This window comes from Melospiza georgiana, chromosome 1, assembly GCF_028018845.1.
Source record: "Melospiza georgiana isolate bMelGeo1 chromosome 1, bMelGeo1.pri, whole genome shotgun sequence".
In the NCBI taxonomy this organism is placed as follows: domain Eukaryota; kingdom Metazoa; phylum Chordata; class Aves; order Passeriformes; family Passerellidae; genus Melospiza; species Melospiza georgiana.
The window spans coordinates 54,293,660-54,437,838 of NC_080430.1; the positions used below are offsets into that span (position 1 = coordinate 54,293,660).

At 39.1% G+C, this 144,179-nt stretch overlaps 4 protein-coding genes across 7 annotated transcripts in view; 1 reads left to right on the forward strand and 3 right to left on the reverse strand.

Moving 5' to 3' along the window:
• Positions 1-7,965: 7,965 nt before the first annotated feature.
• Positions 7,966-37,986, reverse strand: RALA (RAS like proto-oncogene A). Of its 3 annotated transcripts, none has more exons than XM_058023820.1 (5): positions 37,906-37,986; positions 18,659-18,813; positions 17,650-17,858; positions 14,111-14,285; positions 7,966-9,914 (listed from the first exon to the last, which is right to left on the reverse strand). In XM_058023820.1, exons 2-5 carry the CDS (start codon positions 18,770-18,772, stop codon positions 9,792-9,794), a joined length of 621 nt encoding a protein of 206 aa, XP_057879803.1. In that variant the 5' UTR covers positions 18,773-18,813; positions 37,906-37,986; the 3' UTR covers positions 7,966-9,791. The 3 variants fall into 3 exon arrangements, with proteins under 3 accessions (XP_057879803.1, XP_057879813.1, XP_057879822.1); XM_058023830.1 differs by lacking the exon at positions 37,906-37,986 and adding an exon at positions 37,020-37,076; XM_058023839.1 differs by lacking the exon at positions 37,906-37,986 and adding an exon at positions 21,009-21,769.
• A 12,772-nt stretch (positions 37,987-50,758) lies between these two features.
• On the forward strand, positions 50,759-65,686 carry LOC131091951 (mediator of RNA polymerase II transcription subunit 1-like). The gene is made up of 15 exons (XM_058038354.1): positions 50,759-50,830; positions 51,973-52,057; positions 52,431-52,485; positions 52,915-53,047; positions 54,064-54,092; positions 56,502-56,573; positions 56,667-56,741; positions 57,929-57,999; positions 58,385-58,450; positions 58,849-58,957; positions 59,654-59,778; positions 60,121-60,233; positions 61,929-62,124; positions 62,437-62,532; positions 63,004-65,686. Exons 1-15 carry the CDS (start codon positions 50,759-50,761, stop codon positions 63,027-63,029), a joined length of 1,323 nt encoding a protein of 440 aa, XP_057894337.1. The 3' UTR covers positions 63,030-65,686.
• Positions 65,687-65,803: 117 nt separating this feature from the next.
• Positions 65,804-70,562, reverse strand: YAE1 (YAE1 maturation factor of ABCE1). The gene is made up of 4 exons (XM_058038367.1): positions 70,511-70,562; positions 69,373-69,675; positions 67,664-67,785; positions 65,804-67,227 (listed from the first exon to the last, which is right to left on the reverse strand). Exons 2-4 carry the CDS (start codon positions 69,487-69,489, stop codon positions 66,801-66,803), a joined length of 666 nt encoding a protein of 221 aa, XP_057894350.1. The 5' UTR covers positions 69,490-69,675; positions 70,511-70,562; the 3' UTR covers positions 65,804-66,800.
• Positions 70,563-133,071: 62,509 nt separating this feature from the next.
• POU6F2 (POU class 6 homeobox 2) overlaps positions 133,072-144,179 on the reverse strand; it is a 307,632-nt gene continuing 296,524 nt past the window's right edge. For both annotated transcript variants that reach the window (XM_058034322.1, XM_058034331.1), the window contains exons 9-10: positions 136,979-137,147; positions 133,072-133,781 (exon numbers count right to left, since the gene is read on the reverse strand). In XM_058034322.1, the coding sequence (XP_057890305.1) occupies positions 133,277-133,781; positions 136,979-137,147 (674 nt within the window). In that variant the 3' untranslated portion in view covers positions 133,072-133,276. The remainder of the gene's footprint in view (positions 133,782-136,978; positions 137,148-144,179) is intronic.

Here is a 144,179-nt window from a genome sequence, read left to right on the forward strand (position 1 = left end):
AAGAGGGTCTCACAGCCCTCCCTGGCCCCTCTGCATCCCGCCAGGGGACTCCCACCCCCACCCTGGCCTCCTCCTGCAGCCCTGTAGTCTCTAACGTGGAAGCGGACGTTGCAACGATGGAAGCCACCCTCCTCGGAGGGCCCAGGCGCTCTCCGTCCGCGCCCGGCCCTGCAGAGCGGGAGCAGCCCCAGGAGGAGCCCGGCAGCGGGGCGGCAGCAGCAGCAGCAGCAGCAGCAGCAGGCCCCTCTGCCCAGGGCCGCAGCCGCAGCCCTTCCGCTCCCGGCCGGGACAGTGTCGGCCAGCCCGAGGCGTCCCGGCGCCCGGCAAAGAGGAGGAGGGCCTCTGGCCCTCAGGACTCTCCCCAGCCCCCGAAGAGGCCGTCCCGGCGGCGGCAGCACGAGCCAAGGAACCCTTGATAGTAGAAATAGGAAATAAATTGTTGTTTGTTTGACGCAGTCTCTGAGGGTTGCTTTCTTCCACTTCTCCTGTTGTCTCTTCCCTCTCCCCTGACATCCCACTGTGCGTGGCAACTGCCTGCTTTTGGACCTTCGGGCACGGCCATGGGCCTCTGGGGCCGCAAGGCCGTATCCGCGGCATCTTTCCCTGCAACAAATCCCGCTGCAGCTGCGGGCGGAGCGGGCAGCAGGGACAGCTGCTTTACCAGAAGAACCGCGGCCTCAGCCTGCAGCCTGCTCTCCTCCCTGTCCACCTGTCCACTGTCACTTTTCTGCTCTGCTTTCTCGTCAGCCTGAGCACCATCGCTCCTCGGAAGGCTGTCAGGGAGGCGCAGAAAATGAGCGGGGACACCCGAGCTAGAGACGAGACTTGGAGTAACGGGAGGGGAAGGTTTGGGAAGGTTCGGGAAGGTTTGGGAAGGTTTGGGAAGGGAAGGTTTGGGAAGGGAAGGTTCGGGAAGGGAAGGTTCGGGACGGTTTGGGAAGGGAAGGGAAGGGAAGGGAAGGTTTGGGAAGGTTTGGGAAGGGAAGGGAAGGGAAGGTTTGGGAAGGTTTGGGAAGGGAAGGTTTGGGAAGGTTTGGGAAGGTTTGGGAAGGTTTGGGAAGGTTTGGGAAGGGAAGGTTTGGGAAGGTTTGGGAAGGTTTGGGAAGGTTTGGGAAGGGAAGGTTTGGGAAGGGAAGGTTTGGGAAGGTTTGGGAAGGGAAGGTTTGGGAAGGTTTGGGAAGGTTTGGGAAGGTTTGGGAAGGTTTGGGAAGGTTTGGGAAGGGAAGGGAAGGGAAGGGAAGGGAAGGGAAGGGAAGGGAAGGGAAGGGAAGGGAAGGGAAGGGAAGGGAAGGGAAGGGAAGGGAAGGGAAGGGAAAGGAAGGGAAGTTTTGGGAAGGGAAGGTTTGGGAAGGTTCGGGAAGGTTCGGGAAGGGAAGGTTCGGGAAGGGAAGGTTCGGGAAGGGAAGGGAAGGTTTGGGAAGAAGGGGCTGAGTGGGGCTGCTGGCAGTGCAAAGATCTAGAACATGAGGAGGTGCCCAAGGCTCTCAAGCCCTTATCTCCTGGAGAGCACTGGCAAGACCAAGAGGATCCCTTCAGGAACATCACTGCAGAGCTTTCTGTTCTCATGCAGAGATGGAGCAGCAGCTGTAAGGTATAGGGTGCAGAGGTGTCACAAGGGATTCCAGTGCTTTGGAGCACCCACTGGTGTCCTGCCAGACACGGAAAGGAATGTTGCTCCAAGATCCATTAGGCTGGGTGCATGTGGGGCTACTCTCACAAACCTCTGAGATGTTGAGTCAGAATATGTCTTGGACATCTCCTTAGTGGTTTAGCACCCTATGTGACAAGGAGATGAAAGGTCTCACTCAAGTGCTCAGGGAATAGCTGGTTGCCAGCACTGAGGTCAGGAAGGAATTTTCTTCTGGGACAGATTGATAATGGTACCTGAGGTTATTTTATCTTCCTCTGCTGCACTGAGCATGACCACTGCTGAGGGTTTCTGCAGTCTCTTTTGGCTGGGTTGCTGCCTGCTGCTCATGCTGCATGAAGATGGCCTCTCATGCCCTGCAGCTTGGGAGAGAATGGCTTTTTTTTTTTTTTTTTTTTTTTTTTCCCCATGGTGGATTATCAAGTGTCCTCAGGTGTTTTTTTACCTTCTTCTGCAGCACTGAGCAATGGCTGTTGTCAAGGCTTCTTTGGGCCATTTTGGCCAGGTACTGCTGCTCACGCTCCACAAAGCAGCCTTTGTGGCCCACATCTTGGGGGAAGAAACTTTCCAGACTTCCTACATGGGCCCCAAAAGTGGCCATACCAGTCAATCCTGCCCATCTTTTCCAACACTCAACACTGTTCTAAATCAGTCCAGTTCAATAGCAAGGGATGGCCAGGGATGGTGCTGTGCAGGGTTTAGAAAGAACTCTGTGGCAGCTCCCCAGGGCTCCCCAGCAAGTTCTGCCACTTGGCACCAGGCAATATTCTATGCTTGGGTCTCTAAGGGCATTATTTTCCATGGGGATGAGGCACCAGAGGAAGCCCATCACCAATGCCAAAGAGAGAGCACTAGCTCTCTCTTCTGGGCCGTAAACAATTCATTGTAGACTGCATTTCCCAGAGAAAGGGGAACCAAGTCATGCCTATTCCTGCCTTTGTGGGTTAATCTGTGCTTTTTGGCTTTACCATTGTAGGTCCCTGGCTGAACCTCTATGACTCCTGGGCTCCCACATCTGATGTCTACTGAAACAAAAAGGTCTTTTCTCCATGTTGTATTTTCTCAATACTGGTCCTCTTTGTGAAACTTTTGGAAGGCCACCATGTCAAGAAATTGGAGAGCAGTACACACAGGGAAATTTCTCCTGATGAAATATCTTCCCAGCTCTGGACTGGCACAAGGCACTAAATACCCATAACCATCTCCCAGTCTAGGCATTGGCTCTGTCACTTTGTGGGAAGAAGGCATGTACCTTCTGAGGGGGGCAAGAACTGTGGATCATCTCAAGATAATGCAACTGTCTGCACAAATTTGCAAAAAGTGTTCTTTAAAATTTTGCTGCGTTTGTCCAGTTTTGCTGGGTTTCCACAGGACAACAAACCCCCACACCTCTGACATTATCAAGGCTAAAAGATCAAGCCCTCAGTCTGATGCAGGACGTGCTCCTAAACTACACACTATCTAGCACCCACCTCCTCAAGCCAGCTCTGACACTCACAGGATTTACAACCACCCATAGCAAAGTGCTATCTGTGGACACAGTACATTATTTTTAACCCCTCTTTTGACACTTCCCCCATCTATTTCAGTAGGCATTTTGGCAGTTATCAAATAAAACAGAAGGATTACTGTTTTAGACACATGCTTTAGAGATGACTAATATTTAACACATTAGTCTGGCAGCATTTTAGCTAACAGGTCTGTTTGGTTGTGCTGAAGAAACCCCAACCCTGTCTAATAAGTTTTCCTTCACAGAAGAAGCAAAAAGGAAAAAGAAATCTAACAGAAGCATACCAAGCATGCTGAGTTCAGTTGAAGGAAAACCTCAACTTATTACTTCCAGGACAGTGTCTAAAATTTAGCATTTAAACTGCTGATTATCATCATGCCTCCACTCTTAGCCAGGACATCCATGAAGCACAGGGTCAATCTTACCAGATCCTCTCCTTTGTGCCTAGGATACTGACAAACAGTAAGCTTTCCCAGCATCAATAAAGAACAAAAGGGTGGAAAATGCACAACCCATAGGAAGCACAGAGAGAAGAATAACACCATGCTACCTCAAGGTCCCAGATCCTCCTTCAGACTTTCCATGGAAAAAGAGTGCAAGGGTGCTGTCACAGCTGTGGCCATGGCTGCAGTAGGTCTGTGGACAAAGGTTCTTCCTACCTGCCTTCAACCTCTTTTTACTTTATGCTCACAGCACAAGCACAGGAGGCAACATTAACCAGATCAGTGGCTCACACACTGTAACCATTTACTGCCTTCTCCCTTTCCGAGAGGAATGAGAGTGAGGTATGTGAAGAGGACAGCAGAGGGGTAGAGCAAATGTAGGTCCAACACTGCTGCAGGTGCTATCTCACCTGTTATTCAGGTAACAAGAAAATACCTGAAAATCAGTACTGATGCTGCCAGGAAGAGGAAGCAAAAAGAAGGCACGGATACAGTTTGCAGTTTGGCACTGTCAGCCTCATGGGCCTCACTGGCTGTTTTTGCACCTTGCTTTTGGCACCAGGAGAATGCCAGTGCTATGTGCCTATCCCTTATGCACACAGTTTTAGTTCCTGATCCTCGTCTTACCTCTCAAAGCATTGCAAAGACCCACTGAACTTTAATCTGAGTTCTGTACACTTCCTGATTTCCCTCTTTGCCCACCCTGTGCTTCTACAGCTGTTCACGGATGATGGCCACTTGCTATCAGATCATGCAGAAATCAGATTCCCCCTCCTCCCCTTGCTCTTCTGCAAAAAATATCGCCAAATCAAATAGAAATGAACTAGAAAAAAATGTAATTGCTACCAAGTTAATTAAGTGAATCGATGCGTATTTTTAAATCAGCATTCTGCACAGCATGTTTTAGTTTAAGATAAACTATGGGGTGGAACCTGAGAAATGAGCTACCTCCCCTTTAGTTTTATCTGCTCAACTTTCACCAATAAGGAGAGACAAATGGGAGAAGGTGTAAGTAAAAAAATAACAGTTTACTAAAAAGCAAAATAGCCACAACTTAGATAACAGTAATAATCACAAGGTACAAAGGTACTGAATCTTGTGGACTCCCCAGGAACAAAGAAAACGAGATGGTGGAGAAGCCCCATCCCAATATGGCAGCCTCTAAAGAAGACTGCATGGCCCAGGGGACAAAGACAAGATGGCAGAGAAGCCCCACTTGGCTCAGCCTTCCCCCAGCAGGGTCAGTTCCCTGGGACCGGCACTGCCTGGGGCAGCTGACACCTGCAGTGTCAGCTCCTCTGCTTCTTTTTGGCTGGCCACCCCCAGTTGGTTTGGTCACTGCAGTTTCGAGAGCTGCTTTGTTGAAGAAAACCAACTCACTGGGCACCGAACCCACAGCCCTGGCCCCAACAGCTCCAGTTCAGCACTGCAGCTGCGTATTGTGAAATTCCCTCTGAAATAGTTTTGGATTGAAAAAAATGCAGTTTCTTGGAGACCTATGCCAGGCCACTTCCCTGGCATCTGAGCAAGAAACAAGAGAGGACTCTGTGTGCCTGTTCCCAGTCTCTTAAAAGGATCCCTTGAACCTCCCACCCCTGACAGAACCTACCCCTCCATGTTAAAACATTCCAGGTCCATTTCTGGCCCTCAGGTCTTAAAGGGTCATTAACATAAACTGCATGGATTGATGGCAAGGAAAAATGGAATACAATATACATTTTTTGGGTTGCCCAGGACAAGCTGAAAAAAACAAAATACCTTAGAGCACACACAAACCATGTTATATCCAAAATGGATTGTACCAGTTAAACAGATGGTTGGATCTACTCAGGGTCTCTTGAAAATGGGAAGAGCCTTGGCATATGCCCAACCCTAGGCAGATCTCAAGTGGTATGGATTTCAGCATTTTTTTGACAATGAAGCTTCAACCAAGATATCCGAGTCTGCTCCATGTATTTTAGATCAAAAATTAACGCCTGCTTCCGTAATAGCAACACTGGCACATTTCCTACCACTCAATTTTAGTAACAAGCTGAAGTTACTACAAAAATATGCAAGTTTTTCTCATAATTTAGTTATTTAAAACATACCCATTTATTGAAAATAATTACAGCTAAAAATTGGCAGGAGCGAATTTGGAAAGAATTACTTTATGCACACGACTAACTGTACATCCACATGGATGTAAGAGCCAACATGTCTAACAATGAGAAAGTTTAGAAATGAAGGTGTGCTATTAGTTTTTCCTCTTCAATTCTCAGTTGTCATAGGCTCATCCAGTTCTGACACAACTAAATGTATTGTATGTACTCATGATACCAGCCACTGCTCTGCTGCTCCACATTTTGCATTGAAACATAATCAAGTAGAGGACACCTCCCCTCTGAAGGAAGACCCCATTACACCCTTCACCATCCTCACAAGGGAAAGCAGAGGGGAGGTAGCGTTTCTTCTCTCATGATCAGTGATTGGACCCAAGGAAATGGCATGAAGTTGTGTTGGGGAGGTGTAGCTTGGATATTAGAAAAAGCCTCTTCATGGAGAGAGTGTTTGGGCACTGGAACAGGCTCCCCAGGGAAGTGGCCACAGCACCAAGCCCAGCAGAGTTCGAGATATGTTTGGACAATGCTCCCACGCACATGATGTGACTTGGGATGTCCTGTGCAGGGCCAGGAGTTGGAGTCAATGATCCTTGTGAGTCCTTTTCCAACTCAGAATAATCTGATTCTGTAGTTTCATAGGGGCACTGAAAAACTTGGGTGTCCCAAAACGGAGCCCAGGATTTTCAGCAAGCCCATTTCACATATAAATAGATAAAAAGATTTTATCTATTACACAACTACAGTGAGCACAAGTCTCAGATATGAATTGTATTTTATTGCATTATGGTTACCTCTGGAATTGCCAGTAGGGTCATATTGTGGTGTTTGTGAGGGTCCCCAGGGGAGGGGAGAGATGAGAATTTGACTCAATGTTTTTAGAAGGCTGATTTATTATATGATATGATATTAAAAGAATGCTCTACTAAAACTATACTAAATAAAGAGAGAGGATACATCAGAAGGCATAACAAGAATGATAAAGAAAGCTCGTGACTGACTCCTCAGAGTCTGACACAGCTGATGGTGATTGGTCATCAATTAAAACAATTCACATGTTTGGATAAACAATCTCCAGGCCACATTCCAGAGCAGCAAAACATGAAGAAGCTGAAGCTTCCCAGAAGAAGAAATCCTGGCAAAGGGATTTTTCAGAAAATATCATGGTAACATCATTCTGCAGGCTACTGAGATGTTAACAAGGTCTCTATGAATGGAAGAGACTGCCTGCACACCCTCATGCTGCTGCGAAACAGTCAAAGAAAACTGCTAGACGCCGCTATTGTTAAGCTACTGTATAGTCAGTGGGAGGCTACAGAAATTACCAAACACACCACAGATTTCTTGGCCAACATTTTTGAAAGTCAATTGCGTTTCTATAGCTATGAAAAGCTACAGAATAAAATAAAGTTAGCATAAAAATTCAGCATTCATTTCATACATAACAGAAGACTGAACTTTATAGCTTTTTACAAATTAAGGCATCTCTCTCTTTCTGCAGATTTACCAAACATTGCATTTCACAAAAGTGAGCAGCAGTACTGCCAGCATTAGGCTAACTTGGAGGGAACTACCATGGAAAGCTTTGATCTTGCCAGTGAAGAGAGTGTCTTCAGCTTCTTGAAGAAATAGGGGATAAAAAGTGCCCTTAGGCACAGAAGCACTCAGAGCAGCTAGACCTAGGAGTTTCAGTCACTCAAGTAGGCTAAACAAAACACTCCTCCTATGATGCAAATTTAACATTCACTTTGGATGACCCTCTCAAGATATACCCAAATCCTGTAATACATGATGCAAGCTGTATTCCCTGCAGGTTGAGGAAGCTCACTTCGCTTCTCCTTGAGCATGCCAAAAGAAAATGACTTAGAAGCATTTTTATTTTATTAAAAGTTATGTAGGTTGTCCCTTTTTTTCATTTAGGGTTTTGTTTGTTTGGGGTTTTTAGTTGTTGCTGTTGTTGTTTGTTATTTTTTAAAATCTCACTTTCCATTCTATTAGAAAAGTAATTTTGGAACAAGCTTACCTCAGTTTGTTGCCCATTTTCAGGTAGTCTTGTAGCATCTAAGCAAATTACCTATGGATAGAAGGCAGCACATACATAGTTTTTAAAAAGTGGCTTTTTACCAGGCTAATTTGGTTTAATGTACAATCTTCTTCATGCACATAAACCAGTCTTCTAGAGTACTTAGGTTTAACTGCTCGACAATTGGTATTAGATGCAGCAATGCTTATGAGCAATACAGTTATCAATGAACACTGCACAAGTATTTTAGAAAAATGGAAGTTTATTCATCTTTCAATGGCTCAAATAGCAAATAAAAGGACAGGATAAGGCATCAGCCAAGACAAGTTTTGTGTGTCCAGTGGCTTCATAACACCTCGGTTCCCAGTATACAGGTTCCAAAGCAAAGTCACAATGTTAGTGGTTAGACTCCCTGGCTAGATAGACCCAAATGAGTACACAGTAAGATGAAGACTGGCTTATATTTGCCAGTTACATGAGTAACTTTTATTCTGCACTTGGCAGTCTACTAAATGCACATACAAAATTCCTACTGATAAATATTGAACATGACAAATGTAACTCCTAAGACTTGAGTCCCTAAAACATCTGTTAGCATTAAAGTTAAATATTTGTTACCTAGTTTTCTTGAGCACATTTTAAACTGTCAGTTATAGGCTTATACATGTATAAAAAGTATAACAGTTTGTGGAATTGATCTAGGCTGTCTCACCCCAGAGGAGTCCAAAACCCTCAAAAATTCTGGTATATTTTTAGTTAAGATGTAGCACACTGACCATGTGCTAGTATTCTTCTTGTTCTGAAGCAACTGAGGCAGTATGTTTTGTTTGGGGATTTTGGATGTGCATGTTAAAGGTTTCTGTATTGCAAAGCACATTTGATTGTTTGATATCAACATTAAGTAGAAAAAGTAGCTACACTGTTCCCCATTTGAAAATCAACATAGACTAAACAGTACAAAACCTGCAAAGAGCTTCAGCATAACACACCATGTTCCAATAGCTAAGTATTAGGAACATAAAAGAAATTAACCAGAATTTCCCAGACAACATCTTAACTCAAAACATATAAGCGCTACTAGATCAGCCCCACTCCACCCAATTCCAGGGAGTTAAAACCCAAGGAACATCTAGACAAAAATCTATGTGCAAAAGGGAAGTTTCAAGGTACCAGCATGTTAAATTTTAAACAACAATTCCAGGCTTTTATGTGCCATAGGCCTATGACTTCAGTCTTATGTGTATTCTGACCTTTTAGTTTTAAGATACCATATTGTCTACCAAGTTACAGATGATAGAATATGCTCTGTATTATTCACATTACCAGAGTATGGCACACATTTAAAGAACAAACACTGCTAGCAGACAGCTAGTGAGTGAAATCATCCAAGTAACTGCGCTCCACAGAGAGGGCAGTCTCGCACTGATGCATAGGGACAGTCTCCATGCAACAGAGTTGAAAATACATCCTTGATTAAGCAACCTGCTATGTTTGCGTTTTAAAATTAAGGCATATTCAAACGTTTCATGTAAAAGATTACATCGCTCTTCTAAGTTAATCAGGTAATGCAGAACCACATATAGTTTTCCTCAACATAGCTGTTCACATATACATTATTCTTTTTTAATTTGCATAACTCCATGGCAAAACAGCTGCATACTGCTTTGTTAGGTATCATGTTCACAATTGTAATTTTCAAGGCAACAAAAGACAAGATGAACTGACAAATACCAGTGATAAAAAAGTATGCTTTATAAGAACCCACAAAGTAATACTTTGCCCCTCTTGTTCACTATTAAAGAAAAGACTACCTATGAAACACTACATTCAGAAGAAATGTGAGTAGGTAGGCAAATATGAAATGGACTGAACTTTGCTTCTCTTGAAGCCACATAATTTTTTTTCAGTGAATTTGACTTTCAGTGCCACTCCAAATCATGCTTTTAGTGGTACATTACATTTTCCAACATGTTAGGGTAATTTCAGTCACTTCAGCCTTCAATGGCATGCTTATAAATTATGGTTTTTATTAGTATGGTCAGGGTAGGAAAGGAATCCAAGCTTTTGATTATAAAATGCAACATCTTTCTCTGATTCTCTTGGCTAGGCTTTTTCTTTTCTTCTTCCCGTTCTTTTCTTTGCTGTCTTCCATTTTTCTGGCTCTAATTTCTCTCATTAAATCAAAAAACACCTGAAAAAGATATAAAATGATAAATGCAAAAACAAATGACAGACATGCGTTAATTTAAGCTATCATTGACATCCACTTCAGTTGTTGTGAATAGAATCAATTACATGCAATCAGGTTGACCAAACAAATATTAATTCAAAAAATCTGTCACAGGTTTTGAAGGTCAAGTTGATATGATGCAATCCTGCTTGTTTCACAGCACCATAATGTTCCCTTGTCTTCTGATATTCGCTTATGAATTCTTCAGGCAATTTTAAACACAAATTGAAAGAAGGGTCTCATCACCAGCCAAGATTTGCAGACATTGTATGTACATATTACTGAAGAAACTTAAGGAAATCAGTTTACCTTTTGAATATTTTAAGTCATGAGCTGCAAAGGCTGAAAAGTGCAACATCCAATTTTAGAAACTTATTAATGGAGAAGTAGCATAGACTGAAATGCACGTATGTTGTATGGTATGTTCCATAATGCAAGTTTAAGCACAAAGTGACCAGAGAAAAAAAACAAACCCAGCATTTCCTTTAAAGCAGTCTTCAAACATACAGCTACATAAACAATTTTGTTGCAGTGTGATTTCATGGTTTAGCCCAGAATCCCAGTTTCTCCCCTGAAGATTCCCTCCCAGGTGTGTCCATCACCTCTCCTTTCCCCCACCCTGACCCCTGTCGAGCACTGTCTGTCAATCCTGGAGTTCCAGAAGGTCTAGAGTGATTGGGCAGATTCAAAAGATGCCCTCTACCCGTGGGGGAGCATTGGACCATCCAGATGTCCTTTGTCCCTTGAGACCTCCTCTCCTGTACGTGGTTGGTGGGCTTCCTATCCCTTCCCTCCTCCCCTCCCCTGGTTAAAAGGGTGAGCAACCACACTGGGAGTTCGGCTGGAGGAGTTGCTGGGTTCAGAGGCTTGTGGGCCAGAATAAAAGCTCTGGATCAAAACCCTCCTTTCCTTCACTACTGCCCTTAAAGCTTCTCCAGCAGAGGGAAACCTGAGAGGAAGCTCCATCCCGCCGCCACCGGAGCCCCGGCATGACTGGACTTGTCTCCATGCACCCAGCTGCAACCTACAGCTAGCCAAAAGTGTGTCTGGGGTGAAACACCACAGTTACCACTATTTGGTTCACCCAATGGGGCCAGGCAAGGCACGTCCTGTCGGAAATATTGGTAATACCAATACAATTTCTTACATCAGAATCTCAGCTGCAGCTACCACATTGCACTTTCATCAAATGGTTTAGGACAAAATTGGAGATACACCACTGACTCAGGTAAGAGAGATTCTACTGACAGACAGTTAAATCTTTATGATTGGACTACTTAAAGCTACTTTACTAATTTCAACAGCAGATCTTGACTTGATTTACAGAAGGTTACAGCAAATAGTATGTATACATCTTCATAATTTTACTGTAGGAAATCAGCTGAGCAATTCAGAAACTTTTCTCTCAGGAGAGAGCCTTTAGATACCCTATCAGCCTGAGAATGCTGAATCTCATCTGCCTTGGAAGCTGTGCAGGATCAGGCCTGGCTAGTACTTGAATGGGAGACTACCTGGGAATACCAAGTGCTCTAGGCTTCCCTTTTCAGCCCTGAGATGAACTCAATTGGTCAGAGCATGATGTCAATAAGACCAAGGTCACGGGCTTGATCCCTATATGGGTCATTCGTCCAAGAGTTGGACTCAGTGATCCTTGTGGGTCCCTTCCAACTCAGATTATTCTGTGATACTTTGAAATTTGAACTAAGCAATACACCTATGTCAAGGGATTTGATCCATTTCTGTGAAACATGGACTGAAAAGCTCCTCTACAGAGCTCAGTAGGTTTTTATTACACTGCAGGAAAAGAATCAACCTTCATCACATCAAATCTAAAGAAAATCAATGGAACTAAACATTTCCATCAAGAAATGAGATTGCCTTTAGATTTTTAAATGGGCACTAAGTTGCTTGTATTTAAGTCTGTGCTAATGGCAAGATGCAACTGTCAGCTTGCTTAAGTACTGATAACTGTACAACAGTATTTAGCTGTCTGGGATACATAACCTTCTGAGAAAATGTTTAGTGGGTCACCTTTGCCAAAATGAGTGGAGGCTGGCTGTGTTTTTTCAAGTGAGTAAAATCACTATTCTGGAATTCAGAGAGACCAGATTACAAAAGTAACCCCAAGCTTGTGTAGCAAACTCCAAAACTTCATATGCTTCAAGCAACTAAGAATACACAGTATTCACTGGTGCCAACAAGGTCTCATTATGGCCTGCCAAACCACAAATCTATATGACACATGCTAATCTGGATCCATTATGCCATCAGCTCCATGTATATGTAAAGGCTATTGATCCAAGAGCTACTGAAAAAATATGTTATATGCACTTTTTTCCCCAGCTGCTAAACAATAATGAAGTGGATTTCAAGAACTGGATTTTTACAACTGTAATAGATGGCTGTTAACTGCAATTATATACCAAAACTAAAAGATGTGTTAGTTTTTAAAACAACAAAAAAGTTAGGGCTTTATTCAACAATGAGGATGAGTTCTGCTGTACTTGATTAAGAACTCTTTGCTGTACTGTAGGGTAAATCACTATAGTACTGAAAAATCAGTTTCTTCAGTAAGATAACTGACAGGACATAACCAACAGTTACTGCAAAAGAGAATTTGCATTACAGCTCTCCTGCTGCAATTGACAGCTCATATATATGGATTTACATTAGAGAATTTTTCACCAAATGCAAGATGCACATCTGGATCAGGGCAAACTCAGACATCAGTACAGACTGGGAGATGAACTTGTTGAGAGCAGCCCTATAGACAAGGACTTGTGGGCTTTTCATGGATAAAAAGCTGGTCATGACCTGGCAATGTGCACTCACAGCCCAGCAGGCCAGTGATATCCTGGGCTGCAGTAAAAGAGGACTTGCAACAGGTGAAGATAGGTGATTGTCCCCTTCTACTCTCTTATGAGAGCCCACCTGCAGTGCTGTGCCCAGGTCTGGGGTCCTCAGCATAAGAAAAAACATGAATCTCTTGGAGTGGGTCCAGAGGAGGCCACAAAGATGCTCAGTGGGCTGGAGCAGCTCTGCTATGAAAACAAGCTAAGAAAGCTGGTGTTGTTCATACTGAAGAAGAGAATGCTCCAGGGAGACCTTACTGCAGCCTTTCAATTCTTTAAGAAGGTGTATAAAAAAAGACAGAAAGCATCTTTTTTTGTGGGCAACTTGTGCTAAGACCCTTGTGGGAACAATTTTGAACTAAAAGGGGAGAGATTTAAATGATTAATTGTAAAAAACTACTGTGAGGGCAGTGAGGCATTGGAAAGGGTTGCCCAGAGAAGTTGTGGATGCCCTAACTCTAGAATTGTTCAAGGCCTGGTTGGATGGGGCCTTGAGTAACTCGAACAAATGGTTGGTGTCCCTGCCCATGGCAGGGCAGTTGGAACTGGATGATCTTTAAGGTTCCTTCCAGCACAAACCTGTGATTCAAGGGGGGATCAGCTTTGTCAACAGCTCTGAAAGGCTGGCACATTGCATTAAACCTACTTATTTCTTTTGCCACACAACTGTGACTCTTACAGTCTGCAAGGCTGACAGTTATTCTGAATTGCAAGACCTTGCATTCTTGCTGAAGCACTTGGAACTAAGCAGGATTTTTTTCCCTCGGAGAAAAATATTCTTATGAGGTTCTGAACCAGGTTTTATCTCTGAAAACTCATGAGGCATTTTTAGGCTTTTCATAGCTTTTTGAGTTCATCCAGTCTTCATCAAAACAACATACAAAGAGGCAGATGGTTAAATGAGGGTAGGGGAAGGCTCAAATTCCTCCCCCTTATTTACTTTTATAATGAGGATCAGGAAGTATTCTTCACTGTTCAGAAGCAGACTCTCCTCTAGTTACAGAAAATGCAGTATGAAGTCTAGGCCAAAAGAGCTGACCCAAGAAAATTTTATAAGGACTTTTGTGTCTTAGATAATAATGATTACTTGCAGTTTAGAATGGGATAAATGTGTTATGCCTAACATTTTCACTATTCTACAAGGAGTCACCTAGTCATGCACTCCTGGCAAGCTAAGGAAGAAAAGTATTTGATTAAAATTCCACAAAATTATTGCTAAAATTAAGAACATAAAGAGTATGATCCATGAAAAAGAGGGATAAAATAAAAACTGATGAACAGATTGTTTAAGAGGCCAGTTATTACCTTGTCAACATTAGCTCGTGTTTTTGCAGAAGTCTCCACATAATTAACATTCCACTGATCAGCTCTGTTTTTTGCTTCCTCTACAGAAACTTGCCTTTTATCTTCCAAATCTGATTTATTACCAACTAGCAAAAAAGGAACATTCTCATCTTCTTTTACTCTTAAGATTTGCTCCCTGGAGAAGAAGGACAAAAAAAAAGAAAAGAAAATTAAGCTTTGTATAGAGTACCATTCTTAGAACACATAAAGAAGAACTCAGACTAAACACTTTCATATCTTACAGTGACAAGACACTTATTCCTATTATGTAGTTTATATAACAGGAAAGTCTTAAACCTCATTATGACATTTTACAGAATGAAGACAGAGACAGACAGCTAGTTCTCGAGGAAGGAAGGAGTTGAGTCAGTAAAAAATGAAAAAAATAGAACAGGACTGGTTTAGGTGATAATTTATATTAATAATTATTTTCCATGAACAGTGTTATTTGTGAGCATCTACCATTACATTACTGTTTTTGATGGTCATTTTTAAGCTATCCAAGCTTCAGATTTCCTAACAAAATGTGCCATTTTAAAGCTGATGAAATGGTCCATAGCACATCAAGAAAAAATCTCTTCCTTTCAGGAATCTTTCTCAAGTCAATTATATTCAATTTCTCCAGAGATCTTCATTTAAATATATACAGGTATGTCTGTACACATATGTGTGTACAGACACAAGCTGTATATACATCAGATTTTTAAGGACAGACCCTGCTACTGTTTTAACTGCTAAGATGACAGGTTTAAAACTATAAATAAAACTCAATACCACAAATAGTTTGCTACTCAAGTCTTCAACACTTAAAAAAATAATGAAAGTTTTCTTCTAATTGAAAATGCATTAATACTACCAGGAAGAAGAGTTGTCTCAAAAGAAGAGCATTCTGTATTTTGTCTATGAAAAAAGGAGTATAAAGTTAGTTGTGAAATGTAGCCCTTTATCATAGAGCAATTCCTGAAAGACTGTAAAAAGCACAGAGAAATAAATATCTTTTGGTGGCTGAGGTGAGACCAAATTTAAAGTTGAAGGGAGAGAAGTTGAAGACAGTTAAGTAATCAATATTGATTTGGTACACAGCACGATGCCCACATTACAAAAAGCTCTGAATAGCACGCAGTCTTGTGCAGGAAGCCTACTGACAGAGCTCAGAAACTGCATAGTCCATAATTTTTTTCTAGAACTGGGCACTTGAGGCAGACTATGACACCCCATTTAGTATGGGGTATAATTAGAAAGCAACATTTCTCCTCTTCCACACAAATACCAGTGCAAATGTTTTAACAGTCTGCAGCTATCCAAAAGTAGTTTGAATAGCCAGGGGATCAGGAAGGTGACCAGATGAAAACTCAGTGCATCATGGCACTGAGTAAATAAGATTTCTGGTAAAAACTAGTCCTTGCAACACTAGTTACCCAGGCAATGCTATACTGGGTTAGTGTGACAAGGTTTTGTTAGTGGTGGGTCTATAGACATGGCCTCCATGAGAAGCTGCCAGAAGCTGCCCCAATGTCCATTACTGGCAGAGCCAATGCCAGCTGGCTCTGGGAGAGACCCACTGCCGGCCAAGGCCAAGCCAACGTTAACACCTCTGTAATAACTTATTTAGAAGTAATACTGCACAGGTACAATTGCTCTCAGAGAGGAAAGGAGTGAGAATATATGAGAGGAACAACTACATAGATACTAAGCTCAGTGAGAAGGGGGAGGAAGTGCTCCAGGCATCAGACGTGGGATTCCTCTGCAGTCCATGGAGGACACTCATGCTGGGGTATGCTCCTGGCAAGGATCTCTGGGCCCCTGGAGAGAGGGATCCATGCTAAAGTAGGTTTACTGGTAGGAATTGTGGGGAACCTATACTGGAGCAGTCTGTTCCTGAAGTACTGCAGCTCATAGAAAACGACCCATGCTAGAGTAGTTAGTGAGCTGCAGCTTGTGGGAAGGACTCACAGTGGAAATGTTGATGGAGAATTGTCTCCCATGGGAGAGACTCCCCACTGGAGCAAGAGGACTCCTCTCCCTGAGGAAGATGCAACAGCAGGAACAATGTGTGATGAACTGATTGTAACCTCCATTTCCTGTCTCTCTGCACCACTGGGAAGGAGAAGATAGAGCCCAGCAAAGAGGGAGGGGTGGAGTGGAAGGCATTTTTAAGGCTAGTTTTGCTTCTCATTCTTCTGCCCTGATTTTGATTTGCAATAAATTCAATTCCTTTCCCCAAGTGGTGTCTGTTTCACCTGTGATGGCAATCAGTAACTGAACTCTTCCTGTGCTAAACTCATCAGCCTTTCATTGTATTTTCTCTTCCCTGTCCAGCTGAGCATGGAAGATACAGAGGGGCTTTGGTGGGTACCTGGGATAGACCACCACAGATGCCAAACAAACTTTGACATTTTTACAAAAATCTAAAAAGTTAACCTAACAGCAATTTAGATGATGATATTCATATTGTTCTTTGAGCCCCTTCTGAAGACTAGACAAAAATACCTAATTAATGATGTGCCAGTTTGAAATTGAGAACTTTAAAAAAAATGCGTATTACGAGAGCCAGAACAATTCTACTGAAAGCAAGCCCAAATTTTAACAAAGAAGTTTTCAAGTATTTAAAACTATTGTCATTGCAGTATTGTCATTTTCTAAGGCCAAAGATTATATACTTTGAAGCATTGGCATGATTTTAAACACAGTTGAATATGTTATTTTGCACTCTAGGGGAACTGAACTGTACTAAACTGTCCTCCATGACTGACAGTACTCAGCATAAGCCTGCAAACAAAAAAGACCTCCTCTTGGCTCTCTCAAAATATAGAAATACAGATATATAGAAACACAAATAAATTAAAAACACCAGAAGATGAAAAATTTACTTTCTCCCCTCTCCATACCTCTTCCTCCTCCCTTAAATATTAAACATATGCTGCTAATTAATGCTAATTAAGTTGAACTGTGAGAGCATCTCCAAGAAGACTAATTTCAATGGGATGCAGATAACTCACTTTTATATTTGTTTCCTTAATTTTATTTCAAGTATTTCCCATTTCACTACACTTGGAACTGGTAAAACTGTTTTCTATTATCTTTTGTCTTTTATAAAAATACAGTAATGAGTTATTTAAACGTTTTCTCTCTCAACTGAAATTAAACACCTGCAATATAGTCCTACCTGTATAATATTCTATAACTATCATAAGAGTTTTAATATGATGCAGTCTGTGGTTGAGACCATGGTGAGGCAGCTATCTTCTGAATGTTGCTGTGTGTCTGTTCTGTGGCAATAGCCTTTCTGGTATTCCAAAACACAGCAGCTAAGACATCTAAAGTTCTACAGAGAGCAAAGGCTTTTGAACAGACTAGGCATCTGTTCAAAACATTATGTGACAACAGTAAGAGCTGCAATCCAGTCTGGACCACCAAAAGGAAATTACAAAACACACAAAAAAACCCCACTTTCAATCATCTCAGTGTAATTAGAATGATTATCTTGCCTTGTAACTTACCTGAAGTCTGCAGTTGCTGCAAAGGATTCCAGCTCTGTAATAGAGAAGACGCAAAGAAAACCTTCTCCACTTCGGAAGTAGTTGTCTCTAATTGCAGCATAGTCCTCCTGCCCTGCTGTATCCAATATATCAATTTGGACTTCTTCCCCATCCAGAACAACCTTTTTCCTGTAGCTATCTGCTTTGGTGGGCTCATAGTCTTCAACAAACTAGAAAAAAAACCCTTCGTGATGTAAAATAATCATGCCTGTATAAGAAACTTGCTTCTGTTTGTGCATCTGGATATAGCAAACATGAAATGAGAACTGTAACTAATAACTAAGCATTGTGCATTTAGGCCCTGTGAAGTACTCAAGCAACTCATAGTTAAAGCAGACTCTTCATCAGCCCAAACATTTTTTTAGGTTTTTGCTTTCCTCAGCCATTACAAGGAAATGTAGAGGTAATTTCAAAACATCAGTGTGTGCACATCCCAAACTACTTCTGTCTGCGTTCCATTATGAAATCAGGTAATCTTGACTTTAGATAAATTTAGTATCTACTTTTAAAGTATACTGAATGCTTAGCTTCTGACTTTTAACAAAAAGGGATGACATTCACTGGAAAAAAAAAAGGAAAAGAGAAACTGATTTTCTTTCCTGTGCTCAACACCAGCACAAAAAACATGGAAGAAACTGGCTGTTTCAGGTGTCATGCAACTCAACTAAGTGAAGAAGCTTTGAGCTATAATAACCAAGTTCTAAGTCTAGTGATCAATGCAAAAATATTCCAGTAATATAACAGAGTATCTAACAGCTGAGAAGTCTGAAAAATGCCAAATTTTACCTTCACAGGCACCTTTAGAGGGCAAATCAGTAATGTCAAAACATGTTTTTGTCACACTTAACTGCTGAATTTCATACCACATCACTTACATTTAGACCCTTTCAGAAAATAATTCTACAAATGTAACTTAAACAACACTATGTAGCAGGTATCTCCTGAGATAATTTCTATTACAGACTCTTACCTCATCATACATAAACTGTAGTGTTAAAGCAGATTTTCCTACACCACCACTTCCCACCATGATGACTTTGTGCAAAGCCAATGAATTCTGTCCTTTAGGTTTATTTGCTGCCATCTTTGGATTGCAGAAAATTCACAGGTATCAAACAGAAAAATCTAGAAGAAAAATATTTCTTTGTTAGTTTTCTTTTCCTTCTCCTACATGAACGGATAAAATTGATTTTTTCAAATTCCTACATATTTAATGACTTAATTTCAGTTCTGCTTTAATGAAAGCTACCTGCTCTTTCACTGGAAACCATTCCACAAGTTATATTGAGCTCATCTCTTTTTTTTTTTTTAATTAAGCAAAGAAATCCTTCACCATTTGGAAGCAGCATTTTGGTATGCAGCATTTTATTTTAGTGGTACAGTAGGTGTCAAGAATTCTTGATAGTTTACTATAAGAATTGAAAAAGGAAGCCACAGTGAATCAACACCATATAAGAAAACATGATATGACAGCTGGAGAGGAAGGAAACAGACTTTTGAAGGATTTCCAGTTTAAATGGCAAGCACTAAGACACAGCAGCAAGGATTAGCTAGAGTACTTTTACAGGAAAAGCAAGCAAACTTAAGATCTAAAAATACCCAGTTTCAGTAAGTCAGAAACCAAAATAATCTAGTTTAGACAGAGTGGAAAGATTCAACTTGCCTCCATATGTAATTATTTGGTATATTTGGAGTAGTTGTCTCAGTCTTGTGACTGCCTGTTTGAACACAAATCTCTGCATCTCACCAACACCAAGGGGCTCTATGACAGCTAATTCACATAGTTTAATGAATGTGAATAACACAAGCACAAAAAGTAGTAATTCCATAAACTTTAAAAAAAAAATCATGTGTGCTAGAGTTTTAGTGGATCTCTATTTTCCCCACACTTTTGTTTCATTCTCAACCTATCTCAATAGTAATAAAACTGTATTTGTGAATGCTTGCACAGTTCTTAAAACACAGTGGTCCCTCTACAGTGACTCTCATCCAGAGACTTCAGGTCAAAACAAGGTCTGAACTCCAAAAGAGACAATGACATCTACATTACATATATAAATACAAGAAAGATTTATGGTAGCAATTGAAAACCAAATGTAATTTTCATATTTTAATTAAAAAATCAAAACCAGCACATTCACATGGCTCACTTATATAACTACCAGATAATAATGCAGCATAGTAACTTATCATGATTACCTTGTTACCTTTAGCCATCATGATTATTTGATAATGTCACACTAAAATTACTTCCTACTGCATAATGAATTACCCTTGTGTGCAGCTTAAACAATCAGAATGTGAAGCATGACAACTTCCTCCAAACTTGTATCAAAAACCCTAGTTGAGGCCATGCACTAAGGCTTTGTTAGCAGTGATGCAGGTATACAAAAGCACCACAACTAAAGCTTCATCGAGATGAAGCCAATCCTTCATGGAAGTAAAATAAATACACGCCATCAAGGTTCTCACACTGCCATGCCAACAAGCAGGCTGGGGATGAGCAAGCAGCTAGGAGAGCTACTGAGGACCACCAAAGGGATATCAGCATGCCACAGCCCAGCAATAAAAGTTGTCAGAGAGGTTTGAAGTTTGTCAGCACTGCCATTGCTCAGGAACTGCTGGGCGTTGGTCAGCTAGCAGTGAGCAAATTTTTTTTTAATAACTTTTCTTGGGTTTGTTTTCCTTTTTAAAAAATATTTACTAAGTTATCATTATTTCAACCCACAAGTTTTCTTACTTTTACCCTTTCAATTCTCCCCCCGCTCCCACGAGTGGCAGGGGGACCTAGCTAGCAGTGGGACTTATCTGCCTACCAAGCTAAATCCAAACCATGTAAAAAACTTTTGAGATCACATTGGCACAGCTACCCATTCTGCTGTCAAAGAATTCTGAAAATGCAACTGAAAAGTCAGTCAAATTATTTTCCCTGGAAAAATTATCTAAGCAAAATAAGCATAAGTAAGGTGCTATACTCAGTACAGAGATATAGTGGAGAAATACAACAAATATCATGGCAAAAGTTCTTTTGAAAAAGGAGATGGAAAACAGCAAACATTTCTGTTTTGGCTTAAAAAGAACCATTTCTTTCTTTTTACTCAAGAGAGAGTACAAGAACATATATAAATAAATAGTTCCAAGTCACGCTTTCAACCTACTACATTGTTTTTCTTTGTGCACTTTTCTCTTAAAAGGAAAAACACATCCTGAAAATGATGCTTCTTAGTATGTATGTCAGACAAGTAAGAAAGAAAATTCATCTGAATTCCACTATCAACTGACAACAGCTCAGTTTGCAAACGTTAAATTACAAAATCCACCTGGATGTGACCAACTCTAAGCTTACTAAGCACTTCTGTAAGTATTCCAATACTGGAACCAGTCCAAATGAACTCAGCAGGACCTCACTCAGGTGAGTTTGGGCTAACAATATTACAGTCTGAAAAAAAATTTAAATGCACAGTAGCAATTTTTCACTGTCATATTTGCTGTAAATTAATCTCCAGTCTTTAAGTAGATTGAGCAATGTGAAAATTCATATTTTACTTCAGCTTACAATTTAACAAGTAGTGTCCCAGTGTGACAAACAAGTTGCCACTTTTTGTACTCTCTGCAGCAGCTGACCCATAAAAACCCCAAAACATTTCCATTTCCAATTTGATCCTGACAAATAATTGTCAGTAAACAACATTCCATTAAGATACTGAAAACAGGAAAACTTCACACTACCACAGACTTGAAATCTTCAAGATAAGCTCGTCATAAACACTATGCCACCTTTGAGAGTAGGAGAGTGGCTCAGGGATGTCAGTTTACTCCCAAGTTCTTCACAAGCCAATAAAGATATAATGCTGGCAAAAACTTAGGTCTCTTGAGTAGCAGACAATGTGGAAAGAGAGAATTAAGTCACAAACAATGCAAGTACAATACAATATGATACTGTGCAAACAACACTTAATCCGAAGAGACTGCTTCAGAGCAAATATTGTGCCAGAGAGAAGAAAGACCTTGAAAGGGATAAGTTCTAAGCTATTGGCACAATTCTACCTGTTTCAGTGTGCTTTGAAAAACAAACAAGAACCTAGATTCCGATTTTAACAGTAAAGCACCTGAGATGAAGTTTCATGCAAAGTCTTTCTGCCTGTAATTTATGTAGCCTGACTTATTTTCATAAGTAGTATTAATTTGGGTCATATCTAGTTACTGAACTGTCCTACTTTATAATTATGATAAAACAGACAGAGACTATGGCAAGAACCCTGCTGTGTGAAGCTCAAAAAAGCATACTTCCTTCATAAGCATACCATGGCATTGCTTAATTTTGCTTAATAAGTGCAAAATTACTTGCAGGTCAGAAGATAAACACAGGATTATCCTACAGTCAAATCCTACGTCACCTGCAGAAAAAAGATGTTCACAAAGAGCCAAGCGTGGTGTTGTCAACAGCTACATCATCCATTTAAACAAGTCAGCTTTTTACCACACCCATTGGAAATGCCAGCACATCAATTCAGATGGTAACATATACAAAAGTTTACTCTTAAACAGTTCTTCATGTGGTTCAATAAATTGGAACAGAAGCAAAAGCTGAACTGGCTCAGCAACGTACTGCAGCGCCTTCATTCAGAAGGGCAAGAACATTGTCTAATCACCATGCTGTGGATCAGTCCTCACCTCTACTGCAGATAAACTCAGAGGAAGCTGCCCTTTTCCAACATATTTGAGCAGATAAAGACACAAACAAACAAATCTCTGACTGCTCAGACAAAGTAAGCAGTTCTCAAAGCTCCTACAGCTGTTTTATTGCCTGCTTGCAGATAAACACACCCATGATTCTGTGCTCCATTTAATGGCAGTTTTCCAACTGGAGCTAGGATTTTTTTTTTTTTTGAGCCAGGCTAGCAAGCAATTAGATTAACTAAGAACTGCAGGAGCAGGAATTATAATTCATGTTAGCATCAGTGATATTGGACAAGACAGTGTCTTGTCCAACAGTCTAGAAATCTGATCAAAGGAAAGAAGAGTAGGTAGTAAAATAACTTTTAAAGTTATTTTTACATTATTAAGATCATCAAAGAATTTCCATCTGGAGTTGTAAAGCTGTTGCTTGTTTTAAGTGATTGCCTTCTACCTGTATCAATACTTCTCGGAAACTTTTAAACATTACAGTCAGCACAGGTCCTCTGCACAAAAATTACAATGTTGCCTTGAGTCCCCCATGGATTTAAACACAACACGCAGCTCCACCCTCCAGAGGAGCACGCTGGATAGTGTAACACAACTTAGACACAGTATGGTGTTAACTTCTGCACAAAGTCTTCAAACACAGAATGGTTACCTCCAGCTCCAGAAGAGTAAGAGAGAATCAGGTAGCCACTCAAAAAGCAGTTTTGATCTCCAGGGACAATATTTTCAGGGAGAAATTTTTGCAAATACAAGTTAGGAAAGAAAAAACCCAAAAAGTAGGAATCCTTAGTCTCTCTTTCTTAGTCTTTATTTTGTCCTCCTATTTACTATTTCAGCCAAATAAATGGAGATAAAAATATACTTATGGGCAAAAAAACTTTATGGGTTTTATCTCTCACTCAACTGAAATGACTCTTCTTAAGCTGTCCTATTCTTCAGTTGGCTTTTTCTTACAGAATAACTTGCTCCAAACCAATCAAAGCATGTTTCCTTACATATCCATTCCATTTGTCCTCTACATCCCTCCCCAGTACAATAATCCCAAGGTTCATACACTAAAGGAGAGCAAAAAAGTGGCCAACAGAACAGCTGCATACCATCCAAAAAGGGCAATAGACACCCAATTTAGATTGCTTTCCTTCCTTGACTGTGGATCACAGGGTACAGAATTCCCCATATTTAGCCAGCACCAAATACTGAAGAAATTTATAGAAACAATCATATCCAAGATACCTACACCTCTGTCAAAATGTACCCAAAACTGGCCAAGAGGCCAAAAGCTAACAAAGAACAGAGCGTATGATCAGTCTCATTGTCTTAGACAAGGTGACCAAAAGAAGTCCAGAAGCTATTCCATTCATTTTAACTCCTTGGAGTCTTGTAAATGCAATGTAAACGAGAACAGACCAGGAAAAGGAAAGCATTACACCAAAGTCACATCACTACAGGCACAAGTTCAGCTGGCATCTTCTAAACTACTATGCATAAAGCTGAATGCAGGCCTTGTGAATATGCAGTTGTCCTCAACAGGAGGACTTTGATTTGCTGCAGACATTTGTTTGAAGGGGTCTGGTTAAACATAGCTTGTATTTACAGACAGCTGGCACACTTAGCATAGTTGGTTCTAGTTAATAAGTAGAGATAGTGGTGCCTTTCATCAATTGCAAAACAACTTTTTATTGTCAACTTTATAGCCTACATAAAACTAATACATCAAAACTAAATCCTAGTTCATTTCCTTTCCTTTAAGAGAAGATTACATAAAGATTTGAAAGTCTGTCATATTAACCTCATTACCCACTCACTTTTGAGATCAGTAATTTTCTTCCCTGAAGACTGCTTTATATAATAAGCATCAATTACAACTGCTAGCTGATACATTATTGCACCCACCTTTACTCTGTTTAACAGAGCTCCAACTTGATACATTTGAAGGAACAGGAATAATTTAACTGCAGTATGTGAGCTGCCTGCACAATATCAAGAACTACTTAATATGCTCTGGCCAAATACTTCCAGAGAGGCAAAAATTATCAATTACTTACTGAATAATTAAAGAAAATTTTACAGTAGAAACTCATATTGCTCTAAACAAATAACTTTTTTTTACTTGAAGAAATTAATGCCTGCACAACTCTGCACTTTACACTTAGTATCTATCACCTCTAGAAACACAATCCACACCTTATTTGACACTGAAGTGAAAATCTATGGTAATTCTTTTCTAAAGAGAGTTAAAAAAATCTCCAAAGTTTTGTAATTTCCTGAAGTGTATCAAAACTCTGTTGTCTTATGTGACCAAATTCAATTTTCTAAGAAAAAGCACAGTAACAAGAATTTTGAAAAGTGGCAACATATTTCACATCCAAGGACCATGAAGCAATACAATCTTACCTGCTGTGAAAATATCACAAATTCAACCAGTTACTTGTTTATTGAGTCCCATAGTTTCAGTTTGGTTAACAAGAGCAAAAGTGTACTTGAGAATGCATTGTTTGAAAATAGCACTAGCATACTAAGTGCTAAATATCTGGAAGACTCCTCACAAATGATTCAGATATTTCTGCAGCAAAAGCATTCCTGGAAAAGGAGGGAAGCAACTCCAGGCAAGCAGAATCTAACCCTCCCAGCATCTGGTTCCAATTACAACATTCAAACCAGATCAGCAGAAACACCCCATGACCCAGAGATTGATAGCATATGTGAGGACACAGATGGAACACGATACCAGCTGCTTTAAGAACTAGAGAATAAGGAAGTTTTAAAAGTTAGATCAGCATTATTGTTGTGTCATCAAGTCTGATGGTGTTTTATTAGAGTTTCAGTGCACAATATCCAAATGCTGCACAAAGTAATACCAGTATTTTATTCAGGTAAAACAAGTATTTCAAATGTTAAATAATCACTACAAACTTTAAGTAGTAGACTAGAGAAAGAAGAAGGAATCCAAATGTTCAAACCTATCTTAGTAATGAGTAATCTCATTAGATAACAAAACAGGCCTCCTGAAACTCAGCCTCATAACAAGTTAGAAACTTTCACAGCAAGTATTTCCCTATGTCCTGAAAATAATCCTTTGACATAAACATTTTGAACTAGGAATTAAGATATGAAGCTTCCCATGAGTTTAACAAGCAACTAAATTGCATTCAAGGTTTCGTAAGAATCCTTCTTTCCAAAGCTTTCTAGGGCACACCTTAGCAGGTGCTTATGCCTCCCACACCCACAGAGCATATTTACTATGGTGACTGACTACACATAAACTAACAAAAGTCAAGGGCAGAATACTGACTTCAGTTCTATCTCTCAGCAGAAGCAAATTTCCTCAGGCAAAAGGCCCAAATTTCCCAGCTGCTTGACACAAGTACTTCAAATCATAACCATACCCAGGCACTTCAACTGGAAAAGTCAACCAGTGAGCTCTTCACTCAGTATCAGAGGTCCATCCATCCCATAAATTCCTTTGTGTTATAAAGAATACTAGTTCCCACATGCCCACAGCTTTAGACTCCTAAGACATCATCAGAAGAATTGCAATTTCTCCAACAAGAAGTCACTAAAACACAAGAAACAAGTTCACAGACTTCCAAGAGTCTCCCAGAGGCTTTACAGGGCCTTAGTGCCAACTTCTGGGCATGGCCATGAACTAAACTACAGTTTCTGAAGTGAGAACAGATATGTATTTCTTACGCTTTAAGGAATCATTTCAGCATTTTCTTACTAAAAGGCCTCTTCAGCTTCCTGCAAGATGACTTGGGGAAGTACTTCCATAAGGAAATTTCTTAAAACCCCCATGGAGCAGCACATGAAAACCCTGACAAACTGAACAACAGAAACAGTCTAGAACAAAATTAAAGTCTTAAGATTGCAAACCCTGTAGTGTACAGAAAAGCAAACGAAGCAGCTACATCACTGTCCACATAAACAGCTGACAAAACATGCAGCCCTTGAGCCCAAGTGTGTGTATCTGCAACGCTGATTCAAACTGAACCTCCAACACTCTGTCTGATATTCCCATGTCCTTTCTCCCAACAGCACGGGTGCAACTATTAGGTGGCAAAGCACTAAAGAAATTGCTCTAGACAAAAACTAATCTATATTGTTTTTTGAAGAGATACATTACCTAATCAAGTCTGCTGGTACCAAAGACAGCCCAGAACACACAGCTGAGCACAGGGAGAACAAAACTACAACACTTCCAGCCTATAAACACTGTGGCAAAACAATGCAAGTGTTCTAGGGCTCCTCAACCATAACCCAGTACCTGTTAAAGATATCTCACTTTTTTCAAGTTATGTGATGGCTATGACAAAACACTGGGAAGAATTCTAGATACTTGCAATGGCTTATCTGTGTCATCATTGAATCAGGAATAGATGACAGAGACTCAGATCAGAAAGCTCAGAGGATAGAAGCCCTGCATTTATTCAGACCTTTTCTTTCATACGCTGGTTTGCTACAGGTGGACCTGATTGGTCATTTAATCAACATATTTCACATGATTGGCTAATTAAGAAGACACCCTCTTTATGAGAAAAACAACTTGCTAAAAACACCACCTGCAGATTGTTTATCATTTGATTGTCATTCTTTCTCTCCAGGTCCCTAAAGCTTCCCAGACCAATTCATGGGAAAGCTTATCTAGCTTTTTCTCTCTCTGACCAGACTGTCACATCTACATATCTGGAGTGATCCAAAGCTGAGTGGGAAGAGCAGCAAACTCAAGCCCACCACCAAGGTTAACACAAGGTTAAAGGTTGCTTTCATAGTCCAACAGACTAAAGTTACACTGTGAAATAATTTTGATAATATACACATTTACATAAGAGTCTAGAATACTGTTCCTGCTTCTACAATTTCAGTACGTGGCTGCTGCACTCTCTCAGTCTATTGTAATCATTGAGGGCACTCAGCTTTCTGAGGCTGACAGTGCTGAAGTGCTTTAACCCAAAGGGTAAGGGTCATGTCTTCTTCCATATTCAATTTGTAAACATGAAGATCTGTAATCTAGCATATTAACAGAAGGCATTTGTTTTGTATTCATTTAAGATTATACACCATGAGGAAAGAATTAACAGCCACAGCAGACACAACAGAATAATGAACAATTACAACTACAGGCCACTAGCCTATCCACAGACTTGTATGGATTCAGAAGGAAGGCAGACAAACAGGTACTAAGGTACTAGAGGGGATTTTTTACCATGAAAGGCTGAAACAGATGAGGGGGACATCTGTGGAAGAGCCTCCCACATCAGTTATCCATAATCAAAAGTCAAGTTACATTCATGGGAGATGCATTTGATATAGAACAAAGACACTCTTCCCAACCCCCATCCCCTCCAAAATGTAAGAGTCAACATACAGCCTACAAGGATGAATTTTAGCAATGCAGAATCAACAGCTCAGGTTCTTAACTAGTGCTGTTCCAATAAGAACTCAGTGAAACATTTCAAGGACACATTTAAGTTAGTGTCACCTAAGATATACAAGACACAGCCATTTTAATTCTATGTTTCAAGTACAAGAAAGCACATCTGGAAGCTAACTTTTGATGAACGATAAGCTAGGCTTCACTGACACTTGCACAGGGCTGCTGCTTCCAGCTGTTCAAGAAAGCAACAAGAATGGAGTTCCCTTGAAGGCACTATGCCAGAGCTTGCAGCATGAGCTTCAGCAGTGCACTTCTAAAAGCAGTTCAAGAGCACTGCATTCAAAACTTGTCCACGGCATATTCAGTATCAAAAATTCAGGGGTTTTTGGTCAATTGTATTTCAAAAGCAATCTCAATCACATTAGTGTGTCCTTTTTTGTCCCTGTACATTTACACTTTGATATACACTATAGAAATTTTAGGAAGATTTAAATGTTGACTTGGCTTGATGAAGTAAATTCTTTGAGAAATGTCTGAAGGTAGCTTCCCAAGACATTCTTGAAAAAAATAGGTTTTTCTCTAACCTAAGTATCTTTTTAACTGTTAAAAACCCTAGTCTTCCTTTAGAAGTTCAGAATGTCAGATGTGCATTTTCTAGAAAGAGCACGTATTTGCATGGTCATTTTTACAGCCAGAAAGAATGACAATCAAGATCCATATTGACTAAACATAAAACTGCACCCAGACAGTTTCACTGCTCTACAGGCAGGAAAGCTAACTCTTGACAGAGAAACCTAGAAACAAATGGTATCTGCAAAGCAAAATAGTCCTTAGGTTCATGGCAGACTGCACCCAACAATCTTATGGAATCTATAGAAGGGATGCAGACAGCATCCCTTCTATAGGTTAGGACTTCATCTTGTTGTTTTGCAGGCTTCTCTTGTCACACCAAAACAAGTTCTGATGCTGATAGCTCAGGGAATTTATCCTGCTCAAACAACTACCTTTCCTTGTTAGCCAGTCATAACAGTACTATGGTGAAAACTCACATGAACACCCTTAAATTCTTTCAAGTATTAGTACAGACAGAACAAACACAGGAGCCTTGTTTGAGTAACACTCCTATGAAATTCTTGACAAAGAAAAAGTCTAAGCTTTCAAATAATGCATTTTCAAGGCAGGCACTGCCTTCTTCCATAATTCAGTGCCTAGGTGAATGAAGTTTCAGCAAAAACTGAGTAGGAATACTGCAATACATTCTCTTTCACATCTCAGGCTAATAAAGCAGCTAACAATGAAGGATGCAGGAAATGAGTGCTCCAGCAAAGGCCACAGCACAAATGGCACGAGCACACAGGACTGAATGCAGGGCACTAACGAGACACACCAAGAAGCAGAGAACTATCAAGTTCTCTGTCTCCTCTTCACAAACACAGGCAAGCATTCTCTCTCGCACAGGCAGACTGCACCAATACACCAGCCAAATGGAACCTAGTGAAATATGAGCATGTTGGATTTTGCACTTCAAAATTTTTCTTTTATTCCTCTAAGGAACCATGCAGCTGCAGCAAATTTCTTTAGTGAAATCTGACTTAGCAAAATAAGTTACTTCATTCATTTTATGACTTTGCCATCTGTTTTACCACCTAATTAGAAATGCACAAGTTGGTTTTTTCTGTAGTATTATTGCAAGAGCATTACTTTTGCAGCCATATTTTGTTCCAGTAATGTCTCCTGTTTATATGCGATGCAGCACAAATTTCTCCTCCTAAAATCATAATTTTTCTGTTTTATTCAGAGAAAAATGATTTCATAGGCACGACTCACTGAATGAGACTGGTTTGCAAATACACAAAAACCTTTTGAATAGGTGATTCAAGAACACAAGTGGGTATAGATCTGATATTGCCCAGTAATACAACACACATAAAGCTGAAACACTGTTAGGTGGATCTCTCCCCATTTTTAGATGCCATTTATCCTAAAATTGTTAGATATACAATTTCACAAATTGATAGAGTTAATCTAATAGACCCAAAGGACGCAGTTGGGCAATGAATTGTCTTTTAGTTCAATATATGCTTGCCAATCATGATACACGATAGACTTTCATGGCTATTTCACATATTATGGGCATTAAATTTGCAATGGCTAGAAACAGAGGGCATTCAGTTCATTAAATTAATATGAAATTATTAACATTCATGTCAATTTAACAATTTTCACATTATGTGCCAGTGCAAGGTGGTTTTCATCATTTCCTGCTTAAAATACTGATCACACTTTTCTTGCAGTACCACAGAAGGGATTTTCAAACTGAATGTTCACAAACTTAAAAATTGCTTTTTGCTCCTGTTTCGAATTGAATTATAGCTCTTACAATGCACAAATTAACTTGGAACTGTTAAATGACTTTACAAGAATATGTGTAAGTTCCAAGTTTTAACAGAACAGGCCATCTAAAAAAAGTTCTTTCCAAAGCAACGTATGTTAAAATCATAGATCAATTTCAGAACACAGGAGGAAGCATAACATTCATTTCTGACTATCTGGGGAACCAAGCAAAGCAGCTATCAAAAACTTCTGATAAACAACACAAAAATTAGTTTTTTAATCGTACTCCAAAGGCAAAGACTCTCGGAAAAGGCACCATTAAGGTGGATGGGTCTCAAGTGAGTGTCTCCTCCTATGACCTAACATGGAATGCAAAAGCTAAATGCATTCCAGCTAAAGGCATTCCAGCAGTGGCCAAACTCAGGTTATTTTAAAGGCCAGTCTCTCCACAGAAAAACTGCTATAGAAGTCTGTCTACAGTGAAATCCAGTATCTTTATCAACATTTAACTAATTTAATTCTAATTTAACACATGTTGCAATGTTAAACAGTACCAAGTGTGAACTGCTCTCCTTTCTGTACACACAACCTTTCAAATTCATGTGAGAAGTACTTGATCTAATACCTTTTCAATGTTCCATGGTTTTCTCTGGCCTAAGAAACCTTCACTACCTCTGACTTATGAAAACATCTTCTTTTCAGCTGGTCACTTGCAAGCTTTCAATTCAGTGGCAGTACTTGTACTAGCATCAGTTCACCACAGAGTCCGAAGCTAATTTTACTGTTTTTCTCCTTGAGGGATTTATTTCTTTTACCTTAATGCACATGCAGTTAGAGTCCTGCATAAAGTCTGGAAAACTAAGCATTATTAAAACTCATTCCTGTTGTTCATAGATGATAGTATGACTTGTCTTAGTTTGTAGTAAAACTGGAATTACATTGCAGTTTTAATATCTCCTTCAAACCCCTGACCATCCATGACATTCTGACAGGGCTAGGTTTCAGTATTATTATATTGTATTTCACTGTTCATACTATCTGAAAAGAAATCCTAGTACTTGGCTACAAGATTGTTTCTGTTTCAGTTTTCCCTCAGAAAAATGTATTTTCCCCCAAACTCGTAAAAATACTCTTCTCTCCTAAAACTGTAGTAAAATTTATTAGAAAGATTACACTAACTTCACTCCTCAAATAACAGACTGTTTTCCTCAAATTTTCCAAACTACTCTTAAGATCATTAGATCTTAAGTCTGTTTTTACAATGCTCTTCAAAATACTCCAATCTGAAGAAAATCACAAACTCTGCTTGTTATAAACGTGGTCTCAGTTCTAACTCACACATCTTGCAGAGAATATTTTTGTTAGTTTACTTCATTCCTCTATCTGCTTTGACTGCAAGAGCTATAAAATTCAAACAACTTCTCAAGACAGCAAATACAACAGATACAGCTTAACTTTCACGTAACTTTTAGAAAAAGATGCTCTTCTACTGAAATTCAACATGTACTAAACAAAGTTACCTAAAAAGAAACAACTTTCTCATTAAGATCCAAAGAACAACATTAAAGAGGCAGAACAGTGAAGAAGTTTCTCAAAAATCAGGACCTCCTAAGGCTTCAGAATTATTCCAAACCAAAACATTTCATATCTCACTCTGGCTCTGGGGCAAAGAAGAGCCAACAAATTCCAGCATTTTTGTGAGTGGCTACACTATACAATCTTTAAATGTAATTGTCACTTGAAGCCCATCAGTAAACTAGTAACTACATGGCCAAAATTAGTGACCCACAGGGAGACAGTTGCATGGGTATACACACACACACAGGCCTTCCTAAAATATTTTGTGAATCAGCTACTGACCTCTCCAACATCATCAACCCATAAATTATGACTTCCCATGCTCTCAACTCAAGAAAAACCAGTTGGCAATGCCTGCGATGGGATTTCTTACCAAAGCAGAGAGGCATTTAAGATATGGAATATATATAGGTCCAAACTGAGTATTTTCCCCTAAAAGCAGAAGAACAAGGATGAAAAGTTTAAATCATGACTTAAGATCCAAGTTATTATCATCATTTTTTTCTACAAGTCCTTCATGTTACACTATACATTAAAAAAAATTGAGTACTCATGCAAACCAAATTAATAATTCAGATGAGCAGCCTTCTTGTTCTTCATCAGTACCTTAACTTTTCATTATTTTTCTTATCACAGTCTTCATTAAATAGGGAAAAACAATCAAGTACTCCCATTCATTTCACACACCTCAAATTAGTGAGTCTCTTCCTACAGGGTACTCTGAGATGTTCCAGAACACCTGAAATTAATGATATTACCTGTAGCTATATTTTCTTCCTTACAATACTAACCATTTAGTAACATTTTAGATGGTAAACTTGCTGAACTGAACGCAGTTTCTGATATTTAGTCTAATGCATCTGCTCCTTAAATTCTGAGTGACAATACTGGACTACATAGAGAAGGACTCCAGAACACAGTGCTTTCTTTCTAGGTTAAGTTTCCCTGATTTATTATATACTTTACTTCTACTGAACATGAAGCCTGGAACCTCAAAGCCATCAGGTCTAATCAGCAGCAGACAAAAAATATGCAATCTGGACCAGTAAAGAAAGATGCTTTAATAAATCACACTCATAAAGACCCAGGCTGTATCATTGACTTTAATATGTAAACTACATCAATGTAAAATAAATTTCACATTCATTTTCAAATCAGTAACAACTTAAAAATGTTAATTTATTAAAAAATCAGAGAATTCAAGTTGTGATAAAGTGCACTAAGCTACCAGTCATGACTCTACAGACCAGTCACTGAAGCATGGCAATGAACTCTTAATTTGGACATTAGAAATTTTGACCTTACAAAAATCAGTTCTCATGAGTGTGCAGTGTTATTTCTTAAAATACAAGTGTTCTGAGGATTGGAATGAAGCTTATGTGCATGTTACACTACATAGGTAAAATTAATTCAGGTGTTTAAGTGTGCAAGAACTTTATGATTTAGAGGTGTCATCCCAAAATAGCTCTTTCACACAACAGTCACTTGGATTCAGTGATTGGATTCACTGATTATGCTTACTTTTATCTCCAAAGGTAACAGGGACAGATGGTCAATGATGAGTTGCTTTGAGTAAGGCCTTGGGGTCCATCTACTCAAACATCTCACATTGCATGCCCTCACCCATCAAGTGTGGGTTTTGTGACTGACACAGCGTGCCCACAGATGTTAATGTCTGGCACATTAGCATTGTTTTCCTGTCTGTATCATTTCTTCTATTTTGAGATCTGAAATAAATCCCAGAGGGCAAAGTGTTGCAGGTATTAACTACTTCTGTGTTAAAAGCCTTGTCAGGACACTCAGCTATACCAACAGGACTACTCTGCTACATCTTGAAATGACAGACCTCCTTTACTCTACACCGCCTGACAGGCTTGAATGGGAGCACGGGTAAAGAGATGGACTGTTCCACACATAGCTGGCTTTTTACTTTCTTCACAGATGTTTCAGTTTTGCAAGACTTCCATGTTTACTGCAATCTATTTCATGTTGACAAAAACATTTCTGGCTGCCTGCGCGTAGGTGCTATGCATACAGCATTCTCAGACTCTTAGAAACAAGGATCAGAGTTAAAGATCAAGTCTTACAGTAGTACAGAAGGCTACTAAATTAGTGTTTCAGACCATAAAATGAAACAGGTACCAAGGCCTGAATGCATGGCTGATCCCTACTGCCTACCTACTAAGCACAGGTGAAAAGCACCTTCATAAATAGCATTTCCCATCATTTGCAGAAATACTTGTTTGCTGGTACAGTGTATTTACATGCCAATTTTTAATGAAACCTTGTGGGCCACTGCACCAGACATTTCCACACTCTTGCATCAAATGATGTAAACACACTATTATAGAGAAAAACACAATGCATTATGCATACATACAATGCATGAACTTTACTGGTAGGAATTCAATGTACATTATAATTACTTCAACTAAGGAGCCAACATCACAAAATAAGCACCATCAATTCCACTAAAGTAACAACTGCAGAGTTACCATGCAACCAACTCTGCATCTCTTGTTTGTTCTACCTTCTTTACATTCTTGGCTCCTCTCCGTTACAAACTGATTACAGCACAGCTTACTTTGAATTCTCTGTAGTAACTGCCCATGTCATTTAACATCTCCAACACACCTTTCTCAATATTACCCCTCTGTGCAAAGCATGGACACTTCAGTGTTGCCAATCTATTGTCCCAAAGGTGCTGGAAATTTTGAGAGACAAACCGAATCCCAAACAAAATATGACTAGTAAACACTAAGCCCCTTTGGGCAAAGGCAATGAACTCTCTCACTGGTTCATTCTAAGGCAGCATTACCTAATCTATACTACATTTCTTTCCAACTTATTCCTACCTTTCAATGTCATACTGTTTTTTTCTATGGGAACTACAGATTTTTTTTTTATTTCTGCTGTAAAGAGTCCCTACAGTTCTAACCTACAAGCCTAACCTGGTGATTATGGTTTGCACAACTACCAAAGGGATTCAACAAGCAGCTGTAGCCACTGATAAATCCTTGGGCTTTAGGTGCTCTGACTCACAAGAGTTAAGAAAACAGGACGAGTAGCAAAACAGGATTCAACGATCCCCTGGTCTGCAAGGTACATTTGCTATAAAGCAACTCTAAGTTATTTATATCTACAATGACTATGACCATTTTCAGATTCTGCAGACAGTAAGCTTTAAAAATAACTTTTTATAACTATCCTGAGAGCTAATTTTAAGTACTGCAACAGACTAATAAAATGTAACAGTTTTTTGCCTACTTAGCAAGTTATAAAATGCAAAATATTTTGCAGAACATTTAGTGGACATACATAATACAAACTGTTCTAATTACTTGGTTCCTCGCATAAATTCTTCCTAAAGTAGAAAGGAAGCTTAACACAGTTGTCCTGTAATTGTGTGTTTGAGGCAGGCAGCCCACAATATGTTCACAAGAACGCTGTCACTAGCCTACCAAACTACCTTGTTCACATAAAACAGATTTCAATTTAGATGCAAAGTAATTTCCATAGCTTGGAGCCATTAGAAGTTTACTGGAAGCTGGCTATAAGCACTTTCAAGCAGGTGGGGTGTTCCCTGTCTAGAAGACACTAGACACTGATTCCCAGGACCACTACATCCTACACTACTTGCTAGGACAGCAAAGCAACCAAACCTAACCACAAAGTTAAAAGATATTGCTCATTTCCTTATTTCTTCTTCAGTTGTAAAACTGCAGCCAAAAAAAAAAAATGCTGTTGTTGGCTGAAATGAAGTGCCTAAACAACTTTTCAAATAAGAAGACACTGTAACTACAGTATCCTTTGATATCCGAGACTGCCATATATCAGTTTCTAAGATAGCAGCATCTTTTGCCTCAGCAATTATCTTCTTCCAAATCAGATACACTTGAAATTAAAAGGAGCAAAACCACTTCTTAGATGGAATATCTTTGTTTCAGGATATTTTCTCAGAAGAAGTAGATGCAGGGATATTGGTGCATGACTTAGTAACTGAGGTTAAGAACACAACTGTTCTTATGGGAACTAGAAGTCAGTGGGAATACAGAACACATATGGACCACTGCAAGTTCTCCAACCACACTTATTTAACAGTCTTGTGCTCCTCCTTGGTCACCTTTACCCAGCACTGCCTTATCCTCACAGCCACATCTCTCCCTGCCCCACTTTCCCCAGTCCATCCCTTCCCCTCACTAGCCTACTGTTTCTGTGGGTTATTTATCCAAGAGTACATGACCACAGGTGACAGAGTTTACAAAGCTAGGACACATTCCAGTTTTCACTTTCGTTGCTAAAGATTCCTTAAGGTCCAAAAAAAAAAAAAAAAGACAACATTATTACAACAATGTCAAAGAACACTCAACTCAAAATACTTCACCTTAGGATGTCTGTAATCTTTCCCTCACTCAAATTCGAAAGAGCACTAAAAAGGAAAGACTGAGATCAAGGAATTTGCAATAGTGGAGTAGTATACTCACTATCCAGCAACACAGCTTATTTAATCTCACAGCTGACCTCTCATGCAGTGGACTGAAGGCTTTTTTTGATATTTTTGTACAACACTATGCCATATTCACCTATTTCTGTAGAAAAGAATAAAGGGTAAACACGACTAGCACTATCAATTTCTCAAATTTCCACCATTTAGACGCTTCCACAAAAAACATTTGACAAATTGTCATGCAAGCACAGAACGAAGGATTTAAATCTACATCAGAGACTGACATATCAAGCAGTTATTCTTCACTCTAATAAGAATGCTCACAGTTTCTCAGGACTTAAATGTTGAGGTACATACTATTAGATTAATAAGTCAGCCAAAAAGAAGTGGATTTTTAATTAAAAATCCAGGTATAATCACTACTAATTACCCTGAAAACTAACAGAAGAACAGGATCTTCTCCCAGTGCAGCCCCTCTCTCAGGAGCTCCTCTCTTTTCAGTTTAACTTTCAGTGGAAAAGACAAAGAACAACTGATAGGTTATGGAGAGATCTGAACATAAAACTGTATGTGAACTGAAACGCCAGCAGAGGCACATATTGCTTGGGCTTATGGAAGTGTAATGTTTTGCAGTGCAGAACGCAAGTCTCTTCCCAGTAATAAGTGGAAATGCAAGAATGAAACAAAATATCAGGGTCATTTTGAGTCTGGAATAAAAACATTTTGGCAGTCTTCCTGGCAGGACGGTTTGGGGATGCTACAAAACAAACACACAGATCGCTCTTCAGGTGGCTCTTGGGATACCTATGGCCCACTTCACATTTTCATTTTAAAGACTCAATTAAGGAGAAGGAGCTGAAGCTATTAACTTCCATTTAAACGAAACCCAACAGCAAACACCAAATCGCATACCCAACCAAATAGGTGAGCATCGAAAGGCTCTTTCATTCGGGGAACTTAATAGCATACTTCGTACTTCTCCCGTGTCACAAGCAAACACAAGATCTAGTTATCAGTGACTACAGAAAAGCCCAGCACATGAAAGCGGGCAGCTATTAAATATTACAGAAGCCCTGTTCTTACTCACCCTAGAAACCGCAGCGCCCACATTCACGCGCAGGGTCTCCGGCACCCGGCCGGGGCAGGAATCGCGCCGCCGCAGCCGCCGGCCGGTCCCGCCGGGCAAGCGCCCCGAACCTTTCCCCGCCAGCCCCGGGGCGCGGCCCCTTTGTTCGGGGTGCGGCCGCGCCCCGCCCTCCGCAGGTACGGGCGGCGCCCGCGGGCGCCCCGCAGCCCCGGGAAGCCGCACCCGCCCCCCGCCGCAACAGGCGGCCGGACCCCGCCGCGGCCCCAGCGCCCCCTCCCCGCTGTTCCGCGCCCGGGCGGGCTGCTGCCGGAGGTCGCCAAGGTCGACGCCCGTAACCTTCAGGGAGCGGCCACCAGGCCCCTGCAGGAGGTTCGGGGCGCCGCCCGCCCATCCCCACACCCCGGGGTGGGGCCGCCGGGCGGACACCGCCAGCCGGGCACGGCGAGGCGGCAGCCGCACCCCGACGCGAATTCCCGGGCGGCGCAGAGCGGCGGGTACGGAGCCGCCGGAAGCCCCCGCCCGCACGGCAGCTTCCCCCACACCGGGGAGCTCTCCCGACGCGGGCGGAGCCGGGTCCTTGCGTTCCCCCCGGCCCCGGCGGCCGCAGTGGCGGCGGCTTCACCCTAGTCTGGTCTGATCTAGTCTGGTCTGATCTGGTCTGGTCCGCTCCAGTCTGGTCCGGCCCGGCCCGGCCGTGCGCCCCCATCTCACCTGCGGCCGTGGTGCCGGCGGCGCGCGCACCGCTGCCCGCTCGAGGAGCGCGCGGGGATGGGCGGAGCGCGCGAGGTGAGGCCCTGGCGCCGCCTCCTCGCGCACGGCCGGCGGCGCGCGCGCGGCCCGGGGCGGAGGGCGGGCCCGGCCGGGGCGGGGCGGGGCGGGGCGGGGAGCGCCGCAGGGGCCGCAGCGTCGTCACCGGGCGCGGCCCCGCCGTGCCCGCCCCGCGGGCGGAGCGCGCTGTCAGGAGCCGAGGTGCGCAGGCGCAGTGCCGGCCAAGGCGGAGCGGGGCGAGGCGGGGTGGGGGCACGGCCGGACACGGTTCCCGGAAGGGGGCGGCTGCTTCCGTGTGGGGCGCGGGCGGGGCGGGCCAGGCGGGGCGCGGCGGGGGCGGTAACGGGCGGGCCGGCGCCGGCGCCTTCCCCGGGCGGGTCAGTCCCGTGTGGAGCCGCGTCCCGCTTGTCCCGCTCACCGTAACCCCGAGCCTCAAACGGCGGAGCTGCTTTCCTTTCTTGCATCTCCTCCTTTGTTTCAGCCGAAACCGTTAAGGGAGATAGTGAGGAAACATTGTAGCTCGATGTCTGTCCCTCCTTCTGCCCAGCTAATCCCCCATCTGGAGAATAGAGGGGGCGTGTCCTGCCATGGTAAGGAGATACATTCCCGACATCTGTCGCTAGGTTTATAAACACAATTATTTTTAGTGGAGCTTTCCGCAGCGCACAAGTGTAAGTTGAGAAAGCATTTAAGATACTGAGTTTAAGGTAAACGATCACTGGCAGAAGGGAACATGAAGCAGTGAACCACTTAAGTGTTTTTCTTTTATATAATAATGGACCACTCCATGCATAGAGGATTTTATAGATGCCAAACAGAACAGGGAGATAGGAGCATTTCCATGTTAATTACAATCATTCAAATAATAATAACAAGAGTGCCTTAATAACTGTATCTTTTACTGCAAAATTGTGGACATCAAGAGGAGCTTTGTGCAAACACAACATGATTTAAACTCATGGTATAAATGATGTAATGAAACCAAAGCATAATATGCTTATATCAAAACTGACTGCTCAGTGTGTGTCTTTGTTTTTCACACTATAACCATTCACAGACAATACAAATTGTTTTGAAACAATTTGGCTGAAGGTAGTTTCCAAGTCTGGAAATTCCAGATTTTATCACCTCAGATGAAAATTTTGACCTCGGTGTTCACCTCATGGAGCCATTGCACTTTGCTTGCAAAGCAGGTGCACTTTAAAATCTGCATTGTTCTCTGTGCTCTGTTTTCTGAAATTTTTGACATCTTGACATTTTGACATAATTTAGCCAGTGTTTAGTACATATTCCTCTAGAATTTCGTTTTGTTGGTCTCACATTTCAGCATAAGCTAATTTTTGCAAATTTCTGAGAGTTTGAGAAACTGATAGCAATCCAGATGCAATTAATTCTGATTAAAATATCAAAGTACATCCATTTACACAAAGAAATATTGGATTCTGTTAAATGGAGAGGGCAGGGGAAAAAGGAGGAGAGGAAAGGAAAGCTAGTAACACTGAGTCAACCAAATGTCCAAAATAGAATATTTTTGATATTTCATGACAGAGAAAAGTTTTCGTGGTATCTATGATTAGACTTTTCATGAGACCACAAAAAGGTTGGAAGAGTCTTTGTGCGATCCTGTACAAATAATGATTTAGGAGTCCTCAAGAAATCCTGGCTCAACTTCTGCAGCCCTTTGGGTATCTCTGTGCTGTATTACTTTTTAATACGTATTTCAGAATGCCTCTGTTGCAAAAGAGTGGGTGAGTCTTAGTTAAGGTCTCATTAATACGGATGTCTGCAGCCATTCAGTACTTCCTTTTTCCTTCAGTACTAGAGCTAGTCCAAAATAACCTTTGCCCTGTAAGACATATAGTGTACTTACCCAGATATTGGTAGCAGCTGTTTCACTCTCTGGAAATGCCCCTTTGCATAGAATGGTTTGGGTTGGAAGTGACCCTAAAGACCATCTAATTCCAAACTCCCTGTCAAGGGCAAGATGACACCCACTAGATCACGTTGCTCAGAGCCCCATCTAGGCTGGCCTTTAACACTTCCAGGGATGGGGGGTGTACACAGTATCTGTGGGCAACCTGTTCCAGTGCCTCACCACCCTCAAAATAAAGAATTTCTTCCTAAGATCTAATCTAAATCTAATTTTTTAGTTTACAGCCATTTACTCTGTGTCCTATCACTAATATGCTCATTGCTCTTTTTACCCTTTAGGTATTGGAAGGCTTCAATGAGCTCTTGCCAGAACCTTCTCTTCTCCAGGCTGAACAACCTGAGTTCTCTCAGCCTTTGTAGGAGAGATGCTTCAGTCCTCTCACCATTTTCGTGGACTCTCTCTGGCAGGTCCACATCTTTCTTATGCTAAGGACTCCGTATCTGAACACAGCGCTCCACTTGGGGTCCCATGAGGGCAGAGTGGAGGGGGATAATCACCTGCCTTGATTTGCTGGCCACCCCGCTCTTAATACAGCCCAGGATACCATTTGCCTTCTGGGCTGCAAGTGAACTCTCTAAGTCCTTCTCAGCTCAGTTGTTCTCAAAAAGTTCTTCTCCCAGTCTGGACTCACGTCTGGCATTGCCTTGACCCAGGTGCAGCACTTTGCACCTGGATTTGTTGAACTTGAGTTTCCTATGGGCTCACTTCTCAAGTTTGCCCACCTGCATATGATCTCTTCTTTCTGTTGTGCCAGCTGCACCATTCAGCTTCACGGGTCTGCAGACTTGCTGGGGTGCACTCAGTCCCACTGACAGTGTCATTGATAAAGGTATTAAAGAGCCCTGGTACCAAGACAGGCTCCTGAGGGACACAACTCATCACCAATGTCCACCTGGACATGAGAGCACTTACCACAACTCTGGCTGCATCCATCCAGCCAATTCCTTATCCACTGAATATTCTGTACATCAAATCCATGTCTTCAGTTTGGAGATAAGGATGTCATGCGGGACCAGCTGACAGAAGTCTAGGTAATTGACATCTGTCAGTCTTTGTTTGTCAACTGTTGCTGTTACTCCATCATGGAAGGCCACCAGATTGGTCAGACATGATTTGCCCTCAATGAAGCCATATTGGCTGTCTTGGATCATCTCCTTGTATTGTATGTGCTTAACGTTTTTCTATAAGTATCTGCTCCACAGTCTTCCCAGGAAGGGGAAGGGGAAGGTATGTCCTTCCCTGGGTTGTCCTTTCTCCCCTTTTTTAAAATAGGAATGATGTTTCTCTTTTTCCAATCACTGAGCACTTCACCTGACTGCCAGGGTTTTCCAAATATGTCTTAACAACATCAGTCGCTCCCCTCAGGACCCTGGGATGCATCTCATCAGGCCCCACAGACTTGTGGCTATTCAGTTTCATCAGGTGGTCTTGAACCTGCTCTTCACTTTACAGTGAAAAAAAACCAGTTTATAGTATACCTTCCATTTTTTGCTTTGATCTGTCCTCTGGCACCTTACCTAAACAACTGGAAAAAACGAACTCTTTAACCCATAACTAAAAGAAGTATTTCTATGAAAATGCACTACAATAATAATTCCTATTCAGTTGCTGACAAGTGACCATAGTGAGAGCATCTCTGGTGCACCTGGAATATTTTATGGCATGGCTGTGGCTCCTCCATGTAAGGAAGCAACTGGTCAGAGGAGAGTAGGTATTGCAGCTACTTCACTCCATTGTCTGTACAAGACACAGCCCAAGGCAACAAGAGGTTTGAATTGCTCTCTGGTGTTGAAATGCTACAACAGGTACCTAAAACCATACAGGTTGTGTAGTAGACATTTGCAATGTGGTTATAAAGGGTGTAGATAATGAATGTCCTTTGTTATGTGTTAGCATATGTACTATTACAACTCTGCACATAAAATTGTTGAAGGGAAAAATGATGAAGAAAAATTAGGTAGAGATGTAATTAATTGTGTGCTAGTAGTATTTGCATTATGTACCTTAATACAATGAAGAAATCAACTGACAAATATTCCATTTATCTTAAAAAGCTTAAGATACAGTGGACATGTCAGACAAAACATGTCTGAAACTTTGGGAAAAACATTGATGTGCAATTTCCATTCCCACAGAGCAAGAAGTTCTTGTTCCCTTTAGAACACATTTAGTAGCACACAATTTATATATAAACTATGCATAATTTAACACTGTAATTTTATCTTAGATTTCTGTTGACATGAATAAATGAACCACATTCTTTGGAAAACCATCTTACCATGCATAAAACATCCATTCTTCCTTCAAGTGCTCAATAAATCTTCCAGGGTGAAAGAGACTTAATTTTTTGAAGGGACAAAAGAGTAAATGAACAAAACCACTTACTGGTTCTTGAGGGCACCCTCCTATTTCAGCCCAGAATTGATTACCCTGGCATCTGCTGGGTCTGTGGGTGTATAAGCCTTTGTGTTGTGAAGTATTGCTGAACTGAAATCAATACATGGAGGTAGGATTTCCTGGTATTATGGTGAATTTCTTCTCTTTTAGAGAGAAGAAATTAAAATTTATTAGACAACGTTTTATTACAAGTGTGTAAAGATGCATAAAATGTATTTGTGAATTAATGGAGTTTCTAAGTGGCAGGCCAGTTGAAAAGAAATCACCGAGCCCAAATCCACATGTATTCTGAGCAGAATCACCCCTCCCAATAAAAGGAAAGTGCTAGAAGCTTTTATCCACCTTCAGTTTGCATTAGCTGTGGGAAAACATAAGTAACAATGAGTGAAGAATATGCTAAATAATTACTTGACTAGTTCTTAACATACTCATACTTCTCAAGTTTGTAACTGTGCGCTTCGCTGTGCTCTTGTGTAAGGAACAGTCAGGTTTTAAGGACATACTACTCTTGAGGTATATAACTGGCATGCATAAGGACAGATTTGGGATGTGGCTCCCCCTTTACACAACTGAGTGATGGCTGCCTTGAGCAGTGGTGCATCTGCTGCTTGGGGGCTGTCAGATCTCCCTCTGACTGGGCCTCTTTCTCTCTGAAAACTAGCAGGAAAATCTGATATGACAAAGTTTATTTTGGTGCCTGCTGTTAGGCAGTACAACTCCAGGTCTTAAGTGACAGACTGCTGGATTGGAATTCACATAATCCTAGTTCTACTCTGTGCTGGTTTTGGCTGGGGTAGAGTTGATTTGCTTTGCAGTAGATAGTGTGGGGCTATGCTTGGGATTTATGCTGGAAACACTGTTGATAACACTGGGATGTTTGAGTTACTGCTGAGCAGTGCTTATACAGCCTCAAGGCCTTTTCACACTGTCTCACCAGGGAGGAGACTGGGGGCACACAAGAAGCTGGGAGGGGACACAGCTGGGACAGCTGGCCACAACTGCCCAAAGACATGTGCAAAATGACCCATGCCTTATAGTTTCATGCTCAGCCATAAAAAGTGGGAGAAGAAGAAGGAAGAGTGGGGATATTTGGAGTGATGGCATTTCTCTTCCCAAGTAACACATGGTGGAGCTCTGCTGTTCTGGAGGTGGCTGAACCCCTGCCTGCCCATGGGAAGTGGTGAATTAATTCCTTGCTTTCCTTCGCTCGCAGCGCGCGGCTCTTGCTTTCCCTGTTAAACTGTCTTTATCTCAGCCCTGGAGCCTTCTCACCTTCTGATTCTCCCTGACCTCCCCCGACCCTACTGCAGGGGACTGACCGAGGGGCTGCAAGGTACTTACTTGCCAGCTGGGGTTAAACGACAGCGTACCCTCACAGTGCCGCTAATTAGCTCTGATCTTGGCCAGTCCCTCCATTTCCAATCCCGCCTTTCATCTGCCTTTTACAATTAGAGGTCAAGCTCTGTAGACACAGTCTTTCTGAAAATTATACAAGATTTTCAGAAAGGCACAACCTTTCTTTATGCTTTTTTCAGCACATACAGCCTGGGGAATGTTTTTGTGGAGTGCGCAGATAAATAAATATGTAATGCAGTACAGATTCTGAATGCTATAAATCAACACACACAGAGGCTGTGTGGACATTTTGTGGACATTTGTTTCTTGACCAGTGCAAGGACATAATCTATCAGCTTTCCAGAAGCTTCACATCATCTGTGGCTGACTCCAAACTTGTCACATGTGTATCCCTACACTTGCAAACAAATATATACACCCTAAAAAAACCATAGTGGTATGACTGTAATAAGATTTTGGGCAATAAGATTCTTGTATTTCCTTAGCTCTATTATCTGTCCAAATGACAATATTCTCAATACTCCATCTGAGCTAGTCATTAGCTAGTCATTAGTCGTTCTTAACACTTACAGCTTTCTTAACAATTTCAGAAGGTTCATCCCCTAATACATCATCCCTATAGAGAAAGTGAGGTTAAGTGACTTGAATAACAAGGAATTAATGAGTAATGATGAGTTTGCAGTCATTCATCTTGTCATTCAACAGAGCTAAGACAAATTATATCATTCTAGTAGGTGACTAGGAATCTGGAAATCTGAGAGTTGAGGGTTACAGCAAAGTTGGTTCATAATACATAAGAATGGACTAAACATTTTTAAGAAGGTAATTAAGGAATTAGCAAGTGTCTAAAAATATAAAAGCATTAAAATGTATCATTGAATGTGTATTGCATGTATTTATAACAAGCCTTCATAGTTTAATTCGTTTCAGTTTTAAAACGTAAGATATGAAAAACAGTGTCAAATTGTTTAACCAACATAGAATGATGTAAATGTGTACTTTATATGGAGTTCCTGTCTGCATGGCACCACTGTAATATCTTCAATTGGCATTTGTTGGGATTGAGCTCCTTTATGGTATTGCCTTTCCTGAAAAATGAGTCCTTCTCACATGCTATTTTATTGAAATCAGTATTTGCCACTGAGCGCTGTTTCTTTTTTAGTCTGCATGTTATATAATCCATATCCTTGTATACATTCAATCAGAACTCTTAAGCTGAACAATCATCTCCAAACTAATACTGGTTTAAAATAGCTTAAAGTAGACCTAAACTCATCTCACTTTTCCGTTATTAAAATAACACAAAATTTTGTATATTTTTCAGATTCTGCTGTTGTCTATATAATTATTTAATATTCTCCTTCTTATGTATTTTCTGCTTTTCATATCCTTTTTCTATTATTTCTGGTTTTCATACTTTATATGGCTTCATACTTATATCATATTTCTTTTCATGCCTTTTTCTGGTGATTTTCTAATCCCTTTCTTTCATTGCTAGTTTCCTTCTTTCTTCTGTGTGCTACAGGTTGTGCTAGAATAGAGTCAGGTAAATTGCAGTCTGGTTTCTAGTTCTGTGGCCAGCGTTTCACGAGTCACTTCCTCTCCCCATCTCTCTGCATCCCAGTATGGAAAAACAAGATAATAAGCTGGCTCCTGTGTGGTTAGCTTTGAGGCATACTGGTGGAAAGCTCCTTTAAGTAGAATTATTGTCTTTCTGTACTACACCTCTTCTCTACCTCAGTGATCTCCCCAGTGCTCATCACTATTTTCAGCTCCTCAACTAATTCTTAGCTCCCACTTCTCCTTCCCTCCTCCTCCATCCTCAGCTTCTACCAGTAACATTTTCAATGTAGACCTTCAGCATAGTATGAGTATTACTAATTTTGCCATTTTGTGCAGATTATGTGCCAGCCACATTCACTTTATCTCTCTCTTCAAGGAGAGCTGTGGCAGCTCTCAAGTGATTAGTTCCATTGATTTCATGCTGACTGAAGTCAGTAAAGAACATGAATGATGGTGCAACACCTGATTTTAGTTATAAAAATGATCACAAGACTCTTGAGAATATAAGAGATGTAGAAAAAGCAAAAATGTTCATTTATGAGCAATCATGGTGTCCTATGAAACCCTGAAAAGGGCAAATGCACACACGTGAATGCAGCCCTCACGTGTTCCTTCATGAGGTTATTTAAATTGTGGTTACATGGATCTAGAGCCATTGGGAAAAGATTTATACAATAACTACTTGGAGATCAAAATGCTAATGTCAAGTACAAATCAAATGTTAGCCATATCTTGACTATGAGGAAAAGATATGCCCTGTCTGTGTCAGTATGTTTCTATATCCACAGTAATTTGCTATGAACCTATTTTTCTGATGTTTGTCTATACAGCCTTTGGCTTTGAAAAATTTTAATCACTTTCAGTGAAGAAGCAGGAAACAGTCAAATCCTGCCAATGTTAAGTGTCTCAGACTAAGTGCCAGAAGTGCTATTCAGTGTTGTCAAGTAAAACTGGCTCAGTCTATATGGCTGTAGTGAAATAAAATGCAGCCACTAACATTCTGATGTTACTCTAAGGAGCTAAATATTCACACTGTGTAACTGAGGAGAGGATGTAGAGACTGAATCAAAGATGGCAAAGCATACTGTAGTTTTTATGGGTTGTAAAGCCATAAACTATAGACCATATCAGACTAAACTATAGGTCATAAAAGCTAAGCAACACTTCCATCCTACCTTAGATGGAAGAGCACCTAGGATAGATAAAGGAATTGTTTGAATGCTCATCATTTTTTGTAAACACTGATTCGCGTTCCCGTTACATGCCCATTTTATAGCTGTCACTGCTGATCACTCTAAAATCCCATGGCACTTTGTGAAAGAACACAGTTTTAGCTCTGACCTCATAATTACAGCAACATCTCTTACACATCATGCAGTTCTAACTGGAACCACTGGTTTTCACTGAGTGCCCAAGGCCCCAGTTCTGTATTTAGACTTACTGTGGGCTGTTGTGTAGCTGCTGTTTTCTCTGGTCAGCAGTTCAGCTGAGGGCTTCTGGAAAGATGCAATTCCAATAAAGTGCTGGATGCAGGCCCATGAAGATATATTGCTGGTGATTTATTTTGATTTTATGCTTTAAATGAAAAAGAATCAAGACTGGATATAGGAATAATAGAAACAAAGCAACTCGCAGTGTGCCAAAAGAAACCAGAAACAAAAAACCCCACCAATAATGCACTGATTATGGAATACTGGAATATTTTCTGAAATGATGTCACTAAAATGCATCCATTATATAAGAAGTAAGCCAAAGTTTCTATGTTCTATGATAAATATAGAGTATCTGCACTCAAAAAAATAATTGAATTAATGCAAGGATATGAATGAGCAATATGTTGATTCTTTCTCAGAAAAATTAACATTCAATGAAATGGAAAAATTATCAGAAATGTTAGAACTATGAAATTACAAAATGCCATTTTCATATGAATCACAATGTGCCCAGGCCATGCATTGTAAAGCATATTACAGAGTCAGGAATTTAGCAAGATGCAGACAACCATGACAAAAATCAACCAAGTAGTAATAATAATTAATTTCTCAAAAGGTGCCTGAAGAAGCATACCTGTTTTACCCTTTAAAAGGGAATAAGATAACCTGCAATTATTTGACAGCAAAAGAAGATTTAATCTGGGCAAAACTTATTAAGTAACTGTGCACATGAAAGATTCTTCCAGCAGCAGTTTTTGATGAACAGTCAGAGAGAGTAATCCAGAGTTGGTGGGCATGTAGGATTCATGCAGTAATTCCGATTATTTTCTATACTCATGATAATGTGTGTCCAGTTGTTTTTTTTTTTTTTTTTTTTTTTTTTTTATTTCACAAACTGACCCAGTTAAACGTTTGTGTATTTAATATGCCTTAGAAGCTATAATTAGACCATTTTTAATTATTCATCACTCTTAACTCTTCTCTCGAGTGCAGTAATTCAATACAACAGTTCTGAATACTGGAACAGCACCTTGTTGTGAGGAACTTTCTGACAATACTTAAGCTTCTGTTTCTCATATGTGATTTTTTCCAGTCCTGCAATTTTATGTGAGGACTAATAATTGTCTTGGAATATTTGTCTTGTTATGAAAATCTGGCACTATTTCTATTCTGGAAAAATGGTACAAATTCATTTACCTAAATACATACATTTGAGCACAATGGAAATGGCTTTTTTTGTTTAAAAGTTAAAGTGTATTTTAAGCTTATCACCCATACTGTACTGTGACTAACTAAACTTGAAGTCCTCTGTTTATTTGCAGAGCAGCTATTATGCAGATCACGTAAGCTGTGGCATGTTTCCTTCTGTTATTTTGGAAGTGTTCTCTTCAAGATAATCAGCAAATAATTTACTTTTCTGCTTATTCAGGACATGATCAAACCACTGGATTTAGTATCAAGATCACAGAGACTCCAAAGAGCTCTGGACAAACATTTATGAAAAATGCCACGAAAGTATTAAGCCAGTACCAAGCTGTGTTATGTCATATTTGCACATACTCATTCCTGTGATCTGGACTGAGGCAACCTACATGTTCTTGCTCAGCAGAAAACATTTCAATAGGTTGTTCAAACAAACCTAAGCTAAAATGACTCCCTAGAAATGCTGAAAACATGTTTTTAAATTCATGCACCAATTAAAAGGTAAAGCTCATTATTATAGCTATGATTATACCTGTGTTGACTGCTAATGTCAGGTTAAAAAGTAAATTAGTATTTAAGACCATACACCAAATGAATAATTTTACAGAAGTGTGATTTACCACAAGTGTGGAATTACATTATCAATTTACTTCATCACATTTCACCTCCTTTGTAAAAGCTGAAGTGCAAATATATTTAACTCACTCAGCTGCATTGACTTTCTCTAATTAGTATGCTTGACACCTGTCTGGAGACAAATACCACTTTTTGACATATACTTCTCCTGGAATTCCTAGGCCCATGCTTAGCTTTTTTTTTCTGTAATCTTATTGAGGCCAATGAACTATGTAGTTTCTACTCAGGTTCCTACATTCAAGTCAAAAATACTCTATTTTATGTGGTATGAGACGATTTCCAGTACTGCAGCATGACGGATTATAGCTGGAAGCAGGTTTGCTGTAAGTTATCCTGAAACAGTGCCACCCAGGGGTTATGTAGGAGATAATGCTCTCCTTGCTGTAGACCTGGACATTCCCAAGTAGCCACATTTCGAGCTAGTGCCTGTTCAAAGGTCCAGGGTTAACCCTTGAACCTCACACTGCCATTGTGCGCTGATTCCCATGTACGAGCAGACTGCAACCTGAGATGGCCACAAAATATACACATTTTTGTATTTTGTAGAAATACAATGAAACAACATTATTGGTATGTATAAATACAATGAAACAACATCAACATTATTGATACTGTTTTTTTAACTCCCTCCACTAAAAAGCAAGACAAACTCCCCCTTTTGGAGTGCTTTCCTGTTTTGCTGAGTGATTTTTACTATCATACCTCCCCCTGCTTTTGTCCCCCTATTAAATTCAGTCTCTGAGAATACTACACCTTCTGAAAAGATGGAGATAGACATTATGCTTTAGATGTGGAAAAACATGGCTAACAGGGTACCTCTTGTAGAAAGTAGCAGAGGTGATGTTGCTGTGCTTAACAAGCCCCAAAGTCAAACACAAATCCCTGGGGACCAGTTTTTTGAAGGAGCAAGACTTTTGCCTTGCACAGCAGCTATGGGTGCTGTGTTGCAGCTGCTACAAAGAGGAGCCTTGGTTTCTTGCAGTGTGAGTGGAGATACAGGGTGGTTGCAGCCCTTCTTTCAGCACGAAGGCATGGGTGAGTGGGGGCATGTTCCCAGCAAGTGTGCTTGCAAGAGCTGGTTGGGGTCCACTGCTCCCTCTTGCTCCAGCTGGCTGAAGTGGCCTGATTTATAGGGAGCTGTGGTTGCTGCTCTGTCATCCTCCCTGAAGGAGGAAGCTGCCAGTCCCTTCCCACTGTCCCTCCTTGGTGTATGCAAAAGGCCATCCCTCTCCTAGTCCATCTGTCTTTCCCCATGTGCCTCTCACTCAAAGGGGCCAGATCTCTGCAGCTGTTGTGCCCACTAAGTCAAAGAAGCCCTTTGTAATATTTCTTCTGGGTGGCATCTTGCAGGACTCAATTTCTTCTTATTAATAACTTTGGAGTCTTCCTACCTGTCTCAGACTGATGTATTAGGAAATTCACTCCTGTTTCTCTCCTGATGGAGGTAATGGTTATGGAAGTATCACATCTCAGCAAAAAACTTTCTTTGTACATCTGGATTCTGTGTTAGGCCAGAAAGAATATTTATAGGGAGATAGATGATGGACTGAATGTATTCCTTCTCCCAGCCCCATTCTTATTCCTTGCCGTCCCCAAAAACAAATATACAAAAAAGTTTCACCACTTCATTGAGATTATCCTCTGCAAAAGTGCAGGATAATTTGTGTTAGGAGGGACCCTTAATGACCATCTACTCCAACCCTCCTGCAATAAACAGGGACATCTTCAACTAGATCAGGTTGTTCAAAGCCCTGCCCAACCTGACCCTGAATGTTTGCAGGGAGGGGGCATGCACCACTTCTTTGAGCAACTTGTTCCAATGTCTTAACACCCTCATCATAAAAAATTATCTCTAATTTTTTATTTCTAATTAAAGTGAGCTTTAATGAGCTCTAGGTGGGTGTATCTGGAAATCTCAAGTCTGTGGCAAAGCCTTGGTATTTATAAAGAATATACATAAGAAATTGTGGATAGGTAAAGAAAGCCTAATGGTTTAACAAATTGAAGATTTGTCTGCATATCTGTATTTAATATTGAGAATACTTGCCTATACAAATCTCCCCCTGCTCTTTTTCTGTCAAAGTCCTACACAAATTAGATGTTTGTATGTGCAAAATTCAAGTAAAATATTTTTTTATTCCTTCTTTGAAGGAATAAAAATGACCTTAGCAAGGTTTTACATTTGTCCTCCTCCAGCATTTCTGGTTGCCATTATATTTAGAACATTTTGACATGTTTTTCAGGTGTTGTGAGAGCTATTTCTACAAATGCTTTAATGGAACAGTTGCGTTTAAAATACCAACAAAGGCCATGGACTGAAACTCTGAAACTTGTTTATTTTTGCATGGTAAGAATCACAGGTTATGTGAGAGAAGGGTATGTGGTATAAGAGTATGTTTCCAAGGTAGTTAAAAAATTGCTTGACTTTCAAAAACAAGCAAATCAACCAACCAACCAAAAAACCCCATGCAATCCAAAACCAACCAAAAGATAATCCCCAGAAAAACCTGGTGCCTAGTATAGCCCAGGCTCCCCATTTTTCTTAGGACAATAGGTTATAAAGTTTCCTGTCTGATTTTAACACTTTAGGGGTTGTTTCTTGCATTGTTTTAACATTGTTTTAACATTGTTTTAGCTATTCAGGAGTTAGTACTGACTGTCTACCAGTTGAGGTTACATTCACTATCAATACCATATTCATAGTATGGAAAGAGAATTTATTGCCTATAGGACTGGGAGGAAATATTGTATTTTAGAAACTGGTCTGATATCTGCTATCTAGACTTTCTGCTGCTGTAATATTCCATTCCATGCTTTCTGCCCTTCCAGTAGCTGATTTAAGAATGATTGTCATAAAGAGCAGAGTAGCACAACTGCTGTGAGCTCAGTATAAAAATTCCCATTTGTTTCCACGCTTCTTTTTATTAATGCTTAACTCAAGCTTTACTCTGAAAACAATGTCCTGAATTTGAACAAAGTGAAAACTCTTCAGCAGTGAGTGTTCTTTGTTAATTGAAATGTAGAATTTGAGAAGTTTTCAGGCAAGAGCTTGAAGAGAACCTGGGAGAGTTTGCTTGCTACTGAAGTGAATGGCTTCACAAGCTGAAACTTGTATTCTCATCCAACCAAGTACTCCTGTGGCACTTACTGGTCTCTTCTATTCACTCAGGCAGATTTTTTCATATTTTCTTAGTTTAGCTTCACAATGGAATTAGCTGACACATCTAGTGATCAGCTCAAAAGACAGGGGAATGGAAAGCCATTCCTGGCTCCAAGGCATCTGGTATGTAATTACTGCACAATAATATCTTGACAAATCCATTCAGTGCAGCCATTTCAGAGATAGCTCCAATCGTAGGTAACCTCTGTGTTTGACAAAAACAAATAACCAGAGGTTTGTTGTATGGGGCATCTGTGTGCTCTAGTACTAGCTCTTAGCTAGTAATTTAAGGAATCTTTCTTTGTCTCTTGTTTTCACAAATGTGCTAGGATAACGCACTGCGAAAGCCTGTCAGTAAAGCTCCAGATGGTCTGTTGCTTTCATGCATGGAGAAGATAGAGAGGACACTAAATGGTAATGAGCTGTTGGATAACTCAAAGTACATTTTAAAAAATATTGTATGGAATCTACCAATCCTTCTCTACTGATGTTCTTCACAAAGAGGTCAAATGTACAAATACAGAGGTGGATAAGAGGCAAGAGACTTGCAACTCAAATTGGGCTAAGCCTTCAGGCTATAGTAGTCTTAAAGCCTGAGAATATTTTCTACACAGCACAGCACTTATTAGTCATAATATTTGTCATTAATAACAAGTCATTCAAGAGGTACTGTTTTCCTGTTACCTGTTCTTTAAAACAAGAAAATCATGTTCTTTAAAACAAGAAAATACTGGTTCTACTTCTTGATCATTGCAGTTTGATTAAATTGCCTTTCTGGTTTTTGCAGCTCAATCCATGTTTTCTGTGATGAACGTGTTGGAACGTTTATCCAGACAAAAGGGGTAAGTTTGTTTATGAATAAATGCAAATGAGCAGGCATGGCCTCAAGTCCAGAGAGGAATACTATCTGGATGGCTTGTCAACAAGGCTATTTTTTAGCTCAGTGTTCTAAAGGAGTGTATTTGCTTATTTGGATTAGCCCTTTGTGGAGAAGGTTTTTGGGTAAAGAGAGGGTATAAATGCCTACATCCCAAAGCTACAGACCAAGGTTAATAGTTTTGAGCTGACCAACATGATAATGCAAAGAGCAGAGCACAAATACATGCCTGGTTGGACAGTTTTCAGAAGCTGAGCCAAGGAAGAGTTATTTTTGAAGCATCCCTGGTGTCTCTTCCCATGACCAAGTGAACTATACTTATTTCATTTTTTAAGTGACAGAATTTTTATATATACAAGCTTTTTTTTTTTTTTCTTTTTCTCATCCTTCTCAGACTTACTGTTCATGTTAGCCCCAGTGGGACCACCTGCTACATAACATCAATGATGTTTTATGTAGAAATTCAGCTGGAGGAGGATGGAGATGTGATGGATGTAAAGCTGGCTCACTTTGAAGAAGCTCCTGTGGTAAAATTAATTTTCTCTGTCTCTCATGACCCTGTAGTCTCCCACCTGGCTTCCAGCTGTCATGTCAGAAAGGTTTTGACTTCCTTTTGGTCTTGTCACACATGCAAGCCTGTTCATGACACTAGCTACCTCTTTAGGCATCTGAATCTCTCACCTAAACTTACAACTCAGTTACAGATACTAAATACTCTAGTGCTAAGTATTACAGTAAAAGTCAGCTGACAGACTCACCTTCCAAGAATTTTGTGGTATCATGCATAAATATTTTTATTTTCATGCTTTAATGTAACCAGTATACAGTAAATAACAGGGGCTTAAAATATTTTCCTATTCTGCCTTCTTTAGGAGTATATGTATTTCCACTAGTAGGGATGTTTTTCTGGCAAAATTTCTATTAAATTATTCACAGAATATCACCTTGAAGTTCACATATCATGTTCTGCAGTTGTTACAGAATTACAGACAACCCTTCAGGTCCAAGATATAACAACAAGCTGTTGCGGGGAAGTTGGGGAACATAAACTCTGGTTTTTGTCACTAAGTATCCAAATGATTAAATTATTACAATTACTACTTTGGAGTTAATTTTGTCCATTATTTTTAGTTTAGGTCAGCTCTGAAATTTCAATTTGTTCATTTAACCTGCACAGGTCTGTTGATCAGTGAGCGCTGGACAATATCATTAGAATGAAAATGCACATTCAGAGAATTCTAGCACAACCAATAAAAGAAAAACTGGCCAAGATGCATTTTTTTTTCTGAAAGAGTCATCAACAAAATATTTCTGTTAATTTTATCCTGTTTCACAGAGGCTTTGTTCTTCCAATTATTATAGTAATATTTTTTTAATTATTGCATTGTTAGTCTTGGTTTTGAGTGTTGGGGATATTTTTTATGCTAACCATACAGCTACTTAAAAGTAATGGGGATCAAGCTTATAATTACTAATGAAGTGCTTATAGAAGATGTGACACAAATTGCAAGAAAGATGAAACTCCTGTCTCTTATTCCTATAGGTTTGTGATGATTTGGTCCAGCTTCTAAGGTAAAGAATCACATATAGGGTTTCATGTTGAATGGAAAGGAATTCCTCATGCTAGAACCATTCCAGGGTAAAAACTGAAGAGGGAAAAAAAAAAAAAAAAGGAAAAGGAAAGAGGATCACGGTACAATAACATGAATCCAGAAGGCAATAGAATTGACACTGTTTTGGATTCCATTTTTTGTGGGAAGTTGGTTCCAATCCTCCATATTGGAAGTTGGTTGTCTTTGTAACTATTATTATCTGCTTTGAATTTGTAAATTCAAGGCTAAAACTGCAGCAAATGTGATTTTGTAAAGATACTCCAGGCATTATTTATTTCTCAAGTCATTCCATCGACTGCATCTGCTTCAATGCAGCAAGGGTAAAGAGTAATCCCCAAGGTGTTGGCTCTAGTTGCCAAACACAGCATTGGAATACTGGCCTCTCTCTTGATTGTAAGAATTATAGAGCTACTTGGAGCCATAGTTTTGGTAATGGACTGATGATGACAATTCAGAACTGGCAGATTTACACATACAAACTAGGCATTCCTTTTCCTCTCCTCCTTCCATCAAATACTAAATAGCCCTCGTATTGCCCTTAAGCAAATACCTTAACTGCATGTCCTTCAGGCTTCTCTCAAAGCAATGAAAGGAAGGTGGTACCACATGGCCTGAGTTTCTTTGCAAATACACAGGGGGACATGAGACCCTAATTTTCTCATGTAGCAGTAGGGCTATATATATATATATTTATTATTACCATGTTTTGTTCTGTTTGAATAGTTGCTGTTCCAGGTCAGGCCACCACTTTAAAAGTCTATTTTACAGGTTCTTCAGTGAATATGATCAAGGTTCCAGATTTTAATAATAATAAGTATATTTAGGAAATTGGATTCTTAAATCCTGTGGCCGAATAGTAGATAGGGAAGGTAAAAAGAGAAAAAGTAATCATTGACCTTTAGTATTTGTCACGGTTTGACGCTGGTGCAATGCCAGTGCTTCTATGAGAGAGAAAGTTTTCCTGGGAGTTCTCTGCTTTTAACCCCCTGTGTTCTCAGAGGTGTATCCATGCCCTCAGTGGCCACATCAGGTGCCAGTATTCAAATCTGAGCATGTATTGGTTTGACCACAGCATCCCACTCACTTCCTCTCAAACCAGGAGAGTGTTTAATCTTTTGTATTATTCATCATCAGTTTTTTCAGCCCCCTTTTTTCCTCAGAAATGAAGTTATATTAGCATTATGAGTGTAAACAGCTATGACTTAAAATTTGAACTTACATTTTCCTAGGTTTTTGACTTCCAGTGATGTTAATGCCAGCAGTTTGGTCTTGATCACTGGTATATAGTTACCATTGGTACTGTGGGTGCTACTTTTCTGCCTTCCTGGCTTTGTTAAGATTTGTCACAAAGCACAGGTATCCCTTCTACACCTCTTGGTGTAGTATTTTATTTGGTTGTAAGGCAGTTTGTTATATGTGTAATGTTTCCCATGAGTCTCAATGTAACTACAAAATTAAGATTTTAAGAGCTAATGCATAGGCTGGTACTGTGTCTGTTTCTGTACCACACATGCCTGCTTCCCTCTTTTTTCCCTGCTTCCGCCCTAGTCTAGCTGGAAAGAGACAGAGAAGAGCTGAGTGACTTGTTTAGGTTCCAGGTTTGAAAGAGTTTGTCCCAGTGTAAAAGTTCTAAAGGCTTATTTTCTCTCTGCTGATCCACACTACTGCCACATCTGCATAGGAAAGATGGGTCATATCTTCCACACTGCAGTCACACAGCTGTCTGTGTGACTGCACACCAGAGTCTAGTAAGGCTTATAAAACTCACATAAAATCTACTTAAGCACAGGTGGGTTAGTCTGAACACTGCTCCACGCTGCCTCACCAAGTCAAAATCCACAGCAGTTCTGGGGTTTGAGCAGTCTGAACCATTCATTTACCAACCAAGGCCCTTGTCCCTTTTTTTTTCTTTTCTTTTTTTTGATTGATGTATCTATCAGTTATATTTAAGGCCTGTCTCTCTCACATGGTGCTGTGAATCGCAGCATTAATACAATTTTGATATTTTAAGATCAATGTATGCATGCAAGGTCTTAGGGAGGTAGTACTACATGATTAGCTTTATTGGAACATCAGGAAAAATGTTTTGCAGCTGATGAGCTGTCATATTTGTGTTTCATGTACAATTATTGCTCTCAGTAGTGCCTACATCACTGCCAGTTTCAGCTATAATTACAGTGCTTGCAACAAAACCAAAGGTTCACATTTTCTGGTATCTTCTAAGAAAATTTAAATCAGTACTGCTACTTGATCTGATAAGGAGGGGACCACTGTCACTCTGAAATGGTGCCTTTTCTATTAAGTTGTGTATAAAAGAGTTATGTTCTATCTCATTTCCTAGTGATAGTCATTATTTCATTTTTTTTAGGATGAAGAACTATGATGCCTTTGGCAAGATTCTAGAAGACCTGTCAAATATGTATCAAATTCCAGGAAACAGGTTGCAGATATTTTTTACTCAAAAACTTTTGAAATTCATAGCCTAACTTTCATTTACTTACAAAAATAATAAATTGTCTTTTCTCTCTCCCAGCGAAATGAAAGCTAAGGGATATCTTGCTTTGCAGGCCCTTGAAAAAGACCTTTATTCAATGTCACTTCTTGGCAGGTAACTTACAGTCTATGTCTTTGTCCCTTTGCCTCTACCCACACCCCTTCATTTCACTAAAAAACAAGTTAACTGATCTAATTATAGAGCAGGATGTGGAAGGCTAATGAGTTTTCTCTCATTGGGAAGCCTGAAGCCTTTGTCAACCCCAGACAAGCAAACTAGTTAATCTGTTGAACTCCTGTGCTTTATCTGAGGGACTTCCTGGGAAACTGATTGGTTACAAAGCTTGAGGGTGTGTGCACATGACCACCCACTGGGAGCAAACAGTGTGCCTGAAAGTCAGCAGTCGTGTTTAGATCTCCCTGTGGCAGAAGTAAAATAGCCTTCTTGAGGTTCTGCTGTTTGGGTATCTCATTTTGTCCTCAGGTTTTAGATCAGGAGGAGTGGATGCCAGCTTTTCTCCTTCCTTTTCTCATTTGTTCTTTCATAGAGTAGGATTACAGATAGATAGGGAACAGTTTCCTAAACCTTCTGGTAATTGTACAAGGATTTTCATTGTTTTCAATAAATAAGAGTTGAGGGCAGTGCTTTCCTTCTGGATTTTTGATATATCTTCTCTGATACCTTGCCTATTAAGTTACATACACACATTCCTTGGCAAGTATGGCCTCCTGTAACTCGAAACACCCTCTTGGATTATTTTTGCAGTTTTCCCTTATGAAGCATAATAACACTATGTACTAATGTACTATGAACTAATGTACTATGAACTAAACACTATGAACTAATATCCCCACTGGTCACAGATATCTCAGTAAATATTATTTATAAGTTAAACAGATTATTTGTCCCATCTATGCAGAGTTAGTACACAGCTATGTAAATGTATGGCTGTATATATTTACTATATAAACACACTTGAAGTCAGAGAGCGGTTCTGTCCAAGTTATTTAACCAGACTGTTTCTTCATTCTTTGCTCAACCAAAGAATTGGTTTGACCCCCTTTATTTCTGGTAAATAGCACACCAAAGTGCAACATGAAAGAGCTCAGACACAGGGAAAGTGGAAGCCCAAGGCCCAGAAGTAATGCATGTGTGGAGTTGTGGTCTTTTGAAAGCTGGACATACAATCTACTTCCAAGAAAACATTGTCTTCTTTTGATTAAGGATACAAATTAGAAATTACATTAGCCTAGCTACCACTGCAATGCAGGAAACACTAATTAAGATGTCTTTTGAAATAGAACACAGGATCTAAACAGAGTTACTGAAGTACTTAATGGAAAAGTAGGACACCTGGTGCCAAGAACTGGAGGTGATGTTTTTTTCCTTTTTTTCCCCTTTTTCTCCATTTTTCCCCCTCCATTTTCTTTTTCTCTCCCCCCCCCCTTTTTTTTTTCTTTTCCCATTTCTGAATTTAAAGAATTGTAATCAAAGCACACTACTGAGTTGATCTTTGTGTACAGGAAAGATCCTCTACTATAAATAAAATCTGCTGTAGGGATTTACTGTGCCTGAATTCTCAGATAACATACAGATATACAGAACATATATTGAACAGATATTGTAAGTAGAGATGTACTCTTACAAGGAATCCCCTCTGCCCATCTACAGTGTTGGTTTTTTCACCTTTATGTCAAGGCACCCAACATATTTCCTCTACTGACCTATGTAGTAACCACTATTTTTTTATTCCTCAGGAACCCCAATGAACATTGAATTTTACATTTCTCCCTCTCAAGTTTTGGAAGCAGAACTAAATAATGGTAAAGCTATTTCAGCTATTCTGCTGTTTCAGCAGAAATAGCTAACAAGAGTTTTTCAATACTACCTGTTTCATTAAGCAAAGTTAATTAATGAAAGCTCAGAATTAAAATTTAAAATTCTAGTTTAGTAGAACAATTTATGTGATGCATTTAAGCACAGTTTTAATGTCCATCAGGAAATTACTTTCCATTGGCTGTTGATTCAGCTATTGCTGCTATCATCTTTGGGCAACTTTGGCCTTTTGGGTGTGGTTAATGTAGGCTTCTCTTCACTGCCCACACCACTGTAGCTGTCAGATTGACCTGACCTTCCAAGTCCTTACCATTGTATATTTTCTATGCATAGGATTAATATACACTAAATTAAGGAAAATAATGCCATTCTCCCTCTTACTAAGGTTCCCAGGTATGTGGAACAAAAACAGTTGTAACTGTTGAAGGCACAGATACACTCCACAAACTGCCTCTTTCTCCATTAATTATAGATCCTCAAGCAGGAGACGACAGGTGAGGCTCTGGACACTTGTCAATACAGAAATGGATTTACAAGTCCTTGATTTCCACATAACTTATATTTAGCCTCTGCTGAAACAGAAGTTCTGTTTTATTTATGGCTTGGTGCTCCACAGCTACACCATCTATAATCTGTGGCTTTTATGGTTTTCCCAAATGGACTTCGAAGGTATTGTGTTCATATTTAACTGTGTCAGTTGCATTGAACTATGAATTTATTCATAGATTTGAGGCCAGAAAGAGACACTGGAACAGTAATACTAAACTTCCTAGTATTCAACAAGCAAGTCCTTCATAGATTCACAGTAAAGAAAGCATATGCTGAAAGATATTGCACCTAAAATACACAAAATAGTTTGTCATCCCACTATGGGTACTGACACCTCATCTCTCTGTACCTCAGGGTTGTCTGCAGGGGAAGTCTGAAGTAACTTTCTGAACTAAAATACTTTAAAATTATTTGTAAAAAAAACTACTCAGTTTCTGTGTCTCACTTTTCCTTTCTGTGGGTTTTCACATTAACCATGTTTTAAACTAATAAAGTTGCATTTATAAAGCAAAACACTTCTCAAGTTAGAAAATGTATGGAACATAATAAACTGCTAGGGACCTAAGAGTGGCCTTGCATTTAGAAGCCTTGTTATGGCAATTTCTGTAAAAAACCTTTCATTCTGACAATTTTTTTCCTAGCAACCCTGCTTTTTTGCAACTGACTGATGAACTCAGCATGGATTTGCCAGCTCATTTTGTTCTGAAGTTTCATCAGCCTGTTCCAATGTCTTCATCCAGAATTGAAGAGATACAGAAGCTCACAGGCATGTTATAATTGTTTTTTAAGACGAAGTACTTCCGTGACTATGCATTGCTTATTTGCCTTTTGCTTCCCCCTGTTAAAGCTGCAAGAAGAAGTTGCTTCTTGGGCAGAACATATTCTGTTCTACCAGTCCAAGTGTAACAACCAGTGCAAAGCACAAAAATTTTAAGAAAGATGTGACAAAGGCAAAGTTAAACACTCTACCTCAAATTCCCAGTAGCAAAAAAGGGGAATAAGAAAGCAAATCAGTATTTTTCTCTTTTCAAAATATTGGGTTTGTTTTTAATAGTAGCTTTCATAACCTACTGTCTCAACCTAATTGCTAATAATGACCTGGTTTCAGGAATTCAGATTTCTGGCTTGAAGCTAGCTCCACTGTATGAGCTAATTGTTCAGTCTACTCTTAAAGAAAAATGCAGTGAAGACTTGTCTACAAATAAATCTTGTTTCTTTGTGGTAAGTATAGTGTGCATCTGATACACACTGTGCTGTTGTGCAAGATATATACTGAATTACCATTTCCCCATAAGCAAGCAGTGTAGGTTTCCCAGAATCCCAACAAAAGTGCTCTTTAGGAAATAGCTCAATTTATGAAGCAGTATTAGAGCCTTTCATGTAAGTGAGCTTCTCATCCTCATTAATAAAACAGTGTGCTTGGCTGCTGAAGTCACACTAATTTGTCTGTGTGTAACCCAAATATTTACTCTTCTAAAAATTGCTCAGAACTTTATCATTAATGCCTTAAAAAGAAGGAAACTTGTTGACTGGTGTGAGGAGCAAGTCCCAAGAAGGTACTTATCTAGATTTTTGAAGACCTTTATCATGCTGCATGTCACACTGTTTTAACAAAAGGGGGTTCTTAATTAGATAACAGTGGGACTATTGATTCCTCTTAAAGGGACTAGCAGGAAGAAAAATATAAAGTGTTACAACAGTGAAGCCAGCTGCTATCTAGAGACAAGGTTGTTTGAAGAAGGCTTTCCTTTTAATAACTGCATTATTGAAATACAGTTGCTTAGGCTGCATTGGATGTAAAGTTTTAGAACAGAAAGCTGTGGCTAAGATGCTTTCTGCCAGATTTATGTACAGGGCAACTACACAAAGCTTCAAAGATCTACATTTTTATTTGCTAGGAAACATTAATTTTGCAATTCATTGCAGCAAAAGAAGAGGGCACTTTTTTTCTGTTCTACTAGCAGTGTTTGTAGAGCTCATTGCCTGCTTAGTTCTTGGACCTTGAGGTGGTGGTACAGAAGGTAGTAGTAAATTTGCACCATGTTAAAATAATGTTTGGTATAGCTCTTCTCTTCTGTACAATGGAATTAATCTTTCAGTTCTCTTAGATGCACATGAAAGGCACTGTAACTTTTCAACAATTCCCTAAAATATTTGTACTTGGTGGGAGGTTTTACTTCTGAGTTTTAAGATTTTATATTTAGAATTACTAAATTGCATTCTAACTGTGAAATGGGTGTAGGGAAAATATGTTTGATACATGAACACATAAGGAAAAGCTCTTCAGCCTTTGTTAATGTAGGTCCTCCTCATTAACTGCCCTGCCCTGTTCTTAAGGGGACAATCCATTTGGCATCCTGAAGTAGGTAATACCATACTCAATTTCTAATTTTGTCATAGAGTCACTGTTAACATGGACAGGTGGTAAATTTTTCTTACTATTTCCTCCTCGTCTTCAAGTGAATCATCAGGAGATATTCCAGCCAAACATATCTCTCCAAAGAAAAAGTAGTAGTGATGGAGGTTGGAACAACATCTGATGTCCAGAAGAGATTTCCAGCAAAACTGCTATCCTGTTTGTGCAACTGTCAAGCAGCATTACTGATATTATTTTGGTCACTAACATTTTTATAGCCTATAGGGCTGTGAAAAGTATTTGGAAGAACTGATGACACTTGAACCCCTGACCACTTGGCTCTGGGTATATTTGCCTAATTTGGATGTATTTGGGAGGGAGAGTGGATCTCATTTAGCTTCCACTAAGGACTCTACTAGAAATGCATAGGTACCGTGGACATGCTAGAAATGTATCTTTCAAAAATATTTTTGTTGTAGATTGTACAATTGCCTGATAACATCAAGCCTTACTTTTTTGTTTTCAGTCCTTGAAACATCACAACATTATTTGTTGCTTAGTCTCTTCCAGATCATCCAAAGCACTGTTACTTCATAAACAAGGGCTCAGAAAAATCAGTTTTAGCAGGAGCCTTGGTCAGTAAAATCCCATTTAGCCATCCAAAGTGTGTGCCTGGTGTGATAGAGATTCTTCGACATCAAGTGGCATATAACACTCTTATTAGCAGCTGTGTCTCTGAGAAGCATATAAATGAAGGTAAATTGTGTGGCTGGAAGTGATGGCACAGTATTAGAGACAAACTAGTTTCTAAATTGGGCGTTGACAGATTTTACTACTCCATTCCCAAAACTGTCATTACTTGTGAAGAACAGCAAATGATAAAAAATTCTTAACACTGTATTGATTTTTAAAAAAATTCTATGCTCATTTTATGTACATAAATGAAGTTGTCAAAGTCATGAAAAATTAGACTATTGTATCAGTATTTTTAAAATTCTGGTATGTAATTCAGCCAAAAAGAACCCAGCTTCAATGGTGGATATCACTAAACAGTATTTTTATTTTTAGATGATTCAGAACTGCTTTACTTTGAAGTGGTACCACACAAGAACACCAGCTTTTCTGTCTTTTTCCTTCATCCTGTGAAAGAGAATTTAGCCTGTGGTATGTGTGGAATAATTGCTACTGTCCTCTTTACTGAGCTGACAGGGGACTTGGTTCTACCTAGGCTCTTGCACTACATTTCTCAGTTACAAACAGTGTAAGGGCCACTCAACAGCGTTCAGCCCAGGAAAAACACCAAGTGCATGCACTTGTGTAGAAACTGCTTACTCGAAGGTGTTTTGTACTCAGAATAATACAGAAAGTAAATGCAAATAGTAAGGTCCCGTTTTATCTTGGCCAGCATTTAATTAATAAATTGTAATTTCCACTATTTCTGATTTAAGTATATTAAGGAAAAGCAAGTCATGCAAATGACATGCAAATGCTGCAAACCTCTTTCCACTATCTTCAGTCTTACACCTCTTCAAGCATCAAAATGAAAGGATGTTTTTTGATGTTTGTAAGCATTTCAAACCAAAGTTTTTTCTTGTTCTGTTACTCCTTAGTGGTAATTGATGTTATAAGCTCTAGAGAAGTCCAATGTCACCTGCATTTAAATCCTCAAGATCCAACTCTAAATTCTACTGATGACTTTGTAGCAAGAGCTGTGAAACGGTAAGTACTTTTATTTCCTAACAGATGTCCATCAAATGGAAATATCATGTGCATTCATAATGCCATGAACTCAGCAACTGGAACACTTCACTTTAGTAAAATGCTGTATACAATTATGGGAATAAGTTATTTCAGTGTCTTAATTATCTCTTTCAAAAATGTTAAACATTAACAGTGATGAAGTATTTCTAGTAGAAAGCATGTGGAAGCAAGGAAAGACTATTGAGTAAAGTTTAACTTTTTATGAAGATGCTTTTCTGAAGACTCTAGCTGATGACAGTCTCATGACTACTGTAACTTCGAATAGTATGGGAAGGTCTTTTTACACATCTTCCTAACAGCAATCAGTGCTTCTCTTCAGAAAGTGAGTTGTATATGGCATGTCTACAACACTGACTCTGGCTTGTTTTCTGAACAAATTCCAAAAGAGTGAGTTGTTGTGATACGTGAACATAGGCTAGACAAACTGATTCAGAACAGTCTAAGAGCACTAAGTGATTTGGCATAAGCTAGTTCACATCTATTATCTGTTTGATGACAACAAAACCAATGCAGGTTAGATTTTGAACCTGAATTTAAACAAGGTACTATTTTTGGAACCAGGTTAAGAGTGGGAGAAAAACTCCTCCAGTATAGACAGTGTTTTAGAAAAAGACACCTTCTGTACCTGTGTTACACAAAACATGAAGGTTACAATTACAAAACTCAAGAAGAATTACTATATTTCAATATTCTTAGTTTTGGTTTTCACTAGAAGTACCCTTATGACTTTTTTTGTTGACCAGATTGACCAGACTGAAAGACCTCCCACTATTTCAGTCAAAGCTTCTGTGCACACCTAACTTCAAAGACTCAGCACTAAATTTCAGTGTGTCAACATATATTTCTGGTACAGCACATGCAGTTTGTATTATGGTTACAAAGTAACACCAGGTTGTAGAAGACAAAACCAGAAAGGAGTTAATGCTGGTTTTCATTCAGGTGCCAGCCACAGTTTAAAAAACAGAAGTACTTTAATGAACATCGTAGGATGTCTGTAGTAGTGACTAATGTGTCATTTCCTTTTTCAGTTGCATGTCAGTACCAGTTGTCATGAGAGCTGTTTTCAGGAATGCTGCCAAGGTGAAAGCTGACAGTGAAACACAAGATATGGACACAGAACAACCTGGACCACAACTGGAGCAAACTACAGATTCTGACAGTCTCAAAGAAAGCCTTTCTGGTGCTGGTCAGCAAGACTGGGCAGTGAAAGATAAGCCAAATGATACAGAGAGTACAGAAGAAAATCTCTCTACAGCCAAACTGGAAACTCTGGGTGATAACATAGAAAAAAAGTAACCCCTCACTATACACTGAAACCTTGTGGAGGAAAGTAATTCCATAGCTAGTATAGAAGCTGATGTAACAGACAAAAAACCTGATGGTTTTATAAGCAAAAGTGAAGCCTACTTAGTAATTAGGACATGGTATCTCCTCTTTGCAGACTTTTAAATATGGGAAAGTAACTCCCTTGAATCTGCATTTTAAAACATCCAAGTCTCTAAAGTCTAACACTGTTCTATTAACCTTTATTTTGTCTCGTTACTGAAAACCTAAAAAATCGTAGTGGTAAACAAGATTTCCTCTAACACTGTCTTTTTTATTGCTAGAGGTTAAGGTATTACTTTATTCTTGGTCAAGAGATAGGTGTTCCTGACAAAGTTCCAGCCTCAATGCTGATCCCAATACAAAATTTTTTGCTTATTTATGCATTTTTTGTGAACAAAGACATTAATGTTCATTGGTTTAATTTACGTAATTCTCTTCATTAATTAGTATTCTACCCCCTATTAGTTATTTATTTCTTTCTCTTCATGCTAATCTGGTCCACATCCTTTATTCCTTCTTTTATCTTTTTCTCCAACTTTCCAGGCCTTAATCTCCTCCATATCTTCTGGTTACTGTAATGTCCTTGAAGGGCCATAAATTTAAGATCCCAGATGCCCAATCTTCAAATTCCTTTGCTTTGTTCATTGAAGACAGTCAGGCTTAGTTTTAACAAACTCAAGGTTTCAGTGATTTAATGATCAAAGTAGGTCTGTGAAGAAACTTAATTGGTGTTGGCTAAAAGTGGACACTGCTTACAATTAGTTAAAGCAACTAATTAAAAATTAGTTAGGAAAATTATATATACATTCCAACACTGTCTGCACCATTTTCTACCAGAATATGGAAAAAATCTGTGTTTTACATGATACAGTCTATAACACAATGCAGGCATTTGAAGAAATGTAATGTTTATCACTGTCAATATTATGCTAAATAAACTGAAAAAAGTTACTTGAATGATTTTTGTATATACACACTTAATGCACACACCCTTCTTTGTCCACTATTTCATAAATGCATTCAATCTAAGACTCTGAACTGCAGTTCTGCTTACCCCTGAAGGAGAAGTGGTACAGAAAGGAAACCAAAATTACAGTCTGTCAACTCTGACAGGGTAATGGAGTCTTTAGTAAGAATGTTGTATAAACTCAGGCTCTGAAAAACAATGAATTTTTGCCTTAGATTTTTTCTGCCTTTAAGTATGAAATGGTTTTGTAAGGTTTTTTTTTTTTTTTTTCAATTTTTTTTTTCAATTTACTGTTCAAAATCTTACTTTGCCTAGGTCTGGACTTCCTTTGTCTGCAAAATGAATGAGTCACAGGAAACTTCCAACAAGTAAGCTGGGAACTTACTATAAATCAGTTTAATTAATGTAAAACAGAGGCATTTACAAAGAAAAAACTTCCTGAACAGAGCAATTTACAGTGAAGGGAAGCAATGGGAAAGCAAGTCAAATATAGAATAGTTACAGAAATACAAAATGATCAGAAATAGGCATGTGTGGCTGATGTGTTTCTAAGAGGTAGTGAATAAGCTTGGCTTCCTTGAAGAGTTTGAGAAAAACATTATTGGAATGCAGGAAAGAGTTCAGGCTAGATGGACTGACAAAATAAATACAAAAATAACAAAAGGATGTTCATTAGACTGGAAGCATGTTTAGTGTGGTCTGACATGGTAAGAGTAGATGTCTACAAGTAAAACAGTGAATTGGCAGCAATTCTGTATTTGAGGAAAATGGTATGTTTTCAGCAAAAGTGACAAATATAACTATACAAGGAAGGAAAAATAGTTTTTAACCACGAAAGTGCATTGCATCATGGGTAGAAAAGATAACACATGGAATTTGACAAAAAGTGACTACAGAGTCACAGCACTCTAGGAATCAGCAGCATTACATGTTCTGTTTTGCACACAGCATATCCTCAACAGCAGCTTATTCCCCAAAAACACTGAGCACTTCCACAGCACTGAGCAGTTATTCTTTTGATATTGCAGGGGACCAATTTAGAGGGGCTATTTAATGGACCCACTTCATTTCCAAGCTACTGCCAAGAAAAAAATGAGGGTGAAATGGGACCTCCTGACACAAAACAGAAACATGTTTAGTAACTCTTTGTAAAGCTTTAAAGTCACTGCCCCTTTCTGTGAATGTTACCTTTAAGGTTGAAAGTGAAGGGTTTTGCCCAGAGCCCAAATCATGGTAAGGATTTACAAAAATGACTTCTACTATAAAGCATCCAAATTAGATTTTCCTAAAGCAAAAGTGATGCATCAGCCTGTACATGGCCCACAAACAAAGAATCAAAATCCACAATCTTAGTTTGAAGTACCATGAGACAGAAAAACTAATGTTCCAGTTGCTGGACATGATGGAGTACATCCAGTGATAAGCCCAGTTGCTCTACTAACCAAACAGTCTGCATTTTAACCCAAGCAAGGGTTGACTTTTCAGGATCTGTGCAGAGGTTTGCCTTGCTGCACTCAGACTGCAAGGAACCAACCTCACCATTATTCCTACAAATGTTTTCACCGGAGCTGCCGCCACAGTCGTTGTGTTTTCCATCTTTACCTTCCCTGTACTCTGTCCCAGCTGTGTGATTAAGGTCCATGTCCTGAACTGAGTCTAAAATGTGTCCAAGATGTGGCTGTTCTTCAGTAGAATTCAGATACTTAAGCACGTCATCTTCATGCTTTCCAACCACATCAAGAAGATTATTTATCATACTTAGAGCAGAATCATGTCCATTAAAATGACACCAGGATAACAGAGCACTGAAAAGTGAACAACAACAAAAGTGATTATATTTATCTACGTAGATCTCCACTTGGTGGAGATAGATAGACAGCAATGTGACAAGATATCTATGCATCATAAATACATTTATGTATAATACATGATTTATGGAAAATTCAGGCAGTAGAACTAAATATTAAGCTTAAATACATAGATTCAGACAATTTTGGAAGAATAATTGAAAGAGAATTTTTAGAAATTGTACTTCTACACCCAGGTAGGCATTCCCTGTTCTCAAGATGTGGGAATTCTCAAGTTGCTCACTTCGGACAGTTTTTTTTGGTTTGGGTTTTTTGTTTGTTTGTTTTGGTTGGTTGGTTTTGTTCTTTAATTAAAACAAACAAAAGCCTGTACGTGTGTTACCCTGTTACACACCCTCCACATACACGTGACCTTAAGGAGTTTGTAACCTACTTCAGGGTTCCTTTGAACTGGCCACATGTAATCATCAGCTCGGCACCGTGTCTGTAACCTTGATTAAAGCCTGTCTGGAGTGCAAGTTCTTTCCCAGCCTCAACTCCATCCCTATAGCCTTCCTGTAACAAAAGCAGTGAAAAAGGTTGCTCAATGTCACAACATGACAAAGTGGATCTCCAACAAATACATAATAATAATAAAAAAGTTTAAACAGGTGTCACATCTCCTAAGTTACAGCTTCTATATCTGAACATCCTTCACCGCTACACCCCCACTGCCAAACCAAAACATGCTTGTTGCAGTATACTATGATTTACTGACCTGTAAGATGCAGTTTACTTTTCCCAAAAGGATTCCCAGAAAGAGAGAAAAGAGGGAAACTTCTTTTAGAAAGTTCAAACCCCCCCATGTTTGCTCTTAATGATTACCAACTGCTTTGTGAGAAATGGACTTAGAAAAAAGAAGTGTATGTGGTACTTCTATCTAAAAAGACATGCAGGCTGCCAATCTTCCCCTTTAGCAGAGGTACTCTTCTATGTGCAATCCATCTACATGGAATCCATTTATTTTCACAAAATTAACTGCTGGGCACTGCTCCTTTATTTGCTGGACCTCACTCCATCCAAGAGCTATACCAGAAAAAGAGACAGTGATTGGTGATTGACTGAGTCATATATAAATACACTTAACATGGGGACTGCTTTCTTTAAGTAACCAGCTAATGATTGTAATGCAAATTACTTTCTTTATATTATAACAACATTACAAGATTAACAGAATAATTCTTAACTTTTTTAACAAGCTACAAAAGTGAAAACTCCTATTTGCTCATGGTGGCCCTGCTAGAAAAGCGGTCTGGAACACAAAAATTTATTCTGCCCAACACACAAGTCTCAACTTCAATAACACTTCATGATTTTGCAGTATCTACTCAAAAATACCAGAGGGATTTCTGTAAGAACACCAAACAGTTCCTTAAGAAAACCAGTCTTTCCATGGGACTCAGATGAAGGAAACTCCACTGGGTCTGCTGTAATACCATTCCTCATCTACTGCCTACACAAGCGTTTCCATCCATGTTCTTCAGCCAAACGCTGCTCAACTGCGAACAGAGCCCCACTCTGAATGACACAGGATCTGCCAAACTCATCTGTTTGTGAACTTGCTTTGTTCCCTGCAGAACTGCAGAGGCAAGGGCTCTGCAAAGCAGCTTTCACAAAGTGGGTATTTCACTTGGAGAATATATCAACCAAAGACCTACACAGACCACAATGCCCAAGTGTGGTTGCACGTGGAGTCACACATCTTACATTGTGACTGATGAGCAACTCTACCCAAAACCCCAAACGTCTCCCATTTCTTCATTAGCACTGTTCAGCTCTGTTGCCCCACATTTAATAGGCTATACCTACAAGTACAAAGCAAGTAGCTGGCATCACAATTCAGCACTGCCTTTTATAAATGCACATGGCTGTGCAGAAGGAGTCAGTGTCTTTAGCCAAAACAGTACTTTGCTCTGGTGACTGCTAAGTAGTGTTTATGTACATTTCTGCCATATTTTCCTGATATTCAGAAGAAAGTACACCACAATAACTTTTAAGCAGCTAGTTTTACTTTTTCCTTTAAGTCATTCACATGTATATCGAGTTAAATGTCAGTAAATCTAAAATGCTAAAAAGTATATTAAGTAATTTTTACAAAAATACCTTCAATCTCTTTTTCATAGTGCTGTTCCATTCCTTCTGTAGTAGATACATTTCATCTGCATCTTCATCAAATATATCCTCACTGGATTGGCTGACTGCTACTTGTACCCAGGACATAATAGCAGTGAACTATGACCCCTGTTTATGTGGTAAGAAACCACTTGGAAACTGTCAGAAGTGCCTTTGGTGAAGTGTCAGATTAGAAGTTGGCAAAAAAATGTGAGCTCTGAAGAGAAGCCAGGTATGGAGCTGATTATTCAAGCTGTACATGGGAACTCGGGGCTGTGTGCCACTGGGGTGCATCTGTCAAGGAAAGGAAGTCAGATCATAGTTCGTAAAGTAACTTCGGAGATATATTAGGGCAACTTATGATAGCCCTAATATATCTCACACATATGGATGCCAACGCAGCATTTATGAACACTGCCAGTACAAGGACAGCTGGCAGAAACAACTTTTATGACTTGCTTCCAACAGCGGCTGACAAACAGTCCCACACAGCCACCACGTGGTGCCCTAAAACAAGCTGTATGTATACACACAACTTCGTGTATTTGTACCGTGTACACAATTTACTACATGCAGGTTAATGCTTGCAGAGTTAATAACTGGGAAGTACTTTCACCTTTGATTTACAGTTTTCTGATTATGCCAAATACTTAGCTATCTCATTAAACAGAAGCAGTCCTTTCTATTTTGAATAAAGAATTAGCAAGTGCTGCTGTAGTGGAAAGGACAATTTTTTGGGTTATTTAATCTTTTCCTGTGGCGAAAACTTTGAGAAGCGTCTCACAACTAATTCATTTGACTCTAAATTGTTAGAGCACACCGACACCTCCTTGCGGAGACAGCGGCGGCTCTCAGAGAACCCAGGCCTCTGGGATACAACCGGCTGCGGTCCTGCAGCCTGCGGTGGGCAAGCGGGGCATGGCCCAGCCCCACGGCCGGCCCGGGCCGCAGGCAGGGCCGGGCCCGGCCGCCATTTCACGGCCGCGCCTGTGCCCAGCTGCCCAAAAGAGGCCGCGGGCCGGGGAGTGTTCCTTCTGCCCCGCCCGGCCTCAGACGCTACCTCCCCCTCGCCTCGCCTTTCCGCGCTGCTCGCACGGCCACCGCCGCCAGCCCGGCCCCGCACACTGACCCTCAGCGCAGCCGCCGGCACTCGGCCATCTTCACTGAGGGCACACGGCCGCCGGCGGAAGTAATTGCGCAGCGACAGCCATGACGTCAGAGCCCGTCGGAGACACTGGAGGCGCCATCTTGACTGAGGGCGCAGCTCCCTCCAGTGGCTCGGCCCGGTCCTGCCCTGCCCGGCCCTGCCCTGCCCTGCCCGGCCCGGCCCGACCCTGCTCTGCCCTGCCCTGCCCTGCCCTGCCCTGCCCTGCCTGGCCCTGCCCTGCCCGGCCCTGCCCTGCCCGGCCCGGCCCTGCCCTGCCCTGCCCGGCCGGGCCCTGCCTTGCCCTGGGGCCGCCGGGCAGCAACGGGGCCGGAGGTGCTGCCGCAGTCGGGATGCCCTTATCCATCATCACCTCCCACGTTCTCAGGTGGGAGCGGCATGTGGCTGCCTCGGCCTCCCACAGTGACCGCAGAACAACCCTAGGGTTAACGCATTCCTCGGGGCACGAAGGTTTCATCGTCTTTTCAGTTATAAACGGTGGACTTTAGGAAAAAAAAAATCTGCCTTGTTGACTTCAGAATCGTCAAACACTTTATGTGAAGCATGCCCTTGAGCTATCCTGTATAAGACCCAGGTAGTACAATGAGAAATCCTTTTTAATATGAAAGATGCCAGCCGGAGTCAAGTGTTTCATTGCTGACTTTGACTAGAGAAAACAGGAATATCCTGTTGACATAAATGAAACATAAGTACAACAGTGTTGGTGCATGCTGCATTTGGCTTATGAGCATAAGTTTAAAGCTGATTAATCTTCATGAACACACAATGCATCAAGCTTGAATTCAAGCTGCCTGCTTCTCCAGATTGCCAGAGACTGTTCAGTGAACGCGCTGTGTGCTGAGTGCCCTGCGGGCCCCTGGAGGCCGGACCATCCGAGAGGGCGATGCCCCGATTCCCCAATTCCCTGTGGGACCACACTCCCCACAGCCACTCACACGTGTCGGGTGTCCCGTTTCCTGTCCCAGGGGTGGCTGGTGACATTCCTTACAGCGGGGCTTGGGTCGCTGCACGGACAGCAGCAGGGCCTGTCTGAGCTCTACAGGTACAAGGAGACACACAAGTGTGCGCTGCAAACTGTGCAGCCGCTGCACCCCCGTTCCCTCAGCCCTTCTGCTCTGCACACAGCCTGTCCTCCTGCTTCTGGCCCGTCTTGGATGCTCACTGATGGTTGAATGCTGAGGTAGGAGTAGCCAAGTAACCAAATCCGTCTAGAAATTCGCGTGTCAGGTGTCAAAATGACGCTGGTGCTTCTGGATGGCCACAACTGCCTATCTGTTCTTCAGCAGTTACTACACATGTCAATGATTGCTGATTTCCTGGCCCACTGTGAGAAATAGCTACTCACTTTTCATAGTTTAGGAAGGTTTGTTAAACCTTATCAAAAACACAACAGATGACTGAATAAAGAAAAAAGGTTATGGCGCTGGGAGCAAAATATTTTCTCCGCCATGTTCTCCCCTTACAATGGAGGTTTTTTTCTTTTTAACCCTTTAACCCCTCCTAACCCCTCAACCCCTTCTTCGCGGTCCAGTGGTGGAGATCTCTTCCTCAAATCCTGATTGGAGGTCAGATGTCGCCATAGTGACAAGCCAGCCCTCCCAGATGTCCCAATTCTAGCTGTCCCTTGATAACCGCATGAGGGGGTAAAACATAACTATAAATCTATAAATCCCTTCTGGCAACAAAAACTTTAACTGGTCACATTGACACTTAGCAAAAATTCACCAGGTGGAAACAATTCTTCATCTGGCAACAGCACTATTAAACTTGGGTTAACCCTTTGCCTATGATCTTCTGCTCTGTCTCATCAGCCTCTTGCTCTTCTGGAAAAGATACACAGATCGTGGCTCAGAGAAGCTATGAGTTTCCCAGATTCACACTATCAGTTTAAATGTCTTAAATTTAACAAAGTTGATCATCCCACACAGATGTTTAAGAATGAGTCTTTATGATTGTGAGGGAAAAAAAAAAATCTTTCTGTTATTAGTTGTGGCTGGGTAATTAGATGAATCATTGTATACATAGAGCAACATTGTTGGGATATGAAGTACAGTTGCAACTTGAAGACAATTGATTCTATGTTGATGGTGGCCTGGACAGGAGTGCTGGGTTGGAGGGTGAGGTGCAATGTCTCGGGGTGTGGATGTTTTCCACACTTATGTGTGTTCTAAAAGGGACAGTGTCTGTGTATTATGGTGACACTGGCAAGACATATAACAGAAGATCAAAACAGGAGAGTGATATTTCACCAGCTAGAAGCCAGTTCTGATATTTTTGCACAATAAAGTTGCCTGAAATTGTGAAAAGCAAAGTAGTTGACTTGTGACCCATTGTAAAGTTTGCCAGTGCCACATCTAAGTTTAAAACTGGGCTAATTTTAGGCTTAGGGTATCTGATGTACCAAAGGCACTTCTGGAACATGAACATGCACATCTCAGCAGTTACTTCCTGCTTTCCTTGTGTGCTGGGAGAGCTTCTAGAGGGGTCAGTACACAGCCAGAGCTTAGTAGTAATGAGATTTCAGATCATTACACAGGAATTCTGCCAGCTTCGTCTTAGCAGTAAGGTTTGCCATTAAGCAATCAGCCACGAGTGATCCCCAAAAGTGAACCATATTAGCATATTGTCATAGGGTGGTTTTTGCACCTTTGCAGCGTTTTTACTGCATATAATACTTCAGATAAATCATTGCTCCTATTCAGATCATTATTATACAGCTTTGTCTCTCAAACAGAAATGGGTGGGAGAATCCAATAGATTTTGTCATAATGCAGATGCCTCAAGAATTCAAGCTTTTTTGAAGGGTGGTTGATTACCTTGGCCAGGACTTGTACATGGGCCACACTGTGGGGCAGGTTCCTTTCATTCTCACTACAGCAATTTCTGTTGCTGTGTGCTCTTGTCTCTGGCAGAATTGAATAAAGCCTTGTGAAAAGACCCAGGCAGAGGACTATTTACACTGTAAATTGTTCTTCAGTCATGCACTGCTTGTAGACTGACAGAGCCATGTTTCATTGACTCCAACTTTGGGAGTAATATAATTCTTTTAAGAAATCACAGCTCTTAAATGGTATTTGGATAAATTTCACCAACATTTAAATAATTTAAGCATTTAAATATTTACTTCTATAGTAAACAAGATAAAAACATAATGAAAAAGAGCAAGCTATCAAAATGTGAGGAGAATGGAAGCTGTCGATATTTAATAAAGATGGTATATGCATTGTCACCAAACATTACACAATGTTTCTGAAGAGCCTTAAGCCATAAGTCTCTCCCAAAGTGGGTACATATTCTATGGTCAGGTCTGTAGTCTTTTCCAGCTATCTGGCTCTACTGCCTTGTCAAATTCTAGGCTCTTTTCCATTAATATCATGATAAGAGGGTGTTGGTAGGACTGCTTACAACAGCATCAAGAAAGACATACTCACATGTCTCTGTCCTGGTCTTGGATCTGTGCATCTTTGCTCCATGCATGGGGGTGGTGGGGTTGTGCACTGTTGGCTGAATTTCAGTAATAATACAGTGACCTACAGGACATAAATACTTTGCTACCACGGAGAAGGAAACAGTGAGCAAACAGGTTAAATGCAGGGTCATAGGCTTAATGAGGTTTTAAATATTGCAGCTCACAGCATAGGAGACTATAATGCCCCTAAATTGAAGAAGAGGGTTAAAATAAACTTCTAGGATCAATGAGTGTTACCACAGCATGGTAGTAAACCTACACTTCTGTATTTTTCTGTAATAGCTCTCATGCAGGGCATTAATACAATTTACTAGTGAAGCCTTGTCACCCTCTTCTGATGAAAGTAACTAATACATCTGAATTACTTCTCTGCTTTTGTGAAATCACTTCTCTCTTCTATAATAGCATACGATAATATTGCAACAACAACTCTTTGGGTCAAAATGTCACATTTAATCTGAGAAGAAAATGGAAGAATATGGAAAAGAATGTATCAAAGGTAAATGTCTAACACTCACTTCCAAGCACCACAGGAGTCTTAGTAGCTCTTTTGCCATTACTTCTTACACAAGTATTTTCAAGGGCGAGGATACTTTTTCTACCTCTTCCTTCACCAGTATAACCAAAGCAACAGAATTTTGATAGTTAAATATTACAGCAGGACAGTTTTCTTATTTGCAGAATTATTACCATTTCAGATCCTCACAAAGAAACCTTTCCTATTTCATGAACTGCCAGCAGTTGTGCTTAAGCTCAATTGTAAGTGGAAGTGGCTAAGCAAAGGAGTATTTTTGTCTCCTGTGCTTTCCCCAGACTTTCTTTGAATGTCCTCAGGACTTGCAGTCTGGAAAACTGTACTCTGCACTGCTGCATACTAAGCAGAGCAAAAGGTACACTTTATTAGCACCAAAACAATTCTCTTCTGTCATTTTCCTTAGTTTGCTCCTCAAATAAGAAAAATTTGTTGTCCCTAGAAGTAACCCATATTTTAATTCTGGAGTTTTATAACAACTCTAACACTACAAAAAAGATAGTATAACTGAGATAGAAATGAGCTGTATACACATCGCAGCTCAAAATTAGTGTTGACAGAACAGAGTGTAGTATGGGACTACACTATTATTTTTAGAATACACAACAGAGAAACAAGGAAAGAATATTCCTAATTGTCTTCAGTCTGTTGACAATGAGCTTTTTACAGTGTAAAATTCCCCATGAACAGAAAAAGGTTATGTCAGTGAGGGCAAGAAAATGAAATAAGTTCTCCATTTTAGTAGTGTAACTGTATCATGTGTCTACTGAAATTGTAATACTAGATATGAGTCTCACTGTGTTTGGATCATAATAAATCAGGACTCCAAAGCTTTCTGACTCAGATACCCTTAAGTAAGATTTTTTTTTAAATGCAGATCTGCCTTTTTTGTTTGTATAATACTTGATCAAAATATGCAAATGTTTACTGTAAATGAAATTGGTCCAAGGAGAATGCTGTATTCCGCTTATGGATTTCCCCAGCGAATTGTATCTCTATTCAAATTATGCAGAATTTTTGTCACACTTCATTTCTTCCACAGGAGAGAAATGCCAGCTCTTTTCTTTTGGCAAAGAGACAAATTGCTCTCTCGTTATCACTTGTATAAACTCAGGCAAATGCTGACAAACTGCAAGAATAGCAGCTGTACAATGCTGATCCAATTGTCTGAAGTGAATAGAACTGCTAGAAGTCATAAAACTTGTGGAATGCACTGATTTTCTTGGCACCTGAAACCAGGAGAAAACAATTGTTTCAGTGGCGATGCACAGTTTCAGAAAGGTTGAGGTTATGACAAGGGTGGTTAAATGGTGGCTTTTGAGTTGCATGTGGATTGTGAACAACTCCAGAACAGCATGTATGCCATATCTGCAGCATATAATTGGCTGGCTGACTGTGCTTGAACAAAGGCTGCTGGGCAACTCGTATCTCAGCTAAGGAAGAAAGTGAGCTGGCATTGCTGGGCCTCTTGGGACTCCCTTCTACAGGGAGCTACAGTCTCTTGCAGAGCCACTGTCACCTGTAAATGGCTACCCAAGGTCCCAGATGATGGCCCTGCTAGCTGAGCCAAAAACAGTTGTCCAGGACAGTACAATGCTGGGCATGGAAAAATGTTTATACCCCTTTTGCCCATTTTTACCTTAAAACTGCTGCCACAGCAAATGACGTGTTTGATATTACTGCACCATCACTGGCAGGGCAATTGGGCAGTGACTTTCCCTTCTCTTACGTCCTTTTCTTCTCCCATTCTTAGTCCTATCCGTGCTGGAAGAGCAAGTATGCTTCTGGCTCTGAGTTATGCTCACCTACCTGAAGGTGATAGCATTCAGATAGTAGCTAAATAGGGATTTATTCTCCTGCCTTCCCTTGAGTGGGATTTTATCACTTCCATGGGTTATTTTCTCAGATCTGTGAGTACAGCGCTCCTCTTTTACAATTACCATTGGTGTCAGCGGAAGACGCTATCTTGAAGAGCGAGTGCAGGTGCCATGCAGCCAAATGGACAGGGTCTTTGTCATTTAAACAAGATTAAATGTTCCATGGACATGTCTTGAGCATTACTCGCTAATCTGGAAGAGACTGAGCAAGGTTTCTCACATCTACTCCAGATTTATTTCACAGGACTTCACTATGTAAATTTACATGCAGTTATCCGCCCAAACTTTGCCACAGTATCTTTCTCAGGAACAAACAAGTGCAGTTAATTTGAGCCAACAATCAACTGCCATGTAAACAAGTTACATTAGGTACTTTTTTTCATTGAATTGTTGTAGTCAGTTTCTGTCACCCCGACTTACACTGAGAAAATGTAGTTGAGGGGAGAAATACACTGAGGCTAGTGAGGTAGTTACTGATTTCTGTGGGTTTACACTCAGAGTGACACAGTTCTCAGTGTGCAGAATCACAGAGAAGGTGAACTTTCTGCAGAGGAAGACTTGCTTGTTCTTTAAGAAAACTGAATGTCAGTGCTCATGTTGCAAGCTGAGGCCCAAATTTAGAGTAAATGTGAGATACATTCAAAGCCTGAAGCTGCTTTTTCTGCTCATCCAAAAGCAGCAATGAGTGGCTCAGTGAGGCACGCCATGCAGGCTTGGCTTATATTTTTAAATAGCAATAAAGAGCTTCAAAGTTCTTCAAAGAACTAGAAAAAAGAGTTATGAACTATACTTGCTTTTTGTGAAATAAATGAGGTTACATCTGCAAAACTGGATTGTATTTTACTACTGACTCGGTGCATCAGCTGACTAATTGCAACTAAACAATTTTACAAAAAATGCAACAATTACATAAGCAAAACCAGAATAACCAGAATGAATTCAGCACCATGTGAAGGCAAGGAATCAATTTCCATTCTAACATGTCAGGAACTCCAAGTTACAGGAGATGAAATATAAGGGAAACTGATTTGAGGCAATTTGTGCTTAGAGATGACAAAAAGCTCTCTGAAGAAATGGGTTACTTGATTTTATTTCTTCCTTCACCCAGATTCCAGCAATTTCTCTTTCTAATTCACTTATAGGCATCAATTTCTTGAAGAAGCTTTGTTCAGGTACATAACTCAGGTGAAAAATGGGAACTGTGCTATAATTTTAATTATGTAGCAGTTGCAAACTGATCACATTGTATATTGTTAGGTTTATAAATATTACCTTTCTGTGGAATATTAATATCAAGGTCCATTCTTGTTATTTATAAACATGGTATAAACTTAAATTAACTGTCAGTCCTGTTCCCAGGACTCTATAAAAATTTCACATTTAGAATATTTTTCTGAATTAAGTAACTAATTAAAAATTTTTTGTGTGTATTATCGGATTCTTTTGAGGAGCACCCTTTATCACAATGTTTGGCAAAGTAATTTACAGTTTATTAAAGAGATTGTTATTTAATAGTTTGGTCAAGGAAAATCATCATGTCCTCTGAGAATCATTTTAGCACAGGTGGAATAGTTTCCTTTTTTTTTCTAGCATGAAAGAGTATATAGTGCTGAGGCTTACATTGTCTCCTCATGCAATATTAGCTTCTCAAGTAGGTCCTCAGAATACATTAAGACATAAGATGGTGTAGTCTGTGATTCATTGAGATCATAAAACTTTGTCTTGTTTGTGGTTGCTACTGCCATATTCCTGTGTAATGCTTCCAGCTTCCTTTCAGAAGCTAAAACAACAGAGACAAAGCTCACTTCCTGATTGATTGATGGGGTAATGAAAATTATTATTAGCCCTTACAAACACCATAGATTTAAAAAAAAATCTAAAATATTGACACCTTATCACTGTATTTGAAACAAGCATTTGTCTGATTGTTGTATTAAATGTAGGTAGGCATGTACACACTGATACTTATGAGTATTGTCTGCAGACTCTGAGGAGCTCACGAGTGTATTTCAAATTCACTTCAACAAGGGCACCAGGCAGTGTTATAAGGATTTTGTAAAAATCCATCCTTTAGAATCTTGTAAGTAATCTCTTGGATATCCTACAGGCTTGCCTTCATAAAGCTTTCAACACTGAGTTGAGTGGGCTGCATGTGTGTGAAGCTGCCCTGATTGAAACGCCAATATTCTCTCTTTCTCTGGGCTCTGAGATTTACTATTGCAATAAAACAGAAGCATTGCCTTGCATACTAAACTGAAGTGGCTATGAAGAACAACTACTGAAGCCCCTCATTTATTTCATGGTTTCAGTCTAATTGACATCAGCATTCAATCCTTTCTACTGGCCTATTCATTGTCTCCCTCTCCTGGAGATTCAGTCTGGATTCAGTGTACAACAAATTCATTACTGACCTGCAGTGCCTTCCCTCTCAGAAAGGAAGGGGAAAGAAGAAATCACCCTGTAATTACAAGAAAAGCGTATTTTCTTTTTTTTTAGCTCTTAGGTATTTCCCATAATACCTACAGCAAGGAGCCAACGCCACCTCCCACATCTCCCAGTCCAAGATTCTATGTTAAGAGGATATTTATCTATCTCTCTGACTCCAAAGAACCAGTTCCAGAGACATCCTAATACAAGTATTTCTTAATAATTCATGGAATGATTGATGGGCAAAATATATTGCAAAATATATTGCAGACTATATATTTTTGGCATATTATTTAATCAGCAGCAATAAAAATACTCTTTTTGTAAAGAACATGAATAATTTATTTTAGTACTAAAGGATAAGAATTCATGTAATGCATCATTTGCAAGAATCATGCAATGAGCTCTAACCAGAGATTGGGAAACTGAAAGTGATGAAGGGTCACTGGTACCCATTGATCCTTCCATAAGAATGGGGACCAAAGAGTGTCTGGAATTAGTACAGAAGATCTGATGTGGCATAACATAAAGAGAGAAAGAGGGCAGACTGGGAAAAATCTTGCTTCACGTGGGGAAATAAAAGCAAATATTATGTGTAGAGAATACAATTAATTATATGGGAGGGCACAGAACATGGAATGGAGCCACCAGATAAATGCAATTTTATGGGGAAAAGTGTTAGGAGAAGGATGTGGTAATATTTTTCTGTGGTAGAGGTGGTATTTTTTAATAGTGAATACACAACTGAATGTTCTTTTTAGCATAGTGCAGACTGTGTGGGAAAATGGACCCCCAAAACCTGGCATTTTTGCATCTCTTTCCTGTTCACAGGACACATCCTGTTCTTTAGTGCTCCTTGATATTTGTAAGATAGTAATTGTGAGAACCATGAAGCCTTAGAGCTCAGCTGAGGTAGAGATGGTATTGTCGAATTAGACACTTATGAACTCTAGCATGAACACTAAGAAACCGGTTTACCACATTACTTACCATTTACCACATTTCTAAAATGCATCAAAAACCTGGGTGGGGGGGGCGAGAAAAGTAGAGGTACTATATACAGAATCTAAAGTCAGGCAAAAGAACTGTCTGCTACTAAATTATGTAATAGTGTGTGTCACTCATTCATTAAATATCAATAAATAATTTAAAATTTTCTCTAATTTGGCATGCTTCTGAAATTAAATCCATTCCCCTGGAGAGGTTCATTTTTGGTTTTGTTTTTGGTTTTGTGGTTTTTGTTTTTGCTTTTGTTTTTTCTGTGTAGACCTGTAAGTGGAGTTTTATGGGCTTTCTTTGGTTTAAACTCTTGATTTAAAAATTTTTATTTGTGCCGATTAAGAGAAAATGGAAGATCAGTGGGTGGTCCATAATTTGAATAAATATCAGGAGTGGAAGTCAGAAAAATTCTTTAAAGGGAGAATAAACCCTTTATTTGACAGATTAGCTGCTGGTTGCTGAACCTGATTTACATATGAGGTTCTCCCTTCCCCTAGCTCTTAGCAGACTTGCAGAAAGTCCAGCCATCCCTTTGCTACCTCTCCTGCCCTGTTTTCAAGCTGCCAGGTATAGTACTGAGACATGGGCCTTGGGTGCAACTTGGCTGACATTGATTGAACCATTGACTCAGTATGCAGGATTTCAAGCCATGTGCCCCAGCCAAGTGCTGGACACAGGGTAGTCCTCGATGTTAAGGTGTGAACTGTTAAAATGTTCAGTAGCATTTCATGCCTGCAACAAAAAGAACCTTCTGTCCAGTTTTTATGGGCAGTTGATGTTGGGCAATTGGCCAATTTTCTGGATCAGAAGTAGTGGCCTTACCTTAAATATGTTACTGTCTTCTTGTATGCATTTTCCCACTCTGTAACAGAAAGCAGGGAACTTTTCAGATTCTGGAACTAAAATAATGAGAATATGTTTAGGCTTATGAAACATATTTCCCAGTATTGTGTCATTAATAAAAATCACAACAAATGTACTTTAGAGTAAATAAATGAATGAAATTTAAGACTGATACTGCAAAATAAATTTGGACTGACTCTTTTTTTTTTTTGTGGGGAAATTCATTAGACTGTGAAAATTAATCACACTCTGCATGGTACCCCACTGGTACGCATGACTCACTGCAAAATAATTCTGTTGTTTTGAGACTTTGCATGTGTACTGGATTGATTCAATGTTTAATGAGATTTTTTGGTTTGCATCTCATTTATGTTTATGCCTACCAGATGGTCTTCATTTGTCATAGTATTTCTTAGGAATTTCTTTTTCTATCTCAGATTTGAGTGTCTGTATGATGAAGATGTGAAAGAAGAAACTGAGCAATATTAAACATCATAGACAATTGATTGCTAAGCATAAAGAAAGCACATTATGATTGTAAACAGTAGTGTAAGAGAAAAATCTGAACTGATCTGAATTTTGGCTCTAGGGATAAGATTCTCAAGAAAAATGTGTATCTTAGTGTTTTCCTAGAGTTGAATTTGGGGATTTAAAGTTAGGGAAGAAGCTAAAGTAGATCTTTTTCTAAGATTTTTTTTAGTAGCAAGACTTCTTTTCTTCTTCTCAGGTCTTTAAAATCTCATTGCCTGAGACATTTACACAGAAAAGCCCTAAGTACCTAACTGTGGATTATAAGCATAATACAGGAGCTGTATAAGAAGCAATATCTGCCCAATTCTTTCAGTCTCTCCACCTCAGAAGAGAGGACTGATTTGTATTAGATCCACTGAGCCAAGGCTCAGCCCTCAGTGTTGAGGTGAGAACTGGTTGAAGCAAGGTGGCTTCTTGTATGAGAAACAAATTTCACCCCTTCATTTACAGGAGGGGACACTGACACTATAGTATTGTTTCCCCTGGCAATACTGATCTTTCCATCCCACCCCCTCCCCCTTCCTTTTCCAATCGCTTCATGGAATAGGAAAGACACACAAAAATTTTGGAATCCATGAGAAATCTTTCATAATTTTGGATAATGGAGTAGTCCTTTTCAATCTGTAGTGACTGAAGCTTTATTAACAGAAGCTGGGTCATATGTTCTCAAAAAGATTTTTCCCACAAAGGATACTGGAAGATCTTTTGACAAATTTCCAGCAAAAGGACACCTTGCTAGAAATGATAATCCTTCCATGTACAGATGTAGAAACGGACACAAAAAATTCCTGGGTCTGTTAATCTTGCAAAATTCAGATAATAATCAGAGATATGCCCTTCATGCAAAGTCAACCCAAAATATATTTAACACAGCTACATAAATATATAAAGTGAGAATAAAACCAAATAATAACATTAGTAAACCTGGAAGACAAAAATACTAGCTCAAAAAGTCCTTTGTTTCTGTCTTAAAGCTAACTGAATTATTTTTCTTCAACTGTGAATCTGTAAGTCTCAGGAAAAGATGCTGAAGGAAAGCTAGAGTAAATTGAGTTTGAGGCCATAGACCATTGTCTCAGAAGACACAATACAAACAAGAATTAGTTATATCTATATATAGCAATTTGTTAAAGTTTAACAGTGAATAAAAGGAGGCTGTGGTACCAATTACTTGGTGTAGACTAGAAGAGGAAAATTGTTTTCTGGTAAGCCAAATTAAATCCAGAGTAACCAGAGAAGATTGTAGATGAAGTTGGTGGTGAAAGATATCCAATCATTCAGTCTGTCTTTTGGTAACGGCAATATTAATAGCTGTCATGGTTAGAAGTCTCTCACTATAATAGAATTTTGACTGTCTCCACTTCTTTCCCAGAGTAGATTGAAATAAACTTCCTATTTTCTCTGCCAGGATATGGTTTTTACCATTGGGAAGTATTGAGGGGTACCTAAGAAGAATCAGAAATTGTTCTATGGAAGGAAGAAGAGGAGGAAAAAACAAAGACTGGGAGATTTGGAAACCCTGAAAACAGACACCAGATAATTGCCATGCACAACAAAAAGAGCAAAAGTGTTGGGCAGCAGCTCAGATGCCTGATTAAGACTGTTTTGTCTTTACTGTACATTATAAAGAGCCATATATTAGTGACTGGTGTTAACTCAAGTTGATATTTTGGATGTAATGTATTATCTAAGCAGTTTCCCCAGTAATGTGACATGTTTAAGGAGATCACAGGGAAAAAAAAAGACTGGTGAACTTTCTGTCCCTCAGCAGATAAAAATTTTATCATGCCTTTTCTATTTTTTTATTCTGTTTTGACACTGCCTCCGTCCCCATATGGTCAAGTTCTCCTGAACAAATTTTCATTTTGTAGAGTCACTTCCAAAGCTGTAATCACAGCTGGATTGAACCATGCCTCACCAGCCCAAGGCAACTTAAATTCATTGTTTTTGTGGGACCCAGTGGCAAACATAATTTACAGCATCCCTGACCCTGTTGCAAACACTTTTTTTCCTGGCCTCTTTCAGTTTGAAGATAAAAACTGTCACAGTTCTCTTCAGGCAGTAACTTTTCAATAGCCATTAGTGAAAAGCACTATATTTAATGTTCTGTGCTTTCTTATATGGAACAATGTATACTTTTCAGGAATTACACAACCCTTTTGTAATGTTCTTTCTCACTAATCTACAACAATGCTATTAAAGATACCCTTGGAGAGATTTAGGAAAGCAGTTGTTCACTCCACTTCAAATTAAAAGAAATAAAAGCATATGAATTCAGCACTGTTATTAGCTCAATAACAGGAGTGGTATATACTTCATCATAAATATTTTTTCTTGTGTTGGAGTGGGCAACAATTTTTTTTTTCTCCTAAAAATAACTTTCACTCTCTTGCACAGCTCGCCTCTGGCCTGTAGGTGTCATAGTCAGAATATGTATGAAAAAGATAAATATTTGTCTACTTACTTGAAATAACTTTCTGAAAAGCAATGTTCTTGTTAGGTAAGTACTGTTATTTATTGAAGCTTTGGAAGTGGAGAAATTACTCTAGTACATAAACAAGCATAAAATATAATGGATTTCACTGCACATTCTCTACCTAAGAAGATAAAGTTTCTCATGTTTCTCAGGTAAACAACCATTTTTCTCAGGATTCTTAACCTGATGCCTCCAGCTCTGAACTTGCCTGTCTTGATCCTGCTCTTTGTCCTTTTATCTTTCACCTTTGCTTCTTAAAATTTCAGTCAGATAAGACCCAGAGAAGTGACTGAAAATATTAAAGAGCAGCATGTTTCTATTCTAGGCATAGAGTGTTGGACTTTAGTTGTAATAAAGGCACAGGATGAAGCATCAGTGAATGCTAGGGAAAGTTGCCTGACCAGTATGGTGGTCAGGACCAACCCTATGATGGAGTGCTGTCAACAGTCAACAACAGAAGACCAACAGATGTCATCTATCAAGATTTCTGTAAGGCTTTTGACATGGTGGCACAAGATATCCTTATCTCCTAATTGGAGAGGCATGGATTTGATGGATGGACTTTTCAGTGGATAAGGAATTGGCTGGATGGATGTAACCAGAGAGTTGGGGTCAATGGTTCTATGCCCAGGAAGAGGTCAGTGGTGAGTGGTCTGTCAGGGCTCTGTCTTGGGATGGTGCTCTTTAATGTTTTTATCAATGAAATAGTGAGATCGAGTGCGCCCTCAACAAGTTTAAGATGCATGAAGCTGAGCAGTGTCGTTGTCACAACATGGATGCCATCCATGGGATGTGGACGAACTTGAGAAGTGAGCCCATTGGAATTTCATTTAGTTCAACAAATCCAAATGCAAAGTGCTACACCTGGCTCAGGGCAATCCCAGACATGAGTCCAGACTAGGAGAAGAACTTGGTGAGAGCAACTATGATGAGAAGGACTTGGGGTTTTGGTGGATAAAAAGCTGGACACAGGCCAAGCTGTCCATCTGCTGTAGAAATGTGTTTGACTTTGTTATGCAAAGTTTCACTCTGGCTAAACTAGAAGTATGAGTGGCATTGGGAATCATATTGGGCTCTGCCTGTGTTTGAAGGCCACATCTAAGGCACGGTTCTTATTCTGCCCCATGGAAGATCTGCATGTTTTTCAGAGTGGCAGGGGTATGATATGGCTTACAGCATACAACCTTATGTTTCTTCTGTATAGATATTTACACATCTGAAGAAGTCATACTTTGCTCCCCTTACAGATATTGGGTATAAATAAGGCAATTTAAAGGCATGATTTTTGACACAGATATAAGTTTCAAAATTGTATCTATTTTTTCTCCATGACTCTAAAGGTGCTCAAGACTATTAACTCAGAGGTAAACCTGCATTTGCTCACATAAACTGAACAAAAATGTCTAGGTACAAGCAATAAAATAGCTAGGAACATTTACTTCAGCGAAGTCTGAATGGATAAAAAAATGAAGTTGGATGATGGTAATCTTACTGTATGTTTGTGTGCTTAAAAGTATAGCTGACTTCTGCCAGAATGACAACAGCCTGGTTAGGCCAGGCAACAGATTAAATTGCAGTAAGAGCAACCAAGGACACATTGCTTAAAAAGTGTAAGAAAACCAATCAGTTATATCAGGATGAAAAACATCCCCATCACCTAACTAAACCCTCCTAAATTTGGTTTAGGGAAGCTCTGCTTTAGGATTGAGATATTCCTGGTGAAAAGAGAAAGCTTTCTTCTTAAGGTGCTCAGAGAACAAGTGGGATGAAAAGAGCTTGGAAAAAGTTTGTAGAAAACAAAGAATATTGAATATCTTGAATATTTTCTTTTCTTCTTTAGAAAACGTGAAGATTTTTTATTTCCCTCTGAATCTAGGTATTTCTTGTGCCCTTGTAACTGTTTTACCTTTTTCATAGCTAGTCACATTTATTTTTGCAGACACAGTAACTTAGCTGTTGCTGCTAAAGAGAAATGCACCAAAGACTTTCTGCCAGAGCAAGGTTTCCCACTCCCCAGGACAGTTAATTAAAGCAATAGCATCAACATTTAGACAAATTCACAACTTCTTCTTCCTTTTATGAAAGACAAGAAAAACAAAAACCAAAACAATAAACAAGCCCAAACCCTATACGAGGCTCACGTTAGAAGACTTCCATAATTTTAATTAAAAAAAAAATGTAACTGAGTAATGAGTTCAACAGCCTTACTCAGTAACTTTACATGTAAGGGCAAAAATATTAATGCATGCAAATAACATTGGTGACAGGAATATTCTCATGAGTGTAATTGCACTTATTCTTGATGTTTCCTTTTACAAAAAAGATGTAACCCCTCAAAAATCTCAATAATACTGTAATGCCTGTGGTTCTGAGGCACATGTCACTTAGGAGACTTGCCCAGCTCCATCACTTTTAACCCTGACAAGTAATTAGAATCTAATTTATGAATGCTTCACATCAGGAAAGGAATCTGAATTTTTTCAAAAGAGTCCTCGTCAGGAAGTTTTCCTTAAGCAGAACTTTACAAAGTGTCTTTGCAACCAATATTTCTTAATTCTGTGGAGAGGAAAAAAAAAAAACTGTGTGGGTCTTTCAAGATCCTGGTAACTTTAGAATTATTTTTTATTGTTGTTGTTTGTGGGTTGGGGTTTTTGTGGGTGGTATTTAGGTTTGCTTATTTTAATGTTCCTTTGAGGAAGAATTATTGGGTGCAGCGCATCTCAATCATCCTTTGACTTGGTATATTTTTGTATAACATTCTGGCAAGCAGTGAGAACTCTAGATTTAGGGTTTTGTTTTGGTTTGTTTCTTTATTTTTTTTTTTCTTGCTCACTTTTATTGTGGGGTTTTTGGCACGTGTGTGTAAAATTAGTATTTATTAAGGGGTTTTCTATGAGTTAGTAATATTCCCATTCTTCTGGGGAACCTTTGACTGAATGAACTTCAGAGCCTGCTGTTTCAATATGCTATGGTATCTTAGAGCTTCTACTCTCAAGTACATAATATTTAAATGTTAACTAAATAAAAATTATAGGAGCTGTTTTGAGGGAACTGCTACAGGCTGCTTATTGTGTCTGCTCCTTAGTATAAACACAGGTATAAAAATGTTTGGATCCTGACTGAGCTGCACCAATAAGAATGGACATGAATTACATTTTTAAATTATTTACAACTTCACAGTGTCTGTGGCTTTAAATTATTGATGCTTGTGACAGCAACTGTCAATGAGACAAAGCTTGCTCTGAAACAGCAGCAGCATACTGTGGTATTCAGTGCCTCCAGTCCTTCTTATTAAGGAAAAATGTCACTTCTTTTATAGTAGGAGAGCAGAAAAAAGAAAGCAAGATCATTATTAAAGGAGAAGTTTCCTTCAAGACTCTTTGATTACAGCGTGTCTCTCAGAACTCTTGGCATAACAAAAATGCTCTAACTGAGCATGAAAGAGACTGGTCTTATCAGTAAGAGACTGCATAATGTTTGCTGTAACAAGTTTTTTTACATGTAGGGTTATAGCAGCAAAAAGGTCCCTGCTGGACCACAAAGGATAAGACAGCCCTGTGTGAGAGGGAGACTTTATGGGGAACAACATTTGTCCCCACATAGGCCCCACAGTGCATTGTCTAGGGCGGTGTCACTCATCATTCAGGCAGTGCCTGCAGAGCAATGCTATCAGCTGCCCAGATGTGCTACTAACACTTGCACCTCTGTTGATATAGCAGCGACTATCAGGAGTACCACAGGTCATCTGTCTTTTTTATTACTGCTGCTTCCTCCTACTGACCTATGAAGCTGTAATCTCCTGAATCTGTCTGCCTATATCTCACAGGTTCTAATAAAGTTTTTTTGTTTTAGGTGCAAAAGGACAGGTCTGTTTTAAGTATGCTGGTGTGTGGCTCTGTTTTCCCTGTTTCTTTATTCAAGTTCAAAGCAACACACACTAGTTGAAATTCATGAGGACAAAAGGAGACCCTTGTGTTATTTGGATGTAGGAGCTTGCTTGAACCCATTACTGGTGAAGAAAGAGAAGATTCCTGATGTGAAAACACCAGTGAGCCATATGTGTGTGCTGCACATGTACTTGCAGAGTGGAAGAAGTCTGTATGGAATATGAAATTGCATCCTGTACTGCTGGGGATCAGGTGCTGGATTGTATAAAGACGAGTGCTGTATTAAGAGTGGGGAATGACTGAAGAGTGATTGTCTGTAGATCATGATTTTCAGTAGAGGAAGAGAATCATGCCTATTTTGTGTTTTTTTATGTTCACAGGTGGAAGGAGAGAATCAAAGTCTTCTGCTGTCATTTAAGAAACAAAGATTGTTTTAATGACTTAGAAAATAGTAATAGGTACATGGACATAATGCCAGAGAGCCTGTGAAGCTGCAAGAAATGAATTGTGTTTTCATGGTTCAGGTTAAATCCTGCTAAAATGGACTTGGACTGATATTAAGGCAATAGCTGACCTCTGGTTGCAGGTCACCAAATGGCAGGAATTCTATCCCCCCAGAGGATCTAAATGGGGCTCATCCCTGTAGCCTGGAGGGGCCTGCAGCTCTGTGGCTTTACATTGCCCAGGGTCCTGGCCTCGGGGGCCTATCCCTGGCCTGCCATGCAGAGGAGAGTGGCCTGGATCAACACTGCTCAAGGGATCCCTTTTCCCAGCAGAACACCCAAAATACATAGTGTTTGTCATGAGCCCAAATATACTTGCTGTAAGATTATTAATTTTTTTTCTTTTTCCACACTCCTTCATTATACCTGTAGCAACTGCCCTGTGTTTTAACAATGTAATACAAGTGCACTAAGGATAATCAAGAAATGAGGACATGGGACAATGACAGAGTGCTAAGGACTTTGACAATTCAGGTGTACAATGAAGGACTTAGAGACCCAAGAAAAGATTTACATAACTGTATTTGTATGGTAGCAAATGCAGTATTAAGATGAAAATTTAAGGGTTCAACACAAAAACCCCAAACAGCCCAGCTGTGGGATTTCCTAAGCTGGCCTTAAGAAAAAGCACTGTGAAGAAGCTTTTCAAGTGAATCCCCTTTGACTAAAATAGCCATGGCTAAAAAATAATCTTGTTGATACCTTCAGTGTTCATGAAAGCAGAATATTACTTCAGAAATAGTATAATAAAGATCACCATAGTGCTAGTATAATAAAGTGTAATAGTATAATGGAGATCACCAAGATAACTAAGATGCTTGATTGTATGATTGATTAATCTTTTTTTACTTTAATATTTTAGTGCTCTACAGAGGCCTAATATTTGATAGCTTATGTTATCTTGGGCCCACCTCCTCAAATCAGTAATACTGTATGTTGTTCTGCCATCATTTACCTGACCTCCAGCACCATCATAAAATAAAATTATGCAATATTAGTGACTTCACAGATTCTTTGGTACACAAAGATGCTTCCAGCATCTCTTACTGTAGCTAATAGCAGGATTGCTGACATCTATGGAAATGGATGACATCATAACTTTGGGTGTTGACTATGGAGTACTGATATCAGGTAGCACCTACAGACAAAAAACATTAAGGTCTTTTTATACTAACCTGCAGGATGCAGCAAAAACATTTAATTTTTTAGTTTAACCACTAGTTAGTGGCATAACAGCAACAATAAATGCAAACACTCTTATTGTCATTTTAAAAACACTGAACAGGCAATACTAATGAGAAGATCTCATTGTCAATATGCCGTGAAGAAATGAAACCTAGTGAAATGCAGCAATTCATGTAACAGAGTGCAAAGAATGTCTTTGAAAGCAGAAATGTAGCATATCTTATTTGTCTAAATTTATCCTACATGTCTCTTAAAAAGAGAAAATTTACTCAAGTACACACGTTAATTCATTACATTATAAGAATCATTGCATTTAACATTTTTTCACAGAATCTCTGTGGTGCAATACAACAGTGTTCATTAGGTTAGGTCTTTCTCACCCATCTCATGGGTTCATTGTCCTCCACTGCTACTGAACACAATGTAGTCTGAGGCCTTTCATGTATCCAGGGTGTAGGGAGGGCTTTCTGCAGTGACAAAGCTGAAATGTATCCAACTGTATAGATTCTTTAATCAAATGCAGATAGATTTCTTCAGCACCTGGCTACCTAAACATCTCAGTCTTTTTGACATGTCATATCTTCCAGAGAGTTAGCAAAGGGCCAATGCATAGCTGAATTATTCTTAGCAAAGTAGAAACTGTTGGTCATGTCTTATAGGTAGGAAACTGGGGAACAAGATAGTGCCCAAAATTAAGCATTGGGTAAATGATGGAGCTTGGAACTGTAGATCTTCCAAGTCCAAGCATTGCCTACTTTACATTTTACAGAGAGGAGAACACAAAAAGAAACAAAGCTTTTTATCTAGATCATGAGGACAGTCAGCCATGGCAAGTAGAATCCACCTCAAGACTTTGAGACTTAGACTACTGCTTCTACAACTGAATACTTCTTTGTGGACAGAAAGATCCCAGAGTGATCATTCCTCACAATAATGACGCATAGCAGAGGAGGCAGAGAGCAGACCAGATACTACAGTCCCTTCAGCTCAGGGATGAAGAACTTTTATTTACACAGTGCATCAGCCTTACCCAAGCCATGGCTGGAAGTCTGGCCTACAAAACCCTGGACTATCAAAATGTGAAACTTTCTGCACTCCAGCCTCACAATAATGCAGACTCCTGTTCATACAGGCCTTAAGTATGGGCTTTTCCCCCCTACTAAACTAAACAGATTTTTTTTTTTGATATCTATATTATGAACAGCAGGTGATGCTATAGGACTTGGGATTAAGCTATGTCTTGACTCCAGTTCTCTGCAATTGCTGCTGAAGAGTGAGGAAAACACACTGAGATTTTCCTCTTATCTGTGTAAGACAGGTCTATACTTTCAGATTATAGACTTGATATAATATATATAATATATAATAACATAATACTATATAGACCTGATATAATATATAATATATAATTTCAGACTAAAATGGTTGCACTCAGAAACTGGAAGAAATGCTAAGCTATTTTATACCAGTAATTTATGTGTGCATTTAGTATCCCAGAAAAATGTGTTAACAGGGTCAGACCAATTCAAAGAAAGCCGCTCTGTTCCCTAATTTTGGTCCTGTGTTAAAACTTCATCTGGGAGATATTATGAAAAAAATAGTAATCTCAGTCTCAATGTGAATTTTTACCTGTGGGGAAAAAAAAAAAAAAAAAAGAAGAAACAAAACAAACAAGCAAAAAAAAAAAAAAAAGTGGACAAGAATTAGAAGTTTCGTGTCTTCAAATCTGGTGAAAAAAAGGGGAATTTTCATCTCCATGTCTCTTGCACTAACTCTTATGTTCTTCTGTCTGTTTCCATGGTACATAGGAGAATAACAAATCAATCATATCAATTATAAAAGTATTGCTGTTTCACCCCTATTAGCACAGTGCTTATTTGCTGTCTCTTCAGGCACCTGATTTCTAGTGTTAAACAAAGTATAGTTTTACTCTTTACTCAGTTTCACAAAACAATGTAATATTTTGATTTTCAATTTTTGTGACCACATTAAAAATCAGGTTTTAATTTGCACTTTAGAGGACCCTATGTTGAGCTCCTCCCCGAGTTCCCATGGAATTAAGCTAGCCCTCAGCCTTTACATGGGGTAGAATAATGTTGTGTTGCAAGTTAAGAGACAGAGATTATTTCTGTGGACTACAGTGGAGAAAAACATCAGCAGCAAAAAATGCAGCTTTTAATAACTGTTATAAGTGTAATGCCATGTAGTCATGCATAAAAATAACTTTATATACTAAAATTGGGGTATTTATATCCAAAACATTAGGATGAGAGTCTTTATAAAGAAAACCAGTGGAGGGGACAAAAACCTTGAGTTTAACTTGAATAATTTAGAAATGCATTCAGTCAGTGCAACAGTTACACTGCTTTATCTTCCATTTATTTGCCTATAAGAGCAGAACAGTAAAACACAGACTGATCTATTAACAATGTTAATAGATTACAATTATTTGACATCTATAGACTCCAGCAAAAGTAATACATAGATTGCATTAGTGGTGATTGGGGTGTTTTTGTCTGTTTTTATCTGTATTGAAAAAAAATAAATCAAAACAGAGGTACAGCAACATTTTCACTGCTTTTGCCCTAAAACAGAGCTGTTTATAATTCTGCTCCTAAACAAAATCACTCACAGAAAATTCAATGTCTGTTTTACAAAGTAAGAATTAAAACTTCTTTTCAGGTGAGTATTAACCTAAAGAGGAAACAGAAAAGTTTGAATTTCACAAACTTCTCAACTAGAGAACAAACACACAGGGAAATATCACAAACTAAAACTACCAATATCATTCTTTGATCAAGTTTTGTTGTTTATTGTAAAATACTGAATCAACCAATGATTTAGAGAAATATTAACAGATTTTATCATCAACTGAAAATTCCTATGCCTTATGTTGATGCAGCAATATTGTAGGTAATCAGTCATACATTCTTACATTAGAAACAAACTGGAAAATATTTATTAATTCCTTTGGCATTCACTGACGTTTTTCGCATGGCTTTGAAGTAAACCTCGTGTAAAATTTCCTAATTGGAAGAGCAGTCAAACCGGCCGACTGCTTTTAATTGCATGTCATAGGAAACTTCCTTGTAGACCCCTATTAGCAGAAAATTATGTGTTTAAATGCAGAATTCCACTGCTACTATGTGTACTGTTATTTCTGGTAGCTCTGTAACTAAATGTTCAGATGTGATATTTGAAATGAGAAGTGTAATTTTCTTCCTTTATTGCACAGCTTTTTAACTGCTTGTGACTTCTCCCTGCTGGGCAAACACCCTTGCCAGCAGCAGTCTTACCCGGGACATTGTTATAGGTGAAGTCTGTATACTGCAACATCATTCCCCACAACATTTAGAAGAAACTGTTACATATGATTTGTCTTTCCTCTCAACTGTTCTCAACTGTTAGCATGGTTTCTGCAGATGCTGTTACATTAGGGACAGCAGCTTGCTTTCATCCCTTTTTGTGCTTGTGGGGTGAGGTTTGACAGTCTTCTCCAGGGACTTCAGAATACAGTTTTGGATTGGTGAAAGTTGTCACAGAACTTTTCCTGCCTTCCTGATTCCTTTGACTAAGCCCTCTGCTAGTTTGATTTTTGTTATATCTCAGCTCAGTGCTCATCACCTGGGAAGTGTTTGAGCTGAACATGTTTAGGACATATTCCCCTCCAATATAGTGGTGGGAAAGTATAGACCAGCCAGTCTGGCTATGGGTCACTTAATGTGGCAAGTTTAGATCTTTTTATGGAAAAAGCACAGATGAAAATTTGCATTGTATGGCACCTGCATAGATCCAGGATAAGTAAAGTCATGTAATAAGAGATAAAACTCCTTGCATTGACTTATCTGTACAATTTGTTTCATCAGAAGCATTCATGTTGTAAGGTTGCTCCTCTCTGCAGGGAGAGAAGAGATTGTACCTGTTGGGGAACAACATGAACAGGGCTACACCATGACAGGAGCCAAGCCAGGAGCAGTGGCTGACCCCAGAGCAGGACAGCATCTCGCCGACAGGGTACCATCCCACAGGGCTCAAACTAAAGCAGCAAAGCTGGAGGTTTGACACAGGGTCTACCAACAGCCTGTGGCATAGTGAGGAAATCAGCCATGGCCAGGGGTCTGACTGGAGAAGGGCTGTAAACAAGGCTGCACTGAGGGTCCCAAATCCACCCAGAACATGGGGCTAGATGGCAGCTACCTACAACACACATCCTAGCTTCAACCAGGAAACAAGGCCAGATTCAAGGGTAGAGACAGGCACTCCTGTGACTCAGCCTATGCTACGAGTGGGTGTGATGAGCTGAACTGAGCTAAGGCTCCTGGACCAATGGTCCAAGGGTGTGGAGAGCAGCTGATCAGGGCTATTAGAACCCACAGGACCCTGCTGGTAGCAGCTAAATATCTGGCTCTTTTAGGATTGACAAAAGCATGAACTGCAAGTGTGTCTTTCATATAAGAAATGATCTGAGGTACATGGAACAAGAGACACCCAGATCTGCATGCTTTAGTGATTTGAGGGCATTTGTCTGAGCCAGGGCTGAGCACCTGCCCTTTCCCTCACCCACCGAGAGCTGCCATTCCTTGCCTGCTTCTTTTCAGAGGTCACAGTAAGTTTTGTCACCTCTTCCTTCACGCTGGCAGTTGTGTGTTCCTTCATGGCGTATGGTAAGAGTACTTGTTTCTTTGCTCCCTCTGACCGTGCACAAAGCAGCTGGCAAGAACAATCAAATAAAGCAGAACTCTAGTGGGAATGGTAGGCTCTCAATGGTTGCTGATCACCTCCTGGTCTTTGTAAAATGGAACAAGAAAAGAGCTGGAGTGAAAGATTAAAGTAACTAAAAGCTTCATTGGAGCCAAAACTCTCAGGAGATTTGGAAAACTCACAGGAAGTTTTAAATAGCCTGTCATGCTGTGCTTGCAAGCATCTGTATTAGGATGCCAGCAACAGAGAAAACGATTTAGAAGGTTGCCCTTTTTCTAGAATAGTTGTCTTTGAAGGGCTCTATGTGCCTAATAATTTCAACGTAATTTAGACAAAAGGAAAGAAATCCTGCAACTGTTATAAGGAAATTTGAAGAGTATGGTACCAGATAGCTGCAAACATGAAAAATACAAACTGAAGATGAAACCAGAGAGATGAAACCAGAACTGAGACCTAAGAGCAATTTTTAAGGACTAGATACGTTCCCAGCAGGAGGTGAGTCTGTGAGTGGAATAAAAAATTCTGGGAGCAACTACAGAAAAAAATCAGAATTAAATCCTCATGAAACATTTTGAGCTCACCAGGCAAAGAAATTCAACCAGTCCACAATAATACTACGGAGGATGGTCAGTGCTCTGAAGTTGAAGACATAAGAAAATCTAAATCACTAAGAGTCACCCGAGGCAGAAAGTTATGCAGAGCTCAAAGTTTGGTCCAGCAAAACCAACAAGTGGAACTGGCATGTGTTCAGCTCCCAGGGTGTTTTCTGGGAAAATTCATCAATATTTTGATGGGATGGAAGGCATGAAGGTTTAATGGAATGACGTTTTGATCTGGGAAAAACACTAGCTGAACATAGCTGGAGGCACAGAGAGAATCAGAACTAAACTGAAGGAAACTTAAATCCTGTATGGTGGAAGAAATGTACATGTAGATCACAATAAAGCTGAAGGTATCACTAACATCTCTCTGAAAGATAAATAAGATGGTGCAAAGATTCCTTGAAATTCTGAATTATGGAGAGAGAATTGCATCTAATCTGCAAGATACACAGAGCCCTAAATAAGGGTTGGAAAGATGAATTCAGCAACAGCTCATAAATAGATTCTGCAAGATGAGATTGTGACTTTCAGCACGGAGAAGCCACATGAGTGCATTCCCAATCCATCTTGCTAATCAGAGAAGAGCTCTCAGTTGTCATCATGTCAATGGCAAACTAAAGCACATTTAATATGTGTAATGCTATCACATAACTTCATATACAGATACAAAGGAGCAAGGGTAAGAAAATAGCTAGGGAACAGTTCCAGGATGGTTTTTATCAACCTCTCTATAAATGTAAACATCTAGTTCAGTCCTAAGCTGCCAAATAGTCTCTTCTTGAATAGTGGCTTTCCTGCTTATTTACCACATAATAATTACCTTTGATCATCTAGAAGACTGAACTGAAGAGAACCTTGATGTTATTTTTGCTTCTGATTTTTTTTGGATCCAAATCTCTGCTGACAACAATATTGCTTAAGGAACGACAATGTTAAATTTTGGGAATGGCAGGAAATCTCTAAGAATTCAGCAATAATAATAATAATAATAATAATAATAATAGTAAATACTTTAGAAAAGTCTTTTAAGGGCTGTGATTTCAAATCTTCTTTCATCTGACAGCCCTACAGAAAGGTTCAAGAATTTGGAAAGCCATGGCACCTCTATATGTTTTGATCCTAGCTCAACACAGAAATGGTTCAGAAAGAGCTCTTTCAGTAGCTCTTACTAGGCTACTGTGGGAGAAGAAAATACCAGGGTATATCAGTGTTCTGATATATCCTTGACAATGTAGAAATTTTAAAGCCATTGAGTTGGAAAGTCTTACATGTATGGAGAAATTATGAGGCTTAGTAAGTAGAATCAGAGGACTTTTTTTCCTTTATCAGTTTTTTTTTGATAGAAAACTGTCTCAGAAAGAACTGAAATTTGTCAAGGCCTTTTGTGGCTACCAAATGAGCAGTCAGAAATCCAGCTTTGCCTTACTCAGGATAAGAACTTGTTATGAAAATTTGCATGGCACAGTTATATATCTAGTTAGACATTACAAGAATTTGCTTATTATGCTGTACATTCAATTCAATATCAAATTTAAAGGGAAAATAAAGGTATGCTTGTATTGTCTATTCTAAATTCTATCTCATTGTTCTGCTCATATTCCTCTATTGGTCCATTTTTCAAATGACTTTGCTCTATCTATGACAAATTTAAGCTTCTGCATTCTGCCCCTAAAAAATCTTTTTTTTTTGCCCTTCAGCCTTGATTTTTAGACTGCACTAGACTTACATTAGACATGAATCAATTTACATATATATTGATCAGCATTAAGTCATGATCTTTCCATTTATATGCATTTAAGAACTCAAGAATAAAGCTGAAGTATAGAATCAGCCATACATCATTTTTACCTCTTATTAGCAGTTGATAGTGTTTCAGTTAAAAGAATATCTGCAACATAGTTTTAATTTTTGATTTTTCACAAAAATTTCACCAGATCTTGTAGGAAGTGTACTGAGAACATGCCTATTAATGTCTGTGTTCAAGTCAGGTACATTAGTCTGCTCATCATCTATTCCAATGAGGTCTTTCTTTTTTTTTTTTTTTTTTTTTTTTTTTTTTTTTTTTTTTGGGAGAGGTGAAAAAGGGAATTTTTAGTTGTAGCCTACTGAAATAGCCTATGTTTGCATTAATGAGAAGAGGGGGAAGCATCCATTTATATGCAGCACTATTAGTCCAACTTTAACTGTGGATAACATGACATTACCACTAGCAAGCATGGACTTGCTCCCCTACATTTTATATCTTTAAAAATGCCCCTTGCAACTTCCCCAGTCAACAGGTTCTGCAAAGAACAAGAATTGATTGAACAGCTGCCCCCTTCCAATATTCCATAACATAGGCAGAACAAACCCTACCTAATGTCATCCAGTGTGTTTCTTATTACTGCTTAATCTGCCCACATACACAGCGTGATAGTTCAATTGAAGTCATATTGATATTCTTGTTATACTGGATATTAGTGGATGGCAAAAGTGACAGTGATACCCTCTAATTGGGGGACTATCAGTCATTTTCCTTTTTTTTCATGAGCCAACAGTGCATTATTCTACACAGAGAACTGAAGAATGCTGTGAGTGGTGGGTGATTTAAAAAAAATTACCTAAGTCCACTGAGGTCTTTCTGTGAACTGGAGCAGCTAGGTTACCACATAATCCTGAGTTGTTTAAATTCTCCTCCAGTAATCGCAGTCCCCTCCTGTTATAATGCAGGTGCACTGCTGTGACTCTATTAGTTGTTCTCCCTGGAATTTCTCTGCAAATGATTACTGGAACAAGGAGCATCAGTGGGTGGGGGGCAAAGATTTATATTGTAACGAGATGATGTGCTCTGTACAGTTACTGAAGCTACCAGTATCTGCTTGGAAATTAGGTGTGCTGTTTCTCCTTTTTGTGGTCAAACAAATCCTGCTGTGGTATTCACGCAAGCCTATTTGTAAAATATATGATACAATATATGTTCTACATAAGTTTTAAATAATCCTTAGAAGTGTTTTGTTCCCTTGTCATTTAACACCTGCTTTAATTTGGGGTTTCTATTCAATTCCTGTACTGCAAGCTCTACTTTGAGCCATAGAAGCTAGTGCTGGAAAATAAGACAGCTAGCTTGGCAACTCTGGTACAGAAACTATCTCACAAATGAATGTTTTTCTTTTCCTAAAAGTATACAATGTTTTTGCAAGCTTTGTTCAGACAACCCTTCCTCTTTAATCAGTCACTTAAATCCTTGATATTTTTCCCATTTTTCATCTCACTACTGTCTTTTTAATTGTGAGCCCAGCACTCAATTGGAGCTAGTTCTTGCTAATGGTCACTCAGGTTTTCCTTGTGGTCAAATCCCAGAACTTTTGGTCTACCTTTTCCTCTAAAATATTTTTGCTGCCTTTTGGTTGGGAGTACTGGGTTTCCTAGCTCAATAAGCCCATAATACCTCAAATCATCAAAGTAAAAATACCATCTGTAAATAAGCACAAAACCAAAAAGTAAATGTAACCATAAACCATATTTCTCAAATTATCCATAAATAAAATGTATGCAGCATAAATGTGGTATAAATGTAGCATACATGAAACATATAATAACATCAAACAAGCCAAGTAATTAAAACCCTTATAATATAATAAAGAATAATCAAAATATAAATGTAAAAAACCTAACAAATTAACTACATCACACTGCCTCAAACCCACCAAAGCAAATACTACATACTCACAATAATAAAAACCACTGCTAAATAACTAAAAACCTACTCTATACCTCATGCTACAGCCCATAACACTGTCCTAAGCCTAAAAACCAAATCCTTTAGAAGCATAATGCCCCTAAAAAAATTAAATCAAACAATAAGACTAATTTCAAAAGCATCCTTATCAACACCTAAGCTAAAAAGCATAACATTAAATAATGTACCATATCCCCTACATACACCAAAGTAAAACAAAGTACATACACCAAAGTACATACAAAGTAAAAATCCCAATGAACTATGAAAAAACACCTAAATAAAAAATCTTTCAGAAATTAAAAACAACATATAACAAAAGCCACGTAGTTAGTTAACTCCCAAGGCTCCACCAACCAAACAAAGCCTACCCAATCTAAACCCCTACATACAATAAATAAAAACAAAATCCCAATAATGGACATAAAAATTTTATTAAAAAAATTTAAATCAAGTCAAACTCAAATGCAAATGAACCCATCCAAAAAATTATCTTTACTCCAAAACCAAATTACACATAATAAATAATACAAAAAACCCCCAACACAATATATACCTAAAAAAACCTAATTATTAAATTAAACTGTATATTTCTGTATATTAAATTAAACTGTAAATTTCACTATTTACTAAAAATTACTGTCATTATCTATATATGGCTGTATACTATATATATTATATATATATGAAATTAAAATATATAATAATTTTAATAATAAGCTAACAATATAAAAATAAAAAATGAAATAACCTAAAATAATTTTATAATACTAAATTATATCCCCATTCATCTATTTAACTCAAAAATAAATTTTACACCTTTAAAATCAGTTCTAAAAGAAAAAAGAAAAGAAAAAAAAGTGCACAATTTATTTTCAAATGCTACACTCACTCCTCCACATTCTTATTCCTAAACTGTTATCTACAAACAAAAAAACAAACAATAAAACAGAGCTCTCCTTTACTTTTAATTAATTTTTAACTAGCTATAACATAAAATTCCCTAAACTATATATTTTTTTCATTTCTTTGAACTGTTTAAGCCTACTCTAAACTAAAAACCCAAAAAACCACCAACAACTCACACCTGTGGCCCACTGGGCCAGGCCTGGGCCACAACATTTCTGACCCCAAAAACCTAATAAAAAATTAAATAAGCTGAAATGCAAACCAGGAAATAAGTTTTCTATGTTTATTATCTCTTCAAAGCAGCCAAAAGTTTTATTATAATATATTGCTATTTATAAATACTTTACCTATTAAATAACCAATTTTTTCCACTTTTCTCCAAAAAATCTTTTCCCAGACCAACTTAAAAAAACCCACTTAAATTTACTTTCTAAAAAATCCTTCTAAAAATTTTCTCCCAAATTTACCCTAAACCAAAACACCCAAACAATTTATTTGACAGAAAATAGTTCTGTGCTATTCTTTCAGTGTTCTAAGCAGGACCTCCTCAGAGATACTCTGCTTCCCTCACTGACAATGATCTGACATTTCTGATTTCCACCAGTTAAAAGACAGATGAAATTTACACCTCAGCTGGACCTATCCTGTGAAAGCCAGTCTAAAGCAAACATAAAAAGTTACTAAGATTTGATCCCCCCAGTTTAACTTCCCTTAGCAATTTTCATGCATGTACGTGAAAAAGAAACTTACATGCTACCCATTTTACATTCCTACAAGAAACACATCATGGGAATGGCTATAGTTATTTCCATTTTCAAACTTACTTGGTTCTCCCTTGTTACAGTGAATAAGACAAACATTGCCTCATTGCCTATATATTTATCTGAGAGAGGTGGATTAGTCACAGACACCTGTATAATATAGCCCGTACTTTCTGCAGTGAGCAAGACCAAATATTTTATTTATTATATGATGCTTTCTTTAGTAACACAGCCATACTGAAATCATTAATTCTCAGCTTCGGTCCAAATTTAATTTTTTTGATAGAAGTGGATGCTTAACATATGTAGATGGGCAAAGATATGTTGTCAATGTGATTTTTCTCATAGATTCAGCTTTACCTGTTCAAATCAGGCCATTGCTGAGATTCCTGGAAATATATTTTGCCTATGAAGAGAAAGATCATTTCCTATCTTTGGAAAAAAAAATAAAATCTGTAAGTGTGAAAGGCGATACCTCTCCTCTAAGAGGACCTCATAAATCCCTGCAAATCCACTATTTTAAACCTCTCATTCTCTGTATTCCACACCACCACTACCATCACCTCACCCCTCCCAGCATCCCTATTGGTAAAACAAGCAAACAAAATCAAACATTCTCTCCAAAACCAGTCCCATATAAAAATGAATTCCCTATTATAGCCACAGAAATGTTACATTTTATAATTTTATAATAAAATTTTATATTATCATATATATATGATTTATATTATCATATATATCATAAAATAATAAAATTTATAATTTTATAAATAAATTTATAAAATTATAAATTTTATAATTTTATGATTTTATTTATAAAATAAGGTAAACCCTTTTCTTAAAAAAAAATTAAAAGCTGATGAATCAAAATTTCTTCTTACTCTGCTTAGATATCTAAATCTTAGTAATAGTTCTGACTTCTTCCTGAGAGTGTTTTATGATAATGAGTTGCTACTAGCACACTATTAAAACTGAACTCTGCTGTGACAAACGTCAGCACCTAAATTAGCCTATTGGAAAAACACAAACCTAAGGAATATGTTAAGCTCTAGAATCACTACTAATTTTAATTCTCCAGCCTATAAGGCTGAGACCACAGTGTCTTATTGAAACATGGACACTCAGTTCTTCCAAGATGCCAGCCAGAGGTGGAATACAAGAAACCCTTGGAAATTGTTGTCATCTCAGAGATGCCCTGCCAGCTTCCACTGACTCCAGTAATCTGCTGCAAAATCTCAATTGTCGTCTTAAAATAACGCTTTTATATTTTTGCAGTGGGCAATTACAGGCATCACAGATCACAGGAAAAACAGATGTGCTGTGGACCAGTTAAATTAGTCTTGCAGAAAACTGTCTGGAGCCAAACTGTAGCAGATGGCAACTTTGGTTCCACTTAATTACCTCGGTAAGGTGTGAATGGCCAGGATGGTAATTTGTAACACTTAGACACTATTGTTTTTAAGCCTAGGGAGTTTCTTTATTTTTAAAAAACATAGTAACATCTAACACATCTTCACTTCTATGACAGTGGTCAGAACAGCTAAAGCCATGAATAGAAGAAATACAAATATCTGAGCTTTCAACAGTGGAGCTTCACAGGTTACCTGGGTTTCCATACAGTATGTAGGCAGGACTCAGCTCTGTGATGTGAGTAGAAAAGTAATTTCATTGCTGTGTGTACTGGTTTGGGCTGGGGTAGAGTTAATTTTCTTCACAGTGGCTAGTGTGGCGCTGTGTTTTGGATTCGTGCTGAACACAAGGTTGATAATACAGAGATGTTTTGGCTATTGCTGGCCAGGGCTTACACAAAGCCAAGGTCTCTTCTGCTTCTCTTACTGCCATACTGGTGAGGAAGTTGGGGTTTCATGGGAGGCTGGGAGGAGACACAGCTGGGACAGGGGACCGCAAACGACAAAAGGGATATTCCAGACCATATGACATAATTTGCAGTATATAAACTGGAAGCAAGAAGGAAGAAGGAGGAATGTTTGGAGTGATTGCGCTTGTCTTCCAAAGTAGCTGTTGCATGTGATGAGGTCCTGCTCTCCTGGAGGTGACTGAACACCTGCATGCAGTGAAATAATTCCTTGTTTTGGTTTGTTTGCCCTATTAACTGTCTTTATCTCAGCCCATGAGTTTTCCAGCTTTTACCCTTCCAATTCTCTCCCTTATCCTAATGGTGGGAAGTGAGTGAGTGGCAGTGTGGGACTTGGCTGATGGCTGGGGTTCAACCACAACACTCTGGTATTAAAATCAATTGCATTACATTGGGAAGAAAAATCTGGTGAAATTGATAGCAGGAAGGAACTGAGTTCTTTCCCACTCTGAGCAAGTACTAATTCTTTGAATTTCCTATTAGTGTTGTCAGGGATGAGTAATGAGATGGTTGGCTCTCACAATTAAGGGGTGAACATTATGTGTATGTTAAGAGAAGTTTTGTAGATGCATAGCTATGTTACTGTAACATGCCTTCCCCTTGCATGGTTATCACAGGCATTTGGGGAAGGTTGGCTTGTTACTGTAGTAACACCTGACCTACAACCAAAATGTAAGAAAATGATCTCCACCACTGGATGGCAAGGAAGGCGTCAACAGACAAGACTTTAGGAGGGGCTAGAGGCATAAAAGGCAGAGCATCCATTTTGAAGACCACATGGCTGGTAGTCATGGGGGCTTCCAGTGCTGTATTTTTTCTTAATTTAGTCCTTTTCTTGTAGTTTTTGTTAAAGTTTAATAGAATTTTAAAAAGTGATCGGTCATTTCTCAGTGTCTCTGCAGAGCAGATAACCAGTGTTTTTCAGAGATTGCTTAGAAACAATCACTAGGAAAAATAATTAGTGTGTTTAGTCAAGATGCTAAAAGGCACTTGAGTGCTAAATTTTATGAAAAAATTTGCCTTAAATATCTTTCAGGATTTGAACTTGAAGCCAGAGACTGGAAGGCTTTAACTATGGCATTAATTTCTCATGTACTGACTAGTTTCTAGTGAAACAGGTTCATTGACCAGAAAAAAACCCCAAAACAATATGTGTACTAAACAAAATGAAACAGACGATATGGAATGATGAGAATGAAAATGAACAATTTCCAAATGAATAGTTCAATCATAGAATCATTTAGGTTGGGCAAAACCTTTAAGATCATTGAGTGCAGTCATTAACCCAGCACTGCCAAATCCACCACTAAACCATGTCTCTAAGCACTGTACACACGTGTTTTAAATACCTCCAGGGAAGGTGAATCAACTGCATCCCTGCACAAAGTTTTCCTGCTGCACTTCCAGCTCCTGGATTTTGCCCGCGCACCATGCATTGTTGTAGATACAGTCCAGTTGGGATATTGAGCTCACTGCCTTTTGTGTGGGAGAAGCTCTAATTCCTGCTTGACAATTCAGGTGCATTTCTGTGGTTTCTGATACACCAAGGACCCTTGTGACTTTGCTATTACATGAATCACCACACCCAACCTCCACTGATATAGCAGACTGAAGGATCTCACTAGCATACCATCCCTCAAACTTTGGTGTGCTGCTCACAGGCTTATCTCTAGTGAGTCTGGATTTATCCCTTTACCCCTTCAGATCCATTAAAAGCTCTTTCAGTGAGTTCTGCTAACTCCTCCACAAAGATCCTTTTCCCCCATTGAGATCCATCTGTCATCAGCAGGCTCTGGTGTTGTGTAGACTGACCCACGATCCAAAACCCCAGAATTCTGTTGGTGACATCAGGCTCAGAGCCAGGAATTGATCTACTGGATAATCCTATTTCTTCCTTCATCATACCATGAAACTGAGAATGTTACTCATGATCCTGATTCCTTGACCAGAGGCCTCAAGGCCCTGAAACCTCTCTTGATTTTCCTTGGGCTTCTTGTTGCAACTTCATTGCTGCCTACCTGAAAAGTCAATAATGAGTAATAACCTGAGTGTCGTACCAAGGTGGGGAACTTTCTCTTTGCATCTTTAACCCTGGGTCTCTGGGGAGACAGCAGACCCCCCTGAAAAGTCTGCTCTGCATGTTGAGCATCCTCATCCCTTCAGAAGGGCATCTGCTATGACTATGACCCAGCTGTTTTTCTTTACTGAAGCAAGCTTGATGCAGGACATAGTCCAGTTTAACCTCACTGACACCTCCGTGCCAGGTGAATCATCCTTCTTGTTATTGTTTGGTTGTACTTGCAGAGCCTCTTGCCTGTTATGCCAGGGCACCTGGGATGGTGGGGCATTCAGAGATGTGCCTGCTGTGCTGGGCAGGAGCTTGTTGCCATTGCCCCTCTACCTTCTGTCACTGTGTTCAGCCAGGTGGAAAGAGGACCTGTGTCATGCTTCCTGTCTGCTGTCAGGCCTGTCTCAGGGAAGGTAGGCTGTGATTCCAGTGGTCTGTCTCGCTATCATTCTCAGATAATCTTCAATTTACTGACCTTGCACTAAGTGAAGGAGTCCCTCTACCTGTCCCACAGAGGTGCTCCCTGCTGCTGGCCAGTACTGCTGTCAGAGTGGCAGCATGTTCTCACTGAGGTCTGTTTGGTAGGCTGGGTCAGCTGTGGTGGATGCTGAGCTTGGAGAGACCATGGCTTTCTGCTGGGTGTTTAGCAGGGCTCCCTGGTTGAGCTGTGTGGAGGCTTGGCTGCCATTGCTCCTGGCACTTACTCAGGTATAACAGAAATTACTCAGGTAATTTCTGTTGCTGTCATGCAAGCTGTGGGCTCCTGTGGCTCTCTCATCTTCTCCTGAGCTTTCCCTAGTTTGGGAGCCTGTCCTGTGCACCACACAAGAGTGTTTCATTGATGAAACAGATGAACTGGAGCTGCTCTTCTTGGCAGTCCTTGGAGCCCATATATACTTCAGCAACATCTCTTTCCCTGGAGGAAGAGATATAGACTTACTGGAATCATCAACTCAGTTACAGAGACCTTGGTTAAAGTGCTCATAGTCTCTACTCCAGTTCTCTTCCTAGAGGTTTTCGCAAAAATAAGTAAGGGCAAAATATGAAACATCTGTCCAACATAACTGATGAGCCTTCTGCTTCTGAGCAAATCGGCCTAACTCATTGACACAAGTCTTTTCACTGAAATGCCTACCATTGCTGCAATTACACAAGGGTATACAATTTCCCTTGCTGTTTGCTCAGAATGAACAGTCACCCAAAATGAAATGAAGTGGTAATCCCTCAGTATTGTCAGTGGGACCCAGCTGAATTGATCTAAATGTTATGTTTTTCCTTCCTGAAAGAAGAATCACACATGAACCACTCTCACTTAATTATCAGATATTGCTTCATAATGGAATTCCTCCTTTGGTTTTTTGAGGATATGGAACTTACATTCCCATGTTACAGGTGTTTTTAATGCATATTGATACTACTATTTCAGCTTCATTGTCTGAAGAAGGTAGCTCTATGAACAATTTACATGCTTTTCCCATAAAGATTTTAAAAAGTATCATTTGCTGCATTATTTAAAACTGTTATTTAAGACAACTTTTTTCCACGCTGCTTGGAAAACTGTACTTGTAGTTGTTTTAAACGGTTTTAATTTCTGTTTCAAATTCTAATTTTTGCAATATCTCCATAGAAAAAGGCATGTAAACTCAATACATTGTGATATGAAACCTGAAAGTGCATACCTCCACCTGTGAGAATTCTACCCCCATTTCATTAATGCCCTGCATGATTCCCTCTCTATTTTTGTCAGAGAGTGTTGTTAGTTATTAAAAATGAGAAGGTTGAGCTATCAAGCTATGCTGTTTCCTACACTGGTAAGAATTAAAGTGAAAATAATTAAAAAGTATAATTACTAATGCAAGGAAAAGTTTTAAAATCTGTCAGCTAATTGTATGTTCCTCAAAGCTTCCCTAAAATTAAGTATTTTTGCCAAATATTTAGTAAGTGCCTAATTTGCTACTACTGGGGAAGAAAATTACATGGTTTCTTCTAAATTATTAAACAATATTTTGATGGCATTGACAGAACAAATAGTAAGATATTGACCACAGTCATCATGTTATAGACAAATTCTCGCAGCTTTCCTTTTTATCTTTTTATGTGAAATTGAAGAGAAGAAAATTGTCATTAACTGTTATGAACTATATGTGCAAACTGTAATTGGAAGCCATACCAAGAGTTCAGCTTCTTCTAGATTTTCTTTTAAAGTCACTAATATATAGGAATTTTTCTAAGAAAGCATTTAGAACATCACAAAGAAACTTGATTGCAACATACATTCAATTTTCTGGCTTTACAGGATTTTTGCTGTTCTGCTGATCATTGGCATCAAGGTCTATTTTCAGTCTTTTGGAAGAAATGTCTGCATCTTTAACAGTATTTTAATAAGGTGATATCTAGACACCTTAGGTTCAATCCAACTTTACCTCCCTTTTTAGCCATATTCATTAGAAAAGTTTAATTTCTTTCCCCCTGAATTTCCTGTGATTGAAAGATCATTGTGTTACATATTCACCTGTCCTTGTCCAGAGAAGTCAAGGCTTCATGATCAGGCACAAGGCAGACACACAGGCAGAGGAAGATGGAAGGGCTGCTCAGTGCCTAGTGGGGATGAGTTTGTGTTTTGGACTGAATGCAGGTGATCACCACATCTCTCATATGGACAGGGATTGTCCTAAGGGAAGGTTATTCCTGTGTTGTGGAAAAGATGCCAGATCCAGATGAGAACGAGAAGCAAAGGTGTTCACAGCGGAAGAACAGGAGCGTTCCTTTGAATTTGTACATATCTTGGTTCTGGCCAAGACAAGGTTGATTTTTGCAGTAGCCAGAATGGGCCTGGCTGGGGCACAAAGGTTATTCTACACTACCTCACCATTGTCAGGGTGAGAGAAAGGGAGTCTTCCAGGGGTTTGAACATGGTTTGAAGAGTCTCAGTATGAGCACTAAATTGGGGAGTACCATTCCTAAAGCATGACAGTACATCACAAAATTTGGGTTGATTACCGCACTTATGAGTATATAGCTGTGCCCATGTATAGGAATGATCAAAAAATGGACCACAAGCCATTACCAATATTTAGGGTGCATGGGAAAATGAGGTACTTCAAAGTTCTTTAGAGTATGTTCTTAAATGTTTAGGATTTTCTAATATTTTGTTAGGATTTAGTATGTTTCTTAAATGTCTAGGAGACCCTACAGGGCTTTATTTATAGAATTTGCTGTACCAATTCCATAATAAATCAAGGCCAGTTAAGACTCATAATTTGAATGTATTTTTCCATGCTCTCAGGAGCAATTTTTATTCTTAGTTTGAAGGACAAGCTACACCAACAACCTTAGAATAATTTGTCAATTTATCTCAAGGCCTAGATCCATCAAGTCTGAAAGTTGGCTAACAACAGTTGAAAGTAGGAGGAGCTGCTCTACTGACACATTAACACTGCTTATGAATATAGGCAGATACAGAACTGCATATGTATATAAATGCCTTTTATTCCCTTTTTATTTCATGTATAACCTAGTCATGGTCACCTTCTCATGAAAAAAAAAAAAAAAGAAACAGAAAACCTTAGCTCATTGGGCTCAAATTACACCCACTGAGGAATAGTTCAAAATAATTTGAAAATGTTTGGGCAAAGCCCCTCATTCCTGCAACCTTTTATTCCCGTAATAGTTTATGAAGATTTGTTGATTATCAGCCTATATCAGATGGCCTTAGAGTTGAGACTAGATGCCCAAAGTGTCCAAAATACAAAAAAAAAAAATCAATAAAACATTCAGGCAATAACATTCTGATGAGAGAACTGAGAGTTGAAAATGAGTGAGAAAGCAAAAAATGGCTTTAGAGGAAAGAAGAGCTTAGTAATTAAGAGCCTGGAGTATAAGCAAATGTCTGGAAATGTGCATTGATTGCATAATGCACAAGCATCCCAAAAGATATGGTTTTTTTTTTTCCTTTGTAACATCTGGCAGCTTGTGTGACTGAAACTTGTAATCATCTTGCACACCTTCTATGCCTGCAACAATATGTCTTCTGCAATAATAAATTTTTAGATGACACCCTCATTCCCCAAATGAGCAAGAGAGAGTATCAAAACTGTGACAGAATTATAAAAAATTCTGTTCTTGTTTGGAAACAAGATGATATGCAATGAAATAATTCCTGATTGCTTAGGTAGGCTCTTATTCAAGGATGCCCATGTGCTTTGCCTTGGAAGTTTTTTTCCCATAACATTCAATCTAATCTGGTTTCTACCAGATTCTAATCTGTGACCAAATTTCCTCCAAGGCACTTTCAACCTGCATCCACTGGCCGCAAAGCACTTCATGGATTGCTCCTGTTTCCACTGAAATCAGTTTTGATGCTGAGAACAGGATACTGTCTTTAATTATGAAAACCTCTCAGTATCTTATCTAAGAGATGGTCATTTTGATATTTCTTCTGCAGGTGTATGGATATGGGCTTGAAGAATGGGATTAATTTTACCTGGTATTAGCACTTTGGCGTCTGGACCAAGATAATCTTGTAAGATCCCTTCTAAAGCTAATAGGCAGAGGAAAGGAACTTTGGAGAACAGTTCACTGTCTTAGCATGGTATAAATCTGTTTCTGTGAGGTTGCTATCTCTCTGAGACAAGAAAACATGATACCTTGCTTTTAAATGAGAAAAAGGCTGAAAAATCAGATTCTATTATTTCTTCAAATGAAATGTTGACTGCATTGACTTTTTGGATTAAAGCCAAGACTCTCCTTGTGTGATTGGGACACATTCTGGGGGAAACAATTGGTCTTACTCTGTAATATTAGCATAAGTCATCATTCCCTTTTGTTGTTTTGATGGTTTTAGATCTCTAGGGTTCCCACCAAACAGAAATAATAATTAATTCTGTGTAGTATGTCTGACAGGATCCTCCATGCTTGACCAGAAGGTTACAGTATTATTCTGGTGCACATTTATAATACAAAAATGAGGATCATTGTAATCTGGGGAGAGAAATGTCCTCTGCTGATTTTAGACTCAGTTTGGGAATATCTAAATGGTTTTCTTTGAAGACACTTATACTGTGAAATCATTAGAGAAATAAAGATTAGTTTGGCATTCCAGGTACCATCATCCCCAGCCACTCCTGTGGCACTATTTGGAAAGGAGTTTTTTCCCCTGTAGATATAAATGGCCATGTTGAAAATCTTAGATTTGCCTCATGTAGAAGAATTACCTACTCACTAACTCCAGGTAATCACTCATGGACCATGGATGACTTACTATTTACACAACATGTTATATTCAAGGTTTGAATGAAAGAAACACTGGAACTGAACAGAAGGATTACAGCTTTTTATAAGTTCTACCCTTATTGTTAGATTTTTATGAGAAAGTCAAAAGATACTGATTCACAATTGAATGGAATATAGTAGGTGCAGAATTTCAAGTCCAAAATTCTCAAAAATTACTTTAGAGCCGTTTTTAGTGGGAGATTACAGACAAAGAATGTTCAAATTTTAGAGAATGAGTTCTCTGGTATGTCAGCAGTAAGAAGTTTGATGGATTAGGCTGCTGATGAGTATTCAGTCAGTGATAACATATCTTTTGGTTATTTTGTTTGTTGCTTCCGTTCTTCTCAGGTGTGCATTTTCTCCTAATTAATGGTTCTCTAGATTTTCAAGCAAAACTCCAGATCACTTGAATCCTAGTATGATGTACAGCTGGTAATGTTTTTTTTGAGTGGCTACAAAAATAAAACTATGGTGGTGATTTCTTTCTAAAATGGCTGCATCTCCATGGCAATAATTTTGCAGTCATTAATATGTTTGTGAGCAACTTCTCCAATCTCAGTGCACTCCAGTCATGTCGCCAAGAGTGCGATACATGATACAGTGCCTCCCCACGCTACAAGTACAAAGTCTAACAATGCTACCCATAACTTCTCTCTCCACTGGAAAGCCCCTGCCTATCAAGAGGTTAGATTCACCTTGGCAATCCCACACAAGACAAATAAATACAATATCTCCTGTCATGACCTTTCTGTTCCTCATATTCAGCATGTTTCAACAGTATAAGCAGACACAGTTCAGGCTCAGAATGTATAAATACAAAAATTAAAATGTCCTTTTGTCCTAGATCTTGGCACCTTGTGAGACAAGGAAGCACACTGGCTGCATAGCACGAGGAAGGCAGAGCAAGGGCCTCTGCCGTGGCCCCTGGCTGAACACTGTGATTGCCACTGGGACAGTTCAAGAGCCCTGAGCACAGATCAGGTAGCTTGGCTCAAGTGCTGGGTTTGCCTTGTGAAAGTTTTTGTGGAAGAAAGTGAGTGCTAAGCAAAGGAAAAGGGGGTGGAATGTTACTTTCTATATGGCAAACAATTTACACTGTCATTAATATTGCAAGCCTTTTTTTCAGAAGAAAAAAAAAAATCCCTGCTTTATTTTAAGATTTTTAGTATGGTTTATTCTGAGATTTAGAAAACACAAGAGAGTCAGGCCTTCCAGACAAATGCACTTACCTTGACGGAATGCATTTGCAATAGCTTTACAACAATGGCCTAGAGAATACTTGCAATTCACATTGGACTATTTTTTCTCTTTTTTTTTTTTTTTAGTGCTTGAAAATGGACCTGGTTTGGGGGCCTAATTCACAGCTACCACACCTACTCTCTCTGCCCAGAGAGCGAAGAGAATGAATAGGTCAATCACCTGACATATTTCCATCCAATTTCAAGGGTAGAATGTGTTCATTTTCTGACTAATGGCATGTCATTTTGCAGAAGCCTTTGGTCGCGAATTAATCCTGGAATCAAAACAGATTTTCCGGGGAGCAATCTTCCATCAAGTATTGATTTTTTTACACTCATGGAGTCTGTACTCCCTAATTTAACCTGACAATGATTTCTGCACAATGGGCTGGGAGCACCTTGGCAACTCACAGAAGGAACTTTTAGTGTCTTTTCTTTCTGCAAAGTAGTGGAGGGTGGGGGGAGTGAGGACTGGAGGAAAGAAAAGACCCAAACAACACAGTTAGTCACTGGGGGAGTGTTTACTGTCTGATGTTTTATTTCTGATTATTTTGAATGGAGAAATAATGCTAACTTTAGAAGTAATGTGAGTGGAAATGTCTCTGAAAGACGCATGACTCTGTGAAATCCTGTTTATGGCAACAGTCCCCTGCTGCTCTTGCACCTTTTACTCACCCCCAGCACTCTTGGATGCTAATAACACAAAAACCATAATAGCATCTCTAGGTGCACCTGATGCTCTTATGAGTTGACATTTTACTGTACAAAAAAACAACAACAAAAAAAGAAAAGCTTGTGCACATAGAAGCATAAAAATGCATCCTTTACCAAAAAGGTGGTTTTTTACTCTGGCCTCAAAAATCCAGCTGCCAGTGGCTAAGCTTTGCTGTTTAATTCTCCTGCAAGACAAACTTCTTTGTAACTGCTTCTCTACATGCTCTCTACTAAACCCTGTTCTAGCTGTTTGTTCTATTTATTTGACAATGTACACCAGCAAGAAAAAAAAAGAATTATTATTATGAAACAATAATATAAAAACCAGTAAAAAGTGAGAAATCATTTCGAGACAGGAGGATTCATGGGAAAAGCAGTGAAGAAGCTCTAAGATGCTAGTTTTTAACAGAAAACAAAGATGGGCCATTTTTGTTTTTGAAGATATACTGCAGAAGTGAAATAAAGCAGTGTAATCATCATTCCCAGGTTAAAACTTCTTTCTCAGAGATGAGAAGCAGTACATATATTTAAGAAATAGTGCATAAGATGCCCATCCTTTTGCCTTATTCTGAGACTGAAATGGAAGAGATTTTAAACATCTTGCACAACGATCTTTACAGAAAAATAACATCTCCGCTGATGATTTCTCCATTAGAAATGCTTCATTACTGAAAACATTGCTATATGACCTGAAAAATAATACTTTTCTTTTCTTTACCATTTCAGAGACAATCACAATTTGAGAGGTATTTTGTTGGAAATAATTTTTTCCCTCTATAAAATAACCTTTCAATTTTACTTGGAATAAAAGAAATATAAAAACCTTTCTTGGCCTAATGGGAAAATGTTTGGACAAAACTCCACTAGTTTTCCTTCACTTTGGCTATCAAAACCATAATATAATAATTGCATTTTTAGACATTTCATTCCAGATAGTAATCTGATCCAGATACGACTGTGCAAATTTCTGATTGATGGATCTCTGTCATTGTCAGTTCTAAATTCAAAAGAGAACAAAAAGTGTAGAAAATGAAAATATCTTTAGAAGAGACAGTGCTTGACTGAATCAGGACCTAAATTCCTGAAAACTGCAGTTCCAGAGGATAGTTTCCACAAACAGGAAATGTTTGTGGAAAATAAATAAACTGAGGTACACAGAAACAAGAGGTCCATATGTGATTTCAATAATGATATTAAATAATAAATCAGTAATAGTTGTTCCTGAACACTAACAATAGCATATTATTTCTCCATTGTACTATTTCAGGAATACCTTGGAAACCACAAGATGAGTGTTTTCTGGCCTCATCAAAAAGGTTAGGGTGAAGAACCCTTGTGTGAAAAGTTTTGAGTGATAGAATATGTTTAAATTGTTACAAATGTTTATAAAAGTGCTTCTAGGCATAAAGATGATGACTGAAATCATACAGAGGAACAGTTGAAGATAGCTCTCTTATTGTTAAAGAACTCTCTTCTTGCAAGTTTTTTTTCTACTTTCATCTCATTTTCCAGAGATATTTTGAAAGAGGATTGCTTCTTTTCTTCCTTGTTTTATGAAAGTGCCTTTGTACATTAGCGAAGTGCTTTAATAACATGCACTTTGTAAAAGTCAAAAGTGCTCTATTATCCATAAGTATAGAAGTAAATAGCACTTGTTTTAATTGAAAATATCAAACTTTTGTAGCTCTAAACACATCAAAGGCATATCCATTTGTACATCTCTTCCAAAGGGTGAATTCTAGTGCTTTTAGACAGACTGAAAAAGAATCAAGCTTATTAGAACCATGAGAAGTTTTCAAATTGAAATGCCTTTCAACCTTCAAGTGGTTAAAATATGGAAATGGTTAATGCACTTAGCATGTGAAGCCCCTTTGAAAGACTGAGGGGTTTAACCAATTATCCCTATCAGCTGAGAAGTGCCAACTGACCACAAACAGTTTTAGGTCAATCTGACTTCAAGGTAACACATAGTGGTTTACATTTTTATGAAACAGTTTAATCTGTAGGTTAATTAGCAAAGGGAGATTTAAACTGTTGTATTTTACTTTACAGGAGCATGCACTCAGCCGGTTGCTGTGGCTTGATTGAAGGACAACACAATTTTGAACCACTATATCTTGACAGTTCTTCAAGTGTACTTAAACTTTATATACACAGAAAAGTGTAGTGATTTGCTTAGTGTCAGTGTAACAAAACTAGTTCTAAACCAATTTATCTTTCATCCTTCAAGACAAAACTTAAATGGCTTAAGGAGTGCTATTTAGTTGGTCAGTTATTAACTTAACCTGAAAGAAGATGATGTCTCACCGTGGAGGTAAAGAAGTGTCCAAAGTGATTTCTGAGACAAATTGAGTTACATTAATAAAGCTTTTGAGACCAGATGAGGGCTACTGGCTCTGGTACAGACTGGGGCAAATGATGAACACAATCACATAACCATGCCTTAACAAGTTACCATCTGTCAGCCGAGCTCTGGTAACTGACTGTGATTAGATTTCATTTTGATAAAAAGCCAATGGAAAGAGGACAAATAAAATAAAAAATCATATCCCCAACCATAAAAATACTAATAAAATTTTAAATACCTGTCCAGGACTTGACTTCCCGTTTTCTTTGGGTTTCTTGTCCCTTAAAGGGTCAGTCTTCTTTTTCAGAAGCCTCCTGTCCACTATTATTTATTTGTAATATCATTTGCTTAGAGACCTGTGTCAGGACTCTAGCCATGTAGTACAAACATATTCTAGTTATTGTCTCACTTTGATTGACCAGGGCAGCAATAATGCTTGAAGCCTTCACAGAGCACCATGTTATACATGAGCCTCTGATGCAATTTCCACAGTAGGCCTGTACTATGGCCTTAATGGTGTATGGATGCTTCCATGTGGACAAAATCTCCACATAAACTTGGAAGCAACAGTATGAGGGTCTATGTCACTGACAGAGAAGGGATGTTGCAGGTACAGGCAGAGATAAACTGAGGTCTCCCACTTCTCAAAATATGACTACTGATAATAATTCCTTGACCTCTACACCATCAATAGAACACAAGATATTCTCTAACCCTTTAAAATTAACAGAGCTTAACAGGAGAAATAAATTTCTTGTTTATCAGAATTACTATCTCTGTAAATTTCTTAGCCTTCTGCTGCTGCACTTTGTAGTGTGGGCATGATTAGGTATTATGTGAAGAGTTCTCACTTGTTTTCAGATTTGAGTGTAGAAATGTATCTGTGAAGAGTACTGACACTTTGGAAAAAATTCAGACACCTCAGATTCAGTAGTCTAGTATTCTTTACCTCAAGCAGCCATGTGTTTATTCAGTGTATTGCACACAGCACCTGGAACATTCAACTAACACCAATCTTCATGATAAAGGGGAGCAAGGTGTTGGTAAAAAATTATACCACATTTAGGACCCTTACTTTGATTTACAATCAGGTTGAGTCCCCAACAACTCCTTTTGACATGAGTAGTGAAGGACCAACTCTTTTCCACTTTCACATAGAAGCCACAGTAAGACACCTACTTTTGGACTTCAGAGCTTAATTTAAGGGGCTCTACTTGAAGAACTATTATTAGTTTATTATCAATCACCCCTAGATAGGGATACAAAGAGCATTAGATATATCATGTGGCATATTCCATACAGTAGGCAGGTTAGGGAAAAGAAGAGATCAGAAAAATAGAGTACACTATCTTATATGCATATTTTCAATTTTTTTTCTTACTTTGTGTCACACACTCGAAAATGAGTAATTTATTTACAATAATATCTATTTAATGAGTTTAGGTCACCTTGCAGCTGAAAGGCAGTCTTAATTGCACTGTGGTGTTCCATTATTGCTGAAGAATTGTGGCATGATATCATATCTGAAAGAAATAGTTGCAATGGAATAATTAATGACATGATACATGTAAAGTATTGAAAATATTGTGGAAAGACAAAGTGGTCATGACCAGTTTAGTAAAGGCGTGGTGTGGCCTAAATCTACAATAACCTTACAATTTATCCTATTCCCTATCTATAGGATTACTCTATCTATAGGATTATATCCTATAGTCTATCCTATACTCTAGCAATACTAACTTATTAGTAATTCTGATTGCTAATTAATGTTACTAACCTGTAACTTAAGTCTTCACAGTGTAGGCAAAAGAAAGAATTTTAAAAAAGGCTGCTAAGTAGCTCCAAATGTTTACTCTCTCTTTTGACTTCTCCTGCTATTCTCTTTCTACCTCACATTTCATTCTTTTATTTACCCCGTTCATTGTCATTCCCTTGTCTTGAGAACTCCTTTCTGCAGAGTAAGAACTGTTGTTTCTCATGACTTATATGCCACAGCTGTGGGCTCAGGAGTGCAGATACAAATCCTTGTATGTCATCAGCACTGCTGACTTGGGACTGGCATTGAGTTTGTAGCAAAGGCGGTATAAAACATACTAGCTTCATCCTAGCAGGATTGAAAGGTCAGAGTACACTAAAATCTCATGAAGTTAGTTGGGATATTTTAATAGTTAATTGCACCAAGCTGCCTATTTTCCATCTCCTACATTAGAGGCCCTTAGAACTAAGTTGATAATATGAACTTACACCTAAGTCATATCAGTGATAGGTCTGGCACCTTAATTAGACAGCTTATATATAGCTTATCCAGAAGTTTGTAGCTAAAAAGAAAGAGAAGTCCCATTTCCCTGTGCTTTGTTTTGGCTGTGATACTTCCCTGGTAAGCCAAATCCAATTTACTAATTCAGTGGACAACTGACTGAGGTACCCTCGATCCATTCTATTTTCTCCTGGATCAATGAGCTGTGTGAGTTGGGAGTGCAGTTAGATCAGAGCTGGTAACAGAGTGAAGGACTGAACAGCTAGGGAAAGGCACTGGAGGCAGCATAGGTGGGAGCAGAAGTGAGGCCTTTTTAGAAGCTGTAAGCTCTCAGAGGTGCTCTGCTTGTATTGCCTTACCATCCACTTTAACCAAGAGTCATGGACTATGTGGCTGCTGAAAGATGTTTTTCTTTCCTTTGGTGATGGTGCAACACAAAAGAGAAAGCAAGCAATAAGGTGGTGTGAATCAGCTCTTGGGCAATCAAGATCTTAAGCTGCTGCAATTCTTTCTGCTGAGGGTCTGCCCATGAGCTCCACAACAGAGGGTGTGCTAATGATCTTGATTTCATATTTGCAGTAGACGGGGAATATGTACTCCAAAGTTACCCTTATGTCAGCGTGTGGTGAGTTATTAAGGCCTTCTTGCTCAGTCCTGATCCTGGGTATAACAATACAGGTGTACTGAAGTATACAGACATGACAAGCCTGTGAAAGCAAAGGTTTCTTGCTCTGACTTTAAAATGAGCACCTCAGAGCATTCAGGTGGTTTCAGTCTACAAGATCCAGGTGAAACATTAGCAGACTGCTTCTCTCCAAGGGAGAGAAATAAACCAAAGCTCCCAAAGCAAAGCTAACATTAGAGAGCACCTGTCAGGGGGCAGCTGTAGCAGGTCCTTAAGAGACTGGAAGGGGAATTTGCTGTCCAGGAGCTGGTGCCATCATCCCTGGGAGGTGTGAGCAGGGCAGGCTTAGGGAGGCTGGGAAGCTGTGTTCATACCAGGTTGTCTGGCAGATTCATAATGATAAGAGATATGAGGCCATGCCAGGACATTGGGTAGCTCAGTGCCAGGCAGGACTGTGGGGAGCTGGATGTCAGGTGAGACAGGGACTGATGGCCCTGGCTGGGCTGAAATGGGCTTGTAGGGTCTGTTGGTGCCTTTGGGGCATTAACTATACTGGTCTGCACAAGTCCACATCCTTGAGAAAATAACCCCCAAATCAAACGATAAACCCTGAAAACATTGTCAGAATTTTTTCCCCCTTGAAGGAAGAAAGTCCAGTGATGCCTGAACCCCATCTGTCATCTTGTCAACCCTATAGATTTTCTCCAGGATTGTCCATCCTTGCTCCACCTGCACCTTCTGAGACAGCTACTAGTTTTCAAAACTCTTTGTTGCTCAGAAATTGCAGGAAAGTGGCTTTAAAACTGGTTCTTCAGTTTTCTGTGTGGGCACAGATACATGTCACTTACCAAGGCAAATGCTAATTGCAACATATCAGAGTAATTGTCAGCAGTGTGGAACCTAATTTTCTACTATGTAGACATCTATGTTGGTTGCATGTATTAGAGTTGTCATGCTTTAAATGTCAGCACCATTTTAACATCTATAGAAGTCTGGAGAATTAATGATGAGAGAGATTCTTACTGTAAATATATTGGAAATGGCAGCGTTCAGTTACCTGTAAATGTTAAAACATTGTCTACTGAGAGCTGACAAAGACAATCAGTAGATGCATGCTTTGGTTTGTCAGACGTTCAGCCCCTGAAGACCTGTTTCAGCTCACTTTGTGCTCATCTGAATGTTGTTCATGGTGCCAAGAGGAACCACCTGGCCCAAGATTATAGTGACTTCTTGTCCTGGTTTAGGACAAATTTGGGAAAAAACCTCTAAAGTGATCCCTCCCCTAGCTGGTTCAGGAAAATATTTCCTTGGAGAAAAGTGGAAAAAACCTGTTTATTTACCAGGCAAAGCATTCACCAGTGCAAAAAATGAACAATATTAAACAATAAAACATCTTGCTGCTCCAGAGGAGATGGCAAACTCAGAAAGTCCCCTTGGTGGGCTGTAGCTTGGCTCACTCAGTCTCTGATCAGTCCCTCTGGTGCTGGAAATGCCACAGCCCAGGCCCAGCCTGGTGGGCCACAGGTGTGAGCTGCTGGTGCTCCTCTGGGTGTTCAGTCCAGAGCTGGTTTAAACAGGTCCAAGAAAAAGAAAACCCAGAGTCCAGGGATCTTCTCTGCCTCAGCTAGCTAAAACTATCTAAAAGCAGAGAAGAGCTCGGTCCCGCTGTCTGTCCATCCACAGACAACACAGTCCAGGAGAAGGAATGTGGAGGAGTGAGTGCAGTGTCTGATAACAAACTCCATGCTTCTCTCTCCCTCTTCACTCTCAGACCCAGTCTTAAATGTGCAAAACTTATTTCTGGGCTAAACAGATGGACAGGGATATGAGCATCATAAAGTCCCCTCAGGACACTTCTGCCCTTGGGAAGAGAGGAGGGAGACTGTAAATGCCTCAGGGTGATCTCAGGGGGCTGCAGTCACTGGTGCTCTGGGTGGAGATTGCTGTATGAGTGCTACAGGGGTGTGCCCCGTACTGGCCTGTTCAGACAGGTGGCAAGGAAGCTCCTGTAAAAGTTTTCGGGGAAAGATAACAGGGCAATCTGCCCTTCTGGGAAGTAAAGGCAGAGCAGGTACGTGGGCTTCCTTTTCAGGAGTGCCCTGCCAAAATGCAAACAAAAAGAGTTCTAATGCTTCTGTACAACCTTCCAAGTGGCTGTTTGGATGAAAAATGTCGATGTTCCTAGAGCTAAGTAATTTACGTACTTTCATGTAAATAGCTCTATTGTTTTACATTGTACTGGGTAGTGGAAAATAGCTGTCAGTCTGTATCATTCAGAACCAGTGCAGATTTCTTTGAGTCATTTCCAGCAATTATCCTGTCTTGACAGGATAATTTATGTCTGAATTTTACCCATTTCATATAATAATTTGCAGTTCACTACTAAACTGGACTCTTCCACTATATCTGAAAGGAACCCAGACCCCTTTTGAATTCAAAGTCTGAATATGCATCTGGCTTCTTTTATGTTCCAGAAAGATGTTTTCACTAATTATCTTATTTGTGCTTTATGTAAAATCTCTCAAAGTAACTAGTGAAGATAGTGCATCTGCCACTGAAGATTTAGTGTGAGTAATTGAGTTTTAGACTTGGACAATAAAGACAGCACTACAGCAAAAATCCCCAAATGCCTTTAGAAAGCAAACAGAGAAAGGTCACAGAACAAAATTCACTAATGAGTTCCAACACATATGCAAAGAAACATTTTTTCCTAGTTTTCATTCAAGTCCCATTAATTGTTTCTTACCATTGAAATTACTTGTAGTCTTTTTTCACAAAACACAAGAATTTTTATTAATTTAAAACCCTTCTGAATCTAGGCAGGTGTACAAATACCCTATCCCCTCTCCTCTTTCAACATTCCACATACCCCTGACAACAAATCTCTGTGATTTTTGTTCCAGGAGGATGTGTAAGAAAACACTTTGAAAAAAGTTGTTAGACACTTTTTTTATGGTTATTTTATGTGTGCATTTCACTTTGCTGCAGGCACTGGCAGAAAAAAAAAATCAATCCATATTTGTGTGGAATGAAAAGATGAAAAGGAAAAAAACCTCTTCCAAAATAATTAGCTGTGTGGTATAAGGAGTGGAATCATCAAAAATACTTGATTTTTTCTCCTGCTGCTCTTGCTACTACTGCTGCTGCTGAGCCCTGAAAATACTCAGGCGCATTAAGAAAATAGGAAAGTTTATTTTGGGGTACAGGCTGCTCTTGTTCTGGAGACAAGAAAATGCTAGCCTTTTTATGAATCCTGAAACCTCCCCAGTTCTAATTTTAGAGTGAGTGCTTTAAAATGCAACCGAAACAAAAAATAGCTTAGCAAGGCATTTCTTTAGACAAAGATTAAATGGGTCAAGCATTCATTCAGCAATGGTTTCAAATGCGTCTGCAATAGCTGCAGATGAAGTTTTATGCATCTATTTCCATATCTATGGCACATTTGTGTGTGCATATATAGTACAGAAATACATGTTTTCACATAAACATTAGCATTTGTGTGACTATGTATCCACATGAATATACGTGGTAAATGTGGTTAATCTTACATCTCTTCCAAAGGGCTCTAGGAGATGCAGAAAGGAAATATACTTGCATTTGGTTTGGTCAGAATATACTTGAAAAAATAGTTTATTAAAAATGTGAGGACTCCTGGATGACTTAAACATACAACCTTGCTATGAGAGTGCATTAACCGTGGGTAACTCCAGCAGGAAAGATTAATATTGCTTATAAAAAGCCTGGTGTAGAATGTTTGTTGTGCTGCCAGAAACACTGTATAGCAGATGATTTTTTGGTGCCTGGCAATGATTTTTGCACAACGTACTGTGTAATCATTGTCTACAATGCACTTTTTTCTACCATAAAACCTGTAGAAGGAATAATATGGCTCTCATTTTTTCTCTAGCTTCTAAGGAGAACTCTAAAATATATACCTCATGCCAGTAGTCCATAAAGTCCAGTTGTGCTAAGGCACTGTGCAATCTGAGGCTACCAAGATCAATAAAATCATTCAACCCACAAATATTTCTACAGTTATAGTTCTGTGAAATGTTAGAGAAGCATATATATCTATATGTAGGAAAAAAAGAGGCTACTGTTGGTCAGAGGAGCAAAATCTGCTGGATTTAGATTGCAAGAGAATAAACTGCAGAAATGTGATGTTCATGGTTTCATGCCAGAGCAGTAGAAATTCAAGAGATGCAATACATTCAGGAAATGGATTTAAGGGGGATGGATGACTGGCTCTGGCAATTGCTAATAAGACATAGAATGTTTCCTGCCAAGGTCACTGATTTTACTCCATTTCATTATCAATTATTAAATATCTCTTCCTCTTATTATTAGTTTACAAGTTGTTTTCACATGAGGGATGCCATTTGGTGTCCTATGTGAGGTGAATTGTTGATGATGAATCAGGCTCAAAGCAGAGTGGTATCTGTCACAGGAAAATGCTGTTACATCACTAGTAACTTGCACTCTGTCCTGACTCTGTCAGGAGCCTCAAGAGAAGTACAAGGTCTAGGTAAGGGTATAGAGCTTGATTTTTTTTTTCCTCTCTTGTTATATGTCCTATACTGCATCAATGAGAAAGAAGGGTCTAGATTTTTCCACCAGTCTGATACTTCTCATATGCAATAAACTTCCCAGCATGGGAGCAGGGAGTGTATTAGGTGGTCAGCAGTTGGCACTTTACTCAGCCAGGCTTATATCTAGGACCACCTTACCTTATGAAGTAAGAATTATTAATTTTAATTTTTCTTCTCAATCCCAATGGCAGCTTAAATTGGAATTTAAGAGATTGAGAGACAAAGAAGGGATTTGATCATATAAAAAAATGTTAAAAAATAATAAAGAGAAAGCCTAAATGATGTCAATTCTTATATGGAAAAAAAAAAAAAAAAAAGAAAAGACCATGTTTCAGTTCCTTTTTTCCTCACAGAATTCCTTATCTAAGGGAAATTCTCTGAGGTTCATTAACAAAAATACAGATATTTCCAGCAAGTCAGTCCTCAAAAAAATAATTTTCCTTCTGAACAGATACGGTATATTCTTCATGTTGCTAAAGGAAGGAAAAATATTAAATATTACTGAGATGGTGTTGGCAAGCAGAAAATTCAAAGCACAGTCATAAGGTCCCTCTCTAAAGGACCTGATGAAACTTTGAGGCAGTGAAAAGTTATTTGCTTTTTGTGGATGTGGATGGGGTGGGGGTTTGGATACACCTGTGCTCATATCTGATATTTCTGTGCTCAGCGTTTTCCTTGTTCAATTCTTCTTGCACCTTTGCTATTGGAGCAGCTTGTGTGATTGCCATTCAACTAGTTGCAGTCATAGAGAAGTGAGATGGCTTAAAAAGTTTGAAAATCATGTGTTTCTTGAGGTTGTCCCAACTAAAATGAGATAATGAATTTTAAGAAGAGATTATCTGCTGGAAGATGTGAAGAGACATTTTTCAGCCTTTGTGGGTAGGGATGAGAAGGGGGCATAGCAGACAATCTTGCTGTTTGCAGAGCACATTTGCCTATGCCAAGAGAAAATTATGCATGATCATCTTCTGAAATGTGCTGCCTAGTGGATCTGGATATGAGGATTTTGGGGAAGACTGTAAATTGCACCTGACAATTATGTTTATAGTCTTTAACTCCGTTCTGATTGTGCTTTAAACATCAGAGGTGAAGAAAAGCAATGGTTGAAACACTGGGAAGCCTCAAGGAAAGTTATTAGAACTGACCAAAGAAAGGGAAAAATAAATACATGTTGATTATCTGGACTATACTTAAAAATTGCATAAGAAAAGGTCTTCAGGATTATATTTTTGCCCAATTAGCTGTATTACTTGCTAAACTCTCTATTTCATCAGTTTTTCCATTTTGAAGACTGGTTGGTCACCTATGCTTCACTTTCCAGCTCCTCAGTGTCTGTGGCTGAGCAATGATTTTGTTCCTTATTGCTATGTCCCATGGTGGCATCCTGAAGGGTCCTGAAGGATAAGGGTGGTCAGGAAGGGTCCTCAGGCCTCAGGAGGCAGGAACCACATGCTTTAGGCATGTGCATTGCAGGGTCTACCGCATTACCCAGCCACAGGATTTATCACCAGACTGCTCCTGAAGATGCAAGCCCAGAGAAGAGAGATGCCTCTGAGCTTGGTGTGGATTAACCTTGCAGAATGTCTGGCCTGCACAGTGCTTTGTAGCAGGACATGTCTTCTTCTCCTTGGAGTGGTGCTTTCTGAGAGAAATAAGCCTCACTGCCAAACATACTAACATTCTAACAAACTTAACTGGGTGTAGACTTTTCTGGATTCCTCTAACCCATTTTATGGAACAGGTGCTGCAGTGAGCCTCAGAGCTTCTTTGAAAGCAGATGAGCATTTAGAAAAAGAGCAAAGCCTTGGAAAAAAAGTCCAAATCCTATACATTTCTGGAATCACCACTCCATCAGGGAAGCAACGAAGCTACTTAAGGTAAACCTATACTCTTGTACATTTGCACATCTCCCCCACTTTAAATACGCTGCTTGATGATAATAGCAAACACAAATAGCCTTAAACATGCTACAGGTTTTGTTAATGAGTGAAAACTTGTGTTTGTTTCTCTCCTGTGTTCAAAAGTAGTCTATTTTATCGTGTAATACCTGAACCACAAGATATAATTTCTAATACAATACTTTATATAGAGTATCTACAGGGATGCTATTTTCCTCTCCCCCTTCCTTCTAATAATCTTCCCAGTACCAGAGGAATGGAGTGCTTTTTTTGGCTAGAGATTTTCTTCATCCTAAATTATAATATCTACTATATTGGACATTGAAGTGACAGACTGCTTTCTTTTAAAGACAGTACCTCTCCACAGTAAGGAACAGTTTTACAGGAAGTCAAGGCCTATATATATGTTGTGCTGGGAAAAGCTTTGAACCCATTTATTATAATTTCAACACATCCCCGAAAAGTTAACCTCTCTGAAGAGTTTAGGAGATAGCTTTGTGAAAGGAAGGATGTGAGAACAACACTTGTCCTTTCTGGTATGCATGTTTCAAGACGTCAGCAGCTGGTCTTGTGAATCACATTAAAATTATGAAGAACTTTAAGCACCAAAAAAAAATGAAATTTGGTTTCCCATGATATGCATCTCCTGGTGGCTTGTGAGCTCAGTGATATTTCTTCCTACAGCTGGGGTTTTTAGAAGGACTATTTTTATACTTGTGCAAGTTGATTCTCTCAGGTGTTCAGTAAGGTTTACTTCCTCATGTTCATAATGTGCATAACTTTATTTGCCCAGCTAGTGTTAGTGATGCTGGGATGCTGCCTTCATAGATACATTTAGTGACATGTGTAAGTCTTCACAAGATTGGACCTACCCTCAGCATAGGTGAATCAATTCTCTTTTTATCACTTTTTCTCGGTCATTCATCAGTAAATCTTGATGTGCCCTTTATTATTTTTGAAACACAAACTCAGAAGGGAGTATGTCTCAACAGGAAAGGTATATACTGTTTTGTCTAAAATTAATATATCTATTTCTGGCTTGGCAGTTGACTGCCAAAAACACTGCTGAAGATAATCTGGAGGGAAGCTTACTTACAAGTACTTACTGCAGCCTTTTTCTCACCTGGGAGACAGAGCTACCTCTTTTTTCTCTAGGCTATTTTCATTAAACCTGTAGTTATCTATCTCCTTTATGTCAGATTTGTTTGGAACTGGCCAATCTTTTAAAGCATCGAGGTTAAAATTGTATGAAATCTGAGCAGATAAAGAAAGAAGCATGCATGAATTGTTTCTTTATAATACCAAGCTGACATGGCTGTGTAAAATGTAAAAGCATTTTAATACATCTGGCTTGCTGATACATGATTGAATTAAACAAAAGATGCTGGCTTTGCATAAAAGTACATTCATTTTTAGATATTAAATAATTATGCATTAAATTAATTAGTTGAGTAATATAATTAAAACAGGAAAAACCAAATCTACACTTAAACAATAAATAACTATGCTATGTGGTTCTTTGAAAATCGTCATTACCTCGACATTACCTTCCCTCCCTCTAAAAACTGGGAATGACTGCATATTAAAGAATATTTAAAATTAGCCTTAAGGATATTATTCCTATTACTCCAGTAAAATAATCTTAGGCTCAGTATTTATGTTCTAAAAAAATTTAACTTGTTCAGGACATACAGGTTTCCATTTTAGTGTGAAATTCAACCCATTTCCAGACATAGAAGTAATATGTCAAATTCTCATCTTCAGCTGATATCTGGGGCCACATGACTGCTTTTGATATCACACCTTTAGCCACAGCAGAGGAAAGTATGTTGTAAATAATACAGACTTCTCAGAACCTTGGTGTACAGTGAGTGTATGCTCAGCTGATACCAGGCGATTGACAGGCTTTTACTGCAGTGTATGGCTGTTCCAACACATCTTAGGAAGAGACACGGTCTGTCAGTTCTGCCTTTTTTTTTGTTATTTATTTTTTGGTTTTGTTTGTTTGTTTTAAAATGAATTAATTTAGTTTCTTTCCTTTTCAGATGTGGTTTTTATTACATATTGCCTATTGAATAATTTCTATGAATGTATCATGAACTGTAAAGTGCCCATCCCAATGCAGATTTTGGATCCCTGCTCTTTGTGTTCCTCACTCTGGATATACAGAACACCTGGTGAGTTTTGATCTCCAGATGAGCAGGTAACTCTTAGCGTCAAGTTGCTGGTGCACATGCCTAGGAATAGTTATACCACAGACACAAAATGGTGCTGCTGTAAGTTCTCATTATTAGTGGTCAGTATGAAAATTTCTTAGGGTACCTTCAGAAGGAGGGATCTTAAATTAAATGAAACAATAGAGAGTATATCAAAAATAAGTAATGGCTCATGCTCATGCATTTATTCCTCTCAATGTTCCCCTAATATTTCCCTCATGTTACTCTCCAGATTATCTGCAGCAGGGTTTTTGGCAGTCAACTGCTGAGCTAGAAAGAACTGTATTAATTTTAGAAGAGACATGCTCATACCTTTCCTGTTGAGTTACAGTCCCTTCTGAGTTGTTTGTGTTTCAAAAATAATAAAGGGCACATCAAGATTTACTGATGAATGAGCGAGAAAAAGTGATAAAAAAGAGAATTGATTCACATATGCTGAGGGTAAGTCCAATCTTGTGAAGACTTACACGTCACTAAATGTATCTATGAAGGCAGCATCCCAGCATCACTAGCACTAGCTGAGAAAATAAAGTTATACACATTATGAACTTGCAAGATCAGTCTCTTTAGATTGCACAGCTAGTAACTGAAAATAGCTGCTGCTTTTCAAAAGATAGCCACTTCTCTTCAGCTGCTTTCAACCTGAATGAATTGAAGGGTAATTTTGGAGAAAGCTTCATGCTCCTCTGTTTAAGAACATATAATTGGGCTGAAAATGTCAAAAGGACAAAGGCAAAATGGTAAAAAACATCATAGTGCCTTCTTTGCAAAAAGAAATTAAAGGATCTTCAGAATTTTGTGTTCTTTTCTTTCAGTTAATAGTTAAAAGACAAATTAATATGTTTTAGAGAAAGGTAGCAAGAGTTTACGAGGACACAAGGTGTTAAAAATTAATAGCATTACTTGGAATTGGCTGATGTAGTTCCCATGCCATTCTTCATGATATTTGAAAAGTCATGGCAGTCAGGGAAATCCCAGGTGGCTGGAAAAGGGGAAACATTTATCTTTGAAAAGGGTAGAAAGTACGACCCTGGGAATTACCAACTTGACAGCCTTACCTCTGTGCCTGGGAAGATCATGGGACAGATCTTCCTGGAAGCTGTGTTAAAGCACATGGAGGACAGGGAGGTGATTCAGGACAGCCAGCACAGCTCCCCCAAGGGCGAGTCCTGCCTGACCAACCTAGTGGCCTTCTCCAATGGGCCTTTTAGGACTGGCCCACTCATGTTGTCCTTACCACAGTTTTACCAACAAAGCCACTTTTTGCTGACCCTTGATTTGTGTGTGAGTCTCAGGCCTGACCCAAGACCCACCCACAACCCCACCCTGAGTGTCCCTGTGATCACACACACAGCTCTTGGTCTGAGAACTGTTTTGACATGAGGCCACTGATTATACAAGAAGTTCAGTGTCCAATAAAAGAAAAGAGATGTTACTACTTGAGCTGCTACATGCCCTCCCTGCAGCTGCTGTGGTAGATTATTCAAGGCTGTTTCCAGTGTTTTAGAGAAACCAGTGCTATTGGGGTCTGGACTGAACATCACAGTAATGGCTGGGGGGCTACCTGATGACTTTTCTCAGTCCTGACCACTGTTGTCTGTCCATAGGGTGGCAAAATGCAATAGTAAAGGACTGTGAGTGAGAGAAAAAACAAACATCCAGGTCTGTAGACCAGATGGAGAGAGAAGGAAAAAAAAATCTTTGAAGTCTTTAGTTCTCAAATATTTTCAAGAACTTCACTATCTTGTATGGGACTGATTAACACTGATCTGGATTCTCAGGTTAAAACACAAACTCTCTTGGAACCTTCCTTCTTGATAAGTCTGTTTTACTTCCTGAGTGCTTGTCTGATTGAAATTTAAGCCAGTAGAAGAGAATCTTTGCTTATCATAGCCCTGCTGGTACTGAAAGGTTTTTTTAACAGGTATGGATTTAGGCTGTGATCAGTGCTACAGCAGCTACATAGGGGAAGAGACTGTATATAAACATGTGTTCTGCAGCTTCTGACCTTACTGCCAGCTTACCTCCCATCACATCCGTCTTAAGGAAATACAGGACACAGACATAGCTCCTTGTTTATCAAGAGTATTGCAAATATGTTGGGGGTTTTGTGTTTTAGGGGTTTAGTTGTCTTTTTTTTTTTTTTCTGGAAGTACAAAAGAGAAGTATGGAAAGCAATGTGCTTCTAAAACTCTTTGTCCTATAAGATGCACTTAAGGAGCTCTGTCCTGACATGTTAAATTTCTAGAAATTTGATTTTTAAGCAGTCTGTAAGGAGTGTGAAGTCTTATAGTCAGTATTCAGTAGCGTTAACGTTGGATCTATTTTGAGATTTCAGTGATCAATAGGAACTTAATTGATTAAATTTGTAAAGTCACTGTTTCTTGCAACTTGATAGATCCAGATTATTTGGACTGTAGTGGCTAGGTAGGATCATGTGTCTATGAGGCAGCTGAAATACCTAGAGTATGATGAAAAGAAGTTTTGCCTTTTTAAATAGACTTGGAGGAAAAAGGCTCTCATCAATGTTTGCTTGCTGCTTTATCACAATGGAATGAAAAAAATAAGTGTTCAACTTTTAGTAGTTGATATGAAAGCACAAAGGGTCGTACTCCACACTCTTGTATTGTATAAGTAGATGAATGACACGTGCTTGAAGTGGCTGTTAGACCATGGTATGGAGACATGATGCCTAGAGGACCTGATGCAATCTTTGCCTTGTTTACGAAGCTTCTATCATTATGTCTACAAAAAAAGCTGCCTTCTTTGTTCTCTTTCTTATGTACCTCATAAAAGAGAGAAAAATTGCATGTAAAAGGGACATTCTGATTTAGAAAAAAATCACAATAAATAAATATTCCAAATGCTCTCTGTTTCTCTATGCAAATAAATACTTTATTTTAGTTTTGATGTTTAACACATGATATTGGAAAAGTAAAACAATATTAAATAAAATCAAATAAAAAAGTCTTTGCAAAAATGTTGTTCCCAAGACCCAAACATAATATTCTAAGATTGTCAGAGTTTTTATTTCAAGGCTGGTTTTTTTTCCAAAAAAAAAAATCTTTATAATACAAGTAAATAATTTCTCAAATTTGCTGATATTTGAGAATCCTGTATTTTGACAGAACTCAATGTGACTCAAGAGAAGTGGCCTGAAAACCAGGCATTTCTGTGACTTAATATAATAATTACAGAAAGAACTGAATAATGAACCCCATGGGCTCTGCAAAAATGCAAGAGAAATCATGAAAATGGCTGACCCAGCCTCTCCAACACACTCCTATCACTTACCAGGGCTTTGTTATGGGAGAGTGGATGGAAGCATGGGGGGTACACTGGCCTTCATGTCCATCTGCACTTTGCTCCCTTTGGCCTGGGGGATTACACACACTCACCTGGGGGGCTCCAGAGTACTCCTGAGGGAGAGCCTCTACTCTGCAATACCTGTAGAGAAAATAAGACATGGCCAATGCATGCACCCACTCTGGGTACAGAAACAGTGTTTAGTTTTGCAGATAAAGTTATGCTCCACAGTGCAAATGGATTTCCTCTCTTCCTTTTTTCAAACATTTAACTATTTTTGTATTGAGCTGATGTGAAATTACATGAGCTTGGATAATGTGAATAATGCATGAGATTTAAGACAAACACATGAAAGGAGCTTATTTTTCATGTCAAACAAGTCTTTATTTTTTATGGTACAAATTAAAAGTGACAGATCTGAAGCTGTTAAGAAATACACAAAGTGCAGCTTTACTGACCATACAGATATTGCTCTAGATTAAGTACAGTTTTTGTCAGTTTTTTATTTTTTATTTTTTTCATGTTAAGCAACCTGTGCAGATAAATCAGCTTTGGTTTCAAAGTCAGAGTAGTAAGGAGCTTTTAAATATCCAGTTTGTTTTCTTGGTCACAAGTCCACCATATCCACTCCTTTTTTATTTATTCATATTTTTAAACAACACAATACAGTCCATTTTGTACTGCCATCTTTCCCCCTGCATGCTCCATGCATGGAAAAACAGATCTCTTTGCAGTGCTTCATAAGTGACCCTGGTGACCATTCTGTAGATTATAGCACATAGGACAAAAATAATAATAATAGTAATAATAATAATAATTAATAATAATAATAGTAATAATATCACTTTTTAACAATAAATAAACAAATGTGCCCCACATAGTCTCAAGTTGGAAACAAGCAAACCACATGACAAAAAGCTCATTACAAAATGTCTTCCAAACAGATTTTACAGTCAAATATTGACATGGAAATCAATTTCCTCTCTTATCTTCTTATTTGAATGTTGGTCAATAACTGGGTACAAGTAGAGTGCTGAGGTAAAACACTGATGAACAGTTTTATTTTTGTATTTTTTTAAAATAGTAACAGTTTAGTATTGCGAGATTGTCAGCAACATTTAGCCATATCTATACAATGTGCATATACCTACAAACATTGAGCTTTGGTCCAGCATTGAGAAGACGAGCAAAGGCATTTTACATATTTCTTTTTGGTTATAGCTTGAGTTCTTTGATACGCCTCTACTTGTTCCTTCCTAGCTCCTTTTTGCTTCCTTGTTCTCTCTCTTTTTTCTTTTTTTTTTTTTATCTTTTTTTAAAATCTTTTTTGGCTTTTTTAAAATTTTTTTTCAGTAATAATGTAAAGAAATTGGAACCATTTGAATGCATTTGATTTCTTCAAGTGTCCAAAATAGCTTTTTAGTGAAAAACATAAAAAGACAAAATTAGAAGAGTAAGTGAACTCTTGGTTCATTATTCAAATAATATTTTATATATATATATATATATATGTATTTTAAAAAAATGAATTATCAACAAAGTGGAAAACCATTAAACCTTCACATATGACCAAAGAGACTTTTGTTTCATTTGCTGGTAGCAACCTATCTTTTAGTCACATGCAAAATTAAAAGGTATTCAAATGTTATCCATACATGAAAATTGTTTACAAATGGGAACCAGAAATGTTGCCAGTAACATAACAAAATAAAACACTTACGGCCCTCCCAAAGATGTATGACTCACATATAATTTATCTTCCTAAGAATCTGTTCAGGCACCATTTATGCCTCATAGCAAAAATTTGTGTATAAAAAAATTAATATGAGAAGCATTACAACACTTTATAAATAATTTACAAAACATAATACAAAATTAGAAAACTGTAAAAAAAATCACTGCACATGAATGATTTTAAGTCTGTGGGATGAACATTATTTTTTCTTCCATGCTGGCAATTTATATTTATTTTACATTTTCACTGTCCTAGTTATATCCTTCCGATATGTACTTTGGAACAGAAAAGAGCTTATATAACTGCTGCCAGCATATTTTTAAACATTTAGTATCTTTCATACAGTGTTTAGTTAACTTTTTTTTTCTTGGGGGATTTTTCTTCACAGAATTTAGAGCAGTCCCTGGGAGAATTGGAAATTTAGTTTTGAGGCAATGCATGGTTGATGGTTTTGTTCCCAGGCTGTTGATGGTGGGAATGGATGGGGGAGAGCATGGCCTTAAGGATGACTGAACATGTAATTGTGTATGTGGCATTAATGACTGGGCAATTAGGAGTGTTCAGGAGACATGGGTAGGATTTCAGGAGTAACTGCTTCCAAATATGATTTATTCATCCTTGCTCTCCTGTTGGCTTCTGGATGGTGCTCTGATCATTATGTAGATTGAATTGTGGTGGCAATTTCAGAGCTGTTTGGTATAGACTACATAGATATTTCTGAGAATATAGGTATCTATGGAGAGAGAGGGTATAAAGAAAACCTAGAGGGGCAGATGTTGCTGTGAGACTCTCTAATTTACATGCTGAGCTTGGACAAAGCATCTATTTTGTCCCTCTCAATTTGCCAGTGGTTACTGAGGTGTTTTTCCCCCAGCATTTATATCAACAGTTGAAAAAGAGTCCATAAAAATTGTCACTCTCCTCCTCATAAAAGCAAGACTGAAAATATCCTAAACATACCCTGCTGGAGCATGAAGTCTAAAATACATTTGCTGGACATGAGTTCATCCTGGAGTACTGGATCTTCAGTGTGCTCCAACACTGACCTCTGAGAGTGCTCACATTTAGAAGCAGCTTCTGGCCCAGATGATGGTCTCTGAAATCCTAAAGCTCCACCATCCATGCAATAAATACTCCACTTTACAAGGCAAATTCCATTATTAAAATACTGAGGGCCAGATTCAAAGCATAGTGAAATCAATGAAAGTCTATTTCTTTCACTAGATTTTGGATATAGCCTGGAGTTTTTGAAAACTCTTTAGTAAGAGAGGTGTTATTTGAAGACTCCAGCACTTCAGAAACTTCTTTCCACATCCTAGGCAGACCACCAAAAATCCAGCACAACCATTCTGAGGTCAAGGAATGCAATCAGGAGTTATACCAGCAGAATTTTACCCTCTCCGCAGTGAGATGAACCAATTATCTGATGTTATCTTTTGGGAAGACCTGATCAAGATGCAGCTTCTACCCTAATGGTAGACTGAATCCCAAAGGCTTGAGCATAACTGAGCAGAAGATGAAGATTGCAGATGACCTTCACAGGACAGACCACACCTCATCAAGAACCTGCAACCCCTTTCTCTGCCTCTGAGCCTTGGTATGCTTGTAGGTCCAATGACCACAGTATTTTAGTAGATGCTTGTCTAATCAGAAAGGAAGCCACAGAGATAAACTGTCTTTAAAGGAAAATCAGTTCACCTGAATCATACTGCAGGTGATCTACCTTATATTATCAAAAGACATTCAGTGTTTTTCTCGATGTCCCAATTGCTTAGTCTAGCCACTGGCCACAGCAAGCACCTGCAGAAACACATCCTCCTACTAAAGAAGTCAACAGGTCAAGCATCAATATGGCACTAAAAAAAGCTAGAAGGAACAGAACACTACCATCAAAATTGTCCATAATGATGTAATGATCAAAACATCCTCATCACTTCTCAGGCTGTCCATTTGTTTTCATCAGAACCTCAAGAAATTTCTTTGGCTAGCAGGCTTTGGAGAGAAATTGCTTCAAATGGAACCATAATATAGATGCAGTACTGTACCAAGTGTGCAGTTTATATTTATACTACAAAATGAGTTTTGGTAACCTCTTCAGGTTCACGGCCAAAGGACAGAGAAATCTCAAGCTACACATTCAACAAAAAGCACAATGTTCAGTGTGGGCTTGAAAGTCTGTCAGATATAATCCTAATCCTTCTTTGTCCTCATTGCATTCCAGCATATAAAAGTGTTCAGATTTCACTTTTCTTTTTAAAATTCTTCAAACAGTACTGGCTTTGGGGGGCTTGGGGAAGGGTTGGGGAACGAGCTGGAAGGGAGGAGGCAGCAAATAGAATCAGGAAAAAAACCCGAAAAATAAATGCAAACAAAGACATACACCCTTAGAAGAGAAATACCAAACCCCAAAAATTTTTGGCACCCAAACATTAGGAGATTGCAAAACTGTTGACTAAAAGAAAAGAAAGTGAGGTGACTACTACGGAATGGCTTTGTACACACCTGCAGGGGGTACAAACAAGGATGAGAGAAATTAATCCTGTATTCCTCTTTGCAAAATACAAATGTAAAAATTTGTAACACAATTTTACACTCATAAAAGTGTAGACTAACAATCTAGTTTGCAATGCCATGTTTCTGACTTTGGTTAATAGATTTCATAGTGAATTAGCACTTGATACCTGAAAGGCTACAATCACTCCTCCAGGTGGCAGGCTTGTATTCTCTTTTAAACAGATAATAGTTTTTTCTTTTTTTCTTTTTTTCTTTCTTTGTTGTTTTTTTTTTTTTTTTTTTTTTTTTTTTTTTTGTTGCTGTTTGTTTTGTTTTTCCTTAAAATGTGTTAATATTTTCATAATATACAGAAAAAATTAAGCAGTTATTTGGTTTACTTTAAGTCCATTTAAAAAAACTGGCTTTTTCAGTTTTTTGGGGAACTAATTCTACCACATACACTCTAAGTGTTGTGTATTTTTTTTTGTTTCAAGTTTTTTTTTTTTTTTAATAGGAAAACCCACGGACATTTATAAACTGTTCTGTCCTTCTTGTAGTTTTCTCAGTCTTTTACTTACAAGGGTGATGAATAGGTATTTTCACAAAGTTCAAATGGACACGTTTCAGTTGGGGTGGGGTTTTTTTTTCTGTGTGATTTGGCTTTTTTTGTTTTGCTCTTAGGAGTTTTCTTCCAGAGAGTCTGTTAAAGGCTCCATAGGAACTGCTGTTGCAGGCTCGTGTTGTTTCAAACGTTTAATTGTGTTCTTCAGTGCTTGCCTCTTATTGCAGAACCAAACTCTAACTACTTCCCGGTCATAGTTCAGTTTCTCTGCAATCTCTGTCATTTCCTGCCCAGAGGGATGCGTGTTCTTCTCAAAGTGGGCATTCAAGATTTCAAGGGCTTGTGGCGTGAATGAGGTACGCCGCTTGCGCTTTTTGGATGGTTCGCTCCCAATAAACTCGGTAAGGTTCTGCATCCCTGCTCGATGGCGGGCCTCAGCCTCAGCCATCCACCGCTCAAGCACCGGCTTTATCTTCTGGGCACTTTTAGGGGTGATGTCCAGCTTTTCAAACCTGGCAGGATACAAAAGGCCAGGGTTCAGTTTGGCTGTCAGACTGCTAGCTATAGTGTTCTCTTGGGCTTCCTGTGGTAGGAAAAAGTGGCTTCTCAGGATGGTGTGTCTGAGGGAAAATTGAGAAAGAAGAGTCTTACACTGATGCTCTGCCAGGGTGGGACTTCCTGCCTGCCTGACTAATTGACTGGCAGAGGTAATTTACAGTAGATTATGAAAACTGTCAGGTATATCTATACATAGATATAGATATATATATATATAGCTAGAGATTTAAGCTAACACAAAATGAGCACTACAACAAAATTCTAAGTACACTAAATAATACAGGTTAAGAATCACATTTTTATATTTCTGTTAATCTTCAAAACCCTTGAGACTAAGTCTAATTACAGGAAATGATATCAAAGGCATTGCTTTTATCGCCTTGTCTTTGTGCTTAATCCTTTTGTCATCTCTCCCATCCCATGTTGTCCAAACACCACAGCTTTAATAATAAAACCAATGGCAAATACTCATCTCTGAATATCAGGTTTCCTTTCCATTTTTCAGCAATTTTCACTGTTTGTAAGTTAATGCTATATCCCTTTTCTGGGTTGGAAAAAAATTCCCGTAGCCACGGTGGTGTTCAGCTGAAACAGCTGGACACTTTGCAATTATCTTGCTGTCCCCACAATGTGCAAAGACAGACTCATGTTTTCCAGATGAAACCCAGCATAGCAGTCCACTAATATGCTGTGGCACCAAGCTGAGTTTATTGTGGGATTTCTGCAAACTGTACCAGAATGATATCATTTCCTGTAAATGAGGTCTTCTATATATCATTTTGCCATCAAAAGTCTTTTGCCAAACCAGATTTTACAAGTATTATAAAACATCTGGAAAAGCAGCCACACAAAGCTTTAATCCTTTCAAAAACATGCAGAAGAGCAGAGTTCATGTTTCAAGTCCTGTAACTATTTGTTTCTTTCATTTACTGAATTTATCCTCTTTTGCTATTAAAAAAGTCTTAACCCAATTTCTTTGGTGCCATCCATTTGTATTTTCCCACTTTGCTCTGTCCGCTCTGCACGTTGAGGTATTTAATGCTGCAGAAAGGCAACAATTACTGGATGTCGCTGCTGTGCTCTCCAGCCCAGGTGGTGCTGAAGCACCACCACCACCACTCACCACAGAGTGCTCTGGACATTAGAGCAACTGAATCAATCCCTTTATGCCAAGAAACTTGATGGCTGGAGCTGGACATTTTTAATGTCTCCATTCAGCACATGGAGGCAGCAAAAAAACATTCCAGCATGAAACAAAGCACTTCTCACAAACAAATAATAAGACAAAGAATAATTTCAGATAATGGTAGTCCAAAGACTTTGTAACTGGTGCCTGACATCTTAATGTGGTATTGACTGCAAGGTGTCATTCCTTGGTGTCTGGTGATATTTCAAGCTGAAGACTATATTTTAGAATGTATTGTCTTAAATTAAAGGAAATAGTGCTATTTGCAAGCAGGACATATCAAGGTGGCATATTGCTCTTATGACCTGCATAGGCCACCAGAAGATTCTACTTTTGTCTTCGAGTTGGTTGTTCAAACTTGTTGCCTTATTGCCCCTTCCACTGACCTGGAGTTCATACTGAAAGTCCTTTGTTACAACTGAAAAAAAATTGAAATCTACTATTTCTGAGGAACACATGGTGCTACTGAAGCAGCTTAACGAAAAATGCACAGTCATAGCGTATAATTACACCCCAAAATGGTGTCCATCTGAGGTGGGCAAAAGAAATTAAAAAATGTCTGTAACCTTGCAAGTATTTGGGACAAGCTCTTGCACCCAATCTCAAGTTCTGAGCAACTTGCTCCTCCAAGGAGCCCTCTGTAAAAGGTCTCACCATCCCTAGTGCTTTCTCAAAGTGTCAGGTAGATGGAGAAAATGAGAAGACAGTAAACTAGGCAAAAGTAAAGGAAACAGCAATGTGTTCCTTCAAAGTATACCATGATAAACAGCAACTTAAAACTACAAAAAATTTCCAGTTGCTAAAACTCCACCAATTTTAGGCATTCTTTACCAACTGACCACAAAGAAAAAAAAAAAAAAAAGAAAACAACAAAATAAAACCAAAATTAATCCTTAGCAATAGGGAGCAATAGCATTCATATCATTGGCATTGTTTGTTAGTGCTGTTACTGCAGGACATGTTTGGTATAACGACATACAAGTCTTGAAACAAATTTCCCAGCAGTAGTATCCTTGTATGGACTGAATAAAGGTTATTTTCAACAGGGAGGTATCTTATAAGAAAAAACAGTAGGGGAGACCATAGAAGTGAGAGGATCCTATGGAGCTTTTTGTATTTAACAACAATCAATGGGTTTTATGGAAAATCATTGAGCAAAATGTGAGCTGCAAGCACACTACCCCATACTGATGTTATTTATAACCTTAGTCTTTAACTGCAGGAAAAGTACACTTCCATTCTATGGGGAATACATTAAAAGTATAAAGAGCAGATAAAAAGACAGAGCATTTCATGGATCACCAAGAACAAAATCCACTTAAAGGAGCTTAGAGTTGGTTTCTTGGCTTTCACTGATGGAGGACTATAAGGCATTGCCCAAGAGGAAAAAGATGTTACCTAAGTGTGTTTGTTACCTCATGCATAAACATAGGATTACTGCAATAGACATACATGCATATAAGGTGTTTGCTTCTACTCTAACTCTGTCAAGCCTGTATTATTATTTCTTATGATTAGGACAAATTTCTGCTTTGCATACATGGGTTTGTCTTAGTTTTTTTTCAGTAAATATTTAGGTGGTAAAAGATGAATAGCTGCTGGTTTGCAAGATAGCAGGAAAGCTATTTTTTCCCCTTCTGTGTTGCCTAGGTAAATCATCATTAACATCCTCTATGTGAAGTGCTAACCACAGTAATACAGGTTTAACTTAGCAGGGATGCAGCCATGAAATATTTGTTCAGTAACCCTATCTGTAGAAAATGGCACAGTATGAAGAGGGTCAGCTGGTGCTTATCGAGCATCAGCAGGATCTCCAGCTCATCTATGGAATTAAGTCTCTATGCCAGGAACGTTGTTTCTCACTTGTTTGGAAAATGAGGGAAAAAAAGAGACCAAAAATCACTCTAAATATACACAGTAAGAACAATTTATATGTCAGATAACAACATTTAAATATCAGGTTAAATAATACACTCTAACGTTATGAGACTCAAACACAAGCATGCTCCTCACAATAAGCTGGATCATTATTAAGGACAAAGAAAGAAGAGGAGCTATGATGTAACTTGTTACCTGCAGATGGCAGACTGGCTATAGGCTGGGCCTTCGGTGGCGCTCAGGGCTTGGCCAACTTGAGTCTGTGTCAGGCCAAGGGAAAGGCGCCGGATTTTAAAAGCTTTGGCAAATTCTCTTATTTCTTCCAGATTTACCCCATCCACTTCTCCAGTGGCTGTCTGAGGATCTGTTGAGATATTTTTTAATCATGTCAGTTCTTTGCATCACATATCAGTGGGACAGGCTTACAGCCATTTTCATTGCCAAAACTTTCAAGTTCAATTTTTTAAATACTGACACATTTTTCTCCTTTCCCAAAGAGAAACAGACTTGCCTTGTCAGGTGTGTTCAGACTGCTAAGATGCTGACTGGGCTGCAGTTGTCTGCAGGTGGAAGACTTCCAAAGATATGTCTTTGCTGAACTCCTGAAAAGGCCCAGATCACCTTTGAGGGAGAGTATGCATGGATTCCTTGCTACCGTTTATGCCTTGCAAAGTCTTCTCTGGACAGAGGAGTCACCTTCCCTGTTTTCCCTTTTCATCACATAGTGCGATGGCTGGTGTTAATAAATATAGTTCCAGTCTGTGGGGAGGGCTATATATACTATGAGCTGCTTGGATTTTTAACTTGAAATCAAGTCTTTGTACTTTATCTAAAGTGAATGCCAAATAAGAAGATTCACAACTATTTCTTCCCTTTTACACAATACCCAACCTAAACTGCCGCATGAATGTCCAAAATAACCCAGCAAGTGAACAAGCCTAAAATAATTCTGCCTTGAAAACCTCCCTAATTTATTAATTGTCTTTTAAAATATGCCCTTCTGAGAAGCAGCCTTTCAAGCTTTTTTTTCTGTCTCCCATCAGGTCGATAATCAAGGAGCAGTAACACTGGTTTTGGATGGTAATGCTGCACAGTTTTTTCACTTTTACATTAGCCCCTCAGAAGATAATGCTTATGATGCTGTGAGAATAAATATGTCCTTCCTTTCTATAGCAGTTTACTGACACAGAAGCCTTTGTCCCTGAAAGGGCACATAATAAAGCATGTCTACCACAGAAAAGCTCCTTTGGAGCTGGATAACTCGGTCAATTTAGGACTTATCAAGGGAAATGACACAACAGCTGGAGAATGGAACTTCCACCCCCCACCCCCTCCCAAGCTACTGATCCCTAACTAAATGAAAGTGTTTGCCAAGTCAGAGACAGCATGGGACTGGGATGGTAGAAGATTTCAAAGTGTTGTGCAATCCTGCATGTAGTGAAGCCATTCTCCCAGTGAGACATCTCTATTGTTCTTCACCTCATTCCTCAGACTCTGAGGTGAAAAGTTTGCAGTACAATAACCCCTCAATTTCTGTAAATGCAAGCAGTTGTCCAAGGACAGTGCTGGACTACATTACCATTCTGAACCTTTTATGAGAATGGCTCCTGCTAGTATGGCTCTATTGAGGGCTTATCAGCATTGCAGTAGCAAAGCTTTTATTTTCAGGGGTTTATAAACCTGGTGTAAAATTTCCTAGTGATGGAAAAATCCTATGAAAAAATCATTTTGTCCAGTAATAGACAGAGGGAAAAGGGTTTTCTGGCATATAAATTTACTCTGTTGCTTGAGTGTAAGAAGCACAAATGGCAAAAATATTTTTTAAATTCTATGCAACCAGGGACCACATGAACTATGCATACAGATAAACATGCACATAGGCGGAGCCTTGTTTCAATGATACTCCACACTCAGAATCATCTCTGCTGTTCTCACTGCTGTACTGGTGGTCACCTGCACACCCATGCACTCAGTCAGTACAAAGCTAGGGTGCATATTGTTTGATTTAGGAGTAAATGCTGTGACAGTGGCCACTGAAGTTTTTATAAAGTAATTGCCTGCAGAAGCATGGAATTTTCCTGCTTACACCATATTGTCTATCTAGCATATCAGTTCTGAATTTCAGAGACACAGAATGGAGCTGCAGACTTATATGACTTTATGCCTCTGTACTAAATATCATAAATGATACTGGCCTCAAAAACTCCCCTGAGCAAAGTACACTAAAATAGTGACTTTCCTCACCTCTTTCCTTCTGTTAATTTAAGGCCTCTGACTAAGGCTGTTAGGAATGTAACAAAGGACAATTCAGGTGTTGCCAGAGAACTTCCAAAGTAGCAAACTATGGCACCTGTAATCCTCCCCAACTCCTGTTAGGAATAAAAAGGGAAGTGAGAAAACGAATTGTAGAGAAATTATAGAGAAATTCTGCCAAGTTCTGCTGGATCTAGAATGATCTGGCATTGTTGCAACAGTGAGCATCATGGAAAGACTGTTCCTGCCTGCGGCACTTGGATGAGGGTAATATTAGGCTGAGCTCTCCTTGAGATGAGAAAAAATCTGTGATGCCCTTCAGTAATATGGGAGTAGAATATAGTATACAGTGGAATATCTGTAGAGAAAAAAGGCTTCATTCTTTCATTGCATCTTTGGCAACAGGAAAGTACTAACAGATGGACTGAAACACTGAAATGTTTTATCTTGAACTCTAGGGAAAATAGCATTTGTGTGAAATTGGAACCACTTCTACTTTGGGCATGATTCAAAGCCCTTTGAAATCCATGAATCTTGTCATCTGTCACCTCTCTAAAACACAAATAGTGCTAGGGAGACCATTCCATTGGCACCACCATTTTTCTGTTTTACACTGTTGCATTTAACTGTCATCAACACAGTCTCAGACTGTGTGGTCTAAATATGCATGTTCATAAACATATTCAAGGAGATTATGGACTTTGTTTTAACATGTTCTGAGCTTTCAAAACAGTTGAACATATAGCACCCTTCACATTTTAGGAAGAGTAGCTTATTGAAGAGAGTAAATAAACTGGCTCTTTTCCAATTATGTGGATATCCCAGGGAAGGCTGCCCAGTGACAACAGGTAAATAGAGAATGCCAAACCCATTGAGTGTTTGGGATCTACGGTAATGGATTTCAAGACTCCCATGTTTACACTATTGCCTGAGAAAACAGTGGCTGCCTATGAAACTACTGGGTGCTGGAGAAAGGTCACAGGGTTGTCTTGGACCATTTCAGAGGATATGGGTGCATATAACAAAAAGGAAGACAGCTAAAATTCCAGCAGCCATCCTGGTGGACGGGGAAGACAGATGAGCAGTATGGAAGAAATTAAATTCACAGGCTCTCCTGCATAGAAATCTGTTTTTTCCTGCTGAAGGGAATACTTCTCCCACCTTTGACTTCTTCTGAAAATCCTGCATGAGTTCGTTGTTGAGGGAAAATATGCTGTGATTTTAATAGTTTGGGGAAAGAGCTGCTACAGAGAAATCAGTGCACCCTTAAGGAGAAACCAAATTTCTGTTGCACAGAGTTCTGCCATGGGAGGGATTACGGGGGGATGATTTCCCCAGTCAGAGAGGAGGAGAAATAGGTTGCTGAGGAGGTCCAATGGAAAGTAAATTGGATAAGAAAGGCAGGACAAAGCATTGGTAATGGAAAATAGAGTGGAGCTCAGGGGAAAAAAAAAGAACAATAATTTGTTTATGGGAGGCATTTTAATTTCACAGTAACAGATGACAGTAAAATGAATTTGGGAGGAAGAAAGGAACTTCATGGAAACACAAGTCTCAGAGCACAAGGGGAAACCAGTGATTTCCACAAAGAGAACATATGGTGGAAAAGTTAAAGAAATGAGCAGAGGGATGCATTTCAGAAGAGGAAAATGAAATGGAAAAAGGGAGGAATAAAGATGTAGAATTGAATGAAGAGAAAATAAAGAAGACAAAAGAGAATACAAATAGGATTAGACAACACAAAGAAATCATACAGAAGGGACAGGAAGAGTAGAGATAAATCTTGCAATCCTTGCTTAGACAGATCTTATTTTAAAATATTTTTTATTTGGAAATAACTGTTATGCTTTGTCTCCAAAATAATTATCACTTGTTGCCGGTGAGGGATGAAGGGGTGATGATGAGAGAAAATGGAAAAGCTATAAAGAAGACAACAACATAAAGGGAAAAAAAGGGACAAGAAATAAAAAAAGAAAGAGAAATTAAAAACAAAAAGTAAGGAAACTTCTTTGAAATTAAGGAACGTTAAAGAAAAAAAAAAGCAAAATCATACAGAAAATATTACTAGAATGAAAAGTAAAAGTAAAGTAAAAGTAATAAACCCAAGGAACATGGAACACTACAGTTAATAGAGTTCTTATGAATTTCTCCTTGTACTTTAATAATTTCTCTTATGTGAAGCAACGTCTTGTGAAAGAGTTACTCTCTTTGCAGTCAGTGTGCAGAAGCTTGCTCCAAATAATTATTTGCTGAAGTTTGGACGCTGTATGCAATTTGATTAACTGAACAAGTGGCTAAATGTGACTAGTTTTACATGAACTTTGCTATATTTAGCAATTATTTCTGGAATACAGCAAATCTCTGCCAAGGTACTCAGCTCCAGGACCTCTGCCAGAGGTCTGGACTACAGTTTCATAAGGAATTAGGAAAAGAGAGCAATATTCCTACCTCAGGAGGAATAAAGAAATCAAAGTTAGATTCAGGTGGCCACAAGTTTTTTCTTGCTGCCCTCATGACTTCTCTCAGAAACAGCAACCCATTGCCTGTCTCATCCCACTAAAAGACTTTAAATAGACTTTCAGACACTGCATTTCAATTGTAGGCCCTTCATACAAAGCTTTGCAGCCAGTGTGGGAGCTGGGAGTTTAAGAAGGCCACAGGCATGACAGAGAGGTGCTCCTGCCCTTCAGTGATCTGCATCTGGAAAGTGGACAGATTCTGTAAAGAAGCGAAACAAGGATGACTTTCTATCTACATTCTCATGTACAGCCATGGTTTTGTGTAAATGGCTTTTCAGTCACATGAAACAATTTTCAAACTCATGAAGGTCATTTAATACTATTTGTCCAAACAGTATCTATCACTGGTTTATCACTGTGAAAGAAAAGCTATAAAGGATCCCATCTGATTTTTCATGTTTCATTACACAGATGGTTTGATCTTTCCTTACTGAACTGACCATATTTTCCACTTTCTTGTAGGCTCTTTCCACATTAGACTAGAAGAGAGTAGGTAGCTCTCTTGTGCCTTGTAACACCATCCCTGATGTGGTGGCTCAAGCAGGCTTAGGCATGCAGTGCTAGCTCCAGTTTGTGGTGGTTACATGCTCTCAGGAGTATGCTGGACAGCCTTTAGGGATAATTGAGATGACTGGTTTGCTTCTGTCTGTGTAAGGTTACTTTGTAAATGGCAGAAGTGAGTTGATCTGCCCTTTATGCTATTCATTCTGTTAGTCTTGAACAGCAGAGACTGAATGAAGCTGGAAGCATAAACTCAAAACAACTCTGCAAGTTTTTTATTTATGTTAATGTGGAATTTTGTTCAGAAGATCCCTATCAATAACATTTTCTTTTGGAAAATTTGAGTTAACTTCCAAGTGCAACTCCTTCAACAATCAGTCAGATTGTATGAAAAGTTTCCCTGCCTGTAGCTCTTTTTGATAGACCACAGTAAAGACATGGAGACTGACTTGATGGTCTTCTTTGTGATCACTTTTCACTGTCTTCTGATGGCTGCTAGGGAGGGTGGGAGCGGCATCAGCAGGATTTGGACGCACAGGGGGCAAAAATTAACCTTTAGTCTAAAGAAAAAATTAAGATAGAAGAAAAAAAAAATTGACTTGAAGATTATTGAAGAGCAGGGATTAGAATTTGGACTGCAGGGAGGAAGGGCCTGACTGTGCTGAGTACCACTCACTGTGATAGAGGAAAAGAAAAAATGAAAAAGAGGTGGCACTAGTGATAAAACAATATAAAGGAGGACAGAAACTACCTAATAAAAAGGTTGGTAAAAGGGTGCAGATACAGTCTGGAGACAGTGACTGAGTGGGAAATGAAAGGGAAGAGAAGTTGGGTAATGATGGACTGTGAGGAAAGGACTGCAGGGAGAAAACTAGAAGAACAATAGCATGGAGGCAAAGGGAGAGTAGGTTGTGTGGAGAACAGTGTAAAGAATTAATGGGACAGAACAAGACAAGTAGTGGATGGAGTCAAGCCTGAGAAGATCAAGTAAAATTCTATGTTCATTAATGTATCTCCCAGTTGTGCCCAAATTGATATTCCCGTGCCTCGTACTCTACTCTCAGCCAAATCCATAAGCACAACATGCTTATTTCAGAGCTGAACCAACAAGATGATAACAGAACAATCAGCTTTTCCATCCATTCAACACATCTCCTATTTCCAACTATGAACATAAAGATTATGTCACCATATGACTGATTTATGTTACTATTCTGCTTTTGAAACAACCTTGAAATTTATCCATGCAAAAAAAATGAAGCAAAAAGAATATCCTTAGAGCTGCACAAATTAACACTCAGAAGTTACAAAGTGCTGGAGTTACAGCAGCCCACAACACAATGTACCGTAGTCTTTGAGCCCCGGATTATCAGTTCTTTTTCATGTGCCTCGTTCAGTGCACAGGATGAACTGTCTTTCATTACAGATGAACTGATTGATGTATTGCCTTTTTACTTGTTCAGTGTGTGGCCCCAGACCTCTATTAAAGCTCTTCACTAAAGACATCTCCTCTTGAGCTCTTCTGGTTTCTTTAAAATCTTAATTTATTTTCTTGTGTTTCTACAAGGTGAGGGTCTTCCCCTTCTCATTCACAGAGAAGTGGACAGATATTGAGAGAAGAAGCAGTTTTGGGTACCCAGTCTAGGTCAAGTAGGAAATGATTTTTTAGACTGTCTGTAAATGGTTCTTGATACAGTTCCACTATGAGAGTGCACTTAAAATTGCAACTATGAATACCGGGTTCTTCTGTAAATTAAAGTCCAGAGTCTCAAGCTGAATATTGAGGGAGCACTTGTGAAAAATCTCTTTTAAGTGATTTGCCTGCCTTGCACTGGAATTGCACAGCAGACAGAAGGCTTCAGCTCCTCAGTCCTCTATTGCCTCAGGCAAGACCATCCTTCACTCCTCTATAGCTTCCTACCTCAAATGTTATGCAAAATGAGGAACAGATTAGTGAATCCGGTAAACCCTGGGACAACAGCCCACCTGTTGTGTTAGTAATTCTGATACATCCCTAGGACAATTCCACTGGGAATGCACTGAAAGATGGATGAGGAAAAAAAAAGATGATTGCATGATTTTAATCACAACAATATGTTGTTATAATTAAATACACGTTCTAA

Coding starts and splice junctions, on each gene's coding strand:
- RALA (XM_058023820.1), bottom strand. CDS start 18,772: ATGGCAGCAAATAAACCTAAAGGACAGAATTCATTGGCTTTGCACAAA. Junction 17,859..18,658: donor TACAGTTTATGTATGATGAG/GTAAGAGTCTGT, acceptor TTTTTTTTCTAG/TTTGTTGAAGACTATGAGCC. Junction 14,286..17,649: donor GCAGCAACTGCAGACTTCAG/GTAAGTTACAAG, acceptor CTTCTTCTCCAG/GGAGCAAATCTTAAGAGTAA.
- LOC131091951 (XM_058038354.1), top strand. CDS start 50,759: ATGGAACAGTTGCGTTTAAAATACCAACAAAGGCCATGGACTGAAACT. Junction 54,093..56,501: donor GATTTGGTCCAGCTTCTAAG/GTAAAGAATCAC, acceptor CATTTTTTTTAG/GATGAAGAACTATGATGCCT. Junction 58,451..58,848: donor GGAAGCAGAACTAAATAATG/GTAAAGCTATTT, acceptor CCTCTTACTAAG/GTTCCCAGGTATGTGGAACA.
- YAE1 (XM_058038367.1), bottom strand. CDS start 69,489: ATGTCCTGGGTACAAGTAGCAGTCAGCCAATCCAGTGAGGATATATTT. Junction 67,786..69,372: donor CTATGAAAAAGAGATTGAAG/GTATTTTTGTAA, acceptor CTTTTGTTACAG/GAAGGCTATAGGGATGGAGT. Junction 67,228..67,663: donor CAGTTCAAAGGAACCCTGAA/GTAGGTTACAAA, acceptor TTCACTTTTCAG/TGCTCTGTTATCCTGGTGTC.